The sequence below is a fragment of the Amphibalanus amphitrite genome, unplaced genomic scaffold (assembly GCF_019059575.1).
Source record: "Amphibalanus amphitrite isolate SeventyFive unplaced genomic scaffold, NRLGWU_Aamphi_draft 000431F_arrow, whole genome shotgun sequence".
In the NCBI taxonomy this organism is placed as follows: Eukaryota; Metazoa; Arthropoda; class Thecostraca; order Balanomorpha; family Balanidae; genus Amphibalanus; species Amphibalanus amphitrite.
In genome coordinates this window covers 410263-542309 of record NW_024881925.1, presented here as the reverse complement: position 1 = coordinate 542309, position 132047 = coordinate 410263, and the positions used below count along the sequence as shown (strand labels likewise).

Here is a 132047-nt window from a genome sequence, read left to right as displayed (position 1 = left end):
GCATCGGCGGCGCTTTGCAGGCGCCGTGGCTCCCGCATCCTTCGGCCTTTCCCCTTTCCCAGCCGAGCGGCGCCATGCGGCTACCCTTCAGGCGGCCAACATTCGCCGTGTGAGGTCACACTAGCGACGCTGTAGCTTCGGACCTGCTTTCTCGGACTGCTGTTTTTAGGCCTGCTATTGACGCACTTGTCATCTCACGACACATCTTTGCAGCATCAGCCGGGTATACCTACCCGCGATGTCAGCTAGCACGCCTGTGTGTCAGTGCAGCTGGGCTGTGTAAGAATCTGACATCAAGTGCATTGCGAAACATATAGTTTGGTGTCACATATTAAATTCAATGTATTTTAAATGGATCGGTTTCCATCACACATCGTTATACCAATTTTAAATGGATCGGTTATCCATCAACATCGTGATACCATTCCCTTCCTGTATACTCACCGATGACGGGTCAGCCCTCCTCGAGATCGCCGGCGGCCCACTGGTGCCCTCGCCGGGGTCGACGGCGGCGGCTGCTGAGCCCCCGGCGTCGGCAGTGTGCTGGGACCCTGAAAATAAACAAACACATGCCATCATTAATACTACACACAATAATAGGTATAAGGCAATGTACAGCAATACACCTTTAATGTTAGCCGGTCTATTTAAAGGAATCCACTATCAGCGAATAACTTATAATGCACCGGCAATGCATGGATGAAATTCAACAAATTATTTTTATCGTGATCTTCCTGAATGAGTGAAATAAAGTAAGCAAATTAAGGGATTGAATTGAAAGAATGATGATTGAATATTGAATGATTTGAAGAACATGTACTTACCGATGACGGGCCAGCAGCTCCAAAGATCGCCGGTGGCGGCAGCGGCAGGCCGCTGTTTCCTCAATGGGGGGAGCGGTGCCGAGTCCCTGTACGGCGCACAGAATGTTTCTCGTCAATGGATGAAATCATAATATGGATTGACTGCTTGTATAAACAAAAAATAAGCAAGTGGACATCATTGATGTTCCCCATAGCGATACACAAATATGGTGAGCTGAGCTCGCCGGCTGCGCTCGCCGGACACCGCCGCCGGCTCGCTGGCCAACATGCAGCGAACCAATCTAATGAAGAAACAACCTGCGGCTACCTACCTGCGATGTCGGCTAGCACGCCTGAGTGTCAGTGCAGCTGGGACCTGAGCACCGCCGCCGCCGTCTCGCTGGCCAACATGCAGCGAACCAACCGCTCTCGGATGGCCGTTTCAAAAATCGTTGACCGCGCATGCACGTTACAGAGAGCTGGACTCCATGCGGAGGCGTACTGGTTGTTGGCCACCGGTGGTACGTTCTGGCAGCGGGTACGGAGAGTAAATATGTGCACGGCATACCTTGGGACGTTGTCCGTCACTGAAGGGGCATCACTCGAGAGGCGGCTGATTGGACTGGACTGAGGAGGCCGTTCGGGTGGTAGATCGGTTGGAAGCTGCGTTGTCGGGTCGTCCAGTGGCACCATGTAGCCAGAACCGGTCGGCTTCTTCATGAATGACAGCGGTGACCGCCTGTGCTTTTCTGCAACTGTTGGTTGCCTCAAAGTTGTCTCGTAGTCGATTTCTTGCTCGCTGCGTATCTCTCAAACTTGATATTTCGGCACTCATGTATTATGCCGGCAGTGGTCATAACACACGGTTACTAAAAACGAAAAATGAAACAATCAGATCACATAGGTACAGCTCTTGAGGACACAACTGCCTGCCTCCTCGCCTGGCGCAATTTGTCCGTGCCAAACGGTTGTCGATCATCCAACCAAACGAAAGCAACAAAACTCAATAAATATACCGAGAAACAATATAGCAAATTAAACTGAACTAGACAACCTAAGATGAACATCTCACCGAATTATATCGCTGTATTACTGCACAGGCCGGCCATTACCGTGGGTAATCCGCCAGCCTTGACCATAATGTCAAATGCGTTCTCCACGCATCGGCGGTCTGACTGAGACGGTATTTGATGATGTGTCTAGCGTCGGCTTGCTCGCTGCTAGCGACGCTCTCGGGTAGGGCCGCATCAGCTGGTGCTGCAGTGGGAGCGCCTCATCGTCACCAGATAGTACGGCAGGTTGATGTCCGTGGCACACACATTATCATCACCCATTTTCAGCCACTTGGGGAGGTGGGTGGACGCTGTGAGCTTGGCGCACCCGAGGGGAGTGCACGCCGTCAACAAGGAAACGCTCGATGCCCCAGATCCCCGCTCGTGGTGACCCATCTTCCGTACAAGCGACTCCCGATGGGCAGGCACTTGAGACGGTCGCAAGGTCGAGCCGCATCAGCGTGCGCTCGTGGTCCAGGAGGCGACCGATGACGCGGGTAGCGCGCTCCCGATACTGCCTACATCCGCTGCGGTGAAGGACGACATCTGCGTGTACCGGGTGTACAGCTCAGCTCCGTTCAGCCAGAGGAGCGCGCTGCCGAGGCGCTCACCGCTTGCGGCGGCCGTCACCTGCCAGGCGCTGATGTCGGTCTCGATGTTGTTGAGGATCGTCAGCCACGTCGCGCCCTCGCACGCACGGCTGCAGGTCAAATCCGTGACGGAGCCCCAGTCTGGACCTTTCCGCAACTGAGTCACCCAAGACCAGATGCATCCTGGGTCACGAACTGGCTCCAGCGGCACCGCCTGCTCCGCGAACCACTGGTCCGCCTCGTCGTTCTGAAGGCATATGACGTCCATCTCGTTCTCTGAAATGAGAAGGCATCAGCAAACACAACAAAAATGTGTTTTTCCCCCAAGGGCACCCTGACAAGTAAAACAGAGACCTCGTAAAAGAAACGGGATAATTATGGAATTGTAGAGGATATTGCAAATGAGGATGAATTGCACGCGTCGGAGCCCTCTCCGCACTGGTAAATCCCGCCCTGTTTAAGTCGGACACTAACCGTACACCAGTTGCGTCACCAATTGTTTGGGTCGTTCAATGTTGGACGTAAGTCAGTGAGCCTATGGGTGAATGTCGGGGGAAGCCTCCAGCGGTATACTTTTGTCACGGATCTCCTTGTTTGACGACCCCGCAATGATATGATCGCAGCTGTCGGGATTCCATCCCTTCCACGAATGAGAGCTAATACACAGCCAGTGGCCAACGACCTCTGCTCCCTTCCCCATGCACTAGGACGATTTCTCCAACTTGGGGATTTGGGCCGGACGTCCGCGGGGCTTGTGCTCCAAGGATACATCTTCTTTTGAGCATATCTCACTGCTTTTTGGGACGCTCCTCTGAAAATGCCCGCGATCGTGCGCACACTTCCCCCAAATGACGCCGTAGCACTTTCCCGGCGAGCGGACCGGGCTGCCACTGTTCGTGGCGCGGCCCAGCTGCAGTCTGGCCACGACTGATCCATACGTTGTCAGCACTGCACAGATCAGGGCCGTTCCATCGAATGGCCGGCTCCATGGCTGAATTGGCGTGGGTTTTAACTGCCGGTGCATGCCGAACACTTCTTTGACTGCTGCGACCATGCTTCCACTTTCGGGCGGACTGATGAGCCAGATACGGATGACCAGGTCCAGGTACGCTTTGAGACAGCAGTTTGGCGCAGTAAAAGATGTTTCAGGAGCTCCTGATTCGTTTTCATGCCTTGCATGCATCGGAATCGGAGCGCAGCTCATTAAAAGATGGTTGACGATCTCCATAGAGCAGGTGATGGACGAGACCTGACCTGTATACAGACAGACGTCGTGACTGACATACCCATTTCTGTGAGGCGCCGGTCCTCTTGTTCAATCATAAACTCCATTGTAGAGCTCAATGGTACCTGAGAGAAGGGGATGGTCGTGGCGGAACATGTAGAGCACCTCAACGGCATGCTGCAAATCTCGTCTCTGGCCACATCTTGAGGCCGAGGGCTTTTGTTTGATCGTATCTCCGCAGGACATAAGATCAATCAAACACTTTCCGTAGGAGGGCCGTTGGGTAACCGCCGTCATAACATCTATTGTCTATTGAATTCTGTCTGTAGCCATCACCATTCGAGAATAATTGTGTTTTCTCTGGATGGGGGGGGAGGCCGACTCGCTCGCCCCAGCACTGAACACATGTCTGCCCTCCTGACCCAAACAGCCTGTAGCCTGTTGAATGATGTGGAAACCACAGAATTCAACATCGCCTTCCGCGAACTGACATTTGTCCGGGTTGAGTGTGATGCCGTGCTGGTCACATCTCTGCAGAATCTGCTGGACGTGCTGCAGATGAGAGGCGTAGTCAGCATCGGGCCAGGACGTCATCCACAACCTTACACGTGCGCAGGATGCGCCGAGCGCGGCGTCACTGCGCTGGTTTTAGACGTCACTGGAGCTGACGATTCTGATTGGGGCCCTCTTGTACCGGTAGCGGCCCCACGGCGTGTTAAACACGTCAGGTCCCTGTCTTCTGACCGGATCGGATCTGGTGGTACCCCGCCTTGCTGTCCAGCTTTGTGAAGTACGCAGCGCCGGGTGAGACGGAGGCGACTGCGTCTTGACGCGAGCGGACCGGGTACGTCGGTCGCTTCACGAACAGGTTTAGTTTTCGTGAAATCCACGGTCAGCCGGCAGTTGGACACTGTGCCGTCTGACGACCGCTTGGCCACAGGAACGATCGGATTTATTTATTTATTTATTTATTGCACTTCATCAGATCGTTCCGCTAAAATAGGGCTATTCTCCGATCATCGTCATGACAATATGCATAGGTATGAAAAAAAACACACATACACACACCAGATAAATTGAGAGGTACAATGACGGCATAGCAGTGACAAGTACTCTATCACGGCATAGACCTACCCGACTGCATTACTCTGGCGCAGTAAGTCCTTCATCTTGGCCTTAAACGTTGCTACACTCAGACCAGCCAAGCCGTTTTGCAGCGCCATTCGATTGTACAGGGAGGCGGCTCGGTGCACAAATCGACGTTTGCCATGGTTGTTTTTCGCACGACATACGGCTAAAAGGTGCGACTGTCTGGTGTCTCGACACACGTGCTCATGGTTATAGGACATATAAGAACGCAGTACATCAGGCTTCCCCGACTTAAGAATGCCATGCATCAGTGACATGTCCACATGCGCTAAAAACTCGGGTACACAGCCATGCAAGTTCGTCTAGCACATCAGAAACATGATCAAATTTTCGCCGCCCGGAGATAACTCTGGCTGAGAAGTTAAAAACTTTCTGTAATCTGGCTATGGTCGTGCGATTGGCGCTACCGTATACAGGACCACAGTACCGCACATGGGACAAAACGAGAGAGTCGACAAGCCGAGGTAAAATAGAATGTGGAACAATGTGTCTGATGTGCATGAGACCGATAAGAATGCCGAAGCAGCGGTTGATGATGGTGTTGATGTGCGCTTCCCAGGTGAGCTCGGGGTCCATGACCACACCAAGGTTTTTGACAGTTCGCGATAGCGCAAGGACCTGACCCATAAACTCGATCTGAGGAGGCTCGTCGATCCGAGCCAGCTGGCGACGGTCACCGCACATGAGGAGCTCTGTTTTGCTGGCATTGACCATCATACCGTGCTGGAGAAACCATGTGCACAGCGTGTCCAACACGTTCTCCAGAGCAAGCTTCAGTTCTGGAAGCCGGCTACGAGGGCCAGTTATCGCAACCTGGGTGTCGTCTGCATAGCGAACGGCCAAGATGCGGAAGCCGTTGACGCTGGATGGAATGTAACAGCCGATGCTGTTGCTCACGATGTTGAACAACAATGGGCCGAGGCATGAACCCTGGAAGGTGCCGATGTTAATGGGCAAGGGCTCAGAAAGTCTGTCACCCACTCGTACCCGCTGTGTGTGTCCGGCCAGGTAGCTGCGGATCCAGCCCGTGGATATCTGGAGCTGTTCCAGGCTGGTCAGCAAGGTGGCGTGATCCACAACGTCAAAGCAACGGCTTAAGTCAATCAGAGTTAAAAGGGTGACTTCGGAATGGTCCATGCCAGAGAGTATGTGATCGGTCATAGCTAAAAGAGCCGTGGTAGTTGAGTGACGTGCCATAAAACCATGTTGATCGGGACTAAAGAGACAATAGTGTTCGAGGTAGTTGGAGATCTGCTGGTGTACTAACTTCTCTACGATTTTACATATGACGGGTACATTAGTGATAGGTCGGAAGTTTGATGCCTGCGAGGGCTCGCCTCTTATGGAGAGGGATGACAACAGCGCACTTCCAGCTGGAAGGGACAGACTCAGTGACTATGCTACAGTTAATAATTTGCAGTAAAAGATGACCGATGTAGTTAAAGCATGATTTTAAAATTTTGACTGGCACGTCACCCGGTACACACGGGTCTTTGTTTGGCAGGCTAAAGAGCACGGTGTGAAGTTGATCAAGCGTCACTGGGATGATGTTCAGCCTTCCCGTGTGGACGCGTGGGAGCCGAACATCAAGAGGGTGTCGATCTGAGCGCTCAAACTCTGCCATCACTGTGTCGCGAGTAGTTCTACCGATAGAACAAAAATAATCATTCAGCTCTGAGGCAGTGAGATCAACAGGGGACACTGACGGGCCGCGCTTAGGAGCGATAACAGACTCCAGCTCCTTGAACAGACGCGACGGAGGAGCAGCACGCACACGCTCAGTAATATCGTCACGCCGGTCCTTCCTAATTGCACGCTTAGCTAACGCGTTCAGACGCTGATAGGTGTCAGCGTCAGCGCACCGCAAGGCCTCCCTGCGCTGCCGCATGACGTCCAGCGTATCCTCTGTGACCGCTGGAGGAGCGGGGTTACGGACCTTAAACCTACGGATGGGTGCATGTCTATCTAATAAGCGTGTCAATGCATGAGCAAAAGCATCCCACTGCTGCTCACAGGAAGCATCACGTCTGACCAGCGCGCGCCAGTCAACTCCTGCGACATCAGCCAAGAACGCACGCTCATCGAACACCCGCCAGTTACGTCCTGTTCGGTATACAGGCTTATGTCGAACACGCGGTATGGATGAGTGAACAATGACGCGGCGATGATGGGACACAAAATGACAAGTCTCGATAAAGCATGCAGGAGGGTTATTAAAATCACACAAATCACGTGATAATAGCACCACATCCAAGATGGACTGGACGTCACCTCTGAAAAAAGTGGGCTGGCAAACGACATTACACAGTCCGAAGCGCTCCTCCAGCTCGAGGAGACGACGGTGACCGGCGGGACTCGTGCGCGCGTCCGAGTTCAGGTCACCTGTCACCGCAATCTTCTGAGACGGGTGGGCGGCGAGTACGGCCTGCAACTGCTCCTCTATGTAGTCGTAGTCGGCATCCACCTGAGTGGCACTCGTTGAAGGTGGTCGGTAGATGCAGCCGATGGTGGTGGCTCTTCTTATTTAGCTTAACACTAAGCCACAGTGACTCGGCGTGCGACTGTCCAGATGGCGCGTGTAGCAATCCGAGCCGCCTGCAGAGTATCACGAAGGTAGACAGCGACACCACCTCCAGCCTTCTTACGTCCCAGCGTCCTGTCCTGCCGGTACAGCCGGTATCCCGGTAGGCTGACGAGGCGGTTCGGTGTCCCAGTCTTGAGGTTGGTCTCAGTGAAACAGTAGATGTCAGTGTCTCTCTGCTGAAGCAGAGAGACACTGCTTCAACTGTAACCAAGAAGGCCCTGCGAGTCACTCTGCATTTGTGCCACCTGACTTTCGATGAACTGTCTGCAACACTCTACGAGCTCTCATTTTTTATCAATCTGCGTCCACTCACCCTGGGTGATGGGGAAGACCTACTGACCCCTGCCCACCTACTGTTCGGGGTAACCACCATAGACGGTGTTCTGTGCCCGACGCTGAAAGAGTCCTCTATCAGCAGGGCCTGGCGGCACCAGAAACGGATGTGTAACCAGCTGACCCGGCGTTGGTGCGCCGAGTATCTCAGCGCCCTGCGCTGCTGGAGCACGTCACCTCGCGGTCGGCCGAATCGCACGCCTCACGTCGGTGACGTCGTCCTCGTGCACGGCGAGGGACCGCGCGGCCGGTGGCCGGCAGCTCGGGTGGAGAGACTGCTGGCCGGGCCGGACGGCCACGCGAGAGCCGCCGTCATCCACTTGCGTGGGCGGATGACGCGCCGCCCGATCAGCCGGCTTTTCTTGCTGGAGGCGGCAGCCTGAGCCGCACCTGTGTGATATCTGTCGCCGCGAAGTGCTGCTCTGATCTATGTGCGTCGCGTTTAGTTTCTTTGTGATGTCTGATGCGCTAGACGTTTGGTTTTCGAAATCTATCTCGATTTCGAGTGGGGAGTATGTCGCGATTCCCCCTCCCCGCCTCGGCTGGGCGGGCCACGTAACTCCATATGCCGTGAGTACCCCTCCCCCTGCCTGACACCTGAGCGGGCCGCCGCGGTCGTCGCATGGAAAGTTACCGGGTGTGTGGACTGTAAAACTGATAATGATTGGCTGTTTTCGACCAATGGTTTGGGCTGTCTGTCTACTTTTATTTGGCAGCAATGTGGAAGCCTGCACTGAACGACCGTTTTCCAATACAGTTCACTACCAGAGGTCCACCCGTTTGTACCGCCGACCGACCGAATCAGCGTTCGTAACCACCATTAATCACATAAGGCAGCCTTGAGGACCACGCCTCCGTCGTAGTGGCCACTCTTGTTGTTTGGCGAAGCCAGTATACGACAGCCTTGAGGACCACGCCTCCGTCGTAGTGGCCACTCTTGTTGCTCGGCGAAGCCAGTATACGACAGCCTTGAGGACCACGCCTCCGTCGTAGTGGCCACTCTTGTTGCTCGGCGAAGCCAGCATACGACAGCCTTGAGGACCACGCCTCCGTCGTAGTGGCACTCTTGTTGTTTGGCGAAGCCAGTATACGACAGCCTTGAGGACCACGCCTCCGTCGTAGTGGCCACTCTTGTTGCTTGGCGAAGCCAGTAGATACTTGTTTCCAGCTGGGATGCACTTTTCGCGGACTTGCATCAACCTCGATAGAGAGAGGGAGAGAGAGAGAGAGAGAATGGATGACACCATTCTGTGCAGTGCTGGGGCAAGACATATTTAAACGAAGTTTTGATATGATTTATGAACATTCTCTATGAACATTTTTATCGTGGCCAATGTGTTGAATCAAAACCTCGAAGTACGAGTCCGACAGGGCCAGCATTAGAAAGGTCGTGCCGCAGTATTTTCTGAGGCGCGTTGCAGTGAAGAGTTTGGGCTGATCGAGCTTCAGCTCCTCAACGACAGCCTTGAGGACCACGCCTCCGTCGTAGTGGCCACTCTTGTTGCTTGGCCAAGCCAGTATACGACAGCCTTGAGGACCACGCCTCCGCCGTAGTGGACACTCTTGTTGCTCGGCGAAGCCAGTATACGACAGCCTTGAGGACCACGCCTCCGTCGTAGTGGCCACTGCTTGGCGAAGCCAGTATACGACAGCCTTGAGGACCACGCCTCCGTCGTAGTGGCCACTCTTGTTGCTTGGCGAAGCCAGTATACGACAGCCTTGAGGACCACGCCTCCGTCGCAGTGGCCACTCTTGTTGCTTGGCGAAGCCAGTATACGACAGCCTTGAGGACCACGCCTCCGTCGTAGTGGCCACTCTTGTTGTTTGGCGAAGCCAGTATACGACAGCCTTGAGGACCACGCCTCCGTCGTAGTGGCCACTCTTATTGCTTGGCGAAGCCAGTATACGACAGCCTTGAGGACCACGCCTCCGTCGTAGTGGCCACTGCTTGGCGAAGCCAGTATACGACAGCCTTGAGGACCACGCCTCCGTCGTAGTGGCCACTCTTGTTGCTTGGCGAAGCCAGTATACGACAGCCTTGAGGACCACGCCTCCGTCGTAGTGGCCACTCTTGTTGTTTGGCGAAGCCAGTATACGACAGCCTTGAGGACCACGCCTCCGTCGTAGTGGCCACTCTTGTTGCTCGGCGAAGCCAGTATACGACAGCCTTGAGGACCACGCCTCCGTCGTAGTGGCCACTCTTGTTGCTCGGCGAAGCCAGCATACGACAGCCTTGAGGACCACGCCTCCGTCGTAGTGGCCACTCTTGTTGTTTGGCGAAGCCAGTATACGACAGCCTTGAGGACCACGCCTCCGTCGTAGTGGCCACTCTTGTTGCTTGGCGAAGCCAGTAGATACTTGTTTCCAGCTGGGATGCACTTTTCGCGGACTTGCATCAACCTCGATAGAGGAGGGAGAGAGAGAGAGAGAGAGAGAGAGAGAGAGAGAGAGAGAGAGAGAGAGAGAGAGAGAGAGAGAGAGAGAGAGAGGAAAAAAACATTGGTTTTGGATTGAACAGCCCTTGTTGTTGTTCCGACAGCCCAGGTTGTCAGTTGAGCAGCCTAGGTTGTTGGTTGGTTAGCCTAGGTTGTTGCTTCAGCTTAGGTTGTTGGTTGGACAGCCTAGGCTGTTGGTTGGGCAGCCTATGTAGTTGGTTGGACAGCCTAGGTTATTGGTTGAACAGCCTGGGTTGGTTGGACAGCCTAGGTTATTGGTTGGACAGCCTAGGTTGTTGGTTGGACAGCCTAGGTTGTTGGTTGGACAGCCTAGGCTGCTGCTTAGACAATGAACAGCCAACTACTATTTTCCTCTTCACAAATAACTATCTTCATTTGTCTCAAAGTCCGTAAAAACAGAGTCGTCACCAACTGTTTACCTATTGAAAAAAAAAACAGAAACCGCTTCACGAATCGACCAAAGGGTACCGTCGCATCTGCTCTTTGGTCCTTGCCGTTGCCCACCTTTACCCAGGCCTAGATCCGCACCTCCAGGTCAGCAATCGTTTTGACAACCTTGTCATTTACGGTACTGTCCAGCTGAAGGTGAGACACCTTTTCTCGCAAGAAACAGTTGAGGTCATGGGCAGCCTTTCCGCTGCATATGTTAAACACATTACAGGCGACCCCCCACCGCACCACAATTTCTAGTTGCCACACAGCACTGGGCTCCAACGAAGCCCCTCTCACACCCTCCACGGCTAGTGCAACGGCCGGTGATGGTGTGGGTCGCCAGCACCTCTTGCCCACAAGCCTTGTGGTCAGAGCACACACCGCCAGATGCTGCTCTTCCATAGGTCGGTTGAGATTGATGGCCTTGAGCTGGGCCTTTTCAATATAGGTGTGGTTGTCGAGCACCTGAGGGCAAGAAGCATGAATATTGCATCAGTAGAAATATGTAGAGCTTGAAACATGACATATGCTCGTCGTCTAGCTTTCTTGCAAAATTATGGCACCAAGGTACCTATATCACTGCATCATACTCAAATGATGTTTATGATTGTATATGAATCTGAATTTGGTCAGCATGCAGCCCAGGATATAGTATGGCACCTTGTCCAAAACAGTTTTGGAAAAATACTGAGGAAAATGCGCTCATCCGTACACTTGTTTTAATAAATTACCTAACAGCCCTTGTTAGCTCTTGAGTAGCGGCAACCCATTAAGTAAAGCCAAGACAAAAGACACATTTATAGCTGTTATAGCTGTTCGGGAAATAGCTAATAGCTCACCACTGGCTCGGTGCTCTCATTAGCTCACTACTGGTCCATAGCTCCGCCAATGTTTACCGATGGCTCATAGCTCCACGTTAGCTCACTGCTGCGCTGTATCACCAAGGTTGACCGGATCCATTGTGACAGCTGCTCTGTATGACAGAAATAGATGAAGCTGATATGAGATGCGGTGATGACCTGATGGTAATGGTGACGTGATGTATGGGGAACTGATGTGACCTGATGTGACCTGACCTGATATGACCTGACCTTGTGTCACACTGTGCGATCGACGCCAGCGCCTGATGCTGGTTCGTGTTGTTTGTGTGCGTGTTTGCTGGTGTGTGTTTTTGTTTCCCGAAGGCTCCCAGTGTTCATATCCGTTGTTTTGACGGTGTGTGATTGGCGGCGACAAACAATACAAAAATGTGTGTTACCGCTTGATATCGATGGCCTGTTTTCAACAATGTGACCGATATATCGTACCAAACTCGATCATGTCGTACACGGGTCGTCCATAAACAGCTTGGTTTGCGGTCGCCAAGATGAAAATAAAAGTTTCACAATGATACATAGTTAACTGTGGGTTGAATACAAGTATGTCCTGTGTATTGTACTAATGACGCCGATTGTTCATGATGTGTACCTATATTTGTATGTTGATGATGTTAATACAACGATTCAGAACATTGGACAACGGCGTCTCTTTACTTTTGGAATGTACAACCTTATTTAGTCAGGTGTGCTGTTGTGTACGGGCCAAATCTTCAGAGGGTGACAGAGGTACATTGAAATAAAGGTTATCAGGAACTTTGATTGGAAAAGCGTAGTTTTTCCGTTCGTGGCAATACAACGACTTCTTATTCAGCGTTTTAGTTATTGCCCTAGCTTAAACTGTAATGCCAATCGTTCATATCACACATTGCCCGTTCGCCAAGCCATCTATTCAATTTAAGGCTGAAGCAGTCATTCAACAGCCGGCAAATCACATTTCCTGACTTGTGGAAAAGTCTGTTTCATGCACCAACAGAGTACCGAACTCATGTCCCCGTGAATATATGTACGTAGCAGTACGTAGCATACGGCGTGCCGAGCAGAGCTAGTTGGCATGGGTGATTGTGTCATGCTGAATTTTCTGGGCGTATTCATGCGTACCCGCGAGGTTGTTTGGACCGACCGTGCAGCAGGTGGTTTAGTTCATGATCTGACCAACGAGGCACCGAGGTACCGTAGCTGACTGTCCATGGTAAGTCACCATGGTAAGTCACCATTTCTAGGGAAGTAGGTATCTGTGGAGGGACCCGTAATCTGTATGTGGTAAACGGATGGGCACTCCATTGCACACATACAAATCCAGGTATCATTTTGTCACACATCATATATGTAGGCATAGGCACAGGTATCTATTTGTTGGGAATGTTAAAACCCAGCTCACTAAAGTGACCGCATTCGAACCTTGTTCACGTCTGTTCCTAGCTGTGCTCCTATGTATATCGTCACAGGCTCCACTCTGACCTCTGCTCACGTCCCGCTCCCGTTTCCAGGCACACTCACCGACCCCTGCGCCTGTCCGGACGGCTGGCTCCTCTGTGCCGGCCGCTGTATCTCCTGGCGAACGACGTCCGCTAGTTTCTCCTCGGCGCGGTCCGGGTGCCAGCAGATGGGCGCTCACCTGGCGACCGCTCGGTCCGAGGCCGAACACCAGTGTACCCTGGGCTCCAAGTACGGCTGGGTGGGTGCCACTGATGAGGCTTCAGAGGGTATTTATGTTGGTGAGGATGGTCTAGGGGTGAGGGCTATCCCCACCACCTGGTGGCAGCCGGGTGAGCCAACTGACAACAGTTAAGTAACAGTTAAAGGGACTATCCCACCTTTAACATCGGGTTTGAGTTGAGATAGCCAAGTTTGCGGCGAGGTTCAGAAACCACTATCTATCTAGGTTGCAACCCCCGCGGCCTCTTGGTGTTGAAGAAATTCGTTCCCTTCATTTGAAAATGGGCCTTGTACAAGGCCCTATCTTCAACATGGAGCGACCGTTAGTGTGACGTCACCTCGTTTAGTCATTCTGATTTAAATGGGTTTGTTCGCTGAAAAATCGCTTTAAAGTTGGTCTGAACTTTGTTGTGGTGCCTACAGAGTAAAAAGAATCAGCTTTATGACAGTAATGTGGCCTGGGGAAGGAGGTAATTTTGGGCTGTGACGTCACATATTTGAAAGTTTGTGTTTGGAATATGGGAAGCCTAAGATGTTTAATGAAAAATAAATGCCAGAACCGTGTTCCTGGTCATCCAATCTATAAAGTCGGGCACAATTTAACTGGTTTTAACAACATTTTAGAAGGTGGGATAGTCCCTTTAAGTAAAAATTTACCGATTGTTTTGGCTTTCCCAACCAAGAAACTACAGCGCCCTTGAACAACAAATTGTTTTAATTCACTACTCGAATAACACATAGCACCTCCTACTACTATGCCGGTGTGTCTGTGAACCCGCCGCGTCTCGCCAGTTGACGTCCACGGAGTCCACAGGAGCAGCGGCGGGACGAACGGCCGTCTTGGACGTCAGCTACCGCCCAAACCAGGGCGGTACCGAGCCAAGATTACTTTACTACCTCAGAGCTTTACTGCTGGGACCGAGCTATGTCTCGACGTTGCTATGTAGCTCTATGTAGCATAGCTGTATGTCCCGACGCTGACCGGGGCCCAGGGGAAAAACAAAACAGAATAAGGATTAAATCGCGCAGTGGCACACAGACTGGCGGATCCAAACAGGCGCTATTGGACGCTGCAGGGGCATATCCTCACTTCAAATTCCAAAAAACGCCTCTATCGCAAGCTGAGCAGGAGACATCTAGGGGATGGTCAAGGCCTGGCGCTTGTTAACATTTTAGTACGTTAGGCCCTATCAACACTCAATGAACATTGAACAAGGATACAGATGGATACAGATATCCTGCGGATCCATATACTATCTTTATCATACCTCCAGCCCCATCCACGCAGTATTTTGGTGATAAAGCTAATCATCCCTAACCAGACCTGACCACTACCTATGACTAACCAAGTTCAACCGGTTGACTTCTATCAACTGATTATCAATCTTTAGAACGTTGAAGGCTTTAGAACGTTGCGGTGATGTAGCTGAAACAATTGTCCTGAAGTCAATGGTTGATTTTTTCTGTTCACTCCAATATTATGAGCTCTGGTATAATCACGACCACCACAGAGTCTTACTGCACTGTTCCATTTCCCCCTAATGTAAATCACAGCTGCCGTTCGTCAGGCCCCGGGTCTCCCGTGATATAACCCGTCTGTGTTGGCGGTATGACCACACACACATACTGCAGTGTCGCGGACGGTGTGGCGCCGGCATGGTGCACCGAGACAGGTCACCATGAACGGCCGGACGGTAATGCACCGGCACTGTGCACCACGGCTGTCTAGCCGTATAGAGACTGTATAGGATAGACTGTTTTACCACAGCCAATGGTATGTGAACGGCATGTTTGAAACAGCCGAGATAGGCAAACACCAAATATATTGAACAGATGAAACTATAAAACATCAACACAACGCTCCATGAGGCATACCATTGCAGTATGAGCGAGCCATTTATCGATAGGGTCCAGTAACACAAAGAATAAAACTAATCACAAGGTTATTTAATAACGTAGCGCAATGTCATCGAGTCGTGTGCGTGCGACTAAGTCCAAAATTGATCAAGCAGCATGCACCAACGCCCCTAATCAACGATCACAGCCAACAGTCACATTGTTGCAATAAGTTGATCCACCGGCAATATCATGCAATATAAAATCACAATAGGCTCGTAACAACCACCCCGCCAGTACAGCTGCACACACATCAGCTGGTCACCGTGCACCTCTCGCTGTGTTTCCTCAGTTTACTGGGCGCCACAAATCCCTTACCACACCGCTCACACCTGTGTCGGTAGTCGTGTGTGTGCCGGGCGATGACGTGTTTCCTCATGTGCGACTGCTGCGTGAACCGTGCCGGGCAGAAGGAGCACCCGTACGGCCGCTCCCTCGTGTGAGTCCGCATGTGTGTGGTGAGGTGCTGTCGTGTGACGAACCGGGCCGAGCACACCTGGCACCGGTGCGGCTTCACTCCGTTGTGTGACTGCATGTGTCTGGTGTAATGAGACAGTCTGTTAAACACGGCGCCACACTGCTCACACTGACGCACCTTCTCCCCGGTGTGGATCCGTCTGTGGGTCGTTAGGACATTGGAGTAATTAAACGCCTTCCCACAGACGTCACACACGTACGGTCTCAGGCCGGTGTGTATGCGGCGGTGACGGGTCAGATCACTGAGCTGAATAAACGTCCTGCCGCACTCGTCACAGCGGTGTGGCCGCTCTCCCGTGTGGGTGAGGCGATGGTTACTGAAATGATGCACATCGTTCGTCGAGTACTCGCACCGCTCACACTTGTGCCGTCCGTTCCTGCCGATGTGACCGTGCCATGTCTTCACATGCCTGTCCAGCCGCTCCTGTCCCAGACAGGCGTAGTCGCAGTGGACGCAGCGGACCGTGGAGCCACCTGGCGAATGATACTGATTACCACAAACCAGCATACATGGATGTATGTGCGTGCTATCAACATGTGACATCATGTGCATTTTGTTGAAGCTCATAGTTGCGCTTGTCTACTTATCTATTAGATGAGGCGGCCAGTAATATAGATGTCGCTCTAGTCAGTCTGCCTTTGGGGATGGCAGTCAGCCGCCCATGAGTCATGCCTCGCGGAAAAAAATGATATTTTTCATGTGTTTTACTGATGGGCCAATTACTACTGAACATTTTGTAATATATCTATTCTATCGGAGATGCTATATTCGGTCGCCCACCTGACACGAAGGCTGTTGGCGGCGGGGCGGCGGCCGGAGCCTTCCTGAACGTCTGCACATTGATGTTGAGCTCCCGGGCGTAGGCGTCTCCATAGTAGACCAGCAGCTCGGAGCCCTTCACAATCGGCTTGTACGTCCTGTGGCCATGACGAAAGGTGCAACTATGAGTCAGAAAACGACGAGTCAGCACTGAATTTTGAATCTCGTGCGCACTGATCGCGATAACAATTAACACGTACCGAATACAATCACTGCTGCCAAAAAGGGTCACAGTGCAATAAAAATTGACTTATCACGAATGACCACAATGGAAAGAGTAGTAGAGCTCCGCTGCTGTTATTATTACCGAGTAATGTTCCAATAATTCAACAGTTGTTTCTGACTGCAAAGTACCAGCGCCCCATGACCATATGAGGCCGCGAACTGTATAGCTGAATGACGGCAGCCGTGAGAAGCAGTGAACAAGTTTCTATAGGGCAAGGTCTGCGCTAGACACGTTCACCGTTACCTGTAGTACATCTGGCCCTTGTACTGGAAGGCGATCAGGTTCTGCTCCTGCTCGAAGCGGGCACAGTTGACCAGCCGCAGCCAGTTGCTGGAGCTCGAGTCGCCGGCGTTCACGTAGTGGTGCACGCGGCGACACTTTTTGATCTGCAAAACCGATAGTGTGCATCAGTCAATACTCAATGGCCGTTTAGCGTTTAATTACAACACAAGAAGTTAAGAGTCACTAGTTATCGGGGGTGTCAGCATCACAGAGATGTTGAAGACTGTACTTTCTCATCCATGACAGCAATGTCAATCAGACACCGGCTTTTCTAACATCAAACCAGTAATACGACTTTGGGTAACTGATTCATTTTATTCTCTTCATGTACCACACTAATGCAAATATCTGAAATGGTTCAAAAATGGTTTTCTCTCAATTTCCCTGATTTCCCTGGCTGGTTCCGTTTTTGTTGTTTCCCGATAAGCGCGATTGATATTTAGATTCGAAAATACATCCCACGCAGACCCGCCCCAGACCCGCCACTCTCTCACCTCCCAGCTGTAGCCCGAGTCGGTGGCCTGGCGTCGGTCGGCGGTGACGATACCCTCGTAGGGACCGAACCTCAGCCGCGCCGGCAGGTCCTTCTCCGTCCAAATGCCTGTATGGACCGTGGGAAATTCAGGAGTAACGGTGGTGAACTGTCATAGACTAAGCACAGCTGCGGCTCAGTCTGGTGAGGGCGGAATGTGAGCAGTCGCATTGTGAAATACATCTCAGAAAGCCATAATGTATAATAAGTTACAGGCAGGGTTGGCATTTTTGCCGGCAAAAACTAGTTTATGCCATTTGCCGGTTTAAACCGGTTTTAACCGGCAAAAAGTGGCAAAAACTGGCAAAAACTCAAAACCATTACAATGATTTCCCTAGACATGCATTTGAATTGGAAACATTCTAAGGGGGATTCAGTGAAAGTTGTATGCTTTCAAAAAGAAGTAACCTATTGACCATTCGACCAGTGTTTCATACAATTAAAACATTTCCATGGGCTTCCCGCTTTCCATTAGTACCTAACCAGTACGTCTTTTTGGGGCGACAAATGAGCCAGTGCAAGAGTGATTGCTGCACATGCTGAAGTGCGAAGGGGTGCCTGCCATTCATTTGTGCACGTGACGGCACCCATACTCACTGGTTCCTAACAGTATCAGTACAAAATTTGAGCTCAATCGACGCAGCCGTTCTCGAGAACTTGAAGTGTCGTCCCACACGTGCGCTCGTAGAAAGTTGATCCCGACTGACTTATCTGCGACACCCATACTAATCCGTCTGTAACGGTGTTCCAAATTTGAGCGCAATCGGCAGAGCCATTCTCGAGATCTGGTCGAAAGCGACCCCTGCACGTGTGCACCTGCAATAGGTAGCACCCTAACCGTGATGCATGGAAATGCCAAGATTCTTCGGAAATGCATTGTCTGTCTGACGGATGTCTACCGACATGCATAGACATTGCAGCCCGGGTAGCTAATGGGGCAAACTTCAGAAACTTAGCGCGTCTCTTAAACATCCCGAAATGCATTTGTTCATTTCAAATCAATTGCTTACCAGAAAAGTTGCAAGCCTTGACTACCTGAGTTTTTGCCAGTTTTTGCCAGTTTTTGCCACCAGGGTTTCTGCCAGCCGGTTTAAACCGGTAAAAACCACTGGCAAAAACCAGTTTTTGCCACCCCTTGCCAACCCTGGTTACAGGAAAGGGAGGATAGTCAATGTGGTTACCGAGAAATTGGGAGAGCTGAGGAAACTGAACGACAACAATTTATTGACGCTACAAAAGAGCAATATGTATCAAAACGGCCTCAAGGATCGTAAGGCAGTAACTCGGGGGATCTAAATCGGCAGGCCGGATAAAATAAAATAATGAGGATTTTACCGGTGTTGGCTCCGGGGATTTTGGACCGGCCCGGGTTCAGGAACTCGGGACGGGTCTTGATGTCTCTCTCAGGATCGCCAGTGTCGAACGGGACCTGTGCACGCGTGTTGCGATGATCATAATAACGTCCAATTAAACGTTGGTTTTTACTCAAATGACAGTTTCAAAAATAATTATGACGGAAGACTTTCCTACTGAAATGTTTAAGCGGGTATTCTAACATGACAAAGGGAATAAGTGCCCATCGAAAAGTTGTTTAATGTGAGAAGCGAGAATATAACGAGCAACGGTAACGTGAGCTGTAACAAATAACAATAGCTTACACACATCTGGCATCAACGTGGTTACCAGTTCAAGGTTACATGCTGACAAATGCCATAACATGTAAAAATGGACCAATAGAGCGGCACCCTCCCGAGTTCCGTACCTTGGTGTCGGGTACGACCTCCAGCGGACCGTGGACAGGACAGTCGCCCTCCCACTCGCGGTCACACTCGTCACAGACTGGAACAACACGAAATAGAGATTATCTCTACTTGTAAAAAGACTGAAGACTCGGAAAACAAGACCACGTATTGCGGCCGATATGACCGTATAATACACAGCAGAATGTGGAGACTGACAGGTTGAGTGTTGTTTGCTTATGAGACGGTAGCTGGTTACTCACAGATGTAGTCGTCGTCGTCCAGGTCCTCCTCCTCCCGGTAGTTGACCGTGTTCCGGCGTCGTTTGAACACCTCCCGCTCGGGAGGCTCTGTGAAATTTGACATTACATCACGTCATGCCCGCACACTCAATATTGTAACATTCATAGCCACAACAGCACCAGCTGGAATAACATCCAGTTGCTATCGCATAAAGTGAAGGACAAAGCTTTTGGTCTCACGATAAACGCCAAAACCGATCGTGACCGTAAATGGTGTCTTTTCTAGGACATGCTATTCATACCAGTGACAATGGTGATTACGATCATTACCTTCTCCCAAGTCCTTGAACTCGGCGATGATGTGGTTCCACAGCAGTTCAGCTTTCGTGTCCACAGCGTGCCGGGCCCTGAAAGTCGCGTCAAACCATATATAAAGTGGTATTGGAGGTTCACTTATTGGCGATAAAAGGCTCTTGAATCTTGCCTTGCAGAAGGTGTGCGGAAAGTAAACCGGCCGCCAAACAAACAGTAGATATCCGACCACAAACGATACGCTAAAATGCAAATCTTAAGTGCCAGTCTTTGTAATTACAGCAAAATATTGCTAGTTTTATAGGTATCGCTAGATATAGATAGGTATCTTGAAATTTTCACAATAGGTAACACTCGCTGTCGTCACTTACTTGAACTGATCCTCGAGCGTAAAGCCGATGAAATCGTACGGCGGCGACGGCGGCCGGTGCGGAGACTGGTCCGCCTCCTTTGCTGCCTCCTCTGTGGTGACCCGCCGCCGCTCCTCTGACTGGACGTGCTCACCGCACACGGCCGAGGAAGCAGCGGGCGCCGTCTGAAATATAGTGACAGGTGCTGATAAGATACTCCAAGAAAGCCAAGCGATGACCCTCCAGCCTCGGGTATATTATTGAACGGGAAATGACTCGATACCTAGCAAGTAGGAGCGTAAATTACTACACAATTAAATACTACCTAATAATTACTACCATGTCCCACAATTATCACAAGCGTGTAAAATGCTACTGTACCTCACTGGAGAGAAATGTTACATGTCCCGTGTTTTGCAGAGAAGACAGCCACCATCACCCCAACAGTTCCCCACCAACCTCAGCCGATGTCACCGTCGCCGTCCTCTTCGCCGGCGGCTGGAACCTGCTCTTGGCGGCGCCACGTCGCACGGTGGAACGCGACCGCCGCTGGGCCGGCCGGACGCATCGCGACGGGCTCCAGTCATCGTCGCCGTCATCGGCTGACTTCGCTGGTCGAGAACGCTTCGGTCGGGCCGGCCGGGGCGGCGGCGGCGGTGCGCGCATGAACGATGGCGGCTGGCCCGCGATGCCTGTGTGGGGACCGACACAAGCACTCAGCCGACAATGGAACACTTAACTGCTTCTCCTGGATTTCTGGCGGAGTCGTCAGCCATAAATGGAGGGCTGGGGCCGTGCTCTAACCAAATGACAGCAGTCTTCGTGTGTATAGGTATGGGGGGGGGGGGGGAATTACAGGGCGCGGTAACACCTTTACGGCGTGGCGGACATAGTGCATACTGCATACCTTCCTTTCTCATAGCTACGACTGCCGCACCGTTCCAGTGGCAACGCCGATGAACAGTTTGGCTAATCGTACACAAAACGGGGCTTAATGGGCATCAGCTCCTAGGCACGCCTATCTTGGTGGTGTAACTATGCGTAGCCAAACGCCGAATCAGATCACCACGGTGGTCAAATACTAAATAGAGCCGGGAAATCAAACCAAATCCTGTTACCAGTGGCGCAGCCAGGATTTCGTTTCGGGGGGGTCATCGCCTTCAAAGCGGGCCCCCTAGTGTGCGGGCCCCCCACCCATTTTTTCAGAATCTCCATATTTCATACGCATTCTGCTGAGCGGGCCCCTTTAACTGCACGATAACCCTGAGCGACTTTGAATCAGAAAATTTGGATGCAACCATAGCTTGGTAATCACCCGGTGTTCCATTTTTGCGCAAATTGACCACGACAGAAATATGCTACTATGACGTATAAATTCGCATCTTTCGAGGCCGAGATGTGCCCCTTCCACAATATGCATAGCATATAGGCAATCGGAATTCGGAACTGTTGCCTGCTTCTGTCGGACAAGATTTAACCCTATTCCTGGCGGGGGGGGGGGGCCTCAGGAGCCCCCCCCCCTGAGGTTTTTTGGTTATATCTCCCAAACGCGTTGAGCTAGGAAGCTCAAACTTTCTGACTTTTCCTAAAAGGCTTCTACGCAACATGTCTGAAAATTTTGAGTTGATCTGACCTCAGGTCAGGTCACCAGAGGCGGTTTGGTGACGCTACCTCAGAAAAGTTTGCAATCACGCCAGAGCTAGAGTTTTTGACCGATCAATTTCTTCTCTTCAGGGTTTAGTTAGGGTACCAGTATGTGCAATTTGTATATCTCGGAATTTTGATATCGGTGACCTAAGGTCAGGTCAATTTCGCGACCTCCCCATTATAAGTCAATGGGGGAAAAATCAACTCCCTGTTTTTACCACTAAAACGGGTCGGAATGGCCCCATATACCATACATGACTTCATATACGATCAACCTTCACTACCTTGAGGTCTGTTTTGCTGTTGGGCAGCTGTGAGGTCATGTGACGTCATCAAAGGTCACCAAAGGTTTTTGGCCAATAACTCCGTACAGGAACAAGATACAGACGCGTGGATGGTATCATTGTGTTCAGCTCGTCAAGACGCATCGAATGATATACATGATGACCTCGAGGTCACGTGACCTGAGGTCAACCTTTGACCTTGACCTTTCGAGGTCAACATATATATTATTCGATGCGGATTGACGAGAGGATCACGATGATGCCCTTAGTTTGTTCCTATCTTGACTAATTCGAAAGTTATTCGAGAAAAACTCTCTCCATATCTAGTGCCGCCATTTTGACTTTTTCGACCCCTGTGACGTCATCTTTGACCTGACCTGAAAATGACCTTTGTAAAAATTGTAGATCTTGGCCGTGCGTATCCGATGCCGTTTACCGCTTGTCGCTATCTTACTTCGTTCTCGAGATCTCAGGGGGGGGCCGAATCGGCCCCCCCCCCGCCAGTTTCTTGTCCCGGCGGAGCCCGCCAGGAATAGGGTTAAGTAGTCCGATGTGCCTGTCCTAAATCATCTATTAGCTGCTGTAGTAGATTGTGCCTTTATTCTTCTTCATTACGTGAGTTCGCTCATATAAGAAGTTTTAACCCTCGCCGGCACAGAGGAGGGGGAGGGGTTGATGCAACCCCTAAGGCTTTTTCACGAATAACTCGCGTAAAAAGCGGCTGATCGCGACGTAACTTTCAGTACCCTCGCGTTGATCAATTTTACACCTACCAAGGAAATTTAATGACTCTGACCCAAATGACCTATGACCTACTTTCCGAGACCATGTTTGGCCAGAATCGCGGTTCGGCGTATGCCGGCTCGCATTAGCCGCACGTTTGCAGTCCTTTCGTGGTTTCAAGCGTTCAAACATGTGCTTTGATGTTGCTCCCATGCATAAGGGTGATGTCAATGTCACCTGAAGGTCAGGTCAGGTCATTGACATCTGATGACCTCGCTACACTTTTTCAAGTTATGCATGTTTCTAAGCTAGTTTTTTGGAGCTGAGTTCGATTTTAGCAACCATTTGAACATTTAAGAAGTGGTTTTGGTGACTTCGTAACATGGTACTACGAATACCCGGCAGGACCCCTACTGGTTGACCTGACCCGACCTGAATGAACTTCAATATCAGGATATGGATTTTATTATAACCATCCGGAGTCACGGAGTTGGAGTTGGAGTCGGAGTCGGAGACGATTTTTGAAGCCGGAGTTGGAGTCGGAGTCGGAGTCACCCTAAAATCCATCGACTCCGTAGCCCTGGGCCAGACCGTTGCACCTAGTCCGCTGAAATTTGCGCAACTTATAGAACAAGGATGGGCAACGTGCCTGTGAGGGGTCTCAGTTCGATCGGGCTGCTGGTGGTGAGCACATGGCGCGTGCTCAAAAAGTGCGAATTCGCGTCATAGACTTTACATGTATAAATCGGCTTGCAAAATTGAGCGAAAATGGCTAAATTTGCCCGACACGAGTCCGGTCTCCGTGCAGTATCTCGGTAACCGTGGGTCCGATCGGCATGGGAAACACAGTATCGTGTATGAGAATCGAACGGGCTATCGAATGGTGAGCGGTGCAGGGATGGCACGCGCCACGTGCACCCATGAGGGCACTTATGCTTGAAAAATTGACGTTTCGGACGTATTTTGGACTTAATGCTATTTTCGGGTGACTGTCAGACGGAGCGGGTGCCGGGTTCAAACACCACCTGTTGGCAAGAGAAATGTACCGCCTCTCATGGATATTGCGAAAAGCTAATTGATCAAAAACAAGGTGGAACAAATCGCTGGAGAAAATGGTATTTGTTCATGACTTACTTAATTACACGGGTATTGCTGCACAACCTGGTACGTTTGACAATTGAAAATCGCATAGTTGGAAATAACATTCAACTTTGTCCAATATCCAATCATCGCTTTTGCATGACGAGCAAGTAGCAACAATATTCTTACAAATAGGTATAAATGTTTCAAACCTCTACATAGTAATTCATCAATGGCTTTCATTTTTGAATAACCTACGTCAACCTATGTTATAATACACTTGGCATGTTCTATGTAGTAGAACGCATGGTTATCAGATACGAGCACCTCGATGCGATGGATATTTTTTCCCAAACCAAAATGCTTAGCTGTCAAAAAGCAATCGACCGAAATGGATACATAACCCACGGACACGACCAACCAAACGCCCACCATAAAAAATACCCCTTATTCGCGTTGCAGAGCAAGCGGGTCACCCTATGCGGGCCCCATTCACCCGGGGGCCCGGGCCCTATCCACACGGGGCCCCGAGCCCTATCCACACGGGGGCCCGTGCCCTATCCACACGGGGGCCCGGGTCACGTCCACCTGGGCTCCGGGCCCCGTCCACCCGGTGCTCCGGGGCCGGACCCATCCACCGGGGGCCCGGGCCCCGTCCACCCGGGGCCCCGAGTCCCATCCACCCAGGGGGCCCGGGCCTGTTCTCCCAAGGGCCCGGGCCCGTTCTCCCGAGGGCCGGGCCCCATCCTCCCAGGGGGCTCGGGCCCATTCTCCCGGGGGCCCGGGCCCCATCCACCCGGGGGGCCCGGACCCGTTCTCTCGGGGGCTCGGGGCCCGTTCTCCCGGGGACCCGGAGCCCCGGACCCATCTGGCGGGGGCCCGGGCCCGTTCTCCCGGGCCCCATCCACCCGGGGGCCCGGACCCGTTCTCCCGGGGGCCCCATCCACCCAGGGGGCCCAGACCCGTTCTCCCGGGGCCCGGGCCTCATCCACCCGCAGGGCCGGGCCCCATCCACCCAGGGGACCCAGACCCGTTCTCCCGGGGCCCGGGCCCCATCCACCCGGGGGCTCGGGCCCATCCACCCAGGGGGCCCGGGCCCGTTCTCCCGGGGGCCCCGGGCCCCATCCACCCGGGGGAGCCCAGGCCTGTTCTCCCGGGGGCTCGGGGCCCGTTCTCCCGGGCCCGGACCCCATCCACCGGGGGCCCGGGCCCTATCCACCCGGGGGCCCGGACACATCCACGGGAGGCCCGGGCCCATCCACCCGGGGCCCGGGCCCCGTCCACCTGGGGCCCTAGACCGACCCCTCACCCGTGGTGTCCCAGTAGGCATTTCTCGAAGCGGGCTCGTCCGATTAGATTAGGACCTCTCTCCCCCTCTCTCTCTCTCTCTCTCTCTCTCTCTCTCTCTCTCTCTCTCTCTCTCTCTCTCTCTCTCGAGCGGGCCCCTGACAGAAATTTCGGGGGGGTCAGCTGACCCTCTGACCCCCCCCTGGCTGCGCCACTGCCTGTTACACAGCCAGTCCCGGGCCGACACAACAGCAAACTCTCATGCCTGAGATATGCATAAAATAGACGATTATAATCTTACTCTCGCTTGCCTAGACGTTTTCACAGCCGCTGACGCATAGGCGGGCGATTGGCCGCCGGCACCTAAGCTCACTTAAAGCAATTTGACCCTTGTCCGATGGGTGGATGGGGGGGGGGGGGTCAAACGGACCCTCCCTCGGTTTTCGCGAATAACTCGCGTAAAGAACGGCCGATCGCGACACAACTTCTAGTACCCTCGCGCTAAACAATTTCACTCCTACCCTGAAAATTTCATGACCCTGACCCAAATGACCTGTGTCCGACGGTTTTTTTCTATTTGATTTTATCAGACTCATTTAGCAGTCTATTGGCTTTACGGTGGTTTAATCCTATTGACCCAATCGTTCAGGACATTTTAACTCGGGTAACTTCGGTGGAGCAGTCCGGAAAAACTATCCGTTTTTGCTGGATTCCCACTCATGTTGGAATCCAAGGCAATGAGCTTGCTGACGCCACCGCGAGACGCGCTGCCGCAGCGCCCTACACTCGGCGATTTTCTCTGCCTGCCCGGGATTACTATCCCGTCGTACGATCTTCCATACTCTCGCAGTGGCAGGCAGAGTGGGACTCGCGCGCGAGCCGTAAGCTGAGAGATATCAAGCCAACTCTCGAGCCTTGGTCGTCATGCATGCAAAGTAACAGACATAACGAAGTCGTCTTATGTAGGCTGCACATCGGCCATACGTATGCCACGCATGGTCATCTCCTCCGCGGAGAAGAGCAGCCCACCTGTCGCAGGTGTACCGTGCCTCTCACTGTCTCTTACGTGCTTTTATCTTGTCCTCTCGCTGAACCGAATCGAACACGCTACATCGGGCGCATCGCTCCGGGTATGTACCACTATCCGCCGCCTACTGGGTGACGAGTCACACTGGGTTTTATCCGGCAATATTGTTTCCTTTATCCATTCGATCAACGTCCATGTGATTTACTCGACCTGACCCCAATCCAACTAGTCCTCTATAGTCCTTACATCTAGTCAGTTGTCTTGGACGACACCTTTGCGCTGTTTTTTTCTTACGTTGCTGTTTTATATCGAGTCTTTTACTTTTTAGTGTTCGTATCTAGAAGGTTCTTTCATTTGACACACTTGTTTTATTAGTACGACGTTATGGGCGCAAAATGACATTAGAAGTCGGCGCGCCCTTAAGCCTCAATTAACAACAAAAAGACCCAAATGACCTGTGACCTACTTTTCGAGACCATGTTTGGCCGGAATCGCGATTCGGCGTATGTCGGGCCGACATACGTCGCATTAGCCGCGCGTTTGCAGTCTTTTCGTGGTTTCAAGCATTCAAACATGTGATATGATGCTGCTCCCATGCATTAGGGTGGGTGTCAACTGTCAAGGTCACCTGAAGGTCAGGTCAGGTCATTGACCTTTGATGACCAAGGTCCACTTTTTCGAGTTTTATATGTTTTTAGGCTGCGTTTGGGAGCTGAATTCGAATTCAACCATTTGAACCATATGAAGTACTTTGGTGTCTTCATAATATGTTACGAAGCTGTCAGATGCGGTTGACACCTACTACGAGACTCGGCAGGACCCCTCCTAGTTGAACTGACCTGACCCGACCTGGCCTAAATGCATGAAGACATTATCTGTGATCAAAACAAACATGACATTCGTGATAAGCACCCCGAAAAAAACCCTTAGCAGCCACACTTAACGACGCTTTAACAGGTCCCGATCTTCCCTGCTGTTGGGTCACTTAGTTAATGTTCAATTCAAATGGTTGCTAAATTCAAATTCAGCTTCTAAAACTAGCTTAGAAACATGTCAAACTGGAAAAAAGAACCGAGGTAATCAAAGACCAGTGACCTGACCTGACCTTCAGGCGACCTTGACACCCACCCTAATGCATGTCACAGCATCATATCACATGTCTGAACGCTTGAAACTACGAAAAGACTGCAAACGCGCGGCTAATGCGAACCGACATCCACCGAATCGCGATTTCGGCCAAACACGGTCTCGAAAAATAGGTCATAGGTCAAAGGTCATTGGGGTGGTCAGCCGGGTCATGACATTTACAGAGTAAGTGCAAAATTGATTGACGCGAGGGTATTGAAAGTTTCATCGCGATCGGCCGCTTTTTACATGAGTTATCCGCGCAAACCAGAGGGGGGGGGGGGAGAGTACGTTCGACCTCCCCCCCTATATACGGGCGAGGATAAACTTGGGTTCTCCAAATAGCCGTTCCGTATGGATGGATTACACTTTAAAGCAGCTCCATCCTCCCGCTAGAGATACAAACTACCGAATAATGCACGTTTAATTCATACCATAATTTAATTCATGCTGAATACCGGTAACATGTAAACAGCTTGCTTAATCCGTAATCCTAGCACACCTTTTCCGTGGATTAACCCTCGCCCGTGTTGGTGTTTTTCCAGCCGTGAACGTATAAGGGGGGGGGGCGTTGGACCCTCCTTGCCGTTTCGCCCCTGATCGAGCTAGAGCTTCGCGGTAAAAACGAGCGTGTTGCCCATGACGAGAAGCCGATGATACCCAATTTTAAGGTCCTAGGTCATTGTTTGACCTTCCAGGTCAGGTCAATGACCCAAAAGTCGGGAAAATCGGGACCTGTTAGAACGCCGTAGTGTGGCTGCTATGGGGTTTTTCGGGGCGCTGATCACGAATATCATGTTAGTTTTGATCACATGCATTTAGGCCAGGTCGGGTCAGGTCAGGTAAGGTCAGCCAGTAGGGGTCCTGCCGGGTAGTCACAGGTCAAGTGTCATTTGGGTCAGGGTCATGAAATTTTAGGGTAGGTGTAAAATTGATTAACGCCAGGGTACTGAATGTTTCGTCACGGTCAGCCGCTTTTTACGCGAGTTATTTGCGAAAAACCGAGAGGGGGGTCCGTTCGAACCCCTCCCTATTATACTGATACGGGCGAGGGTTAACGACACCTCTATACTGATACCTTTCAAGATTCCTCGTTGATGGAGCCAGGGGTAGCCAGTAACAGTTGGTAGCATTAGGCCAAATGGGCGCTCAAAAACTACTACCCCATAGGGTTTCCATGTTAAATCGACCTTTTACAAGCGAGCCTCACACGTAAGCTGAAAGATAAAGTGCCAATATTATTGTGGGGAAAGGTAGCCTCAAGCTTCCTCTACAACCTTTTTATCTAGCGTTTTTTGATGCAGAGGCCATAACAGGTCCAAAAAGCATTGGGCGCTGCCCGAGGTACCAAAAGCCTCTCCATGAAAGCACAATTTCCTGCGCATGCGCACATTGCCTCAACCCTGTACTGGCGTACATTAGTGATACTGCTCACGGACTTCGTCAGCCAATCAGCGTCGCCGATCACATTAATAGATGTCGCTAGCATCACGCAAATCCTGCTTGCGAACACATTTAAAGAATGAAACAGCTGCGCCATTTCCGCCTTCCGTTGATTCCTTCCATCTTAGTATCAACTATACGCTTTTCAACTAACTTTAGACTAAGTTTTAAACTATGGTCAGTATGCTATTTCTGGTACATATAATTTAAAAATAACTGCTTTATGAATTTGGCTTTACTCGTCAGAATAGAATACTTTATTTTTTCCATATTCAAAAAATATATCACCTACCATGTAACTCATCCAGGTAAAATGGGCGCTTTCCGCGTCGTTGGTGTACCCGTTGTTCTATATACCCTGGATGGAGCTACACAGCACACATTACCCGGCCAGAAACTGACGGGGTGTTTGCCATTGGTTTTGTTTTGTAGGGTTAAATCTTTCGGTTCGACGAGACATTCAGCATACGTATACTGCGCGTATACAGCAATACGGAGCCTTCATTAAACATATAAAAACGTAAAAAATGGGTAGCTCTGACTCACCGAGTTCAGATAACTTGTCATAGTTGGACTTCATGTTACAATAAACTTGCTTCTCGAGATCACTTAGGGCTTCCCAGGCGTCCTCGGCAAAAAACTGTCGTATGTGTCTAAACTTCCCATCTTCGACTTCCATCTTACGATATAATCAACGGTCGCAGCAGCCAGCAAGGGCGAAAACAACACAATCGCGATATTATAGGAGCTTAAATATCAATATGTTGCTTTCCAATATATATCCAAGCGATCTAATTTAATTATATCCTTTGTTTCAAAACCCTCTTCTTGGCCCTTGGCTTCCTGCCCAAAGCGGCCAAAGCCATATATTTCCTGCCACTTCCTGCTTCTTGTTTGTTGCTGTTTAGTGTTTACATTCATCTTCTGCTTGGGACCGGAAGATACATTCAAGGTTTCATAGAAATAAATCAAATATTTATTGAGGCAAGATTCCTTTTCTACTCCATTAAGTAAATATTTAATTTATTATCCTGTAATTTTGTCAAGATGATGTAGTAAAATTTAAAATAAGGATGAAAAATTCACAAGGAATATCACAAGAAAGATTGTAAATTTGTCATGAATAAAGTTATCAAAAAGTTTTACGACAAAATTGCACATGCTATTACAACTTTTGCAATTTTTAAAAGAGCATATGTACTTTAAACTAGTTTTTCCTATATTACCTGGCTGCTTTTTGACTTGAAGTATGCATCAAATGGCATCAAATCATAAAAAACCTCGCATAGTCTTTAATGACGTCATTTATGTTTGACAAATTCAATGTGCATTTCACGCAAATTTCACGCCAGGTTTGATCAGGGTATGAACAACGGTTTGATGGGTTTGATGCCAAGTTGATGCCAAGTCAAGTTGATGATAACAACGCGTTTTGAGTGGTGTTTTGGGCGCGCGTGTTGGTGGTTATTGTTGTATGTGGGTGTAGTGGGTGTTTCTCGATGATTGTTGTGAATGGCAAGAGTCTTTTTATTTCTCAGTTCGTATTTCCGAGCCGTATGTTAATTTTTACCAGCTAAAATTCAAAGGTAACCCATGGAGCATCCGTCAAATTGCGCTGCAAATGTCGCGGTTGCGTCATATATATCTGAGGGCTGTTCACGGGCTCCTGTGTGCGGTCGGACCGTACACAGCCTCCAAGCTCCACCCACTGTGTCCCTATGTCAGCCTTCCGTCACCGCTCATGGCCGGTCGGGACCGGCCACAGCGGACTGTCCACCGCACGCAGCCGTGACGTCAGAACCGCCTACCCATCCCCTACCCCCGGCCCCACGCCTGCCGAACACAACGCACACACCGCACTCAGCAGTTTGCGGTGCCCGTGAACACCCCCTATGCTAGCTCAGTTGTTTTGCTTCTTAGTTTTTACATAAAAATATAAGCACACCCAGAGCACGGTATTACCGTATTAGTATATAAAAACGTTTTTTTTTGCTTTACTTCTTACTTTAAGTACCTTACCAGTACAGGAATTTTGATGGCCACCATGGCCATTGGCCTCAGGCCTGTAGGGTCCCTATGGCATCGAGCTCCTGAACTGAGGACTCTGGTGGGAGCTAATCTAGGAATTAGGATAGAGTATCTGATTCGGTTTCAGTAATTGTCCAGTCTGGTCTTGAATTGGTTGAGAGTGGATACCAGGATCACAGAAGGAACCAAATCACAACCAAACTGAACAAACCAGAACAGAACAAATCACCTCTCATGAATTAACCAATTGCTGCCTTGCCCCTGCTCCACAGCTGTCCAGGATGGACTCTAAGAAGTTCTGCCTCAAATGGGACTGGTTCCAGGGCAGCGTCACGTTTGTGTTTGACCAGCTCTGCTGTGGAAGGGAGCTGCTGGATGTCATGCTCTGCTGTGAGGGACAGCGTGTCCGGGCCCACAGATGATGCTGTCTGCCTGCAGTCTGTACTTCAGGGAACTGCTCAAGGTGGGTGATGGGGCAATGCACCTACTAAAGTCCTGGAGAGTCATATGGGGCTGATGACACTGACAATTGACTTAAAAACTTTGAATGTAATGATTATTGTCAGTCGAATATGATAGCAGTGGCATTTAGTTATAATACTGACAAAATACCTAAAAGGCTTTGAACTTTGAAGTGTAATTGTAGTTTACCTTGCAGTTGTTGCGCCCCTAACCCCCAGCAAACAAACAAATGCAATTGTAGTTTTGCTTTAAAGAGTAAAAGACATGCTTTAAATCTAGCAGAGGAATGCATTTTCTTCATAGGCATCCTGAATAACTTAAATAGCGATTCGGGACGTCAAAATAACAAATATTACGCTTGTTTAGTAGAACAAGAGCAGAACGTTCCTTCCTTGGGCGGGCAGGCGGGCCGAGAGTGGCGGGGTCTGCAAGCCAATAAGGGTCATTTCATGCTTCTCTGGGTGGCTGCCTATGTTCTTGCAGGTAGTGGTCTTGCACCTGCAGCTCAGTGCTAATCCATAATGATAATTAAGTAGTACCTATAGCCGTAAAAACACTGACGCTCATTCCCCTTCCCTCTCAGGCTCGGCGGCTAATGCTCCGGGCTCCTTACCGGTGACGGAGGAGGGTCCTTCTCTCCGCCTCTGAAGGAGCTCACTCAACTACCCTCTCGCCCCGCGCCATCTGCGCCGTCCTCACCGCCGGCCGACCCGACCAACGGGAATGACAGACGCCCTCCGGCACTGCTGTGAGAGGAAACTGAAGGAGAGCGTCGCTGCCAGACTACCCGGTGAGTGCGGGTTCGAATCTCGAGAGGAGCGGAATTTTTAAGAGTGATTTTGGATTAGGGCGTAGCTCGCCACCGGTCTATATTGATAGGTGGCCGGCTTGTTAGTGTTGGTAGAAAAAGCAGTCTATTTGCAATCAACTGAAATACCACACCATGGTCCTGGATTTGAGTAGTTTTGTTCTGTGTCGCTGTGCTAAGATTTTACCATCGCGATTGAAATCGAGAGACTTTAGACGGTTTGAATTCCCAGCAATGTGGATATTTGATAGCTTTCGTTCGTAATGCTACTGGTGTTTGTGTTTCGAGTGAACCGTTTTAATTTACGTGTGATTTGCGAGAGTTATTTATCAGATTAATGGCTGTTACTGGCGTCTTCAACTGCCCGTAGTCGGGTGCCTGGCGCCGCCCATGGCGCCTCCCGGTGGGGCGTGCCTGGCACCGCCCCTGCCGCGTGGCCCGGGGCGGGGTCAGCGGTCGGCGGTCGAGGCACGGGCGTGTGGATGGCTTTGATTAACGGCTCGCTCCCCCGTGCTCTTGGGGCGTCCCGTCAGAAATAAATTCACCACATTGAGTGCAGGTGTTATTGGCTCCCACTATCAACATCTTTTAATTTGTATGTGTATGGGCGTGTAACATGGTGGTACGTGATTTCCTCGCTACGTGTTTTCCTGATGGACGCCTTTTATTTTGAATGATATTGAGGGTTTGTTTGAAAATTGTGTGGAGCCCCATTATGATTAAAAAATAAGGAAGTAATAGCCTTTGGCTCATTGTGTAATTGACAATGAGGACGCCTTTTCTCTTCAACAGAGGGCGCCTATCTGCACCAGCCGCCGTCCCGGTACATTTTCCCCGGAATGGAGGTGCTGGTCGACCCGATGACTCGGGCAGTGACGCTGGGCTCGGAGCGCGGCAGCGACGATGAGGTGAGTTACTGCGAGTGAGTGTGTTCGATTCTAACCACAGGATGTTGTGTTGTACGATTTTTTCGTATTGCGACAGTTTTTATTCAAGTTTAAAGAATCAGCGTTGTTAAATGCTGTCATTCATATCGAATGCTGACTTTCAACTCCTGAGTTGCGTTAAATATGTTCGTGTTCGGGACTTTTTATGTTGGAAAACGGAAATAAATCTTTTCGCATTCCATATGTTTGTAGGATTCCTATCAATATTTTCGTTTTATTATGGTTCGTTTTTTTTTTCTTCTAAGTTTGACCCTCACTGTAAACATATTTTTGAACACAGCACGAATTACGGTCGTGTATTTTGTGTCATATTAGGTCCACTGTATTGATCGGTCTTATTAGGTGTCTTTTATGAAGTGTTCATTGTGTGCCCATATTGCATTGTATATGACGAAGGTCGCAGAATAGCCCTGCACCAGTGGAGCGACCTTATTCGGTAAATACATACATACATACATACATACATACGAGAATTGCTAGCTGAATTACTGAGAAAACTGGTCAGCGCGCATTGTATGGAAGATCTAAATGATATATTCAAAATATGGTTTGAACACCGATGATGGATCGTTATGTTATACGCCGTGCGATTTCTTAATTAGTTCAGTAATAGTTCCTGACAAGTGTTATATCCCTGTGGGGTCATAAATAAGGCCAAATACGAGCTACGAGCCTGGGAAATGTGAGCCAGGTATAACTAATTTTGATCAGGTTGATCGTCTGTGAAATCAATGTGCGCCAATCAGTTTTCTCAGTAATTCAGCTAGCAATTCTCGTGCCGTGTTCAAAAAGATGTTTACAGTGGGGGTCAAAGAAAGAAAAACAAACGAACTATAGCATGCAGCTTCATCATCAGAGCGCATAATCTCTCGGAAGCGCATCATCTCTGGACACATCAGGGCACGTCGGGACAATAACACTCCGCCCCTTCTCTCTCTGTCTGCAGTTGGTGACCGCTGACGACCATCTAAACCACTCCTCGGACACTCCAGAGACGGACGTCACGCCTCCACACACCGACTCATGTCCTCCAACTCCTCCCGGACGGGTTACTCCCTCTGCGGCATCATCAGGAGCGGCGTCTTCAACATCGGCTGCTGCAGTGGAGACTTCAGCCAGACGGACGGTGACAAACCTTTGTCGGAGGATGCCGGAGTCGGAGCCAGTCATGGTGGGTTGTTGGGGGCTGAGCCCTGAAAAGGCCGATCAGTGACACACTAGCAAAGGACGAGGGGGATGTGAAGAGACGTCCGGCGCTCGGCGGTGGTGGCGAGCCTGATGATTCTCCCATCACCGCGCCGCCAACGCCGGGGGCAGTGGTGGCGCGGGAAGTGCGCCGGAAAATGCCACCGGCGCGACTGACGAGATCAGCTAATCTACCACTGAGGTCCGGGGGTCGGGTAAAACACACCGAAGTCGGGGTCAGTTCAGTGAGAGTTTTCATGCGCATACCAACACAGATTGGTGACCATAAAGATCTATTTTCATACAGTGTCTGCACCTAATGTTGTGCCTGGGTGACTGATGCGGTTAGACTGAGTTTGGGGCTAGGAAGTGGAGATCATGAATCAGACTGATTCGGTTTGAAAGCCATCATGTGAACTGTTGTGGAGCTATGAGCCAATGGTGAGCTAATTTAGGGCTACGAGCTCCATGGAGCTATGAGCCAGTGGTTAGATTTATTTAGTTATGAGCCAGTGGTGAGCTAATTCGGAGCTGGGAGCTCAGGGTGAGCAAATTGGAGACTATTAGAGATGAGCTAGTTTGAGCTATATGAAGCAGGAGTGAGCTATCATGAAGCGCTAAGCCAGTGGTGAGCTAATTAATCCCATTTGTTGGCGTGTATCGTTGGACAAATACCTCATTTATTTGTGACATCATTAAACACCAGAAGTTTTCTCTCTTCAGTGCAACACGACAACAACACAAGAACGCATGGCGGCGGCCATTACGGACAGGAGGACCTTAGTGGTGAGGGACCGTCCAACCAAAGGCGTCCAACCAACTTCTGAACTCCGGTCCTCATGCTACACGTGCACTTCTGCCGTACAAAGGCAAAACCTCCTATGTTTCGATTTTCGCCGATATTTTATTTTTCACTAGAGCAGTTTTTGTGTTTTTGGTAATTGTCGACGTAAGAAACAACAGATGTCACAAAATCGTATATCCTCGGAATCCTTAGAAAACGAGAAATTTCATTGTTATAAAATAAAATGACAATGCCAAATACTATCCATGAAAAGGCTAAAAGTAGGTTATGCCAGTGTAATTTTTATGAGCGATGCAAAGGCAAAAACACCTTTGTTGCAAAATGCCGTCAAAATCCCCTATGTTAAGAAATTATACCTTTCCCTTGCGAAGACAAAAACCCCTATGTTGCAAAAGGCCGTCAAAATCCCCTATGTTAAGAAATTATCCCTTTCCATTGCAAAGGCAAAAACTCCTATGTTGCAAAATACTATAAAAAAACACTGTGTTGGGAAATTAGGGCGTTGGAAAGCAAATACCTACGCGATGCTCATGTGGTGCGATTAAAGGCAAAGTATCAAATACGAATACCAGTGATATTGAAATATCAAATAATTTATTGCCAGTACGCTTCGTCGATGAAAAGAAAGTATGCTAGTTGTTATAAATCATTCTAATGCGTGGTTGTCATGTCCTCGCGAACATGACAGAAAGACAAAGTCTAAACAAAGCATGTATTCGTTCGTCAAAATGATCATACACGCAACATTGCGGTTACACAAAACGCATCGTCTGACGCTTATATTGCAGATTGATTGATCACATTGCGGTTACACAAAACGCATCGTCTGACGCTTATATTGCAGATTGATTGATGATTGATGATTGATTGATGATTGATTGATTGATTGATTGATACCACAAGCTATACCACAAGAAATCATCAAGACTGTGAGCCGATACAAATGCATCATCACAACACCAGGCAACGCTACGCCTATGTCTTCATCATGTCCCGATGTTCATCGGGTTCGTCGCCTTTTGCGTGACTGAGTTGTGGTGGCGAATGTCGTCCCTGCAGGCGCGCTTGTGCCGGCCGCCATCGTCTCCCAGAAGGCACGCTTGTGCTGCTCGAGATGAGGCACGAGCGTCTCGCAGATGGCCTTGATCTTTGCCTTCTCGATACCAGATATCTTCGATCTCATTGGCAGCGGCTCTTCTGCTGAAAACGTGCTCTTCGTTAGCTTGTATGCCATCCACGTTGTCCCTTTTAGGTCAGTCTTCATCATGAGGTCCTCGGACCCCCGCCGAACTCTCAGAGCCTTCAGGTCCGCCAGATATGGCCGTTGTTCGTCGCTTGACAGCGCCGCCAGTCGCTGCCGGCTGATCCCGTCCTCCACTTCTACCATGTTCACCTGTGGCCTCATTTGCATGGTTTTTGTGCCACTAGCCTCCGTAGCCTTGACATAGTCTTCAAAATCTTGTATCTTCCGTTGCTTGAACCTCTTTGATATCGTCTGATGTACAGCGTCAGCCGACATGGACGTGTGTCCTGTTTCCAAAAACTTCACTGTGATCGTGCTCGTTCTCGTCTTCGTAGAGTTGACCGTCTTCAGAAGAGCGCTGCACAAGGCCCAACTCTTATTCTGCGCACCACAATTATCCGCCCAGATGGTAACATGAGCGACGTCCCGACAGGCGGACTCGAGGTACAGCACATATGCTGCGGCGACCTCTTCTGCGCTCCGTCCAGCGTGTCCTTCGTGCCAGACTACGCACATACTGTTCTCCTTCTGGAGAGCCCTTCTGCTTGATTTATCTCCTTTGTCTGTCGGCATGAGGATGCTGAAAGTTTCATTGTAGCAAATTAGTCTCTGTGTGAAGATGGCTTCTTTCAAGGGAAGAATCGGAATTACCATGACTTTCATCATATCGGCTGACAGCACGATCTCATCATCACTCCATGTTCTATCTGCGTCGGCACGATACTCGTTTCTAGCTATCTTGGCTAGATCCATGTGTTCAGCGTGAGCGCAGCACTCACTACATCCTTCGATGTGCTCGGAGGGTTCCTTCGCCTGCCTTCCATGGCAGTCCTTCAAATGCTGGAGATGAACGGAGCATTTCGCACACTCTTCTCCCGCGAGTTGTGCGAACGAGATGTTCATCTCGCGCACGACCTTCCTGTATGTCTCGTAAGAGCACTGCCCACCACGGCGGGTGTAGTCTGTGTACATGTCACGCACAGTTACATCTGAGGGTAAGTACATCCTCTGAGGCGCATGCATATAGCGATAGTGGTGCTTGATTGGGTGGTATAAGTTGACGTGATCCTTGATCATATAGCGGTCAGTCTTGTTCGAAGGGCAGTGACACCCCCGCTCGTCTCCTGCCGGCCGGATCGAACCATCTTTGACGGCTGATAGGACAGCTTCAGCGTTATCAGCCGCGAACCCGAGTGTTGTCAGATAGAACGATCTGCACACAGTGACCGATTTGTCTCCAGATGGCAACGACCAGGAGAACGCCCTGGTACGCCTGGGATCAGATTCCCTCCGGTGTTCGGGACGACGAACATGCACGTCTGTTGACTTGACGTAAGTTCGATACCACTGTTGGCGTGCCTCACGGCTGAGCTGGTTGACCTCAGTGTTAATCTCGATCCGAGTGGATTCCAAAACCTTCTTGAAACACTCATTGCGGCATCCATCCTTGCACTGTTTTGGAACATTTAGTACCGGATGCTTCTGCGCGAAGTTGGCGACTTTCTGTGCGGAGGTTCTCGCTCTCTTCTTGACTGCCGTTTTTCTTCGCTTAGGTGGGGGTGAGCTGGTCGCTGGCGAGTCTACTTCTCCTTCTGCTTCCGGAAGATCATCTGGGTCAACAGTTTCCTCGGTCGTACCTTGCATGTCGCCGTGTGTGTTAGTGGCGGCTCTTGGCGTGAATATGCCTACTAACGGGGACACTTCAAGCAACAGCTCGTCTTCGCTCAGAAACAGATGTTCTACCGACTCCATGTTCGCGTCATTCATGGAAGTCAGTGGGTTCAAATATCTTTGCATTTCCGATGTCTCGGGCATTGCTTCCCTCTCTGGCTCCAGATATGCAAAGGCTTCGTCACAAAACAGCTCGTCACCAGGTCCGCCCGGTGCTCCGTCTCCGCCTGGTCCACTCGGTGTCATGCCTCCGTCCATTCCACTCGGTGTGCTGTCTCCGCCTGGTTCACTCGGTGTCCTGTCTCCGTCCGTTCCAGTCGGTGTTCCGTCTCCGCCTGGTCCGCTCGATGTGCTGCCTCCGTCCATTCCACTCGGTGTGCTGTCTCCGCCTGGTTCGCTCGGTGTGCTGTCTCCGTCCGGTCCAGTCGGCGCTCCGTCTCCGTCCGGTACGCTGGGTGCTCCGTCTCCGCCTGGTCCGCTCGATGTGCTGCCTCCGTCCGGTCCAGTCAGTGTGCTGTCTCCGTCCGGTCCAGTCGGTGCTCCGTCTCCATCCGGTACGCTCGGTGCTCCGTCTCCGCCTGGTCCGCTCGATGTGCTGCCTCCGTCCATTCCACTCGGTGTGCTGTCTCCGCCTGGTTCGCTCGGTGTGCTCTCTCCGTCCGGTCCAGTCGGTGCTCCGTCTCCATCCGGTACGCTCGGTGCTCCGTCTCCGCCTGGTCCGCTCGATGTGCTGCCTCCGTCCGGTCCAGTCAGTGTGCTGTCTCCGTCCGGTCCAGTCGGTGCTCCGTCTCCATCCGGTACGCTCGGTGCTCCGTCTCCGCCTGGTCCGCTCGATGTGCTGCCTCCGTCCGGTCCAGTCAGTGTGCTGTCTCCGTCCGGTCCAGTCGGTGCTCCGTCTCCATCCGGTACGCTCGGTGCTCCGTCTCCGCCTGGTCCGCTCGATGTGCTGCCTCCGTCCATTCCACTCGGTGTGCTGTCTCCGCCTGGTTCGCTCGGTGTGCTCTCTCCGTCCGGTCCAGTCGGTGCTCCGTCTCCATCCGGTACGCTCGTTGTGCTGTCTCTGTCCGGTCCAGTCAGTGTGCTGTCTCCGTCCGGTCCAGTCGGTGCTCCGTCTCCATCCAGTACGCTCGGTGCTCCGTCTCCGCCTGGTCCGCTCGATGTGCTGCCTCCGTCCGGTCCAGTCAGTGTGCTGTCTCCGTCCGGTCCAGTCGGTGCTCCGTCTCCATCCAGTACGCTCGGTGCTCCGTCTCCGCCTGGTCCACTCGGTGTCGGTGTCACCGCCTCATCTTCGACCTCTGTGAAAAGCGGGTTGATGGGATTCCTGAGTCTGTAATTACTATTTTCAGGGCCGCTGAATGAACTGAATGTACTCAATGTATGAATGTACTCAACAGACATGTTCGTGGATCCTAGAAATGGATCTGGAGATCTGATCCCATGGATCTGGATCCGATATCATATGGGATCATAGATCCGAGTCTCCATTTTGTCGAGAGATCCACTCGGATCATGGATCCGGCATTCGGTTTTGTCGAGAGATCCACTTGGATCATAGATCCCAAGCTCCCCAACCTGCTATCATCCAAGAACAAGATAGCAGGTTCAAGACCGTGATTCAGTGCAATATGTGACTAATGATGCCCAAGTTCAAGCTTAAATTGGTTAATTAACCGTTATTAACAGTTATAAGTGTCAAAAACTGTTTTTGTCGAGAGATCCACTCGGATCATGGATCCAACCTTTGGTTTTGTCGAGAGATCCACTGGGATCATAGATCCGACCTTCGCTTTCGTCCAGAGATCCATTGGGATCATGGATCCATGATTCCATTTTGTCACGGGATCCACCGAGATCATAGATCCACAGTTGGGATCCAAGAACATGTCTGGTACTCAATGAACTGAATGAATTCAATGTAAACAATTGATCCTAAAAGAAACGCTGATTGTTGTCTTTTTAATGTTTTCAAATACAGTCAAACATGGTTCATGTAATACGTATGTACTTGCACATTTAAAAGTATTTACCTTGCACAAGGCCGAAGCTTTTCGGTGGCTTGAAAACTATGACTCCGGTCCACAGTTTCTTCCCATGAAGCATCGTGACCGCTGAACCGCCACAATGTGAACCTCTAAGAGACGAGAGAGGCACGTAGTGCGATTGGCCCTTGCTGACGTCTTCCCACTGAACAAGAACATGAGGTCTTCCGGCCACTTTCCTGTTATATGCATAGGGCACGCCCCCTTTGCGAGGCTTCATGGCGATAGGTTACCTAAATACACATAAGTGACAATGATTATCGATTAATGTTTTAAATTCGTGAGGAAATCACGGTGAGAAAATTGAATCACAGTAACTATTCGACCGGTCGCGTCGGCAGGAATCAAAGCCTAAATCAACGCCAAGATCAAATAAACCGCCCGTTTGAGGCGGTAAAACTCGAATAAAACTCACCTGCGTTGTGAAATAGTGTACCTCCAAATGGAAGATACCGATTCCACATGGGCAAATTCTCCTATGTTATTCTGAAAAATGGGTTTGTATACAAAGGAGATTAAACAAAGGAGATTTCGCCATTTATCAGAACATCAGTGGTTTTGCCTTTGCTTTTCGGTTGCATTCCCAGAACATAGGAATTCCAAAAAAACTTAAGTCAAAATAATTCTTAAAATATACATTTTATTAATGGTCTGACAGCACCAAAATACGCGACATGGGAACACGAATCGAATGATATAAAAAACGCCAAATCGGCCAAAAATGAACATAGGAGGTTTTGCCTTTGTACGGCAGACTTGGCTCGAACTATGAAATAATAATAACTAATGGCGTTCCACCAACTCAGTCTCTGAACAAACGTAGATAAATCATGGTTAATCCACGCCATAGCTGTTCAAACAACAATACGGCTCATCACTAAACTAAACAATCGCAACATTGCGCGGATCAGAAGCATGTGGCGCATAGCCACAACCCAACAGAGATGACGTCAGCAACTGGGTCTGCAGTCGTTGCATCGTCAAGGTACCATATGTTCAGTGGCGATTTGAGGCTGCGTGCGCATGTGTTGACTGCCAGCACGAATGCCAGTCGGCATGGTGGCACGGTTTATTTACCAATGTATCCACCCCTCTCCTTCACACACGCCTGCATGCACTCAGGCATGCCACTGATCAGGTTGTCCAGCGTCTCGCGCGGGATCTTCCTCCACTCCAGGCGAGCTTGAGGCTGTCTACCAGGCCGTCCCTGGAGGTCGCAGCTCCAGCTGCCGAGCGTCGCAGCGTGGAACCACCACGCTGCCACGCTCGTTGGTGCTGCCACCCTCTAGATACACGTCCTCGTCGTGCTCGGCGCGTATCACGTGGTTGATGAAGGCAGCGGCGCCGGCGTTACACTCCAGCTCCAGTGGTGCAGCGGCGCATCGGCATGTCGACGTAGAACATGTTGGCGTCCAAATTGAAGACGTACGGCTGCTGTTGGCCGAGCTGCGAAGTTGTCGGCCGCGTGCACACAGTCACGCGGAACCGGTGCACGCCCGGCCACGGCTCCAGCGCCGGCAGCGTGATTGACGGCGGACTCGAAAAAGCCGTCGCCGGTCATATGCACTGGCAGCGGCACCGGCTGCTGCGGCAGCATGTACTCAGAATACGCGTCCAGGCGGGCCAGTATAAGCGGCGGGCACCGGCGACGAATCACGAACGACGAATGAATCGCTTCAACTAGCTGGATAAGCATTTCAAACATTCGAATTTATTGTTTTTTGAATGAGGCAACTCTCTGCAATAAACGAACAGACCATTATGTTGAGTGCACAGTAGGTACATACGGTCATGCTCAGGTATGCCCCCACGGAAACGAGTGGATGCGAAACGCAGGCACGAGATCTTGTTGCGGAAGGACACTCCTTCTTAAGGAGGGCGCGGAAGGGGAGGAGTTTAGGCTGGGTGGCATAGAAAGCCGACACTTGATTGACCAGAGCCATGAATGATCGAAGGTCGGTCACCGAGGTCGGCGTCGGAAACGACCGAATAGCCTCCGTGTGGGACGGCAACGGTCGGACGCCGTCAGGGCCCAGACGAAAGCCGGCCCAGTCCACGGTCTTTTCACAGAACACGAACTTGTCGCGGTTCTGGAGGATGCCGTTTCGGCCACAGAGCGTCAGATACTCCGCCGCATGTTGGAACATGCATCGAATCGTGGGCTGGTACAGGATGGAGTCGTCGATGACCCTGTCACAAGACTTCACATTCAGTGTGACCCGATCGAATCGGTGAGTGTAGGCATCTCCGGAGACCTTGTACCCTTGAGGGACGGTTTTGTAGCGGTACCTGCCCCATGGTGTCAGAAAGGTCGTGAGGTGGTGGTCCGATTCGCTATTCCAGCCCGACAAGAACTGGAATAGCACCATCTCCTCTTCGAAGCTTACTGCCCGGTCACAACGGCACTGTACGACCAAGTGACACTGTCGCGCCACCTCAGGCAGCCTCGCCGCGAACTGCGCCACGGGCTGACCGGGATCGTGCTTCATCCGCTGGAGCTTGAGGATGTGGGATAGCCGGTTCTCAGGTCGGTCTGCGATATGAGTCAGGAGTTGGTGCTCACTCAAGGATGTGAGTCCAGCACCAAATCGGGCGTACAACAGGCTGTACGCAGGCGAAGGCAGCGCCTGCAACACAGTGTCTGGGTCATCGCCAGATATGCCGGCCCTTCGCTTGTAGGTCGTGAGCTGCTGCCTGAAGACCCCCAGCGCCGTGTCTGTTACAACACCATCTGGCGAGACCTCCAGTGTTGGTAACTTGGCCTTCTCAGGGGCGGCAGCAGCGGTTGGTGGGTGCGACGCTGTCTGATGCATCTGCAGCAGCTGAATGCCCACTGACCCGTCAAGCGCCGGAGTCTGGAACCCACAGTTGGGCCAGCGGCACTGCAACTGGATTGCAGAGGGCATAGGTTGAACAGGAGTGGCCATAGCTGTAGTTGCAGGCTTGTCGGCTCGATCAGATAGCAAAACTTCAGTGGAGTTGCCTCATAGCTGGATAAGCATTTCAAACATTCGAATTTATTGTTTATTGAATGAGGCAACTCTCTGCAATAAACGAACAGACCATTATGTTGAGTGCACAGTAGGTACATACGGTCATGCTCAGGTATCAACCAACAGACTGTATCTCCGAACCGGCGACACGCCGGCCTCTGTCCTGGCAGCCCTCGAAACCGCATATCACCTCCTGCAGCTGTCCAGACGTCTCCCGACACCGGTCCGGATCAGCTGACTGCAGCACCACCGGGCCCCGGCGGGACGGCTCCGTGCAGCGCGTCCCACGGCAGCGCACCCACACAGCGTCTCCGACTGTGTATGGGCCCGTCTCCACCGCAGGGAGCTCCCGCGCCCCGGCCCCACCGTCCGCGGCCGTCCCTGGCGAAGCAGCCGGCAACCGCACACAGTCACTGGGCTCGTACCTGTACACGCCACAAAACGGGGCGCTGGCCACCGTCTCGCCGTCGCGGGGCGTCACGTTATACAAATGCACCGCCTCGGCGATATCGCACCGTTTCCGGGCGGCGATGACTTTCACTGTCCGGTGGCAGCGCTCGATGACACCGTTCCCGCTCGGTGCATGGGCCGCCCGGAACCTCACCGCCACTCCCCAGCGCGCGGCGAGCACGGCAAGCGGTCGGCCGCGGAACACAGGATCGTTATCATACAAGAGCTCCGCTGGGGCTCCTCGATCAAAAATTTCTCCTCCAGCCGCTGGATAACGCACACCATACAGTGAACCGCGACGGCCCGCAGTCGATCACACTGAGGTACGGATGGCCCCCATAATGAGTTATATCAATGGCCAGTCTTTGCCACGTCTGTGGTACACCCAATGACCCGTGTCGCCACTTAACTGGAGCGGGTCGATCGCTTGACAGACATCACAATTTTTCACCACAGCGCGTACCTGGTCTCTCGAGAAGCGGCCGATACATCGACGAGCAAAATACAATGTCCGTCGGACGCCCGGGTGACCCAGCTCGTTCGTGCACTTCAGCCACGCTCTCTGCACCATCGAGGCTCGCGTTTACAGCAGGCGGCTCGCCCGCTATGGCCGCGCTTACTGCCGAGGGTTCGCCCACCGCGGCCGCGCTCACTGTCGACGTCGGATCGTCTCGGAGCCACTCCCTGGGCACCCGCGTCAGTGCATCAGCGCGATTATCCGCCGATCGCACGAGCGACACGGTCAGACGGACCTCCAGCTCGATGACCAGCTGACGGATAATCGCCACACGCCGTCGGATGAGCAGCTCACCGCTGGCTTTAGTACGGAGGCGCGCGCGGCCACTGATCGCGTCGTCGATCCACCGCTTCACGGTCACCGAGTCGGTTCGGAGGTCGATACTCCGTGCCCCCCACGCAACAGCCAAGCTAATGCCTCGAATAGCGGCATCGAGCTCGGCCATATTTATATGTACAGTGTCGTCTCGCCTGAGCCAGCATGCGTCCTCGATCACCTCACCGTCTGTGTTCTCCAGGACCACTCCGGTGGCCAGCGAGCTGGCGTGTGTCCAGGCGACCACCTCGTCCCCGTCGACACACCACACGCCACGGGCCGGGTCGTCACTGGCGAGGCGACTCGCGATACAGTCCATCTGCTCACGCAGCGTGGCGTCATCAGTGATGTCATCCCATCCACGCGTCAGCTCATTTACACGCCGCTTGAGCCACGCGACCGCGGAACAAAGCCACCCACTCACTGGTACGTGGGCCACTAGCCTTCCGCACCACGCGAACACAAATCGGCGAGTCACACGTTCTGGCAGCGCGCTCACGGCATTGTCTCGCTTCCACCGCAGCTGTCCGTTCTCCTCGTGCACCCGCAGGCCCAGGAGCCGCGCTCCACTGGCCGCCCGCTCCGGCGGCTTACAGTCCAGCCCAAACTTCAGTGCTTCAATGGATCACAAACTTTCTTCAAGACAGGACTCAGAAGGTAGTGGTTCATGACCAAGAATCTAGAGAAGAGGCTGTGACCAGCGGAGTTCCGCAGGGCTCAGTATTGGGACCCATCCTGTTTGTGATATATGTCAATGAATTGCCCACTTTGATCCAGTGCGACGCTATCAATAATGACATGGACAACAAATAGCATACTGCTACCCCAAGTCCATTATCTATATACCTATACCTAACTGCGCAAAATGCGTCACCACGCGCTCGGCACTGACTATGTCCTCATTTACGAGAAGATCGTCCACATATGGGAGGACGGCACGCCCGATGTCGGGGTCCTGATCGAGCACAGCACGTACGACAGCCTTCATCACGAGGGGCGCGATATTCAATCCAAAACCTAGGCGGGTTAAGCAGAACCGCTGCCCCGCACCATCACCGTCTGAAACGGCCAGAGTCGCTCCTCCAGGTGCAGCTGAAGGTAGGCGCGCTTCAGGTCCACGACCGCCACATTTGCGCCGTGCTGGCGCCACTTGCGGAGCTGTTCCGCGCACACGTCGCTGTCAGCAGTGTGAGCCGTCACAAAGCCATTCAACTCCCGGTAGTCCATCACCGGTCGAACTTTCGCCCGATTGCGCTGCTCCACATCCATTAGCGGCACCAACCCTTTCGGCAGCCCCTGCCGCCGCTCGTCATACGGCACGAGCCACTTCCGCACTATCCAGTCGTCAAGCTCTGTCTCGAACTCGTGACGTGCGGCGGGCGGCACAGCATCTGGTCAGCACCTGGTCCGTTTTGGAGGCTGGTATCGTAAGTCGTAGGCTGCCTAGCTTTAGGGTCAGGTGGCGCCATTGGCACGTGCGGCGGGGGTCGTAAGTGTGGGCCGTCGGGGAAAGGTATTCGCTGCCGCGCAGCGCGCCAAAGAAGCCGAGCAGGACAGGCTGCGCGGTCAACGGGGTGCATTTGAGTCCGCCATAGCTCTGAGTGGAGCCGTCGCAGGTGGGACGGGGTCGCTGCTACACGAGGGGCTCGAGGGGCTCGCGGGATTTTGGCCGCGCCGCGCAGCGCTAGGCGAACCTTCTCGGTGCGTCCAATCCACGGTGCCCCGCGACGCACGTGCTAATGGTACACACCGGCCAGAACCGTTGAAATACGCGCGGCGGTGAGCCCGCAACGAACGAGGTGGGCGATGAATCTGAGCACTGTCCGCTCATCAGCGGGCGCGGCGATGAGTCAGTATATGCGGCAAAGCCGCCGGTATCGCCGCGCTCCCGCGTCATACAGGCGCCGCGCCAGCCCCGCTATGACCAGCTGTTCCGCCAGGCTGTCTAGATGACGCAGCCCGTCGCTGCGTGGCAGTCCTCCGTCGGGTTGACCAGAAACTCCCGAATGGCTGCCGGCGTTCGCGTTGGTGTGGGCCGTGCGGTCGGCTGCAGGGCCCGGAACCGCTCCTGATGCATACGGGACAGAGCGTCAGCTGTGCTGTTATCCCGTCCCGCTACGTCTAGCGGTTGGGCTTCTCCGTCAATTACCGGGGTTACATGAGCGATCCGTTCCAAATACGCACTACGCTAATGCGCATCAGCTCCCCACAAACGTATCTACGGCAACGGTTACATGAGACTAATTCGTTTTATCTACGTCAAACGGATCTTGTTTGGCTCACCCGGGCTGACTCCTCGACGGCCGGTAATTCGCATCACAAACGGAATAGGATTAGCGTACAGTCTGAGTCATGGCGCAGTTGCGGCATTTACCGGGACGACTGAGCTAAATTTTAAATACTTATATCATTTGATAGGCTCAAAACATTTAAAATTAACATGAAATCAAAAAATGAAAACAAAGTTTTCTTGTTTTAAGTCAGTGGGCACTGATTCGCCATGCAGCGACAGCAGGGTGGTCAGAAAAATTATCTATCAAAATATTTCATTCATTTTATTTCACATGCAAAGACTAAACCAAAATACCAACTTTTTTTGCTATTTTCTACGAGGCAGCCAATAAAAAAAAATGCTTAGTATTTTGCATTTTGACGCTTCCAGTCAGCAAAGAATAGTTCTTGTGAAATTCGGCCCGAATCGTGTGCCTCGGACGGTGCCTCGGACGTTTCGGTTACATGAGCGATCCGTTCCAAATACGCACTACGCTAATTCGAATCAGCTCCCCAAGAACGCATTCAGTGCACCGACTACATGAGCAAATTCGTATCAGTGACGTCAAACGGATCTAGTTTGGCTCTCGGCCCGATGCGCATTACAAACGGAATAGCATACAAATATGGCGCACTTCCGTAGCAATAGAGGTGACTAAATTAAAAATGTATTATCTTATGTCTTTTTTGCATTTAATCTGCTCGAAACATTCTCAATTAACTTAACAAAAAAAAGTTGAACATAAAGTTGTCTTGCTTTGACTCATTGGGCCATTGCCTCTCTTGATTCGTCTGTAGTGCTGTCAGAAAAATGTTTCAACTGAAATTATGTGGATATTTACTATTTGGTTTTCACTATATTTATTGTTGAAATCTTAACAAAATACCGACATACTTTTTTTAATTATTATTTCAAAGGAAGAAAATGAAAAAATACCTATTATTTTGCATTTTAATGTTTCTTTTTGCGAAGAAATAGTTCCTGTAATACGTATCTTGGTCCTATTCGCTTCTAAGCCTCTTTCTCAGCGGATTTTGTTCGGACCGCCGATTCGTATTAGCAGGTGGATACATGAGTCGGTAGTACGCTCCTGATTCGCATTAGCGGTGAATCCGATCGTGATACGTATTTGCTTTGCTCATGTAACCGCGGATCGGATCGCCGATTCGTACTAGCAGGTGGCTACATGAGTCGGTAATGCGTTCCTAATTCGAATTAGCGGCTAAATACGTATTTACTGTGCTCATGTAACCCCGATAAATGACGTGAGCCCGTTCCTGGTCCTCGTCAGGGCTAACGTCGGCTGTTGCCACTCCCCGGGTCGCTCGTTTGGCTCCGCTTCTGCCACTCCTCCTTGCTCGTCCCATGCTTCCTTGGGTGTCAAAACGCAAATGTCTCATGTCTCAAATGTCTTACTGTCTCGAACAATTTTTCTCCGCTCCAAAAACAACTCTTCTCACTTGATCGCTACTCGGCGGAAAGGGAATCTTGCCAGCGTTGCCAAGCGTGTGCTTGATTTCTTAAGTCGCTTTTTTACGACAAATTACATTGACTAGTCATCCTTGACATTAAAGTTTTATTTTTATATTTAGCCAGTTTCGTTCACTTACTCTTGCAAATATTTGTCATCGCCGACACAAATATACCTATTGGCTATTATCTTTTGTACCAGCAACGTAAGTTCACGGCACCCTGAGGCGCCCGCGTAGAAAACGGCGATGGTGGCACCGCCTGTTATTGGCGGGTTGTGCCCCCGCCGCGTGGTAAGGTAGAGGGCGCTGTCGTCGCCCGAACCTGAAAGTGATTTCATTTGCCCGGCAGCTAATGTCAAATGCACTAGAGTCAGTTGACCATAAATATATTTCCTTTTGTTACAGTATAGGTAAAGCTTCATCATTCAGCCTCCTATGCTTCTTGGCTCTGCATCCTTTTCCGTAGCTGTCATCATCAGAAGCAGAAGAATCATCGGTGTCGTGTTAGCTACCAAGACACTCGTGTTGTTCAGCTTCCAGCACCCTCTCTCGGTGGTGACTGTAGTGAACATTGTAAATATTGTTAACGGGATTCATACAGGGTATCGTACAGGTTCTGCATCTCCTGGCGTGTCCCCCTCTGCTGCAGACAAGCCGGCCGAGATGAAGTTCCTTGGAAAGTGGTTGTCTTGGGAGGGACGTCGGCTTCTTATAGATGTCGTACAGCCACAGACGACTCCATTGCAGCTACGGGTGGGCGAAGAGGGTGCCCGCGCTACGGCGGTCTTGGCGGCCTCACTGGCTCTGTTCTGACCTCTGTTTGACCTTGAGGGCCGCGTTATTTTCGTCGTTGATCTTCCTCCTGATGACGTCCCTCACCTCGGACTCGGGCATCTTCAGCCGTTTGACGAGGAACGTTAAAAAAAGAAACACACGCACAAAAAATATGCAAACATAAACACAATGCAGTATTTATTTTTTCCACAATTACTCCATATAATTAGTGTAGATGCCACTGCGACCGAGAACGTGTGTGTCGCCAACGTGTGAAAAGTCAGACGACGATCAACTCCCCGTCACAGCTTCTTCAAGAACGTGAAGGGCCCCAAGAGCTCCATGACGAAGAGCGGATGCTTCTTTTTGGGCTGGCCGAGCTTGTAGTTACTGGTCCCGCAGGACTGGTGCAGGCTGGTCTGGCAGGGCCGGTGGTTGGTCTGGCAGGACTGGTGCAGGCTGATCCGGCAGGACTGGTGCAGGCTGATCCGGCAGGACTGGTGCAGGCTGATCCGGCAGGACTGGTGAAGGCTGGTCTGCCAGGGCTGGTGGTTGGTCCAGCAGGACTGGTGGCTGGTCCCGCAGGACTGGTGGTTGGTCCGGCAGGACTGGTGCAGGCTGGTCTGCCAGGGCTGGTGGTTGGTCCAGCAGGACTGGTGGTTGGTCCGGCAGGACTGGTGCAGGCTGGTCTGCCAGGGCTGGTGGTTGGTCCAGGAGGACTGGTGGCTGGTCAGGCAGGACTGGTGCAGGCTGGTCTGCCAGGGCTGGTGGTTGGTCCCGCAGGACTGGTGGTTGGTCCGTTCGGACTGGTGGTTGGTCCGGCAGGACTGGTGCAGGCTGATCCCAGCCTGAAAATATCAGGAAGCTGACTCTGGTCAACAGTTTCTAGAATATTTCCTAGAATGAGTGTCGCTCAGAGACATTGCTAGATAACTTGGGTAGTTTCGACTTCCGCAGTTTCATAGTTTCTCCTGCTAGCATCCGAGTGGCAAAGACACAAACTAGCGAAGAACCGAGCTGCAGAATGGTGTAGAGTATAGAGCTCGTCGGTTGTGTCAAACTTAAGAATAATGATCTTAAAAGCGTGCCTCTTTTTGTCAAGGTCCGGCGAGCTGCTGTCGCGCCAAGTTGGAGAGCCCGTCGGCAATGTCCTCGTCAGTCACAGCATGCAGGTCGTAACAGTTGATCACTCTTCGACTGAGTTCTTGGAGCGGTGCGGCTCTACTGTCAGAGATATGGAAACGAGCTTCCGACTGAAGGACCGTCCCTCGGCGTACACGAAACAAGATACTTAAGAATAGCTTACATTCCATTCCATATTGTTGAAGATCCGATTCGTATTTTTATCGGAGATTTAACGACCGATGTCTTGCGCCTTCCTTTAACGAGCAAGACCATTTTCTTTTACGTATAAGGTCTCCGTGGTCGCGGCGTCAGCCGCCGCATCGCCGAGCGTTCCCTCGTGTAGGCTAAACACAGGTACAGAGACTTGTCGTGCGAGTCGTGGAACTCGATGCCTGACGAGAATATGCTGTGCACACAGTTCCCTGGAACAGCCCGTCGTCGTTCTCTACACTTTGTCACAAATGCCATGGCTGATTGCACTTGGGGCTCTTCTTTATGTTTCCTTGTCATAATGTGTCGCAAGTTCCTCTGCTTTGTTCCACAGAAAAACGTTATGTGTTTGCCCTAACGCAGGTGTATCAGATCCTCTTGGATACTTTTCTGCGCCCATCTACACGGTGCATCTCGAACTCGCTGTTTACCACCTCTGAATGCTGGGAGGACACCGTCCTGGCAGCCAGAGGACATTTGGTTTTGGCGACTGACTGCTAATACTTGTTGCACGCTGCTGCTACACCTTTTTACGGCCAAATATAGAAATAGTGCACACAGTTCAGAAATAGTGCAACCATTTCGACAGTTCGGCATAGTGCACCGCTTCTTGGGCCGAGTGCATGAAATTCAGTAATAGTGCACACGGCTCCGAAAAAGTGCAAGCAATTTAAAAGAGAATGCATTCATTTTCAGTAGTTGCGATTTCAGTTTCGCCAGAGTGCATTGCTTCGTCATATGCATTGGTATTCGGCGTACCGCAAAGCAATTTAGTTAACCTTCAAGCGAATTCGGTGCCCCATCTAGAAAATATTTTTGACAACGCTCTTGCTGTTCATCAAGTGTAGCGTGGTGCTGTTCAAACAAGCTGCTAATGAAATTTTACTAAATTATTGAAATTTTACTGCTAATGAAAATTAATGAGATTTTAATGAATGTAATGAAAAGGCCCAATTTAGGCGGCAGTGCACACATTTCAAAAATAGTGCAGGCGATTTCGACAGTACGGCATAGTGCATTGATATATTGAATCGCGGCACGATATTCGCCATATTGCAGCCATTTCGTCATAGTGCAGGTTTAAAGTGACCCAGGTTCAGGCATGTTAGACATATCGCACATTATTCGTCAGATCGTTTCAATTTCGGGGTCCCGCATGTAATTTAGGCACTGTTCAGTAACACGGCATTGCATAAATAAGTAATAACAATTTTTATTTGACATTTCACGCTACCTGAGCCTCCAATGACACTCGTAGTCAGTCAGCAACGCAAAAAAAGTCAAGTAGCCAGCTGCACTGCTCTGGATGCAAAAGGTAGAGGGTATTTAATGTTTCATCTGGGTGCCTTAGCTTCAATCATATAAGACATAGTGCACATAATTCGTCGGGTGCTTATATATTCGGCATGAGCAATATTTTTTTCGGCTTTGTTCAATCAAATTCGCCATGATGCTGAAAGGCGATAACAAGAATCCATAGCATTTCTGATCTTTTTGAACCAGCAACGAAGTTATGCACCCGATTCAGAAGCCCTGAATGCCACGTGACCGCCACTCGACCGTGTCACCGAGTTCTTAGAGCGAGACTAATGATAAGCTAATTCCTGAGAGCTGAAACTGCATTTGAGCAGGTTTTTGACCAAGATTCACGCTACTCTTGACAGGCAGATAGGGGCTTTCAAAAATATTTTCCCAATCCAGCAGCGAATTCACTTGAACATCGCCTAAATCGCTTTGCTGGACGCCGACTATCAGGCCACATGACGAAACCGTGCACTATGACGAAATTGAACCTACGGCTCATTGAATTTGAACGCACCATCTTCTAAATTGATTGCTCTTCATTTGAAACGTGTGCACTATTACCGAATATCATGCACTTGGCCGAACTAGAGGTGCACTATGCCGAACTGTCGAAATCGGTTGCACTATTATACTGAACTGTGTGCACTATTTCTATATTTGGCCGTAAAAAGGTGTAGCGCATTTCACGTTCACGTGACATCCCACATTCTTCACTAGCTCCAGAGCTTTGCTGAGGGCTTAAGTTGCGTAGGAAGGTGAGATTTGTTTACATAATCGCTTATTTATACCGTGCTGGATTTATTTGAACGTTGCCGTAAGCACATGCCGTATGTCGAAATTGAATTAACCTGACGAATTATTATTTGCACTAAGTCCAATATGTCTGAACCTGAGCCACTTTTAACTGCACTATGACGGAGTGGGGTGCACAATGACGAATATCGTGCCGCGATTCAATATATGAAGACACTATGCCGAACCGTCGAAATCACCTGCACTATTACTGAAATGTGTGCACTTCCGCCTAAATTGGGCGTAAAAAGGTGTAGAACTCTCGCGCGGACGTCCGGTACCAAAACCGACACGCATGAAACAATACCTAAATAACCGCAGAACACAATACAAAATTAACTTACAAACCGATGAAAAAGATAAACAAAAACACAAAGCACCAAACCAAAGCAAACATCGATCAATCAATAGCATGTGGCAAATATCGAAAATAGCAGCGCCATCTGTTGACCGTTCCGACAACTAAAAGCTACTAGCCTGGGGTCATTTGAATACGGCGCCAGCACTCCCCCCGCTCAACACACAGGGTTGAGGACACCAAAACGCGGCACACCACACCTATGCGTCACCTATACCAAGATTACTTTACTACTCACCTATGCATCATATGTGCCTCCTCCGCCTTCAGCGCCTGGTTTCGCTTGGGCACGTAAGTGACCAGTGGGATGCTTTCCTGACCGAATTTCTGCCGATTTTTGACGATCACGCACCTATAAAGAATATTACCATCCGTAATCCTACAGCACCACCAGTTACCCCCGCCACACTTAAAATCATGGATCAACGTCGTACCGCGTTACAGCAGTTCGGTAGAAAGTCGGAGGTTTACAAAGACTTAAACCGAACTGTCCGGGCCGCAGTGCGACGAGACCGACGCGGCGAACTTCACAGAGAGATTAGTGGGCGGGGTCCCAACAAGGTGTGGAAAAGTATTAGGTCGGTTGTGGCTGGTAAGAAAGACGGACCTAGTGTTCAACCTGATGTATCGGCTGACGTTTTAAATTCTTTTTTCGTTTCTGTGGGTCCCCGCGTCGCTACAGAGATCCGTGACCAAAATCCAGTTGTTGAGCAAATTGGCCGTTTGCCGCGTGTCGTAACCGGTAGATTTAAGCCCAGACCTATCTCTCTCGGTGAACTCGGTCACACCGTTTTCAATATGCCCAATTCTGCCGCCTGTGCGTCTGATGGCGTCTGCATTCGCATGCTGAAAACTGCTTTCCCATCTATCGGTGACGTTATCCTTCACATCATTAACACTTGCATCTCAAGGTCCGATATCCCCTTTCATTGGAAACACTCTATAGTTCACCCCATCTTCAAGTCTGGAAACCCATCTGATCCCACTAATTTTCGACCTATCTCCTTAGTACCTGTCATTATGAAGGTGGTCGAGCGAGTCATTCACAAACAGCTCTATCGCTATCTCTCCCAAAACCATCTTCTGGCCAATACCCAGCACGGTTTCCGACCCCGGCACTCAACTGAGACAGCACTTCTGTCCGTCAGTGACCAAATCCTGGCCGCCACCGATAGGGGGGATGTCTCTATGCTATGCCTTATTGATTTAAGCAAATGTTTTGATGTCATCAACCATGAGTTATTACTCGCTAAATTGGCAATGCACGGCATAGAGACATCCTGGTTCGCCGCTTATCTCCAGGGTCACACACAGAGTGTGTCATTGAAGGACGAGTCCGGTCGCCGGGTATTATCACAACCTCTCCCCAACTCTATGGGCGTCTTTCAAGGCTCGGCACTCGGTCCCTTACTCTTCACGGTATTTTCCAATGATCTATCACTTTATTCTGAGGATGCAGCAGTCTTCCAGTACGCTGATGATACTCAATTGTTGGTGAGTGGCCGTTTAAACGACCTTAGGGGACTCATCTCGCGCTTGGAAGCGTCACTGGCGTCTCTCGACCATTGGTTCAGTGCAAATGCTCTTAAAGTAAACACTGCTAAAACTCAGCTCATGGTTTTCGGCAGTCGGCAAAATTTGAGAAGCATACCTGCTTTCACCGCTTCTTTTCGCGACACCAAACTAGTGCCATGCAAGCAGGTGGGCAACCTGGGCGTTATCTTCGACGGCACCCTGTCCTGGGACGCGCATGTGTCCGAGCTCAGTCGCCGATGCACGGGTCTCCTAATTGGCCTCTCCCATGCCCGCCACTATCTCCCCGACGGTGTCACCAAGACACTAGTGGTGGCTCTCGTCATGTCACGGATCCAGTACTGTCTCTCCGTGTTTGGTAATGGTAGCCAAAAGAACTTCGATCGCATTCAGAAAATTCTTAACTTTGCCGCTAGAGTCATTTTCGGTCGCCGTAAATTTGATCATGTCTCCCATCTCCGGGACCAACTCGGCTGGATGGCACCTAAAACAATGGCTGAATACCATACCCTTATCACGGCGCACAAGGCCATCCAGAGAGGTGAACCCGAGGAGATCGCGACCCTATTTTCCAAAAATTCCCAAACACGAGCAAGGTCTACTCGCCAAGACCACCTTTTCCACTTACCGCGACCCCGACTAGAGACCGGAAAACGTAGATTCGCCTACCGTGCCGCGGCGCTCCTAAATACTCTCCCCCTCGAGCTAACGCAGTTGCCTCCAGCCAGATTTGCCCGTGCTGTAAAAAAGGGGCTTAAGCCTAGCCAGAGTAGCCATAGTAGCTAGCCTCATGACTCTTGGACTATGAAAGGCAAACGCGTCTGTGTGTACATAGTTATGAACGCGGCTTCGTGCGGGTTACACCAAGTATGTGCGTGTTCGGCGTTCGCGTTGTGTATTTCGTATCCGTAAGTGTGTGCGTTTTCTTGTGTAGGTACCTATTTCTTGTGTTATCTTCAACCAGCTCGGACTCGGAGTGTAATCGCCACGCCGATTGTGGATTGCTCTTGATCGTCAATACATACATACATACATACATACAAGGCAGGTGTGGATGCTCGCAGGTTTGACCTCACTTCGGTCTGCAGTTGCACCATGGGTCGTGCTGACGTGAGAGGGCATCCACGTGTGGGATGGAAGGACCTGGTATGTGTTCCACCACATAGTCGTACTCTTGTGTGTGTTTTTTTTTTGTAGCCTGTTAGGAACACTCGAAAAACAATATAGAGGCAGGAATAAGATATGGGATATGGAGCACCGGAAATGCATTTAATGTTCATGGACGTACGCAACTGTTGTAAATGTGTGCTACACCATTGTCTTAATGATAAAAAGATAGCAATGTTATATTCGTCCGGGCTGGGACATTAAGAAGAGCTGAAAATTGTTGGAGACAGAACATAATTATTGTGAGAGAAGTACCATGAAGTAGGAGGGCGTGTTGGAGTAACAGGAAAACGACCAAAACAGAAAGAAGGGAGGGGAAGGGGAGACTCACGAGATGTTGGCAAAGCCAGCGGTCCTAGCAGCGTCATCATCCCCGTGAGGACGTCGGACTGGGCGCCAGACTGATCGTCGGACTGGACGTCAGACTTGGCGTCGGACTGGACGTCGGGGCTGAGCGCCGCACTGAGCGCCGGACTGGGCACTTGACTGCACACCGGACTGGTGACATCCTGCCAGGCTACCGGTCTCCGACACGGTGGCAGCCTCGGAACCATCCGGACCTGCCCGCGCACAAAATCACAAAATGTTAGTTTTATAACAGTACTGTCTCAGGTGATACGCATGACACATCTATCGTCAATACTCCATTTAAACAGCAAAACTCTGGAAATTCTGTATTCATGATTTGCACTTCGGCACCCCTCAAGGGCTTTCTACTGTGTCGCCTCGTCTCCGGATACAGATTTCAGCCCGCTTACGCAGATACGCACCGTGCACTTCACGTCTTCCGCGCACAGGCTTCCAGCAGCTGCGTGCAACACGCAGTAATTTGTCCTCTACGTCGTCGAGGTCATCAGGTGCCACATTTCTCATGAAAATACCGAGGTACTCTAGGAAGCAGGGCACTCTGTCCTTTTCTGTGGCCTTTGCTTGCTTCCAGCAGTCCACTAGGTCTCTGCCAGGACTGTTGGCTGGCTCCTTCGTCAGCAGGCGTTCTCTTGGACGGCTGAGGCCGACTCGGCCCTGGCCGACGAACGTCGGCCGGCGTGCGTGGTCGACTCGGGCATCCTGTAAACCTCTCTGTGGACACGCGCGTCGTGCCCCAAGAAGGTCGCCAAAAGGTCAAGCTCATTGTCCTTGAGGTTTAGCACTTGGGACATCTTAGCGATATGTTTGCGGAGCTTCGTTGATGTTACAGCACCTGGGTTTTGCAGCCCACTGAGATTAGCAAACTTACGCAGGCAGTCGCATCCGCGGAGAGGTCTACCATCTGCAGAACTACTGTTTACGAATACGTAAGGCGACGAGAGCACACCAGCCTCCTCACGCATCTCCAGCACCAGATCTACGCGCGCGCGCGCTGACTTCGAAAACAGTATTGGAACCCCTCTGCCTTTTTCCCCCTTACTACTACGCGAAGGCGAGAGCCTGCGAGGTGTTTTTCGAAGTCGCTGAGAGCGTCTGTTATCTCGGGGTGTTGTTCTGCTTGGCCCGTAGCTGTTGCTGCCATATATGTGTCGACCCTCAGCGTGGATGCCTCTCCCTGCCTCCTGTTGAACAGAATGAGGGATGTAAGAACAAGTTCGGCGAGATTCTTGTATGTCCCCGCTGACGGCTGCCTCTTGAGTTCCTCTGACTGGCCCACGGCGCGCACGGTTCAGGATCCGGTCGGACGGAGACCGAGGACGCAGTCCGGAGCGACGGGCGATAGAGTGGTCTTGCTTCCCAAACTACATTCCAGTAGGAACGCGCAACTCGCGTCAAACATGGGTATATTACGAAGGGATAGTTGTCACCTCACATATTTTTGGAGTGTGATGCCAGGCTATCTGTTGAACAAATATCAAGCTCCTTTATTATGCAACGCATCAAAACACTTCTCTTTGAAATGTTTTTGCATATCATCAGCAAGAATGCGCCCCCATGAGCCCCTACCAGCACATTGTTAGTAACGAGATATTACTGTAGAAGATGTCACGATGAAGAAAACACGGTGATGGCAAGCAGTATTCACATGTTCGAAGTACGTCTTTACCATCTGCATAAAACACTTCCGCTTGGAAGTCAATAACACAAAACGGCTTTGCACCTCTCCTCAGACAGGTGTGCACGCCGAACACACAGATATATCCTTAGTTTCGAACGCCCTAAGGCAGGGGCTTACCCAGTTGATTTTGCAGCTCCTTGGGAAGCGGCTGTTACAGCTGTCGCAGCGTCCGACCCCAGGATGTACATTGTACGTACACGGCCATGAATGTAGCCGTATTTCTCACGGCGGAGAAGTTCAGTTGCTGCGAGAAGACAGCAAATTATCCTTTCCTCCCAGGCAGCCTATCGAATAGTTTCTTGGTACGCCCGTGAAGTTCCCGTCCTTCAGGTTCCTTGTTTTTTCGGCGTTTAACATGTCATTGCGAACGTCATCAGCTCCCTCGTTTATTGCCCGCTCAGCCGCAGTTTTTCGGTCATGACCTGTCAACTGCCTCCTAGCAGGTGGCCCTTCGTGTTTTGCGTTACTGCTTGTCACCATCATCACACATAACGAATGTGTCATTGCCGATCGAGTCGTCCGGAGACAAACCTGAATCTGGAGCATTGCCGGCAGACGGGAAATACTGCCGTGCACAGCAAAAATGGGGCGGTGCCTGATACCGTTCAACGGTGCCTGATACCGTTCAACACAGCCTGCCGGAGGAGCGTCCGTCACATACGAAGCCGCAGCTGGCCCTCTTGAGAGCGGCTCCGTCCCGCCCTCCAGCAGGATGTCTAGGTCCCACTGCTCCTCACAGTAGGCCATCAGAAGGGATGTCAGATGCTCCCTCACCAGTCGTAGGGAGCCGATGATGGCCGCCTTTGGTCCGCGGTCAGCTCCGCCGCTACGTTTATGTCCGGGTGTACTCAAGAGATGCAGCCTGGCCCCGCCCACCAACAGTATGTCCGTGACGCCCGTCCACTATCCGCCAGGCGTCTCCTGGGCCATCCAGAGCGCCGCCGTCTTGATGAAGTACGACTTTAAGTCTTCGATGGCCATTGGGCGTCTCCTGGGCCATCCAGAGCGCCGCCGTCTTGATGAAGTACGACTTTAAGTCTTCGATGGCCATCGGGCGTCTCCTGGGCCATCCAGAGCGCCGCCGTCTTGATGAAGTACGACTTTAAGTCGTCGATGGCCATTGGGCGTCTCCTGGGCCATCCAGAGCGCCGCCGTCTTGATGAAGTACGACTTTAAGTCTTCGATGGCCATCGGGCGTCTCCTGGGCCATCCAGAGCGCCGCCGTCTTGATGAAGTACGACTTTAAGTCGTCGATGGCCATTGGGCGTCTCCTGGGCCATCCAGAGCGCCGCCGTCTTGATGAAGTACGACTTTAAGTCTTCGATGGCCATCGGGCGTCTCCTGGGCCATCCAGAGCGCCGCCGTCTTGATGAAGTACGACTTTAAGTCTTCGATGGCCATCGGGCGTCTCCTGGGCCATCCAGAGCGCCGCCGTCTTGATGAAGTACGACTTTAAGTCTTCGATGGCCATCGGGCGTCTCCTGGGCCATCCAGAGCGCCGCCGTCTTGATGAAGTACGACTTTAAGTCGTCGATGGCCATTGGGCGTCTCCTGGGCCATCCAGAGCGCCGCCGTCTTTATAAAGTGCGACTGTTGGACGGTTACGGAACAGCTGTTCTACTCTGTCAATATCCACTGTGGTCTCGGCTGGCACGGTGTCCCACGCCACGGCCGGTGTCCCACTCTCCTAGGCGCTAGCGAAAGGCGCCGCCGCGGCCCAGCGCCGGGCCAAGACCACCACCACCGCCGACTGGTGCGCCGTGGTGACTGGAAGGGTGGGCCTGCGGGCCACACTAAACACACGGCAGATGGTATATGTTCGCTGGGCTCGGGTAATGGCACTGGTTACGCTGCACATGACGCAAACACATCTGTCTGCCAGAACGATACCCTCTGTAGGCCCAGTACGCCTAGGCTCTCACAGATTCACCGACTGACTCATGTCTTTGGCGATCTCTCGGCCCAAGCCCTCTCCGCTGTGATCAGTGACCACTGGCGCGGCAACTACGTAAGACTGCACCAAGTCTTCTGGCCGTGCCTCTGGCACAACAGTGATGACTGCTACTATGTCAATCGCCCTTCTCTCAATGGTCACGTTATCAGCACACACTGATACACAGGACTGTTTGGTGAGATGTTGCGACAGTATGGCGCGGATAACATCACAAAACTCATGGCATCTTCTCATTGAACACGGGGTACATTACCGCAGAAACTAATAGGCGCATATCCAGAGGCGTGCTGTAGGTACTCGAAGATGGCAGCCTCGCTCCCCTTTACGCACACACTACCGTTCTGCATGCACGGGGAAGATGGTGTCGCGGACCCATCATCCGTGGACTCGTTGTTCCCCGTGCATTATTTTCAGTACGTTTCCAACCACTGTATATGCAAATCACAAGATACGCACTAATAGTTTTCTCACCGTAAAACATCCAGCAAACTACTGCTCAAAGATATTGAACAACCATTCACCCAATATCGCCTCACCTAACACCCAAGTAACCTCCCTGGGTGTTTAACCTGTCTCAGATACTCCACCAACACACATCTCTCTGGTGAGCCTGACTCGCAGATTCTTGTCCTGTCCCGTTACACGGGATTTCACCTGGAATATGCCATGGGCAACACGATTGTAGTCTTTCTGGTTGATTTGCTGCTCGCACCAGCCTGAACCTAAATAGGCAGCGAGACGTTCCTCGTCAGATTTGTGCCAGCCGTGCTTAGTCATGTGCCGCATGAGGCCACCGCTGCAGGATGGATGGGAGAATACCGCCTGGAACTGAACTTGGAACTGCTCCTCTTTGTAATTCCTAACTTTTGTTTTTCATAGACCGGCTTTATTGGAAATGGACCGTTTCCGTTCTCACTTTACATTCGCAGATTTACAAGCACTTTCATTCCATGCCATCAGAGTTAGCGTCTGTTGCGGACAACCCCGAGGGCGGCAGGTATAACTGCCTCGATAGGCCATTCGTCTTGACCACAACTGTGATGGTCTGTGGAGCCCTGGAAAGTCGGGGTGTGGTGTTGGAAGGGATCTCGGGGCGGAGATGGTCGTGGGTCTCGTGGCGGGAATGGTCGTGGGTCTCCGGGCGGGAATGGTAACGGATCTAGGGACGGGGATGGTGACGGGTCTCGTGGTACCTATTGAATACCAAGTTTATCAGCGTTTCTCTCCATGAAAGACGATTCCAGGGTCTTGTCATCAAAGATGTTCATCTTCACGGTCGTTCTATCCTAGCGCCAGACACGTATAAGTGCCATCCTGACTGCAGCCCCTTGGAAGCGCTACACCTGCTTACCCAGCTTCTTCCTCATTTTTACTCCTAACACTAGACGTCGAACGGCCTCCTCCCACATTATTCCACAAACAGTCCCCTGCCGGCGCGTTCCGCCTTCGCGGTCGATTTATCACGTTCCTCAGATCAATTGGACTGCCGCAGCAGTGGCACCCCGTCTCCTGCCAGCCCCCCTGTCGCCTTCACCAATCACCGGTGACTAAGTACCGATCTCAGGTCGGCGCGCACTGCCGCAGCAGCGGCACACGCCCCCTGTCCAGGCCGGCGCGTCTCGCCACTGGACAACGAGCTCCTGGGCCGGGGTTTGGTCGGTTCCTGAACTTGGCTGTGGCGCAGCGGCCATAGCCGTCGCCTCCACGGCCGTCCGGATGGTGCGGTAGTTAAGACCGTGGAGATGGACTCCTTCAACGCCGGGGACTGGTCGGTTCCTGAACTTGGCTGCGGCGCAGCGGCCATACCCGTCTCCTCCACGGCCGTCCGAATGGTGTGGTAGTTAAGGCCGTAGAGGTGGACTCCTTCAACGCCGGGGACTGGTCGGTTCCTGAACTTGGCTGCGGCGCAGCGGCCATAGCCGTCTCCTCCACGGCCGTCCGGATGGTGTGGTAGTTAAGGCCGTAGAGGTGGACTCCTTCAACGCCGGGGACTGGTCGGTTCCTGAACTTGACTGCGGCGCAGCGGCCACAGCCGTCTCCTCCACGGCCGTCCGGATGGTGCGGTAGTTAAGGCCGTAGAGGTGGACTCCTTCAACGCCGGGGACTGGTCGGTTCCTGAACTTGACTGCGGCGCAGCGGCCATAGCCGTCTCCTCCACGGCCGTCCGAATGGTGCGGTAGTTAAGGCCGTAGAGGTGGACTCCTTCAACGCCGGGGACTGGTCGGTTCCTGAACTTGGCTGCGGCGCAGCGGCCATAGCCGTCTCCTCCACGGCCGTCCGGATGGTGCGGTAGTTAAGGCCGTGGAGGTGGACTCCTTCAACGCCGGGGACTGGTCGGTTCCTGAACTTGACTGCGGCGCAGCGGCCATAGCCGTCTCCTCCACGGCCGTCCGGATGGTGCGGTAGTTAAGGCCGTAGAGGTGGACTCCTTCAACGCCGGGGACTGGTCGGTTCCTGAACTTGACTGCGGCGCAGCGGCCATAGCCGTCTCCTCCACGGCCGTCCGAATGGTGCGGTAGTTAAGGCCGTAGAGGTGGACTCCTTCAACGCCGGGGACTGGTCGGTTCCTGAACTTGACTGCGGCGCAGCGGCCATAGCCGTCTCCTCCACGGCCGTCCGGATGATGCGGTAGTTAAGGCCGTAGAGGTGGACTCCTTCAACGCCGGGGACTGGTCGGTTCCTGAACTTGACTGCGGCGCAGCGGCCATAGCCGTCTCCTCCACGGCCGTCCGGATGGTGCGGTAGTTAAGACCGTAGAGGTGGACTCCTTCAACGCCGGGGACTGGTCGGTTCCTGAACTTGGCTGCGGCGCAGCGGCCATAGCCGTCTCCTCCACGGCCGTCCGGATGGTGCGGTAGTTAAGGCCGTGGAGGTGGACTCCTTCAACGCCGGGGACTGGTCGGTTCCTGAACTTGACTGCGGCGCAGCGGCCATAGCCGTCTCCTCCACGGCCGTCCGGATGGTGCGGTAGTTAAGGCCGTGGAGATGGACTCCTTCAACGCCGGGGACTGGTCGGTTCCTGAACTTGGCTGCGGCGCAGCGGCCAAAGCCGTCTCCTCCACGGCCGTCCGAATGGTGCGGTAGTTAAGGCCGTAGAGGTGGACTCCTTCAACGCCGGGGACTGGTCGGTTCCTGAACTTGACTGCGGCGCAGCGGCCATAGCCGTCTCCTCCACGGCCGTCCGGATGATGCGGTAGTTAAGGCCGTAGAGGTGGACTCCTTCAACGCCGGGGACTGGTCGGTTCCTGAACTTGACTGCGGCGCAGCGGCCACAGCCGTCTCCTCCACGGCCGTCCGGATGGTGCGGTAGTTAAGACCGTAGAGGTGGACTCCTTCAACGCCGGGGACTGGTCGGTTCCTGAACTTGGCTGCGGCGCAGCGGCCATAGCCGTCTCCTCCACGGCCGTCCGGATGGTGCGGTAGTTAAGGCCGTAGAGGTGGACTCCTTCAACGCCGGGGACTGGTCGGTTCCTGAACTTGGCTGCGGCGCAGCGGCCATAGCCGTCTCCTCCACGGCCGTCCGAATGGTGCGGTAGTTAAGGCCGTGGAGGTGGACTCCTTCAACGCTGGTACTGGTCGGTTCCTGAACTTGGCTGCGGCGCAGCGGCCAAAGTCGTCTCCTCCACGGCCGTCCGGATGGTGCGGTAGTTAAGGCCGTGGAGGTGGACTCCTTCAACGCTGGTACTGGTCGGTTCCTGAACTTGGCTGCGGCGCAGCGGCCAAAGCCGTCTCCTCCACGGCCGTCCGGATGGTGCGGTAGTTAAGGCCGTGGAGGTGGACTCCTTCAACGCTGGTACTGGTCGGTTCCTGAACTTGGCTGCGGCGCAGCGGCCATAGCCGTCTCCTCCACGGCCGTCCGAATGGTGCGGTAGTTAAGGCCGTGGAGGTGGACTCCTTCAACGCCGGGGACTGATTGGTTCCTGAACTTGGCTGCGGCGCAGCGGCCATAGCCGTCTCCTCCACGGCCGTCCGGATGGTGCGGCGTGTTCTGCCCGTCAGTGTCACAGCAACGGGGCCACAGACTGCTTAGTGCCTACATTATTGCATGTTTTGACGAGATCTGTGTATGTACGTATCTCTGTGTTTATGTACAAGTATGTGTATGTACATAACACAGACTTAAATAACGCATCTTCACAAAACGGCTGTGGGCGCTGTATATTGCCGGGTCAGCAGTGGGTGTTGGAGCCGTTCCGTCAGCGCAAGCAGCACAGCGCCCGCCGGAGCTCGTAGAAAGACGGCCAAGAACTGAAAAAGTAGTGTGACGGCCCGACAGCCGAACGGACGCATCAGCAAAATGCAAAACACGATTTGTAATCACACTAGATTGTCGTACATTACAACGTACCAGGAACGCGAGGTGAATCTTGTGCCGCTGCCGACCGCGGCTGTTCGCGTCATCGATCAATCACAAAAAAACACACATCAATCGCGCTCATAACTCGTCTTTCAAAGTGTCTCTGTATGCCTCTGGCCTCTGTACCACAGCTTACAACTCGCTGAGCACCTGCTTGAAGCCGGTGTAGTTATGGTCGGGTGCCGGGCACCGCCGCCTGATTCCCCACATCACGCAGGAGGGACGGCGCGGCGCACACCCAACCAATAATCAATTATGCAGCCTCAATTATCAATTATCAGGCTGCAACCTAATAGCTCCTAGAAGGTATCTATAGCAAGCCCTTTAGTATCAGCACAGTTGCCACGTACGTGGAGCATTTTGTGGCTTTGCGGCTTGGCTTCTGGGTGAATACCGCGAAGGCGGCGCCCCATGTCAGGAACTGGTCGATCTTGTTCAGCACTTCAAAATCGACAACCTTCTCGCCCTCGACCCAGAGGGCTCCCTCAGCCCATATCACCACGGGTCCTCCGGCTGTGGGGGCTGCCTAAAGAGTATCCTCCTCGCGGAGCTCTGGTATGAGGTGCTTCAGTGCAGCGTCTAAAAACCAGAATCAGAATATATTTGAAGCTTATCCAGACAATCACTGGTTTTTCATGTGCTCGCGTCTACAATATGGACAAAAGACACTTAACCGGTAAAAGACACGATATGGGTAAAAGACACTTAAAACATGTAAAACAAAAGTGGAAGTGCTAAGATCACAAATTTCAGGGCTTCACAACCGGGAAAATGACCGCTCTGGTTCATCGGCGAGGCCAAGAGAAACTTGTTATCATTCCGTACGTATTTGTCCCTGACTTCAAGCAAGGCGACGATGCCTGCCTGAGCGTCTTCCGGTATCAGAACCGGCACTATGTTGCCTGTTTTGCCAATCGCCATAACAACATCGAGCTTGTTGAAGAGCTGTGTTTCCAGCCTGGTCATGGAACTTTTGATTTCTTGTATTGTGTCAGTCTTGTAGTCATGCCGGTGCCTCCACGAAGTCACTCTTGGTCTCTGGCACCGTGCAGTTACTTAGCTTTCCTTTCACCTTTTCCGTGAAGAGCTTAAGATCCTCCGTGAGAGGGAGTACATTGATCTTATCGTACTTCTTAGCTTCACGCGTCTTCAGGGCAACGTGGGCAACCCTTGAATTCCAATATAGATCAACGAGAGAAAGGAAATCTTCCGCCTCCTTCGCTGCTTCGACATGGCCTTTCTCTACGGCCATTCCTTTCTTTAGCTCTGCAAGCTGTCGCAGTTCTCCCCCGATTTTCATGGCCTTGCCTGGCTTGCCGTATACTGGCAACTCAGTGTGCTCATTCCTCTTTTCCTTGTCTAGGCCGCCGATTACCTGGGCGCACCTGATGGCCTCGTCGATGTGTTGGGGGACGAGCAAGTCTGACATAGTTTCCAGACACGACTCCTGCACTATTGACGCTATGAGTCGCAGTCGCTGACTGATGTTTGAAAAGATGTTGTTTGAAAAGACTGATGTTTAATTCCCTACGTGAAATCCAGGACAGTATTTGTAAAAATGCATCCCTCTTGAAAAGCCAGACAGTTTCCTCGTTAAACAGTTCTTATCATTCTCTCCTTGACGCACAAGATCCTATATCGTCCCCAAATTATGCATCCTTACGAAAATTGAATGATAGTCAGCAATGGAAACAATTCTGACAGTAAATCGCGCGATATGTACCCCCCCCCCCCCTAGTTTAACGTGTCAATCATCCTAAATGTAGATGGCACAGCCGCCACTGTAGCAGCCACCACGTGGCTGAATAGCGCGGAGCGCCGAAAGACGAGCCGTTGACGAAGGACCTTTATATTGCCCTTGTTACTGTGGGAGGCGCACGCACACACAGGGGTACACAGGTCAGTACCAAATCTCCCATCCGTAACCACAGTCCACACTGAATTCCGTCCGAAACAGTCGACCTTTTGATAAACTGTACATATTACGTTACAGCGTTCTTAAACTCAACATATCGACAATGGCAGAGCATAATAAACACTAGCTCCTACCGGCTGTTCCTCGTCTCCGCTGTGCCACTCGTCAACAGCGGCACCGCCGCACTCTGGGCCGTCAGAGGCCGGCCACTCAAACGCCCCGGCCGCGAGACCGCTCTCGGCTCCAGCCACGGGGGAAAGCGCACAGTTATCGACTGGCCTACACGTCCCCGGGCCAACCGGAGCGAGCCGAGCCCCTACGAAGATTGAAACATTTTAAATGGCGCACTTGAGGAGGTACAAGAATATATACGATATCAAAGAAATAAGCATAGAAAGCTAATTAAAGCATATACGAATTTACTGGTTTACACTGAAATAAATTACATTCAACATTGAAGTGCTCCCAAATTCTATATAGTCAAACTTACTCATCAGCGTCGCGCTGGGACACACGCATCCACCCCTCACGAAGGTCGGGCAGGAAAAGAGCGCACACGCCGCTCGGAAACTGCGCCACAGCTCGGCTAGGTCACGTGACCTGCCAGCGTGTCACTCAAAAAACTCGCGTCGCATCTTTTACATCGACGTGTCAACTAAACTTTAACCATAATCAAGCCATATTTTTACATAAGAAATATAATCACACATGAAATACCGCCTCCGAACCAAATATTACCGAAACGCGCTCCTTGACGATAAGAGATGCAAGTTTTATAGTAACAAACCACTCTGATCGGACAATCGAATCTCCGTCACTCAATACCGCGAGTATAATAGTGCACCTAACTTATCACTGGTGGCAAGGTTTGAAAAAGGATAGGAAAAAAGGTTAGCAAGTCAAACGGATAACTGGGTTGCGGGACCCCCGCCACCCGCACCTCACTCAGGACCCGATAACAGCGACACCTACGCCGCTACAACCCGACACGGGCGCCGTCTACACTCCCCCATTCGAATGGCCATATCTTGTCATTCGAATCAACACAAAGGCGCCCGGGTGAACCCACTCACCGTCTACCTGCTGGTGAGAACCAACCCTCGACTACCAGGGCAGCTAGCCGAGTTTACATGGACACTTAAATCTAATCACACGTAACAGTCTGGCACCTCAAACCCTACCCGCTGGCAAAAAAAAAACCTGCTGGCAAAAACAAACCTGACACCCCTGGTGTCCGGTCAACACAGACTAGTCTGTCGCAAACAGGTTCAAGCTCGTAAAGAATCTATTTACGTTGACACCTTACACTAAGTCTTAAACTAGAGGCTCTCAGACTCTCGCACACATCTGACCCCGCACAGTACTAATCCAGGTCAGATTCAGAACTGACCAATACCATCTTGTGGATCGGTCTCAGGTACGTGGACTCACCTGTCCGAACTAGAGCCTTTCTCACGAGTCCGTCCTGACTGGGGAAAGCCTTAACTACCCTTCCTAGCCGCCACAGTCCCCGCGGCACGTTCTGATCAGCTAGGAGAACGACATCTCCCGGTTGCACATTTCTCGACTCCCGCGTCCATTTCTGGCGCGCCTGGAGAGAAAGCAGGTATTCACGTCTCCAGCGATACCAAAACTGCTGGGCTAAATACTGCACGTGTCGCCATCGACGTCTCGATAGCGAATCGGACTCTGAAAACTCTCCGGGTATCGGTCCGGCACTGCTCCTCAGAAATAGGAGATGCCCCGGGGTCAGAGGCTCCAGCTGACCGGAGCTAGTCGATACGTAAGTCAGTGGCCGGCTGTTCATAACAGACTCGATCTCGCAAAACAGCGTGCGAATCGATTCGTCATCCAGACGCTGCTGAGTAGGCATGGACCGCCATATCTTCCTGAATGTTCTGATCTGCCTCTCAACGCCACCTGCGAAGTGAGAAGCTGTGGGGGGATTGAATTGCCAGTCAATACCCTGTTTCAGCGCGGCACGCTGCAAATCACCGTGACTGAGTTCGCTCAGCGCCTCGCGGAGCTCTCTGTCGGCCCCGGTCAGATTCGTCCCCATATCACTCCTGATCTGAACGATCTGACCCCGGCGAGCGCTGATCCTACGAATGGCGTTTATCAGCGAGTCTGTGCGCAACGAATCCAGAATCTCAACGTGGACGCCTCGTGTCACGACACAGACACACATCAGACCGTAGCGTTTCCGCTCGGTCCGCCCGGTCTTAACCAAGATCGGCCCAAACACATCAAGCAGCACTGACGAGAATGCCGGTGTATCGGCTGACACGCGCTCCTTTGGCAAGTCTGCCATGAGCTGCTGCTGAGGCCGCGCGTTCACCTTCCTGCACGTTACACATCTGCGAATGAGTCCCCGAATCTCAGGACCAGCGCCTATCACCCAGAAACGTTTCCGGACCTCCCAAAAAGTATGATCGCGGCCCTCATGGCCCACCCTCTCATGAGCCTCTCGGATCAACAGCTGGGTCACGTGATTCTTACGGGGCAGAATCACTGGGTGCTTCGCGCTCTCGGAAACACTCTCCGACCGACCGAGTCGGCCTCCCACGACCAGCAGGCCGTTCAGCATCTGCGGACGCAGCTTCGTCAGAGGACTGCTCATAGGCACTCCGACTGGGCCATCGTCACATCCCTCTCTCGGAAAATCAGCCAGGTCCCTCTGGGCGTGCCGCAAAACAACACGCTTTGCCCCGCACAGATCTGACACGGTCAGGTCAGTCCTTTCATGTGGTTTCTCCATACCACGCCACCGCTCGCTTGAGTCGAAAAAAGGACGAGAAACTCCTGATCAGTAGATCGAAAGGGCTCTCGGGACCGGCGGCAAGCGACACCAGGGCTACAGGCGAAGACTTTACCTCAGAGTCGGGAATAGCTGCTGACACAGCTGGCTCTTCAGGCCTGTCATCAAGGCCCCCGAGAAGAAAATCCGGTCCACCCAGCCACGGCTTCAGTCCCGCCGGCTGACAGCCACGAGATCCAACATCAGCTGGGTTTGCTGTCGAAGGCAGCAACCCAGTCACTCACTTTGGAGCCGTCATGAATGTACGCCAACCGGTTTGCCACAAAAGTCTTAAATCTCGTCGTCCGGTTCCTGACGTAGGCCAGTACTACCCTACTGTCAGTCCACATGTGGAAAGAGTCGAATTGGGTGTCTAGCTCTCTCTCAAGCACCCGTCTCACCCTCACGGCCAGCACTGCGGCGGCTAGCTCGAGCCGCGGCACAGACACGAACCGCACGGGATTCACAAGCGCTGGCCGCTGACGGCCAGGCGACTGGCTGGGGGCGCCACTACTGCTGAGGTGACTGGCAGCCGCCGCTGCTGCCGGCCAGGTGACTGACATCACCGGCCCTGTCACTGACGTCAGCACCGTCTCTGACGCGGAAGCTGTCGTCGTCATGACGTCTTCACTCTGGTGTAAGGCCGAAATAGCTTGTATTGTGACGCCGACAGACGCCGACCAGCAGCCGAGTCGCGCTCTAGAAGACTGACTGTGGCGCCGCCGCCGCCGGGCGGGCGCGGCCACACAATAGCGTCTCGTCTTGCGCTCGGGGAGGGGGTGTAGGAGCACTACCCCTCCCCCTCGAGCAACCGCCGACACAGCTACTCTGGAGGCTAACGCACATTGCGACCGACCCGGTCCAGACGAATGCTGAGACACGAGTGGCCCGCTCCTCCCGGACAGACCGGAGGTCACTGCGGGTAAAACCACCTCTAGCTTAGCATTTGGCATTTGAGTCTTCCCCTACCAGTTCAGCTATGAAGCAAGGTACGACAATTAGTTAAGCCAGTTAGTTATAAAATGCCACTTACGTTTAGTTCGAGGAAAGTAAACACCGCGGCTCGTCCCCAGCGCGTCGATGGCGCCAGCACCCAGGTCACAGCTACCCTCGTCGCTGGCGACCGCCGGGGCACGGTCACCGCTGGCCGGGGCACGGCCACCGCTGGCGACCGCTGGGGCACGGTCACCGCTGGCGACCGCCGGGGCACGGCCACCGCTGGCCGGGGCACGGCCACCGCTGGCGACCGCTGGGGCACGGTCACCGCTGGCGACCGCCGGGGCACGGTCGCCTCAGGCCGGGGCACGGTCATAGTCACGTGACCGTGTCCCGGTCGATTTATCACGTTTCTGAGATCAAGTGGACTGCCGCAGCAGTGGCACCCCGTCTCCTGCCGGCCCCCTGTCGCCTTCACCAATCACCGGTGGTTAAGTACCGATCTCAGGTCGCGCGCGCTGCCGCAGCAGCGGCACACGCCCCCTGTGCAGACCGGCGTGTCTCGACGGTGGACAACGAGCTCCTGGGCCGGGGACTGGTCGGTTCCTGAACTTGGCTGCGGCGCAGCGGCCGTAGCCGTCTCCTCCACGGCCGTCCGGATGGTGCGGTAGTTAAGGCCGTAGAGGTGGACTCCTTCAACGCCGGGGACTGGTCGGTTCCTAAACTTGGCTGCGGCGCAGCGGCCATAGCCGTCTCCTCCACGGCCGTCCGGATGGTGCGGTAGTTGAGGCCGTAGAGGTGGACTCCTTCAACGCCGGGGACTGGTCGGTTCCTGAACTTGGCTGCGGCGCAGCGGCCATAGCCGTCTCCTCCACGGCCGTCCGGATGGTACGGTAGTTAAGGCCGTAGAGATGGACTCCTTCAACGCCGGGGACTGGTCGGTTCCTGAACTTGGCTGCGGCGCAGCGGCCATAGCCGTCTCCTCCACGGCCGTCCGGATGGTGCGGTAGTTAAGGCCGTAGAGGTGGACTCCTTCAACGCCGGGGACTGGTCGGTTCCTGAACTTGGCTGCGGCGCAGCGGCCATAGCCGTCTCCTCCACGGCCGTCCGGATGGTGCGGTAGTTAAGGCCGTAGAGGTGGACTCCTTCAACGCCCGGGGAATGGTCGGTTCCTGAACTTGGCTGCGGCGCAGCGGCCATAGCCGTCTCCTCCACGGCTGTCCGGATGGTGCGGTAGTTAAGGCCGTAGAGGTGGACTCCTTCAACGCCGGGGACTGGTCGGTTCCTGAACTTGGCTGCGGCGCAGCGGCCATAGCCGTCTCCTCCACGGCCGTCCGGATGGTGCGGCAGTTAAGGCCGTGGAGGTGGACTCCTTCAACGCCGGGGACTGGTCGGTTCCTGAACTTGGCTGCGGCACAGCGGCCATAGCCGTCTCCTCCACGGCCGTCCGGATGGTGCGGTAGTTGAGGCCGTAGAGGTGGACTCCTTCAACGCCGGGGACTGGTCGGTTCCTGAACTTGGCTGCGGCGCAGCGGCCATAGCCGTCTCCTCCACGGCCGTCCGGATGGTGCGGTAGTTAAGGCCGTAGAGGTGGACTCCTTCAACGCCGGGGACTGGTCGGTTCCTGAACTTGGCTGCGGCGCAGCGGCCGTAGCCGTCTCCTCCACGGCCGTCCGGATGGTGCGGTAGTTAAGGCCGTGGAGGTGGACTCCTTCAACGCCGGGGACTGGTCGGTTCCTGAACTTGGCTGCGGCGCAGCGGCCATAGCCGTCTCCTCCACGGCCGTCCGGATGGTGCGGTAGTTAAGGCCGTAGAGGTGGACTCCTTCAACGCCGGGGACTGGTCGGTTCCTGAACTTGGCTGCGGCGCAGCGGCCATAGCCGTCTCCTCCACGGCCGTCCGGATGGTGCGGTAGTTAACCCGCGCGGGGCTGGGGGGGGGTAAATTTTACCCCCCCTCGCGAATTTTTGCGATATCTCAAAAACGGCGGCGCCCAGCGCCGCCAAACTTTCAGTACCTTTTCTTACATCAATTTGACACGTTCCCTGAAAATTTGAGCGAAATCCGTCGGAACATTTTTGAGAAATTGACGTTTTAGTGACGTCATGTTCGCCATTTTCGCCTCAAAAACGGCAAAAGTTCAAACGCCGCTAACATCTTCATTTTTAAAGGAATCAAGACGTAACAAAAAAGGTTATACGTAATTTTACTTTGTCTATCAAATGGCTATCTCGGTTTTTTGAAAATTTTGGATTTTGGCCTAATTTTTTTCAAAAAACTGACTTTTTTGGGAAAATCATTATAAAATCCAAATTTTTGAGTCTATCGAAAAAACCGGAATATATGTCAGAGAAGTGGTCTATGTGCACCTACATACCAAATTTTAGAAGAATCGGTTCAAAATTGTGGGAGTTATTCAAAATTTTTTGACGTCACGACACACAAATTTTTTGAAAAATGACTTTTTTGGAAGTTCTAGACCTCGTACGAAAACAAAAATAGCACCATTCGATTCGCCGTGAAAAACTGCATCAGATAGACACCTTTTTAGGCCTTAACAACCAACTTCAAAATTTGACCTCACTTGACCTGACCTTGACCTGACCTCGACCTGAAATTCATCCAGAGGTGGTCCATATCACTTATTGAGTGTGCCTATTGAATTCTATGAGTAAAATGACCCATAAAACATGCGTCGCACATGTCCTTTTCTATATTTTGTTTTTTGGTGACCTGACCTGACCTGACCTGACCTTGACCTTGACCTCTGAATGATATTGTATGCAACGAATATTGTCTTGGTAGCCTAAGAACACGTTTTGGGCGATCAGTCTCAGTCCATGACTCCATTCTTCGGCAACTACGGTGCAAGGCCGATACTGTAGAAACTTGCAATTTGTACCCTTGACCTGACCTTGACCTTGACCTCAAACTTTAAATTAAGTACATGTTTTTAGTAGTTCGTGATGAGAGCTTTCGATTGGCGTTTGAATTTTCCAAATCGGACCATTAGTTCGGGAGATAACAGGGGGGGGGGGTAAAATTTACCCCCCCCCCCCCCCAGCCCCGCGCGTTCGGCTGGAGACCCCAGCCCCGCGCGGGTTAAGGCCGTAGAGGTGGACTCCTTCAACGCCGGGGACTGCTCGGTTCCTGAACTTGGCTGCGGCGCAGCGGCCATAGCCGTGTCCTCCACGGCCGTCCGGATGGTGCGGTAGTTGAGGCCGTAGAGGTGGACTCCTTCAACACCGGGGACTGGTCGGTTCCTGAACTTGACTGCGGCGCAGCGGCCATAGCCGTCTCCTCCACGGCCGTCCGGATGGTGCGGTAGTTGAGGCCGTAGAGGTGGACTCCTTCAACACCGGGGACTGGTCGGTTCCTGAACTTGACTGCGGCGCAGCGGCCATAGCCGTCTCCTCCACGGCCGTCCGGATGGTGCGGTAGTTAAGGCCGTAGAGGTGGTCTCCTTCAACGCCGGGGACTGGTCGGTTCCTGAACTTGGCTGCGGCGCAGCGGCCATAGCCGTCTCCTCCACGGCCGTCCGGATGGTGCGGTAGTTAAGGCCGTAGAGGTGGACTCCTTCAACGCCCGGGGAATGGTCGGTTCCTGAACTTGGCTGCGGCGCAGCGGCCATAGCCGTCTCCTCCACGGCCGTCCGGATGGTGCGGTAGTTAAGGCCGTGGAGGTGGACTCCTTCAACGCCGGGGACTGGTCGGTTCCTGAACTTGGCTGCGGCGCAGCGGCCATAGCCGTCTCCTCCACGGCCGTCCGGATGGTGCGGTAGTTAAGGCCGTGGAGGTGGACTCCTTCAACGCCGGGGACTGGTCGGTTCCTGAACTTGGCTGCGGCGCAGCGGCCATAGCCGTCTCCTCCACGGCCGTCCGGATGGTGCGGTAGTTAAGGCCGTAGAGGTGGACTCCTTCAACGCCGGGGACTGGTCGGTTCCTGAACTTGGCTGCGGCGCAGCGGCCATAGCCGTCTCCTCCACGGCCGTCCGGATGGTGCGGTAGTTAAGGCCGTAGAGGTGGACTCCTTCAACGCCGGGGACTGGTCGGTTACTGAACTTGGCTGCGGCGCAGCGGCCATAGCTGTCTCCTCCACGGCCGTCCGGATGGTGCGGTAGTTAAGGCCGTAGAGGTGGTCTCCTTCAACGCCGGGGACTGGTCGGTTCCTGAACTTGGCTGCGGCGCAGCGGCCATAGCCGTCTCCTCCACGGCAGTCCGGATGGTGCGGTAGTTAAGGCCGTAGAGGTGGTCTCCTTCAACGCCGGGGACTGGTCGGTTCCTGAACTTGACTGCGGCGCAGCGGCCATAGCCGTCTCCTCCACGGCCGTCCGGATGGTGCGGTAGTTAAGGCCGTGGAGGTGGACTCCTTCAACGCCGGGGACTGGTCGGTTCCTGAACTTGACTGCGGCGCAGCGGCCATAGCCGTCTCCTCCACGGCCGTCCGGATGGTGCGGTAGTTGAGGCCGTAGAGGTGGACTCCTTCAACACCGGGGACTGGTCGGTTCCTGAACTTGACTGCGGCGCAGCGGCCATAGCCGTCTCCTCCACGGCCGTCCGGATGGTGCGGTAGTTAAGGCCGTAGAGGTGGACTCCTTCAACGCCGGGGACTGGTCGGTTCCTGAACTTGGCTGCGGCGCAGCGGCCATAGCCGTCTCCTCCACGGCCGTCCGGAACTTGGCTGCGGCGCAGCGGCCATAGCCGTCTCCTCCACGGCCGTCCGGATGGTGCGGTAGTTAAGGCCGTAGAGGTGGTCTCCTTCAACGCCGGGGACTGGTCGGTTCCTGAACTTGGCTGCGGCGCAGCGGCCATAGCCGTCTCCTCCACGGCCGTCCGGATGGTGCGGTAGTTAAGGCCGTAGAGGTGGACTCCTTCAACGCCGGGGACTGGTCGGTTCCTGAACTTGGCTGCGGCGCAGCGGCCATAGCCGTCTCCTCCACGGCCGTCCGGATGGTGCGGCAGTTAAGGCCGTGGAGGTGGACTCCTTCAACGCCGGGGACTGGTCGGTTCCTGAACTTGACTGCGGCGCAGCGGCCGTAGCCGTCTCCTCCACGGCCGTCCGGATGGTGCGGTAGTTAAGGCCGTAGAGGTGGACTCCTTCAACGCCGGGGACTGGTCGGTTCCTGAACTTGACTGCGGCGCAGCGGCCATAGCCATCTCCTCCACGGCCGTCCGGATGGTGCGGTAGTTAAGGCCGTAGAGGTGGACTCCTTCAACGCCGGGGACTGGTCGGTTCCTGAACTTGACTGCGGCGCAGCGGCCAAAGCCGTCTCCTCCACGGCTGTCCGGATGGTGCGGTAGTTAAGGCCGTAGAGGTGGACTCCTTCAACGCCGGGGACTGGTCGGTTCCTGAACTTGACTGCGGCGCAGCGGCCATAGCCGTCTCCTCCACGGCCGTCCGGATGGTGCGGTAGTTAAGGCCGTAGAGGTGGACTCCTTCAACGCCGGGGACTGGTCGGTTCCTGAACTTGGCTGCGGCGCAGCGGCCATAGCCGTCTCCTCCACGGCCGTCCGGATGGTGCGGTAGTTAAGGCCGTAGAGGTGGACTCCTTCAACGCCGGGGACTGGTCGGTTCCTGAACTTGGCTGCGGCGCAGCGGCCATAGCCGTCTCCTCCACGGCCGTCCGGATGGTGCAGCGCGGTCTGCCCGTTAGTGTCACAGCAACGGGGTCACGAACTGCTTAGTGCCTACATTATTGCATGCTTTGACGAGAGCTGTGTATGTAACTACATATCTCTGTGTTTATGTACAAGTCTGTGCATGTACATAACACAGACTTAGATAACACATCTTGACAAAACGGCTGTGGGCGCTGTATATTGCCGGGCCAGCAGTGGGTGTCGGAGCCGTTCCGTCATCGCAGGCAGCACAGCGCGCGCCAGAGCTCGTAGATGGACGGCAAAGAACTGAGAAAGTAGTGTGACGGCCCGACACCCGAACGGACGCAGCAGCACAATGCAAAACACGCTTTGTAATCACACTAGATTGTCGAACATTAGAACGTACCGGGAACGCGAGGTGAATCTTGCGCTGCTGCTGACCGCGGCTGTTCGCGTCATCCATCAATCACAAAAAACACACATCAATCGCGCTCATAACTCGTCTTTCAAAGTGTCTCTGTATGCCTCTTGCCTCTGTACCACAGCTTACAACTTGCGGAGCACCTGCCTGAAGCCGGTGTAGTTATGGTCGGGTGTCGGGTACCGCCGCCTGATTCCCCACACCACGCAGGAGCTGGGACGGCGCGGCGCACACCCAACCAATAATCAATTATGCAGCCTCAATAATCAATTATCAGGCTGCAACCTAATAGCTCCTAGAAGGGATCTATAGCAAGCCCTTTAGGGGGCTTCAGGAATCAGGATGCCCGTTTAAAGTATCAGCACAGTTGCCACGTACGCGGAACATTCTGTGGCTTTGCGACTTGGCTTCTGGATGAACACCGCGAAGGCGGCGCCCCATGTCAGGAACTGGTCGATCTTGTTCAGCACTTCAAAATCGACAAGCTTCTCGCCCTCGACCCAGAGGGCCTCCCTCAGCCCATATCACCATGGTCTGTGGGGGCTGCCTAAAGAGTATCCTTCTCGCAGAGCTCTGGTATGAGATGTTCCAGTGCAGCGTCTAAAAACACACAGACACGCATTTCAGCAACCAATTCAAAACTGCCAAACCGTAAAATACACATTACACACACGATAATGCGATCAGTGCTGTGGAGAGTGCTGTAGCGGGCCGCGCTCAGATGCTGGGACGCCATCTCGATCGGCTGCCGCAGGTCGATGATGGTGAGCATCTGGCTTCTGCTGAGCTGGTTCACGAGATCAGACACCTCTGACTGCGCGAATCTCTCTGGCTTGGCAGCTCCGGCAAGACCTCCAGTACCGACCGGATCATGGTCAGTAGGCTGTTCCAGCGCGTATCCACCTGCTGCTTTAGAGATTTCTCCAGTAGGTGGTTCAGGCCTTTACGCTTCACCAGTGACACCAGGGACTTCTAAACCGCGATCTGCCCCGCTAGGGCAGCGTATACTGGATCACGGAGGTCAGTTACCCCAAGGGCATGGCCGACCACCAGGTTCAGGTTGTGGCATGCGCACTACAGTCGCATATGGTCTCTGGATACTCGCCTTTCCATGTTCTGACACTTGCTGACTATAAATTCACAACACCTCTGAGTGAAATTAAAGTCAACTGTTATAAAATTCACCGAACTTCAATTCCTTCAACCGAGCGCACGGACTCTACACAGCAATGCCGTATATAGGTCACAGAGTGCAAAGCACAGTGGGCGCAATAGGCGCATTCGCGGCCACAGTTTCTGTGTCCGAAGGGGAGTGCTGCCACCTGGTGAGGAAATAAGCTGAACACCCCCATTATGAATGTTCGAGAGCTGCGGCCCATCGAGTTCAGCTTCAGTACTAGCACATCAAGAGCGGCCTTGACGTAGGGCGTGATGATACTCGGCACGCGCCTCTTTCGTTTCCCGATGAATTGGAGCAGGTCGAGTTTTTCGGCCAGCTTCTGCTCGAGGGGAGACAGCGCCTTCAGTATGTTCCGGTTTGTGACTTGCCTCTAACGATCAATGTAGGTGGAAACCAAAATCCTCGCAGCCTCCCCGCCTCGTCGCTTGTTAAAGACGAGAATGGCCGCTTCGGTGAGGATGACAAGTCTGTTGTATGGCCCCTTTCACGCTTTTCATCAACGTGACCGTCCGTTAGCTCGTCCACAAGATTAAACATTTCCTCCTTGTTTTTCCGAGACACGCGGGGATCTCAAAGCCGTCATACTGCTTCTGACTGGGAGAGACTGACAGCTTTCTGGCTACAGCCATGTGGTGGGGCTGTCCGTTGCCACTGCCTCTGACTGAGAGAGACTGACAGCTTTCTGGCTACATCCATTTGGTGGAACTATCCGCTGCCACCAAACACCGCCAACCGTTCGGGACATGTCGCTCCCTTTCTCGCTAGTGACGTCGTAAGTTCACCTGCCATTTCTGTTCCATCGTGTTCCTTCACAACGGGAGCGGCTACAACAAAGTTGGCCAGCATTTCACCTGGTGGCGCTGTGGGAACCACCAGGTTAATGGCAGTTATGTCCACTGTACGCTTGTTAAACGTGACCTCTCAGCTTTGCGGTGCTGCGTCTTTGAGTCGACGCTGGGCGGTCTCCATTTGCGGAATTCGCTTGCTGAGAGCCATGCTGGTGGCTAGCTGGTCTGTGAACCGTCCCGGGCATCAGGTTCAGGTGCAGGCGAGGTTAAGCCCTCTGTCTTTTTTATTTTCACACTACCGTTGGTGGTATACGCCGCCTAGAGCGATTTCCTCTGCTTCAGTTGCCGGGCGACGTACAACAGATGCTGGTTTTTGGGCGTCAGACACTCGGAAATGAAGGTCTGGCTGACGACAGATCGAGTTAAGATGGGATGATCTCCCACCTTGTGTGCCGCCAGCTCCTTTCTCGTAGAGAGCAGCTTTTGTCTGAGGTTGAAGGATGCAAACTTCGCGATGATCGGCTGCTTCTTGTCCGGTTGCGGTCGGTCCAGACTGTGGGATCTGTCGAGGCACTCCGCTGACAGGTCGAGCCCGTCCGACATCCAGGACCAGCCGGTCAGTCGCCTGGTCGGGTGTCCCCGGGATGTCGCTAATGATTAGGCAGTTGCGTCGGCTGTACGCGTCTTTGTCCTCAATACGCCGTTCCGTCTGCTCCAGCTTGGTTTTGGTGGCTGCCAGCTCGTTCTCCAGTGCCACAATCCTCGCTTCCGTCGCCTCGTTTACACGGTTGACTGCCCAGCCTCGTCACGATATCCAGTAATCGTGCCGTGAAGGATTCCTCTTTCAGAATGTTCATCACAGCCGCGTGGAGATCGTGGTTACTCTGTCCTTTGTTAGCCATAGTCAATTTGGAGTCACCACTATATGGTATGGCCACCCGTCGCCGGCCGCACTGTTCACTCGCGGTCGTTCACTGTCTCTGACTCGCTCACAAAGGGTGGTACCTGGCGCGGAGGGGACACGTCCGCTCCGGGCGGCGATCGGGGGTCGACTGATAAAAGATCTCGTCTGCCATATCGGTAGTCTGAAGTTTACCTCTTCGGGCAATGGAATCGCCCAGAGCTAGGTGCATTTTACTAGCTTCTCGAGAACGTAGGGGACTCTGATGGCAAAGGGATTTCAGGCGCAGCTTCTGCGAACCCAGCAGCTTTCTCTAAAATGGCAGCAGTTGGGCACACTGTTTGTAGCTGCTCGAAGAACCCTGCCATTTTTTCTCAGAAGGGCCTGGTAGGGGATCAGGAGCAGAGCTGAACACTTTCTTACCGCTTTCCAGCTTTGTGAGATAACTGTTGAAATCCGTCTCAACTAGGCGCTGTCCTTTTCGTTTTGACCCAGGCGCCAGCCATGAGCAGGGTAGAGATGTCCCTGCAGTTCCCTGGACTTTTTCCCAGCTGGTGCGCACGAGCTGTGCACACCTGTTTGGGAGGAGGGTCTGAAGAGTTTGTTTCTTTCACCTTCTGGGCATACAAGGTCTTTGGGTGGCTTTGGCTATGCATCTCCCGTGTAGCTTTGAACGACAGATTTCTGGTGCTATTGATGATGCCTATCTCTTTCTCCTCGGCTCATGTAGGGGAGGACCTTTCATTTGCGGAGTGAGGCCCCCCCCCCCTTCTGCAGTTGAAGCATCGAGGGGTCTTCGAGGGACTGTCCTGGTTGGGCGTCATTCCGGGACGCACACTAGGAGCACATGGGCTTACCTCAGCTGTCACCCTAGGTGTGGCCGAACCTTTGGCAACGGAAGCAGCGCGTGGCATCGGAGACACGCGCACAGCTACAATAAACCGCAGGCAGTTCTTCCTCTTGGTCCGAAGCAGGATCATCGGCTGCATTTGGGAAAGGACAGTGCATATGAGAGGTCTGTTGGACCTGATCGTCTGATACCGCATAGAGTTCTTCCTCTTGGTCCGAAGCAGGATCCTCGGCTGCATTTGGGAAAGGACAGTACATCTGAGATGTCTGTGGTGCCTGCTCGTCTGGTACCGCTTAGAGTTCTTCCTCTTGGTCCGAAGCAGGATCATCGGCTGCATTTAGAATAGGACAGTGCATCTGAGAGGTTTGTGGTGCCTGCTCGTCTGATACCGCAGACAGTTCTTCCTCTTGGTCCGAAGCAGGATCATCGGCTGCATTTGGGAAAGGACAGTGCATCTGAGAGGTCTGTGGTGCCTGCTCGTCTGATACCGCAGACAGTTCTTCCTCTTGGTCCGAAGTAGGATCATCGGCTGCATTGGCGATTTTCACAAGACACGATGGGCTGGGCGTTATGCTCTGACTGACATTTGTCTAGGGTGATAAGGAGCCTCTGCCCGGGCCCCGGGTGCGACTTATGGCTTCAGGGCCCTCACTACTGCACCGGACAGGTAAATGCAAGAATAGTGTTCAATCAAGTAATCAAATACGGCACCGATGCATCCACTGCTGTTCCTTCGACAGCGCCATCAGACGGAAGTTTTTGGAGCCGTGATCTAGCTGTGAGAGACTGATGGCCTTCTGCATTGTGGCAAATAGCCACATGTAGCCGCCGGCTGCCTCCTTTTTCACGCTCTTTGCTCGCAGGTCCCGTGACAGGCTTTGAAAGTAGAGTTCCATAGTTTCCCTACCGCACTACCGGCATGCCGATAATTTTTCCCTACTGCAGGCTTATTGGTGGTATTTGCCATGTCTTGCCCTGAGGTCATCAACACCTTGCTGACGGTGTGACCGATTTTCAACGTCAAAGAGGGATCGACTAGCCGCGTATTGTCAGACGAGAACACAAAGCAACATATGTGAGGTATGCGATTAGGAAACAAGAGCTGGGATCGTAACGCAGGTGCAGCGGGACACACACAAAACGTATCACGACTGCCGGCCCGGGGGACGGACATGTGAGAAAGCCCGGCGATTTGCGCGTTGCGCGACATGTTGGTCATCGCTTCCGCCAGGGCCTGCCATCCCGCAGCTGGCGGTGCACGCCGTCGGGGCCAAGGAAGTCATCTGCAACCGTGAAGTGTCCGAACGTGACTTCAGGGTTGGCGCTGGGGCGGGAGAACTGCCGTCGCAGCACCTGGTTCGACAGTCGCCGCCTGCGCCGGTTCACTGCAACCAACACATCACGGGCCAGAAGGCGAGAACGCGGCGGGAGCGGCATCACGACCACTCTGCCAGCACCGGCATGCCCATGGTCAGCCCTTAATGCAGTACAACCTCCGCGGTACAACCCCTCGACAGTTTTGTTAACCTCTCCCGGCACCGCTGGTAGGTGTTCAGTGGTCCGAAGTTCCCGTTTCAATTCTGCTTCTCCTTCCGGTCCCTCTCTCGCCACCAGTTTATCTTCCGCGGCACGGCCTCACAGAGGGCCTGCAGCAGCAGCTTGGGCGGCAGCAGTAGCTCGGCCCGGCCCGCGGCTCCGCCGGCGGCCGCCGCAGCTGCTGACCTCACCAGGTGGCCACCGCAGCCGGGTCACCCAGCAGGGACTGCAGGTCAGACTCGGTGAGGAACCGGGTGAGCGGCGTCACGTCGAGCGTGACGGCGTCACCGACCGGTGACACCATCGGCTCGCCGCCCGCCAGATCCGCCGGGTTCACCACGCTCCAGGCTATGTACAGGTAACACTGCTGTTGGTGTGTCCCCGAGTACATGTGGTGATACCATTAGAGCAGGTGGGGGCCGCGCGGGCCAGGCAGGGGATGGCATAACTCCACCAGCTCTCCCAGCAGGGAGCTATGGGGTCCCAGCGGATACCTCTAAACACGACCAGGCGGAGCAGCAGCCTGGCGCTCTGGGAGCGGCTCCGTCTCGCCTTCCAGCAGGATGTCCAGGTCCCAAAGCTCCTCACAGGAGGCCATCAGGAGGGATGTTAGGTGCTCCCTCACCAGACGGAGGGAGCCGGTGATGGTCCGCCGTTGGTCCGAGAGTGCAGCGCTGCGCCGCCCAGAAGGCGAAGCTGCCGCCGATTAGTAGCTGCATGAGCGCTGCACTGACTGGGACTGCGCTGACTGCACATTTCATTGTCCAGATGCTCGAGCCCATTTGCCGTTCGATCGCCCCAGTTTCGTTCTTCGACCAAGCTGTCCACCCGGAAGACGGTTGGGACGCCTGTCCGAGAAGCCACCACGTCGGGAACCGAGGCCAGTGCTGGTAAAGCCGACGGCCGGACCGCCACCGGTGAGATCTGCTGAAGGGCGAAACGGTACTAGAAATGAAACAATCTAGGCGTAAGATGGCATGGCAGGCCCAAGTATGCAAGTTACACAAAAAGCAGAGGGGAAAATATTGAGAAAACAGTACTTTTTGTTTGTCTTTTTTTAGTGGAATCAGCGTTTATTGCGGGAATTTTGTCGGGTAGGGTTTCCCGCATATGATACGCCCACTACCAAAAGGTAGGTTGTCCTAGATTGGTGGGGGTGGGGGGGGGGGCGTCGTAATCGACTTCAGGGTTAGCAATATCCGCTTTTCCTAAACGTAACACATCTTCATTGAGATAGCACAATTAAAGTAAGTCACAACGGTGACATGTCGCATTAGGCGAAACGAAAATACTAAATTAAAGTTGCTTCTTCGCACTAAGAAGTGCGGTTTGGCGGCGCGCTAAGAAGCGCGAATGGTGTAGTAGCAATAGTCTGCTCTACTGGACTCCTGTAACATAGGAGCTGACGTACGCCGTTACTAGATTTGGAATCCAGTGACGTGTGGTCATGATCAGGCTAGAGTCGAGAAACATCTCAGACTCGTTGACACAACGTATGACGGTGTTGGAGAGCTGGGCCTCGCTGGTTAGGCTGTCAGCTTGGACGTAATTGTCCTCTTCCTTCGTGCCATTGATGACGAGTGGCTGTCCTTTCCACGCGTACGCCCAAAATCTATGAAAAATATTCATCTGATTAAAGGGACTATCCCACCTTCTAAAATGTTGTTAAAACCAGTTAAATTGTGCCCGACTTTATAGATTGGATGACCAGGAACACGGTTCTGGCATTTATTTTTCATTAAACATCTTAGGCTTCCCATATTCCACACACAAACTTTCAAATATGTGACGTCACAGCCCAAAATTATCTCCTTCTCCAGGCCACATTACTGTCATAAAGCTGATTCTTTTTACTCTGTAGGCACCACAACAAAGTTCAGACCAAGTTTTAAGCGATTTTTCAACGAACAAACCCATTTAAATCAGAATGACTAAACGAGGTGACGTCACACTAACGGTCGCTCCATGTTGAAGATAGGGCCTTGTACAAGGCCCATTTTCAAATGAAGGGAACGAATTTCTTCAACACCAAGAGGCCGCGGGGGTTGCAACCTAGATAGATAGTGGTTTCTGAACCTCGCCGCAAACTTGGCTATCGCAACTCAAACCCCATGTTAAAGGTGGGATAGTCCCTTTAAGGAATATGTCGTAAAAGAACTTGTACCAGTTTGGTTGCAGTCTGTACACGAATTACCCATTTTGTTACGGCACTGTCGATATTCGTCAAAGTTGGAAGAGCTATTACGAAACACACCCGAATGACAACGGATTCCTGTATTAATTCATCGATCAGATAAACGTACCTACAAGATATGCAGTATTTGTACAGTCGCAGTTGTAAAGCAATGCATATGAACACAGCCGAACACTTTCATAAAAGTTGCTTCCATGGTGCATATCCAGCATAACATGCATGCTTTCACAAACGCACAAGATATGCAGCATTTGTACAGTCGCAGTTGTACAGCAATGCATATGAACACAGCCGAACAGTTTCATAAAAGGTGATAAGCCAGCAGCATATCCAGCAGATAAGCCACGTGCTATCTATGCAAATACACGCCAATACAAATCACCAGTTGGTAGAGAAGTCACGTATCAATGCCCAGCACCATGTCCTATCGCATTCGGCACGTTAGCGCTAACGTTGCCAGTCAGGCATCGGCGGCGCTTTGCAGGCGCCGTGGCTCCTCCGCAATCCTTCGGGCGCCGCCCCTTTCCCAGCCGAGCGGCGCCACGCGGCTGCCCTTCAGGCGGTCAACATTCGCCGTGTGAGGTCACACTAGCGACGCTGAAGCTTCGGACCTGCTTTCTCGGACCTGGACTAGCTATCGGCCCTGCTTTTTTCAGGCCGGCTTTTGACGCACTTGTCATCTCACGACACATCGATTGCAGCATCAGCCGGGTATACCTACCTGCGATGTCGGCTAGCACGCCTGCGTGTCAGTGCAGCGGGGACCTGAGAACCGCCGGCTCGCTGTCCAACATGCAGCGAACCAACCGCTCTCGGATGGTTGTTTCAAAAATCATTGACCGCGCATGCACGTTACAGAGAGCTGGACTCCATGCTGAGGTGTACTGGCTTGTTTGGCCACGGGCGGTACGGTCTGGCGGCAAGTCCGAAGTCAATACGTGCACGGCGTACCTTGGGACGTTGTCCGTCACTGAAGGGCATCACTCCGAGAGGCGGCTGATTGGACTGGACTAAGGAGGGTGTTCGGGTAGATCGGTTGGAAGCTGCGTTGTCGGGTCGTCCAGTGGGCACCATGTAGCCAGAACCGGTCGGCTTCTTCATGAATGGCAGCTGTGACCGCCTGTGCTTTTCTGCAACAGTTGGTTGCCTCAAAGTTGTCTCGTAGCCGATTTCTTGCTTGCTGCGCATCTCTCAAACTTGATATTTCGGCACTCATGTATTATGCCGGCAGTGGTCATTACACACGGTACCCCCCCCCCCCCCCAATAAAAACGAAAAATGAAACAATCAGATCACATACAGCTCTTGAGGACACAACTGTCTGCCTCTTCTCCTGGCGCAGTCTGTCCGTGCCAAACGGCTGTCGATTATCCAACCAAACGAAGGCAACAAAACACAGTAAATATATCGAGAAACAATATAGCAAATTAAACTGAACTAGACAAACCTAAGATAAACATCTCACCGAATTATATCGCTGTTTTACTGCGCAGGCCGGCAATTACCGTGGATAATCCGCCAGCGCTGGATCATAATGCCAAATGCGTTCTCCACGCATCGGCGGGCTCGCTTGAGACGGTAGTTGGTGATGTGTCTAGCGTCGGCTTGCTCGCCTGCTAGCGAAGCTCTCGGGTAGGGCCGCATCAGCTGGCGCTGCAGTGGGAGCGCCTCGTCGTCACCAGATTGTACGGGAGGTTGATGTCCGTGGCACACGCATTACTCATCACCCATTTTCAGCCACTTGGGGAGGTGGGCGGACGCTGTCAGCTTGGCGTACCCGAGGGGAGTGCATGCCGTCAACAAAGAAGTGCTCGATGCCCCAGATCCCCCGCTCGTGGCGACCCATCTTCCGCACAAGCGACCTCCCGATGGACAGGCACTTGGGACGGTCGCCGAGGTCGAGCCGCATCAGTTATCGCTCATGGTGGTAGGGTGCGGTGATCTGCCAGGGAGTACCGAGCAGCTCTCCGGCCGGCCTCGGCGGGGGCCCGAGGACGCACACGTTTTCGGCCATGTCCAGGAGGCGACCGATGACACGGGTAGCGCGCTCCCCGATGCTGCCTACATCCGCTGCGGTGAAGGAGGACATTTGCGTGTACCGGGTGTACAGCTCAGCTCCGTTCAGCCAGAGGAGCACGCTGCCGAGGCGCTCACCGCTTGCGGCGTCCACCACCTGCCAGGCGCTGATGTCGGTCTCGATGTTGTTGAGGACCGTCAGCCACGCCGCGCCCTCGCACGCACGGCTGCAGGTCAAATCCGTGATGGAGCCCCAGCCTGGATCTTTCCGCGATTGAGTCACCCAAGACCAGATGCATCCTTGGGTCTCGAACTGGCTCCAGCGGCACCGCCTGCTCCACGAATCACTGGTCCGCCTCGTCGTTCTGAAGGCATATGACGTCCATATCGTTCTCTGAAATGAGAAGGCATCAGCAAACACAGCAAAAATGGGTGTTTTTTCCGAGGGCATCATTACAAGTTAAACAGAGGCAGCGTAAAAGAAACGGGATAATTATGGAATGTGTAGAGTGATATTGCAAATGAGTATGAATTGCACGCGTCGGAGCCCTCTCCACACTGGTAAATCCCGCCTTGTATGAGTCGGACACTAATCCGTACTCCAGTATGCGTCACAAATTGTTTTCCTCGTTAAAAGTTGAACGGGAAGTCCGTTCCATCCCGTCCACAAATGAGAGCTAGTACATACATGAGCCAGTGGCCAACGACCTCTGCTCCCCTCCCCGTGCACTAGGACGATTTCTCCAACTTGGGGATTTGGGCCGGACTTCAGCCAACATGCTGAAGTCCTTGTGCTCCAAGGATACATTTTCTTTTGAGCATATCTCACTGCTTTTTGGGACGCTCCTCTGAAAACACCCGCGATCGCGCGCACACTTCCCCAAGTGACGCCGTAGCACTTTCCCGGCGAGCGGGGCCGGGCTGCCACTGTTCGTGGTCCGGCCCAGCTGCAGTCTGGCCACGACTGCTCCGATAAGCTGGTCAGCACTGCACAGATCAGGGCCGTTCCAACGAATGGCCGGCTCCATGGCTGCATTGGCGACGGGTTTTAACTGAAGGTGCATGCGGAACACTGCTTTGACTGCGCTGACCATGCTTTCACTTTCGGGCGGACTGATGAGCCAGATACGGATGACTAGGTCCAGGTACGGCTTTGAGACAGCAGTTTGGGGCAGTAAAAGATGTTTCAGGAGCTCCTGATTCGTTTTCACGCCTTGTCATCGGTTAGGAGGGGTTTGGAGAGCATTTCGTCGACGGAAACTTCCTACCAATGCTATGCCACAGACAGCTATGTTGTCGCTAATATTGTGTTGTCGTGAGTTATGTTCGTTTCGTGTCTATTTCTATTGCCACCGAGACACCGCTTTAGGAAGCACATATATTGCGCTGTTGTCACACGCATCACACTATCAGACTTCTACGTACGCTTCTGAGAAAAAAGACAAGAACAGTCTAAAATGCTGCCGGCCGCCCTTGTCCAAAGGCAAATAGTTCTGTAACAGCCATTTCATCGCATGGTGACTATGTTTTCTCTCGCCGTGACTCTCATATATATTGTGTGCAGTGTGATGTATGTGATGCTCGTGCTTTGGGAACGCCAACCTCATACTTGAGACGCGAGCTTTGTCCACTTACGAAAAGCCCAGGTTATCGGTTGGACAGCCTAGGTTGTTGATTGGACAATGGACAGCCGAGATTGTTGGTTGAGAAACCTTGGTTATTGGTTGAACAGCCCTTAATGTTGTTTCGACAGCCTAGGTTGTTGGTACTTGGTTTGGCAGCCTAGGTGTTTGGTTGGACAGCCTAGGTTGTTGTTTGGACAGCCTAGGTTGTTGCTTAGACAATGAACAGCCAACTACCTATTTTCCTCTTCACAAACAACGCTATCTTCATATGTCTCAAATTCCGTAAAACAGAGCCGTCAGCAACTGTTAACCTATTGAAAAAAAAAACAGAAACCGCTTCACAAATCGACCAAAGGATACCGTTGCATCTGCTCTTTGGCCCTTGCCGTTGCCCACCTTAACCCAGGCTTAGATCCGCACCTCCAGGTCAGCAATCGTTTTGACGACCTTGTCATTTACGGTACTCTCCCGCTGAAAGTGAGACACCTTTTCTCGCAAGAACCAGTCGAGTTTGTTGGCAGCCTTTCCACTGCATATGTTAAACACATTACAGGCGACCCCCCACCGCAGCCCATTTTCTTGTTGCCACACATCACTGGGCTCCAACGAAGCCACTCCCACACCCTCCACGGCTAGTTCAACGGCCGGTGACGGTGTGGGTCGCCAGCACCTCCTGCCCACAAGCCTTGTGATCAGAGCACTCACCGCCAGATGCTGCTATTTCATAGGTCGGTTGAAATTGATGGCCTTGAGCTGGGCCTTTTCAATATAGGTGTGGTTGTCGAGCAGCACCTGAGGGCAGGAAGCATAAATATTGCATCAGAAGAAATACAGCTAAAAACGTTACCTATGCCCGTCTTGTTTAGCTTTCTTACAAAAAGCTGCGTCTGTATTTCACTGCATCATACTCAAATGCTGTTTAATGTTTATGATCCTATATGAATATCAATTTGGTCAGCTTGCAGGCCAGGATATAGTATGGCACCTTGTCCATAGTTTGGAAATAGTACTGAGTAAAATGATGCAGCACTCAATAATCATCCGTACATATCTTTTCATAAATAAAAAGCACTTGTCTGCACTTGAGTAGCGGCAACCTATGAAGCAAAGCCAAGACAAAAGACACATTTATAGCTGTTATAGCTGTTCAGGAAATAAGTAATAGCTCACCACTGGCTCGGAGCTCCTCATTAGCTCACTATTGGTGCATAGCTCCGCTAATGTTTACTGATGGCTCATAGCTCCATGTTAGCTCACTGCTGCGCTGTATCACCAAGGTTGACCGGATCCATGGTGACAAGCTGCTCTTGTATGACAGAAAATAGATGAAGCTGATATGAGGCGCGGTGATGACCTGATGGTAATGGTGACCTGATGTATGGGGAACTGATGTGACCTGATGTGACCTGACCTGATATGACCTGACCTTGTGTCACACTGTGCGATCGACGCCAGCACCGGATGCTGGTTCGTGTTGTTTGTGTGTGTGTCTGCTGGTGTTTGTTTGTGTTTCCCGAAGATTTTAAGACTCGCCAGTCGGTTCATAATCCGTGTTTGTTGGCAATGTTTGATTGGCGGCAACAAGCAATACAAACAATATGTGTTACCGTTTGATATCGATGGTCCGTTTCACACATTGTGACCGATAAATCGTACCAAACTCGATCATGTCGTACACGGTCGTCCATAAACAGCTTGGTTTGCGGTCGCCCTTATGGAAATAGAAGTTGCACAATGCTTCATAGGTGAACTGTGGGTTGAAGACAAGGTACGTCCTGTGTATTGTACTAATGACGTCGATTGTTCATGTTGTGTACCTACATATATTTGCATGTTGATGATGTTAATACAATGATTCAGAACATTGGACAACGGCGTCTCTTTGCTTCTGGAATGTTCAGCTTTATTTAGTCAGGTGTGCTGTCTGTCCTGTATGGGCCAAATTTTCAGAGGGTGACGGTGGTACACACACTTAAAATAAAGGTTATCAGGAACTTTGATTGTTAAAGCGTAGTTTCTCCGATCATAGCAATAAAACGATTTGTTATTGAACGTGCTAGTAATTGATTTTACTTAAACTGTACATATTCGTAATGATACTCGTTCATATCACACATTATCAGTTCGCCAAGTTCACACATTATCAGTTCACCTCTTCAACTAAAGACCAGGGGCGGAGAATTGTCATACTCCCAGGGGTGTTTTGTAGCACCTGGCGAATGGAAGCGTCGAATTCTTGCGCAGAACAGCACATATAGGTACGTTTTCCCAGCAGCATCACTTTTCATAGGCGGCGGAACGGGGAGGGCACCGGGGCACCGTGCCCCCCTTTGATTTTGGCATTTTAACATTAGCCCTATGGGCGTTGCATGGAAAGAATGGGACCAAAAGTCGGCAGTGCCCCCCCCCCCCTTAACCCTCGCCCTGGCAGGGGGGGGGGTCGATGCGACCCCCCCCCCCCCTAAGGTTTTTCGAAGATAGCGTAAAAACGGCGGCGCGCAGCGCCGCCAAATTTGGCACAGCCTATGGGGCAACCCTTTTACATATGACCTGAAAATTTCAGGTTCGGGTGACCTTGGGTCAGGTCACCAGGTCAGAAAAACCGGTACAAGGTCATGGTCAAATTTCAATTTTCTTTTTGCACCTGTCCAACTCACAGTTTTGCACTGATTTCCTTCAAACTTTCAGGATGTGCTAAGTTCATAGTTCGGATTTTTTTAGGTCACTGACCTGAGGTCAGTTAGAGGTCATTACGTCGTAATGTTAAGCCTATGGGAAAATACTAAATTCGGAAAATACTGGAGATATCCGCTTCGTTCTATCACTTTTGTGCTTTGAAACCACAGTACTTAACAGCAGGTCACTTGGTGCTTCTTTGTTTGGTGTACTTATCCATGGGTCAGGTCAAATGAGGTCAACTGAGGTCAAATGACGTTTTTGCCAATAACTTGGCACATAATGACGCTAGAGCTTAAAAAAATGGTATCATTGTGTTCCTTGTGATCAGCCGAATCGAATGATATGCGATATGATGCAATTTGGTTAACTTTAACTTAATTTATTAATTTAAGTTTACTTAAAATTTAAGAAATACTTTAAGTACACTTAAGCAAGCTAAATAGTATCTCATTCGACGCGCCTTGTTGTGCTGAGTTCACTGGTGCTTTTCTTTTTGCTCTATCTTAATTAGATCAAAAGCTATAAGCGAAAAACTTTTGACCTGTTTTTAGCGAAATTTTTACATTTATACCCCCCAAAACCCCCCTAAATATTGACCTAGAGCAACCAAATTTGCACAGGGGCGAGAACTCCAGGGGGCCCACCTACCTACCAAATTTGGTGTTTCTAGGTGCCATAGGAGCCAATCGCGAGGGGGGGGGTCGCATCGACCCCCCCTGCCAGGCCGTGTTATGAAAAATGCCCTGCCCGGGCGAGGGTTAATTGAAGGTGTTCCGCCGCTACTGACTTTACTCGCGATTTACGCAAAGCAATTTTGTCTTAGACGTGATTTAAGCAACCATTGAAGCACTGTTATTTGGTGACCTTTGAATTTCAGGGGGAGGGGGGCTCGAGCATCCCCAAAACCCCTAATTATCCACCCCTGCTTAAGACTGAAGCAGTTATTCTGCAGCCGGGAAATCACATTTCCTGACTTGTGGAAGAGTCTGTTTCAGCCTTTGGGAACTGGGGACACGTGCAACGAACTCTGTACAAGATAGTTTGATAATATACCTACATGTAACATACACACCAGGATGCCGCACAATGCACCAACAGAGCACTGAACTCATGCCCTCGTGAATATACCGGTGTGTCGAGCAGAGCTAGTTGAAATGGGTGATTGTGTCATGCTGAATTTTCTGGGCGTATTCATGCGTACCCGTGAGGCTGTTTGGACCGACTGTGCAGCAGGTGGTTTAGTTCATGATCTGACCAACGAGGCACCGTCTGACCGTAGCGGCTGACTGTCCATGGTAAGTCACCCTCTGCTGACAGCTGACAGCTGACACAAATAGTAATACGTTTTTGTGCACGCCGCATCCGCCCACGGCCTACTCCCTCCCGTCATGACGCAATTCTCTCCACCAGTGACGTCACCCGGCTCACCCGGCTGCCACCAGGTGGTGGGGATAGTCATCACTCCTAGACCATCTTCACCAACATAAACACCCTCTGTGGCCTCATCAGTGGAACCGACCCAGCCGTACTTGGAGCCCAGGGTACATTGGTGTTCGGCCTCGGACCGAGCGGTCGCCAGGTGAGCGCCCATCTGCTGGCACCCGGACCGCGCGGAGGAGAAACTAGCGGACGTTGTTCGCCAGGAGATACAGCGGCCGGCACAGAGGAGCCAGCCGTCCGGACAGGCGCAGGGGTCGGTGGGTGTGCCTGGAAACGGGAGCGGGACGTGAGCAGAGGTCAGAGTGGAGCCTGTGACGATATAGGAGCACAGCTAGGAACAGACATGAACACGGGTTGAAAAGGGACACTGAAACGCGATAAAGATGAGGTAATGGTAAAACATCGGGTCGAAAATGGAGCCTGGAATGACATGGGACTATGGGAGCTTATTGGCGAAGAGACATCAATCAGCACGGGACGAAAAGGAACCCTGGAATATTGAATATATGATATACATCGTGCGAGAGAAGACTGGCACCCTCGTCAGCCCAAAGTATCCCAGGGATGCGCATGGCGTAACCAGGGCGCAAGTTCTTTACCTGGACAAGACGAGGGTGTCGTGGTGGTCGACTCCACTGCCGTAGAAATTGTCGGTTGTGCCGTCAAAGTTATTGTTGTTACTACATATAATAGGCTTTGCTGACAGATAGCTCCGGACTTCACCATCTGCGGTTTCCAAAGGCCTTGCGCGCTGCGGTACAGTATACCATTCAGGTGACGACGTCTCCTGCCATCTAGCGGGTGGAGGTGAAAATACTCTTGGTGAGCGCTGCGGTACAGTATACCATTCAGGCGACGCGTCTACTGCCATCTAGCGGGTGGAGGTGTAAATACTCTTGTTGAGCGCCGCTTACGGTATAACAGCATGGTAAAACAACAGTTAAGTAACAGTTAAGCAAAAAGTTACCGACTGTTTTGGCTTTCCGCACTAAGAAACTACAGCGCCCTTGAACAACAAATTGTTTCAATTCACTACTCGAATAACACATAGCACATCCTACTACCCTTCCCGTTATTTCTGTGAACCCGCCTCGTCTCGCCGGCCGACGTCCACGGAGTCCACAGGAGCAGCGGCAGGACGGACGGCAGCCTTGGACGTCAGCTACCGCTCATATGGACGTCAGCTACCGCTCATACCAGAACGGGACCGAGCCAAGATTACTTTACTACCTCAGAGCTTTACTGCAGGGACCGAGCTATGTCTCGACGCATACCGGGGCCCAGGGAAAAAACAAAACAGAATCAGGATTAAATCGCGCAGAGGCACACACTGGCGGATCCAGACAGGCACTTTTGGACGCTGCAGGGGCATATCCTCACTTCAAATTCCAAAAACGCCTCTGTCGCAAGGTGGACAGGGGACATCTAGGGAATGGTCAGAGCCTTGCGCCTGTTAACATTTTAGTGCGTTAGGCCCTATCAACACTCAGTGGACATTGAACAAGGATACAGATGGATACAGATATCCTGCGGATTCATATACTATTTTTACCATACCTCCACCCCCCACCTACGCAGTATTTTGGTGATAAAGCTAGTCATCCCTAACCAGACCTGATCCCTATGATTAACTAAGTTCAACCGGTGGACTTCTATCAACTAGTTAATTATCAATCTTAAGGCTTGTAATGTTGTGCGGCGATGTAGCCAAAACAATTGTCTGAACTCAATGGTTGATTTTTCTGTTCACTCCAATATTGTGAGCTCGGTATAATCACGACCACCACAGAGCCTTGCTGAACTGTCCCATTTCCTCGTCAGTGTAAACCACAGCCCATCGTCAGGACCCGGGTCTCCCGTGATGTAACCCGTCTCTGAGTTGGCGGTATGACGACACACAGACTACAGTGCCGCGGGCGGTATGGCGCCGGCATGGTGCACCGAGACAGGTCACTACGAACGGCTGGACGGTAATGCACCGGCACTGTGCACCACGGCTGTCCAGCCGTATAGAGAGACTGTGTAGGATAGAATACGCTACAACAACCAATGTGAAACAGCGTGTGAAACAGCTGAGATGTGCTAACACCAAATGTATTGAACATATGAAATTATAAAACATCAACACAACGCTCCATGAGGCATACCATTGCAGTATGAACGAACCATTTATCGATAGGATCCAGTAATGCCATGAATACAACTAATCACAGGGTTATTTAATAACGTAGCGTAATGTCATCGAGCCGTGTGCGTGCGATTAAATCCAAAATTTATCAAGCGGCATGCACCAACGCCCTTAATTAGCGATCACAGCCAACAGTCACATTGTAACAATTAGATGATCCACCGGCAATAGCATGCAATATAAAATCACAATAAGCTCATAACAACCACCCCGCCTGCACAGCTACACACATATCAGCTGGTCACCGTGCACCTATCACTGTGTTTCCTCAGTTCACGGGTGTCCACAAATCCCTTGCCACACCGCTCACACCTGTGTCGGTAGTCGTGTGTGTGCAGGGCGGTGACGTGTTTCCTCATGGACGACTGAACTGTGAACCGTGCCGGGCAGAAGGAGCACCCGTACGGCCGCTCCCCCGTGTGAGTCCGCATGTGTCTGGTGAGGTGCCGTCGTGTAACGAACCGGGCCGAGCACACCTGGCACCGGTGCGGCTTCACTCCGTTGTGTGACTGCATGTGTGTGGTGTAATTAGACAGATCGTTAAACACGGCCCCACACTGCTCACACTGACGTACCTTCTCCCCGGTGTGGATCCGTCTGTGGGTCGTTAGGTGACCGTTCTCTGTGAACGCCTTCCCACAGACGTCACACACGTACGGTCTCTGGCCGGTGTGTGTACGGCGGTGACGGGTCAGACTAATGAGCTGAGTAAACGTCCTGCCGCACTCGTCACAGCGGTGGGGCCGCTCTCCCGTGTGGGTGAGGCGATGGCGACTCAATTTACACACATCGTTCGTCGAGTACTCGCACCACTCACACTTGTGCCGTCCGTTCCTGCCGATGTGACCGTGCCATGTCTTCACATGCCTGTCCAGCCGCTCCTGTCCCAGACAAGCGTAGTCGCAGTGGACGCAGCGGACCGTGGAGCCACCTGGCGAATGACACTGATTACCATATAACAACATACATGTATGTGCGTGCTATCAAAATGCGACTTAATGTGCAGTTTGTTGAAGCTAATATAGTTGCGCTTGTCTTCTTATTACGGAGCGAGCGAAGCGAGCGTAGTCTTTCCTTAGATTAACGGAAATTTCTGAGTATGAGCGGCCGGCCGGCCGGCCGGCCGGCCGTGGTCACGCTTTTGCGAGGCTTATATCTCAGCAACCACTTGGCCGATTTACACGCGGTAATTTTTGTAGGGTAGCTTCATTCCTTCTACCAAGTATTGAACTATTCCCGATGCATGTGGGTGACCCCTTATGCACGTGCCACGTGCAAAACGAAGAGGTGTCAGTTTTGTAATTGTTGCAATATCTCGGTAACTACTTGGCCGATTGCGCTGAAAGTTGGCATGTAGGTAGGCACCCACTAGGCACTGCATATACATGTGCCAGAGTTGGGGTGCTGCTGCACGTGCGCACGTGCAGGGGTCGTTTCCAGATCTCGGGAACGGCTGGACCGATTGCGCTCAAATTTGGTACACGGTTAGGGACCGGTTAGTAGGGTGCCGTGCACAAGTCAGTTGGGACCCATTTTGCACGTGCGCACGTGCAGGGTGCCGCTTCCAGATCTCGAGAACGGCTGGGCCGATTGTGCTCAAATTTGGCACATCGCTAGAGACCGGTTAGTAGGGTGCCGTGCACAAGTCAGTTGGAGGTACCCCCTCGCAATTTCGCACGTGCAAGGCTCACCCTCTCGCTCGCTCCGTTAGTCGCCCCAAAAGGCGTTATACTGGTGTATTAGATGAGACGGCCAGTAATATAGATGTCGCTCTAGTCAGTCTACCTTTGGGGATGGCAGTCAGCCATGAGTCATGCCTCGCGGAAAAATGACATTTTCAAGTGTTTTACTGATTGGCCAACTACTGAGCATTTTGCAATATATACTATTCTATCGGAGATGCTATATTCGGTAGCCCACCTGACACGAAGGCTGCTGGCGGCGGGGCGGCGGCCGGAGCCTTCCTGAACGTCTGCACGTTGATGTTGAGCTCCCGGGCGTAGGCGTCTCCGTAGTAGACCAGCAGCTCGGAGCCCTTCACAATCGGCTTGTACGTCCTGTGGCCATGACAAACGGTGAAACTATGAGTCAGAAAGTGACGAGTGATAAATATTGTGCGCACTCACGCTAAAGGCCGCCCCACATTGGACCTCGCATGCGGGTTGCGAGTTTTCGGTTTTTCGGGTTTCTTCCAAATTAAAGAATTCACTCTATGTTGAGTAACCCATACCACCATGCAACAAGCGAGTCTGCATGTTTTTAGCATGCGAGCCAACTTGCATCGCATTCCAAAAGTTGATTTCGAGTCAACTTTCGATTTTCCTCGCTGCGAGGTCTGCGAGTTCTGCGAGGTTTGCGGGTTTTTCGTTGAAGTCGAATTTTGGTTCGTTGCGCTGGTATTGCGACTATCTGTAAGTTTCTGAAGGTGAACCGGCTTCACTGCATTCATGAAGTTACCATAAGGGAACGGTCTAATCACTCTATGAATTAGTATTATGCTCGCAAAATCAAAACCCGCAAACCCGCAACCCGCATGCGAGTTCCAGTGTGGGGCGGCCTTAACAATGAACGTACCGAATAAAATCACTGCTGCCAAAAAGGGTCACAGTGCAATAAAAATTGGCGCATCGGACGGATGACGATCATGGCGAGAGCAATACAGCTTAGCTGTCATTGTTACTTAGTAATATTCCAATAATTCAACAGTTGTTTCTGACTGCAAAGTACCAGCATTCACTGACCAATGAGGTCGATAACTGTACCGCTGAATTACAGCTACCGTGAGAAGCAGTGCATAAGTTACTATAATGGGGAAAGGTCTGCGCTAGACACGTTCACCCGGTTACCTGTAGTACATCTGGCCCTTGTACTGGAAGGCGATCAGGTTCTGCTCCTGCTCGAAGCGGGCACAGTTGACCAGCCGCAGCCAGTTGCTGGAGCTCGAGTCGCCGGCGTTCACGTAGTGGTGCACGCGGCGACACTTTTTGATCTGCAAAACCGTTAGTGTGCATCAGCTCAAGCACCGTTTAGCGTTTAATTACGTACTTACAACACAATTAGTGTCACTAGTTATCGAGGGTGTCAGCATCACAGAGATGTTGAAGACTGTACTTTCTCATCCATGACAGCAATGTCAATCTGGCACCAGCTTTTCTAACATCAAACCAGTAATACGACGTGGGGATTTGGTGTTTCATTTTATTCTGTTCATGAACCACACTAATGCTAATATCTGAGTTGGTTCAAAAATGGTAATCTCTCAAGTTCCCTGGCTGGTTCCGTTTGTTGTTTCCCGATAAGCTCGATCGATATTTAGTTTCAAAAATGCATCCCACGCAGACCCGCCCCAGACCCGCGGCTGGCTCTCACCTCCCAGCTGTAGCCCGAGTCGGTGGCCTGGCGTCGGTCGGCGGTGACGATACCCTCGTAGGGACCGAACCTCAGCCGCGCCGGCAGGTCCTTCTCCGTCCAAATGCCTGTGTGGAACGTGGGAATACAGGAGTAACGTTGGTGAGCTGTCATAGACTAAACACAGCTGCAGCTCAGTCTGGTGAGGGCGGAATGGAAGCAGTCGGAACGCCATAAGGAATACAATATGACAGCAACAGGAATCCAATACGGTGGTACGGAATTGTGTGAGAAACTAAGGAAACTGCATGACAGCGACTTATTGACGCTCCATTATTTAGAGCAATATCTATCAAAACAGCCGTAAAATATCGCAAGGCATAAATCAGGGGATCCAAATGAGTAGGATAAATAATGGTGGTTTTACCGGTGTTGGCTCCGGGGATTTTGGACCGGCCCGGGTTGAGGAACTCGGGACGGGTCTTGATGTCTCTCTCAGGATCGCCAGTGTCGAACGGGACCTGTGCGGTCACGCGTGTTGCGGTGATCACAATAACCAGGTTACCGCAAAAATTACTCAATGATTGCTAAAAGACTAAAACCGAACACTTTTCAACTGAAATCCTTTAACGGACATAGTAGCATGAAAAAGAGAGTAACAACCACTCGAACCACTTTTACGGCGGGATGAGAGAAATTACTGAGCAACGGTAGCGCCAGCTGTAGCTTACTTACAAACACATCGCATGATTTATGAAGTGATCGACCGGAGTTCAAAGCTATACAAACAATGCCATCAGACGTACAAACGGAGCGAGGGCAATTAGCGGTCCCCTCCCGAGTTCCGTACCTTGTTGTCGGGTACGACCTCCAGCGGACCGTGGACAGGACAGTCGCCCTCCCACTCGCGGTCACACTCGTCACAGACTGGAACAACACGAAAAAGAGGTTATCTCTATCTGTAAAAAAAGCTGAAGATTCGGAAAACAAGGAACACGCATTGCGGCCGATACGACCGTATAATACACAGCAGAATGTGGAGACTGACAGGTTGAGTGTTGTTTGTTTATGAGACGGTAGCTGGTTACTCACAGATGTAGTCGTCGTCGTCCAGGTCCTCCTCCTCCCGGTAGTTGACCGTGTTCCGGCGTCGTTTGAACACCTCCCGCTCGGGAGGCTCTGTGGAATTTGACATTACATCACGTCATGCCCGCACACTCAATGTAACGTACGCACATAGCCACCAGAACACCAGCTGAAATAACATCCAGTTGTTATCTGTCATGGATAACACACAAACATCCAGTTGGTTTTGCGTAAAGTAGCGGGCAAAACCTTTGTTCTCACGATAAACGCCAAAACCGATCCTGACTGTAAAATGGTGTATAGGACATGCTATTCATACCAGTGACAATGGTGATGACAATCCTTACCTTCTCCCAAGTCCTTGAACTCGGCGATGATGTGGTTCCACAGCAGTTCGGCTTTCGTGTCCACAGCGTGCCGGGCCCTGAAAGTCGCGTCAAACCATACATAAAATGGTCTTGGAGGTTCATTTATTTGGCGATAAAAAAAATATTGAATCTTGACTTGCAGAGGGTGTGCGAAAAGTAAATCGGCCGCCAAACAAACAGAATACGTACACAAATAATACGCCAAAATGTAAACCAAAAGCGTCAGTCGTTGTAATTACAGCAAAAAGTCGCTAGTTTTATAGCTATCGCTAGATATAGATAGGTATCTTGAAATTTTCACAATGACAATCGCTGTCATCACTTACTTGAACTGATCCTCGAGCGTAAAGCCGATGAAATCGTACGGCGGCGACGGCGGCCTGTGCCGAGACCGGTCCGCCTCCTTCGCTGCCTCCTCTGTGGTGACCGGCCGCCGCTCCTGCGACGGGACGTCACTGCACACGGCCGAGGAAGCAGCGGGCGCCGTCTGAAATATAGTGACAGGTGCTGATAAGATACTCCAAGAAAGCCAAGCGATGACCCTCCAGCCTCGGGTATATTATTGAACGGGAAATGACTCGATACCTAGCAAGTAGGAGCGTAAATTACTACACAATTAAATACTACCTAATAATTACTACCATGTCCCACAATTATCACAAGCGTGTAAAATGCTACTGTACCTCTCTGGAGAGAAATGTTAAATGTCCCGTGTTTTGCAGAGAAGACGGCCACCACCACCCCAACAGTTCCCCACCAACCTCAGCCGATGTCACCGTCGCCGTCCTCTTCACCGGCGGCTGGAACCTGCTCTTGGCGGCGCCACGTCGCACGGTGGAACGCGACCGCCGCTGGGCCGGCCGGACGCATCGCGACGGGCTCCAGTCATCGTCGCCGTCATCGGCTGACTTCGCTGGTCGAGGACGCTTCGGTCGGGCCGGCCGGGGCGGCGGCGGCGGCGGCGGGGCGCGCATGAACGATGGCGGCTGGCCCGCGATGCCTGTGTGGGGACCGACACAAGCACTCAGCCGACAATGGAACACTTAACTGCTTCTCCTGAATTTCTGGCGGAGCCGTCAACCATTCTCAAATGGAGGGCTGGGGCCGTGCTCTAACCAAATGACAGCAGCATTCGTGTGTATAGGCGTGGGGGGAATTGCAGGGCACGCTAACACCTTTACGGCGTGGCGGACATAGTGCCTGCTTTCCTCCCTCATATAGGTACGACTGCCGCACCGTTCCAGCGGCAAAGCCGATGAACAGTTTGGTTAAACGTACACTGAACGGGGCTTAATGGGCATCAGCTCCTAGGCACGCCTATCTTGGTGGTGTAACTATGCGTAGCCAAAAGCCGAATCAGATCACCACGGTGGTCAAATACTAAATAGAGCCGGTAAATCAAACCAAATCCTGTTACACAGCCAGTCCCGGGCCGACACAACAGCAAACTCTCATACCTGAGATCTGCATAAATTAGACGATTATAATCTTACCCTCGCTTTAGATGTTTTCACAGCCGCTGACGCATAGGATCGATTGGCCGCCGGCACCCAAGCTCACTTAAAGCAATTTAACCCTTGGGGCATTCCACGATAGATCGACCAAAGCCGTACACCCTCATATTTTATTTTTTGCTTAAAATTGGTCTAATGGGTTGTTATGGGCGGGGAAGCCAGCTGTGCCAAGGATTTTTTTCTTCGAACACCGGTTTCCGAGATACAGCCTCAGGCAATTCCTGGAGGTCACGCTGCAACCCTATATTTGGCGGCTTATAACTCAGAAACTATTGGTTTTCAATGGTAAAATCTTTATACGGTTCAACTTGCAATCAACCAGCGAACGTTTTGGCTATCTCAGATTTTCGATTTTTGAAAATTTTGATCACGTGACATCTTGATCTTTTTTTCGAAGAGTGACCTTGATATTTTCCCAACTGAAAGTCGCAATTTTGTCTGATGACGATTAAAGCCTTATCAATTGTCATTCATATGCGACAATAAAAAAGTGACTTTCGGCCTGCATTGACCTGAGATCAGGTCATTTTTATGACCTGTCCATTATTACGAGCGGGAGCGACAGCGAGATCTCGAGACTAAAGCAAGATAGCGACAAGTGGTAAACGATACAGGATTCACACGGATAAGGTCTACAATTTTTACTGAGGTCATTTTCAGGTCAGGTCAAAGATGACGTCACAGGGGTACAAAGGAAGTCAAAATAGTTTTGGCTGTACCTTTTGATCTAATAAAGAAAGAGACGTAGAATAGGCACCAATCCGTTTGCTTTCGCCTAGCGCCAGTTCGTTTTGAATTTCGATACCGATGACCTGAGGTCAGGTTAATTTCTTGACCACCCCATTATAAGTCAATTGGGGAAAAATCAGCTCCCTTATTTTTACACTAAAACGCGTCGGAATTGCCTAATATACCATGAGTGACTCCATATGCGACTAACTTTGACTACCTTGAAACCTTTTTTGCTCTTGGTCAACTGTGACGTTGCTCTTGGGTCATGTGACGTCATTGAAGGTCACCAAATGTTTTTTGCTAATAACTCCTTACAGGTTTGAGATACAGCCGCGCGGATAGGCTCATTGTGTTTAACTCGTCAAGGCCCATCGAATGATATATATGATGACCTTAAGGTCACGTGACCTAAGGTCAACTTTTGACCTTGACCTTTCGAGGTCAACATACACATGTTTCGATGCGGATCGACGAGAGGATCACGATGGTGCTATTAGTTTGTTCCTAGCTGGGATGCTCCGAAAGTTATTCGAGAAAAACTTCATATATATGTAGTTCCGCCATTTAGACTTTCTTTTTACCCCTGTGACGTCATCTTTGACCTGACCTGAAAATGACCTGAGTAAAAATTGTAGACCTTATCCATGTGTACCCTGTGCCGTTTACCGCTTGTCGCTATCTTGCTTTGTTCTCGAGATCTCGCTGTCGCTCCCGCTCGTAATAATGGGAAGGTCATAAAAATGACCTGACCTGAGGTCAACGCAGGCCGAAAGCCACTTTTTTATTATCGCATATGAATGACAATTGATAAGGCTTTAATCGTCATCAGACAAAATTGCGACTTTCAGTTGGGAAAATATCAAGGTCACTCTTCGAAAAAAAGATCAAGATGTCACGTGATCAAAATTTTCAAAAATCGAAATTCCGAGATAGCCAAAACGTTCGCTGGTTGATTGCAAGTTGAACCATATCAAGTTTTTACCATAGAAAACCAATAGTTTCTGAGTTATAAGCCGCCAAACATAGGGTTGCAGCGTGACCTCCAGGAACTGCCCGAGGCTATATCTCGGAAACCGTTGTTCGAAGAAAAAAAATCCTTGCCGCAGCCAGGTTCCCCGCCCATCACAGCCCATTAGACCAATTTTAAGCAAAAAATGAAATATGCGGGTGTAAATTTTAAGTTTTTTTTGGTCGATCTATCGTGGAATGCCCCCCTTGCCCGATTGGGGGGGGGGGGGGTCAAACGGACCCCCTCTCGGTTTTCGCGAACAACTCGCGTAAAAACGGCCGATCACGACACAACTTCTAGTACTCTCGCGTTAAACAATTTCACACCTACCCTGACAATTTCATGACCCTGACCCAAATGACCTTTGACCTACTTTTCGAGACCATGTTTGGCCGGAATCGCGATTCGGTGTATGTGGGCTGGCATTAGCCGAGCGTTTGCAGTCTTTTCGTGGTTTTAAGCATTCAAACATGTGATATGATGCTGCTCCCATGCATTAGGGTGGGTGTCAAGGTCACCTGAAGGTCAGGTCAGGTCATCATTGACCTTTGATGACCAAGGTCCACTTTTTCGAGTTTTACATGTTTTTAGGCTAGATTTGGGAGCTGAATTCGAATTCAACCATTTGAACTATATGAAGTACTTTGGTGCCTTCATAATATATTATGAAGCTGTCTGAGGCGGCTGACACCTACTACGAATACCCGGCAGGACCCCTCCTAAATGCATGAAGACATCATCTGTGATCAAAACAAACATGACATTCGTGATAAGCACCCCGAAAAACCCTTAGCAGCCACACTTTACGACGCTTTAACAGGTCCCGATTTTCCATGCTGTTGGGTCACTTCGTTAATGTTCAATTCAAATGGTTGCTTAATTCAAATTCAGCTCCTAAAACTAGCTTAGAAACATGTCAAACTGGAAAAAAGAACCGAGGTAATCAAAGATCAGTGACCTGACCTGACCTTCAGGTGACCTTGACACCCACATTAATGCATGTCACAGCATCATATCACATGTCTGAACGCTTGAAACCACGAAAAGACTGCAAACGCGCGGCTAATGCGAATCGACATCCACCGAATCGCGATTCCAGCCAAACATGGTCTCAAAAAATAGGTCATAGGTCAAAGGTCATTAGGGTGGTCACTGGTCAGCCGGGTCATAACATTTAAAGGGTAAGTGCAAAATTGATTAACGCGAGGGTATTGAAAGTTTCATGGCAATCGGCCGCTTTTTACATGAGTTATCCGCGCAAACCAGGGGGGGGGAGAGGGTTCGTTCGACCTCCCCCCCCCCCCCCTATATATGGGCGAGGATAAACTTAGGTTCTCCAAATAGCCGTTCCGTATGGATTACACTTTAACCCTCGCCCGTATTGGTGTTTTTCCAGCCGCGAACGTATAAGGGGGGGGGGGGGGGGTCCGTTGGACCCCTCCTTGCCGTTTCGCCCCTGATTGAGCTAGAGCTTCGCGGAAAAAACGAGCGTGTTGCCCGTGACGAGAGGAAGCCGATGATACCTAATTTTAAGGTCCTAGGTCATTGGTTGACCTTGCAGGTCAGGTCAATGACCCAAAAGTCGGGAAAATCGGGACCTGTTAGAACGTCGTAAAGTGTGGCTGCTATGGGGTTTTTCGGGGCGCTGATCACGAATATCATGTTAGTTTTGATCACAGATGATGTCTTTATGCATTTAGTCCAGGTCGGGTCAGGTCAGGTCAGGTCAACCAGTAGGGGTCCTGCCGGGTATTCCTAGTAGGTGTCAACCGCCTCTGACAGCTTCGTAACATGTTGCGAAGGCACCAAAACTACTTCGTAAATGTTCATTTGGTTGCTAAATTCGAATTCAGCTCCAAAAACTGGCCTAGAAACATGTAAAACTCGAAAAAGTGAACCGAGGTCACCAAAGGTCAATGACCTGACCTGACCTTCAGGTGACCTTGACACGCACCCTAATGCATGGGGGCAGCATCATATCACATGTTTGAGCGCTTGAAACCACGAAAAGACTGCAAACGCGCGGCTAATGCGAGCCGACATACGCCGAATCGCGATTCCGGCCAAACATGGTCTCGAAAAGTAGGTCACAGGTCAAAGGTCATTGGGGTCAGGGTCATGAAATTTTCAGGGTAGGTGTGAAATTGATTAACACGAGGGTACTGAAAGTTTCGTCGCGATCGGCCGCTTTTTACGCGAGTTATTCGCGAAAAACCATGGGGGGGTCCGTTCGACCCCCCCCCCCCTATACGGGCGAGGGTTAAAGCAGCTCCATCCTCCCGCTAGAGATACAAACTATCGAATAATGCACGTTTAATTCATACCATAATTTAATTCATGCTGAATACCGGCAACATGTTTACAGCTTGCTTTTCCGTAATCCTAGCACACCTTTTCCGTGGATTAACCCTCGCCCGTATTGGTGTTTTTCCAGCCGTGAACGTAACGTATAAGGGGGGGGGGGGGGCGTTGGACCCTCCTTGCCGTTTCGCCCCTGATCGAGCTAGAGCTTCGCGGTAAAAACGAGCATGTAGTTGACACCCACCCTTATGCATGGGGCCGGGGCAACATCATATCCCATGTTCATGTTTGAACGCTTGAAACCACGAAAAGACTGCAAACGCGCGGCTAATGCGGCGTATGTCGGCCCGACATACGCCAAATCACGATTCCGGCCAAACATGGTCTCGAAAAGTAGGTCACAGGTCAAAGGTCATTTGGGTCAGGGTCATGAAACTTTAAGGGTAGGTGTAAAATTGATTAACGCGAGGGTACTGAAAGTTTCGTCGCGGTCAGCCGCTTTTTACGCGAGTTATTCGCGAAAAACCGAGAGGGGGTCCGTTCGACCCTCGTTCGACCCCTCCCTAAGTACTGATACGGGCGAGGGTTAACGACACCTCTATACTGATACCTTTAAAGATTCCTCGTTGATGGAGCTACACAGTACACATTACTCGGCCAGAAACTGACGGGCTGTTTGCCATTGGTTTTGTTTTGTAGGGTTAAGGTTCGACGAGACACAGTGGTCGATAAAACTTCCAACGTGCCAACGCTCGTTGGAGCAAGATATTAGCAATACTTGGAAGAGCTGGAGACAGTCCGCCCGTCTACAAGGAATGCTTCCTTACGCATAAAGTACAGCATTGACTTATGACTTACTAATCGTCCGGTGCTGTTATCGGCTGCTCGGTACCGCGTGTATGTTCCCTCATTAACTCCTGGTCACCCTTCGGTCACCCCTCGCTGGGTCGGGCCAGTCGGCTATTTTTATCCTCTTTCCGGCTAGGCCACCCGCTGAGCTCCCGCCGTGCCGCGCCGTCTGCGAGGGACCTGACCCTTCTGCCGGCAGAGGTTTCTCCAGGTGTCTCCAAGGAGCCATCGTAGCGCTAAGGGTGTGCTCCGCATACACATACATTGATTTTCGCCCTTACTAGCAGGGCCGCTGGCACGCGTTGGCAGCGCCCTGCGGGTATTTTTTCGCTTAGGGTCATTTTGTGGTGAGGAGTATCAGAAAATCACCCTTCCAACTTTCTCCAGGCCTGGGTGTTTTATCGAGCGCGCCTGAAAACGCACAGTGGACCGAAATCACATTTCGATTGCGTTACTTCGTATTAGGTAATACGATAAAAAGTCCGCTCTTTTCTCAATCAATAAGGACAAGTGCGTTAAAGCACACATATAAACTTTTAAATTAAAAGCTTTAAAATGCTAAATTTCAACATCTCTAAGCTGATGATAATCGTTAGTTGTTTCAGACTTTGGCGCGAAAACGTAGGCATTCAGATCCACCGTGCGACCGGTCACCGTATGCAGTAGTGATGAGTAGTGTGATGGTGTGAGTTGGGGAATCAAGGCCGTATGGGGAGAAGGTGAGGAGATACCGGTGTGCCGACGCGGCGGATGGCCGTGAATTTTCAGGATAGGTAGCAAAAGGCTCATTCCCAGACGTTGTGCCAAATTTTGCGGCCTTACGCGACGCCAACTTTTACGCTATTCGCGAAAAAAAACTTAGGGAGGCTGCCCCCCCCCCCCCCGCCAGGCGAGGGCTAAGTTGGAGACAGTGATGGGACTGAGATGTTCGTTGGAGCAACTCCAAGCATTTAATCGACCTCTGACGAGACATTCATTAAGGCTGCGCGTATACAGCATACGCAGCCTTCATTAACCCGGGCCCGGCTGCGAGTTACTAAGTGTGGAACTACCCAGCGCCGAGCCGGCCGGATGACGTCACACCACGGCCAGTGCCGGCGCGGCGGTAGACTGGCCGAGATTGGCATGGTCTTAACTTGGCGAAGAGGCATCGGACGCCAAACTTCTGCTGCAGCTATTAATCACATTTCATGTGTTTCTTCCATGTGTATGAGCTATCAAGTCCTTCGAATACCTAATGTGTAGGTGAGCGTACCTGCATTTAGCAGTGTGTGCTATGCTATGTGGATTGAAAACTGGGGGCACATCCGACACACTGCGCAACGGTTTCCGATATTGCTTGGCTGATTCTCGCTTTGTGTCTTCGCACGAACCATTGAAAGGGAGGACGTCATTTTTAAAGGTTGTTAGGTGCACTCAAACGTTTTGAGATAAGCAACTGCTGATTGAATTTCTGGCGAGGGGTGGTGGAACAATCTGTTCACAAATGAGTATCTACCTACCTAGTAGGTACCTACCTGCAGTGGCAAATAACTGGGTCGCGGTCAATTACGCATGGTTCACGAAATCCCTTATCTTTTATTAGACTTATTAAGCCCAATGTACAACATTTGCGTCTTTTCGCGTTGTATCGGGGAGCAAATGAGAAAATCTGCTTCTTCTCCACAGCCCTCAATTCAAGAAACCGTCCTTTTCCTTATCGCATCATTCCAGAACATAAGTTTCAAACATGGGTATCCTCCCCACAAAAAAAAACTGAAGCAGTTTCCTTCGGCTTCAATGCGCCGCTCGCCCAAGGAGACGGAAGTGTTATATTCTCGGCGGTCCAGTCTGCATTCTGCAGCACACTCAAACTTGGTGGACCCCCAGCGCACGGCTGAACGATTCGTATACCTATTGTTGTGAGTGACTGTGACAACAGCAAATGAATTCACTGGTGGTTTCGGAATAATTAACAGGCAGCCCAGTGCCTCTTACAATGAATTACAGTGGCGAATGCACTATTGCAGAGAAGAAATGGATTGAGCAGATGCCCAACCTCGCTGTATTATCAACTACACATTAGGTACGCTTTACATTTTTTATCAGGCAATCATGGAAACAAACGACTTGCGAGTTGCGACCCTTCCGCCTTACATAACATAACTCGGCAGAATGCCCCTGAGTCGGCTAAACTACACTGCATCCCTTCAAACCCTAAGTATTTTACAATTTACCACTCAGCTATGCAACAAGCTAATAATTCACTGCTCAAGTCCTTTTTCCCTATCATCTTTTTGGCACCTTCAATCGCCATCTGCGCTGCCCACTGTCCAGCAAATAATCCGGCCGCCTCCAGTTCTCTGGCAGGGGCTTCCAAACTCAAGCGAACTCGCCGAAGTTTCGCCTATTTATATACACTGTGGTTTCGCCATTCAATGCGCAGGATCTGTACAATTGAGTTTGAGAGCCTCTGGGTTGGCTCGGCGGGCCTGCGCTGCGCCGTTGGTCCGGCCAAGTACGCGAGTGACGTCATGCTATAAGCGTCATCCCCCGACCAAAGTCACCAATCAGAGCCCTAGAATCGACTTGTAGTTCCACACTTAGGTAACTCGCGGCCCGGCTGGGGGTCCTGGATTTCCACGCCCTGCTGGGGGGGGGGTTGAACACCCCCCCCCCTCTAACTCGGCTCCTGGGCCACGTAGCGATACGCGAAAAGCGGCGTTCGAAAGAGCGCCAAAGATAATGACGAAATCACTTCGGTTACTTTTTTGGTCAGGTCAAATGTCAGGTCACCAGAGGTCATTGAAGGCAAAATTTCGCCGATTTTCAGGTCGAATGTCGACAATTTCCAGGAAGCCAACGCATAACTCGGGAACCAATCGAGCTAAAGCGCCGCAGAAAAGCGCATTCGATAGCCCTATTAACCCGCGAGTTGCTGGGGGGGGGGGGGGGCGTTAAAAGCCCCCACTTTTTTCGCCGGGCCATAGCATAATAACTATTAACTAACTAATAACTCGCGTAAAAAGCGGCCGATCGCGACGAAACTTTCAGTACCCTCGCGTTAATCAATTTTACACCTACCCTGAAAATTTCATGACCCTGACCCCAATGACCTTTGACCTGTGACCTACTTTTCAAGACTATGTTTGGCCGGATCCCGATTCGGCGTATGTCGGCTCGCATTAGCCGCGCGCTTGCAGTCTTTTCGTGGTTTCAAGCGTTCAAACATGTGATGTGATGTTGCCCCCATGCATAAGGGTGGGTATCAAGGTCACCTGAAGGTCAGGTCAGGTCATTGACCTTCGATGACCTCGGTTCACACTTCACTTATTCGAGTTTTACATGTTTCTAGGCCAGTTTTTGGAGCTGAATTCGAATTTAGCAACCATATGAACATTTACGAAGTAGTTTTGGTGCCTTCGTAACATGTTACGAAGGGCGGTTGACACCTACTAGGAATACCCGGCAGGACCCCTACTGGTTGACCTGACCTGACCTGACCCGACCTGGACTCCGACTAAATGCATGAAGACATCATCTGTGATCAAAACTAACATGATATTCGTGATCAGCACCCCGAAGAACCCCATAGCAGCCACACTTTACGACGTTCTAACAGGTCCCGATTTTCCCGACTTTTGGGTCATTGACCTGATCTGCAAGGTCAACCAATGACCTAGGACCTTAAAATTAGGTATCATCGGCTTCCTCTCGTCACGGGCAGCACGCTCGTTTTTTCCGCGAAGCTCTAGCTCAATCAGGGGCGAAACGGTAAGGGGGGGGGGGTCCGTTCCCCCCCCCCTTATACGTTCGCGGCTGGAAAAACACCAATACGGGCGAGGGTTAAACATATAAAAACGTAAAAAAATGGGTAGCTCTGACTCACCGAGTTCAGATAACTTGTCATAGTTGGACTTCATGTTACAATAAACTTGCTTCTCGAGATCACTTAGGGCTTCCCAGGCGTCCTCGGCAAAAAACTGTCGTATGTGTCTAAACTTCCCATCTTCGACTTCCATCTTACGATATAAATCAACGGTCGCAGCAGCAAGCAAGGGCAAAAACAACACAATCGCGATATTATAGGAGCTTAAATATCAATCTGTTGCTTTCCAATATAGATCCAAGCGATCTAATTTAATTATACCCTATGTTTCAAAAGCCTCTTCTTGGCTTCCTGCCCAAAGCCATATATTTCCATTTCCTGCCACTTCCTGCTTCTTGTTTGTTGCTGTTTACATTCCAATTCATCTTCTGCTTGGGACCGGAAGATACATTCAAGGTTTCATAGAAATAAATCAAATATTTATTGAGGCAAGATTCCCTTTCTCTTCCAGCATATTTACGTCTGGACAACGAGTTGCGGGGAAAAGTGCTGATTGTGTTGCAGTTTTAGGAGCCGGTGATTAGGCTGGATTTTCGGGTTACTTTTTCGTTCCGATTCATGTATTTCATAGTGTTTGGCTTTTGAACATTTAAGTTCTTACAGATAAATATTACTTGCCTTACATCTTTTGTAAAAACGTTTTATTTTTTTATAAGCCGACGTTCAGAGTCCTAAAAATACATCATCACTACAATCATTGTAAACAAACAAATGGAGCACCACTTGGCTCTGTTCCAAGGCCATTTTTTAGTTTATCTGGTGGTTTTCTTGCTCTTGTACGTCGTTTTGTTGGATGTTTTGAATCCCTTAAGATTGACTTATATCATATTTAAGAAGCATGTTGACTGAAAACAATCTGAAGTATCCAGGAGGCTGACAGAGGTCCTGACTACTGAGCAATATCAATATCAAGTTGAACAAGTCAAGAAATTTTGGTTGATAAACGCTAGTTGATCGGGCTCAGATAGTCATTATTGGTCCAATATACAATGGCAAAGCTCTCAGTCTCAGCGTTTCTTCCTGTGGATGGCCAGCAGTGACTCAGAGCTTAGAAGTATTAGTTTTCTTCACAGGGCTGGGATAAAAAGTACTGAGGGTAATCTTCCACCAAGGAACTCTACTTTGACATGGTATGAGATGTAGGCACAAGTAGTTAGGTGCTCAGTTCCTATAGTCAGTACTCAGTAGTTGTGTATGTTTAGTCGGGTTAGCTTAGATCAGGTTGTTAGTTTTTAATTTGCCAAATGTCCATAAAAATGTGACCTGAGCAATGAGCATACCTGAACCTGACTAACCTGACAGCTGACCTAACCTCAATCATCACACATATTTGCAGCCTGCCCAAGACCTGCATGGCAGTAGCACCCAGTTATAGGTAGGTACTCACCCTAACTCAATCTTACCTGCTAACCTTCAACTTGCCAAAAGTTAGCTCACATTGCCAAGCTGTGTCCAGGGAAACAGTCAACTGAGGAACTGGCTCATTGGGTGGCTGGCGTGAGTCTGTGCATTTAAAGTGTTTCTTCTCTGAAGCTGCTCTGCACTGCTGTATGTCATGTTAGATGCTCAGAAAATATGGGAAATGATTACTAAGCTACTTCAGTGCTTTGTTAATGCTCGAGACATGAACAAGTACAGATCCTGCAGGGTACAGCTATGAGTTAGGTGCTAGGTGAGTATGTTATGTGAATGTGCTGTTCCCTGTTTGACCGTAAGTATACAAACAAGCACAGGGTCACAGTTATATTCAATCTCCACATAAACATACAACAAAAACAGCCATATAGCCTAACTCTGAACACACCACAGGTAACTTAAGCCTTTGAAGGCACAAAAATGTTTTGATTAACAGGACAGGTTTACAATATATCCTCCGTCCTTGGGGGATCTTGCTGCCAAGTTGAGGTATGATGACTGAACTTCAGGATTGATCAACCTTTTCTTAGCCACTGCTTATATACGAGAAAGACCAAATGCTTGTTTGTTTTGATTTACAGGACATGTATACAATATATCCTCTGTCCTTCGGGAATCTTGCTGCGAAGTTGAGGTACGATGACTGAACTTCAGGATTGATCAACCTTTTCTTAGCCACTGCTTATAAACGAGAAAGACCAAATGCTTGTTTGTAAACTGCGTTGAAAATTTAATGATCCACCTTCAATTCTGACATGAAGGCACAAATGAAATAGTTCCCTCTCCTTTTGGAATACACAAAGCAAAATATTTAATAAATTTTAGTGGATGGACAAGAGCAATTAGCATACCTTTCCCTCAAGTAAACTTCTGGCACTGTTGATGATGAATTACACTGACGCTTATTCGCTTCATATTTTGTAACAAACGCGCTAAAACTGCAATATCACAGCACTATATGTTTCTTGACAAAATGCAATAATATTGAAAATTTAGCCCTGATGGCATTCATTCTTGGTGGAAACGTAATTACAAAATATTTTGTAGCAACTATTAAATTCCGGCCGAAAACAATGCACGGTTTAAAAAAGAATCATTCCAATGACGGTCCATTCTTGCGGTCCTGAAATCGCCACTATTTCCGGCCTCTCCAACGCAACTCGTTGTCCAGACGTAAATATGCTCTCTTCCATTACTATTTTCTTTATTATCCAGTAATGTTGTCAAGATGATGTAGTAAAATTTAAAATAAGGATGAAAAAATTCACCAGGAATATCACAAGAAAGATTGTAAATTTACCATGAATAAAATTATCAAAAAGTTTTACGACAAAATTGCACATGCTATTACAACTTTTGCAATTTCTAAAAGGGCATATGTACTTTAATATAGTTTTCTTTTATTGAATGGCTGCTCATTGACTTGAAGTATGGATCAAATGGCATCAAATCATAAAAGAAACCTTGCATAGTCTTCAATGACGTCATTTATGTTTGACAAATTCAATGTGCATTTTACGCAAATTTCACGCTAGGTTGATGCCAAGTTGATGATAACATTAACAACGCGTTTTGAACTTGTTTTGAACGTTCACGTGCGTTTTGAGTGGTTTTCGGGTGTTGGTGGTTATTGTTGTATGTGGGTGTAGTGGGTGTTTCTCGATGATTGTTGTGAATGGCAAGAGTCTTTTTATTTCTCAGTTCGTATTTCCGAGCCGTATGTTAATTTTTACCAGCTAAAATTCAAAGGTAACCCATGGAATATCCGTCAAATTGCGCTGCAAATGTCGCGGTTGCGTCATATATATCTGAGGGCTGTTCACGGGCTCCTGTGTGCGGTCGGACCGTACACAGCCTCCAAGCTCCGCCCACTGTGTCCCTATGTCAGCCTTCCGTCACCGCTCCTGGCCGGTCGGGACCTGCCACAGCGGACTGTCCACCGCACGCTGCTGTGACGTTAGAACCGCCTAGGTACCTACCCATCCCCCAAGCCATCCCCTACCCCCACGCCTGCGGCCCACAACGCACACACCGCACTCAGCAGTTTGCGGTGCCCGTGAACACCCCTCTGGTACCTATGCTAGCTCAGTTGTTTTGCTTTTTAGTTTTTACATAAACATATAAGCACACCCAGAGCACGGTATTAGTATATAAAAACTGTTTTTTTTTTTTGCTTTACTTCTTACTTCAGGTACCTTACCAGTACAGGAATTTTGATGGCCACCATGGCCATTGGCCTCAGGCCTGTAGGGTCCCTATGGCATTGAGCTCCTGAACTGAGGACTGTCGTGGAAGCTAATCTAGGAATTAGGATAGAGTATCTGATTCAGTTTCAGTAATTGTCCGGTCTGGTCTTGAATTGGTTGAGAGTGGATACCAGGATCACACAAGGAACCAAATCAGAACCAAACTGAACAAACCAGAATGGAACAAATCACCTCTCATGAACTAACCAATTGCTGCCTTGCCCCTGATCTTCAGCCCTCCAGGATGGACTCTCAGAAGTTCTGCCTCAAATGGGACTGGTTCCAGGACAGCGTCACGTCTGTGTTTGACCAGCTCTGCTCCGGAGGGGAGCTGCTGGACGTCACGCTCTGCTGTGAGGGACAGCGTGTCTGGGCCCACAGGATGATGCTGTCTGCCTGCAGTCTGTACTTCAGGGAACTGCTAAAGGTGGGTGATGGGGCAATTAACCTACTAGAGTCCTGGAGAGTCATATGGGGCTGATGACACTGACAATTGACTTGAAAACTTTGAATGTAATGATTATTGTCATTCGAATATGATAGCAGTGGCATTTAGTTATAATACTGACAAAATACCTAAAAGGCTTTGAACTTTGAAGTGTAATTGTAGTTTACCTTGCAGTCGGCACGCCCCTAACCCCCAGCAAACAAACAAATGTAATTGTAGTCTTGCTGTAAAGAGTAAAAGACATGCTTTAAATCTAGCAGAGGAATGCATTTTCTTCATAGGCATCCTGAATAACTTAAATAGCGATTCGGGACGTCAAAATAACAAATATTACGCTTGTTTAGTAGAACAAGAGCCGAACGTTCCTTCCTTGGGCGGGGAGGCGGGCCGAGAGTGGCGGGGTCTGGCTCTGCAAGCCAATAAGGGTCATTTCATGCTTCTCTGGGTGGCTGCCTATGTTCTTGCAGGTAGTGGTCTTGCACCTGCAGCTCAGTGCTAATCCATAATGATAATTAAGTAGTACCTATAGCCGTAAAAACACTGACGCTCATTCCCCTTCCCTCTCAGGCTCGGCGGCTAATGCTCCGGGCTCCTTACCGATGACGGAGGAGGGTCCTCTCCGCCCCTGAGGGAGCTCACTGAACTACCTTCTCGCCCCGCGCCATCTGCGCCGTCCTCACCGCCGGCCGACCCGACCAACGAGAACGACACAGACGCCCTCCGGCACTGCTGGCAGAGGAAACTGAAGGAGAGCGTCGCTGCCAGACTACCCAGTGAGTGCGGGTTCGAATCCCAAGAGGGGCGGAATTTTTAAGAGTGATTTTGGAGTAGGGCGCAGCTCGCCACCGGTCTAGATGGATAGGTAGCCGGCTTGTTGTGTTGGTAGAAAAAAAAAACAGTTTATTTGCAATCAACTGAAAGGCTGTTGGCCACACCATAGTCCTGGATTTGAGTATATTTGTTCTGTGTTGCTGTGTTAAGATTTTACCATCGCGATTGAAATCGAGACTCTCGACTGTTTGAATTCCCAGCAATGTGGCTATTTGTTAGCTTTTGTTCATTATGTTATTGGTGTGTAATTTTAGCTGAATCGTTTCAATCTACGCGTGATTGGCGAGAGTTACTTATCGAAGGATATTTTATTCGGGCGTCTTCGACCGCCCTAATTAGTCTGGCACCTCCCGACTGGGCGTGCCTGGCGCCGCCCATGGCGCCTCCCGGTGGGGCGTGCCTGGCACCGCCCCTGCCGCGTGGCCCGGGGCGGGGTCAGCGGCCGGCGGTCGAGGCACGGGCGTGCGGAAGGCCGTGGTTAACGGCTCGCTCCCCCGTGCTCTTGGTTCGTCCCGTCAGAAATAAATTCGCGGCATTGATTGCAAGTGTCATTGGCTCCCACTATCAACATCTTTTAATTTGTATGTGTATTGGCGTGTAACATGGTGGTACGTGATTTCCTCGCTACATGTTTTCCTGATGGACGCCTTTTATGTCGAATGATACTGAGGGTTTCTTTGAAAATTGTGTGGAGCCCCATTATGATTAAAAAATAATGAAGTAATAGCCTTTTGCTCATTGTATAATTGACAATGAAGACGCCTTTTCTCTTCAACAGAGGGCACCTATCTGCACCAGACGCCGTCCCGGTACATTTTCCCCGGAGCGGAGGTGCTGGTCGACCCCGATGACTCGGACAGTGACAGAGATTCGCTGGGCTCGGAGCGCGGCAGCGACGATGAGGTGAGTTACTGCGAGTGAGTGGGTTCGATTCTAACCACGGGATGTTGTGTTGTACGATTTTTTTCGTATTGCGACAGTTTTTATTCAAGATTAAAGAATCAGCGTTTTTAAATGCTGTCATTCATATCGAATGCTGACTTTCAACTCCTGAGTTAGGTTAAATGTGTTCGTGTTCGGGACTTTTTATGTTGGAAAACGGAAATAAATCTTTTCGCATTCCATATGTTTGTAGGATTCCTATCAATATTTTCGTTTTATTATGGTTCGTTTTTTTTTCTAAGTTTGACCCTCACTGTAAACATATTTTTGAACACAGCACGAGAATTGCTAGCTGAATTACTGAGAAAACTGGATAGCGCACATTGTATGGAAGATATAAATGATATATTCAAAATATGGTTTGAACACCGATGGTGGATCGTTATGTTATACGCCGTGCGATTTCTTAATTAGTTCAGTAATAATTCCTGACAAGTCTTCTATCCCTGTGGGGTCATAAATAAGGCCAAATACGAGCTACGAGTCTGAGAAATGGAGTCAGGTAGAACTAATTTTGATCAGGTTGATCGTCCCTGAAATCAATGTGCGCTGACCAGTTTTCTCAGTAGTTCAGCTAGCAATTCTCGTGCCGTGTTCAAAAAGATGTTTACAGTGGGGGTCAAACTTAGAAGAAAAAAAAAACGAACTATAGCATGTAGCTTCATCATCAGAGCACACAATCTCTCGGAAGGGCATCATCTCTGGACACATCAGGGCACGTCGGGACAATAACACCCCGCCCCTTCTCTCTGTTTGCAGTCTGTGACCGCTGACGACCATCCAAACCACTCCTCGGACACGCCAGAGACGGCCGTCACCGCCTCCACACGCTGACTCCTGTCCTCCAACTCCTCCCGGACGGGTTACTCTCTCTGCGGCATCATCAGGAGCGGCGTCTTCAACATCGACTGCTGCAGTGGAGACTTCAGCCAGACCGACGGGGACAAACCTTTGTCGGAGGATGCGGAGTCGGAGCCAGAATCGGTGGGTTGTTCAGGCTCAGCCCTGAAAAGGCCGATCAGTGACACACTAGCAAAGGACGAGGGGGATGTGAAGAGACGTCCGGCACTCGGCGGTGGTGGCGAGCCTGATGGTTCTCCCATCACCGCGCCGCCAACGCCGGAGGCGGTGGTGGCGCGGGAAGTGCGCCGGAAAATGCCACCGGCGCGGCTGACGAGATCAGCTAATCTACCACTTTGGTCCGGGGATCAGGTAAAACACACCGAAGTTGGGGGTCAGTTCAGTGAGAGTTTTCATTCGCACACCAACACACATTGGTGACCATAAAGATCTATTTTCATACAGTGTCTGCACACAATAACTAATGTTGTGCCTCGGTGACTCATACGGTAAGACTGGGTTTGGGCTAGGAAGTGGAGATCATGAATCAGACCGATTCGGTTTGAAAGCCATCATGTGAACTATTGTGGAGCTATGAGCCAATGGTGAGCTAATTTACGGCTAAAAGCTTTGTGGAGCTATGGGCCAGTGGTTAGATTTATTTAGTTATGAGCCAATGGTGAGCTAATTCGGAGCTGTGAGCTCAGGGTGAGCTGATTGGAGACAATTAGAGATGAGCTAGTTTGAACTATATGAAGCAGGAGTGAGCTATCATGAAGCGCTAAGCCAGTGGTGAGCTAATTAATCCCATTTGTTGGCGTGTATCGTTGGACAAATACCTCATTTATTTGTGACATCATGAAACACCAGAAGGGGAAAGCCCGCTTTACTTGCTGGATCAACTTTTTTTTTTGCTGATCCTCGTCCGCGTCGTCTAAAACTGTCACCTCACATTTGGCAGGATTTAAAATGAGGTCGACATCTGGGACCATCTTGGTGACTGTTGGAAGGTCAGAGATTGTTGTGTCGGTGTGTCACCGAGCTCCAGCTTACTCACAGCGGGCTCCGGGCTAACGTTTATTGCTCCACGACAACAACACAAGAACGCATGGCGGTGGCCATTCCGGACAGAAGGACCTTAGTGGTGAGGGACCGTCCAACAAAGGCGTCCAACCAACCACTGAACTCCGGTCCTCATGCTACACGTGCACTTGGCTCTAACTATGAAATAATAACTAATGGCGTTCCACCAACTCAGTCTCTGAACAAACGTAGGTAGACCATGGTTGATCCACGCCATAGCTGTTCAAACAACAATACGGCTCATCACTAAACAAAACAATCGCAACATTGCGCGGATCAGAAGTATGTGGCGCATAGCCACAACCCAACAGAGATGACGTCAGCAACTGGGCCTGCAGTCGTTGCATCGTCAAGGTACCATATGTTCAGTGGTGATTGGAGGCTGCGTGCGCACGTGTTGACTGTCAGCGCGAATGCGAGCGGGCCCAGCGGGTCACCTTGCTGGACACCCGTTGAGGACATGGTTTTGTGACCAGCGTAGATAAGTGGAGTGGGCGTGCTATACGCCTGATGGGCCATCGCATATACCTCCGGGCAGCAGTCGTTCAGATATCGAAGCACGGCGTCACGTCTCACAGTATTAAACGCGTTTTTGACGTCTACCTTGAGGAGCACTCGTGTTGCTTCTGTTTGATCTGGTGAACTTTTTGTATAGTTTCTTGCTGCGTGTACCGCGGCCTCACAGCCGAGTGGCGTGCCGACACCGAGTTGAGCGGGTCTCAGTTCCGGACCCGGCAGGTCAGCTTTAAGGCGGGCGGCGATGCGTGCTGGTAGGCGGCGGTAGGCGCTGCCGACGGTGAGCGGGCGCAGGCCTCCGTCTTTCTTCCGGAAGGCGCACAGAGATGCACTGTAGAGGGCGTCCCGCGCACATGCTGCTAACTGACCAGCCAACACCAGGTTGATGAGTGCGGTAAGTGAAGTCAGCATGCGCTGACCGGCCTCGCCCGCCTCTGCTGAGATTAGCTACCGCAGGTGAAGGGGCCTGATGTCATCCAGACCCGCAGCTGATCCCGTCGGCATGGAGAGAATTGACTGCCGGACCTGGCTCTCCGTTACAGTCAACGGCGGTGCCTCTGTAGCAGATGGCGGCGGTGGCATGTCTTCGGGTGTTTGAGGCGTAGCAAACTGATGACCTCTTCGGAGGGCTGCACTAAGGACTCGCTAGATGTGGGTATACTGAGTGCAGCTCCCACGTCGCCGTCTGCGCACTTCGCGTACACCCGACGGGCGATTTTATCATCCTCGGAAGGATGCGCTGGATTTCTGCTTGCGCCGTATTCTTGGGAGAGCTGTAGCCAAGGCGGGGCTACCTCTCTTGCATTTCAAAGGTCCGCGTTACCAACGCTCCGTCGGTGACCTGTCGCTTAATGAGTGTTGTTAAGGAGCAGTTACGTTTGTTGTTGGCGTCCAGAGCACTATATGCGAAGGAGAAAAGGCGCCACCAAGCGTCAGGACTTGAGCTGGAGACTGCTACATTCATTCTTTCCGAGAGGCTGTTGACCACTACCGCGCGGGCCGCTTTCGGAATTAGTCTTATGATTCTTGCGGATAGTCTGCTGCACAGTCAGGTTTGTCCCTAAATGGCACTTCTAAGTAGCTGCCATTTTGCATTTTGCACAAACTTCAGCATCAGCGCACAAGCCAATGGCCACACACAGACACCTGCTAAAAGAGGTTTTGTAGGGCTGACCTTTCCTGAAAGTGGTAGCTAAGGCCTTATGATATATTTATAATTTGAAATTATGAATGAATGAAAGGCAGATTAAATGTGTATCACAAATCCTCAACTTTCAACCTTTTAATTGAAACACCCATCATTTTTACATAATTACCATTTTAGATTACATACTTGAAATGTGAAATAAGAAACAGTGCACATTGCTTACTTGAAGACCAGCAGGTGCGCCTCCAGTTTGATCTCTGGCTCCAGGGCCACAAAGTGGGCCGTCATGTCAAAGAAGGCGACAAGTGTCCGGCTGCTCCAGAGGTCCACGGTGAGGCACACAGTGCTGTCTTTTGGCAGGAGCAGAAGAGTTTTCTTGAGCGCAGCTTTCTTGCCCTCTGCTAAGGACAGCAGCTGTTGTCGCACGACAACAGGGGGGGGGGGGGGCGCTCCAGGGCAGGGCCCGACGCTCCGTCTGCTCCGCCAGCATCTGGTCACCCAACGCCCGCACAAATCGCACTCGTCTACCACGCCGCGGATCGGCGTCATCACTGTCCGGATGACGCATGGTGAACAGCTGATGAGCGTTCAGGCACGCCACACTCAGCATAAAAAACAGCATCCGCGTGGGCCAGCGGCGGACTGCTGCGCCACACGTATGGTGAGCGAAGATATTGTCACATATGTCCACTCCCCCTTTGTGCTATTATAGAATAGCACAATTTCGGGCTTTCCGCTGATTTGGTCGACCTTTGGCATCTTGTGCTGGGTGGAGGCGACCAGCCTTACCTTCCCCGGCTTGGGGCAGTGGGAGGCCAGCTGCACCCCGTTCCGGAAGCAGATCTTGTTGCTTCCAGCCTCCCGACCTGTTGGGTCCGTCATCTCCTTGAGAAGGAGCCGCTTGTTCCGGTTCAGTGTGCCGACAGAAGACAGCCGTTTCTGGTCGCTTAACTCCTCGACCGGGGGGATGGACGTGAAATACCTGTAAGCAAAAGTAACAAAAACTGTCAGAAATCTTGAATAAAGCACATCCTTCATGCAATAACACTGTTTTGGTCATTTTCCTTCATAACTATATCAACACTTTATGGGCGTTTTGCTTACGATCGGACACATTTATACCGTTATATTCATTGCACGTTTTGTGTCAAAATGTATCTAAATATTACATTTTCTGACAATCATTGTTGATGAAACATTTTTACGAAAAGTCGAATAATTTAGTAATTATTGAATTTGCCATCTTACCTGTCCATGGTGATGTTTTTCCCCGTGTTCTTCACTTATTCGACCAGATAGTGCACCAGATGCGGCACAGACTCCATTACGACACCTGGAGGAGACGTCTCGGGTGACTGAGGCTTCCCCGAGTAGGGCCACAGCTTCCAGATATATCTATTTCTGGCGTCGGCCACCGATCGCACAAGCATGCCGTATTTTCCAGGCTTCGTCGGCATATAGACCTTGAACGGGCATCTGCCCCGATATGACACGAGTGTCTCATCGATGGTGAGACAGTCTGATGGATCATGCCGGTTGGCATGCCGCAGCGTGTATTCATGTGTTTGCCTATGAAATGGGGAGCACATTGAGGGGTCATAAACATATCAAAACCATAGGCGGCGGAACGGGGAGGGCACCGGGGCATCGTGCCCCCCTTTAATTCTGGCATTTTAGCATTAGTCCTATGGGTGTTGCATGGAAAGAATGGGACCAAAAGTCGGCAGTGTCCACCCCCACCCCCCTTAATTGAAGGTGTTCCGCCGCTACTGATCAAAACTCAATGTACTCTGTTTTACATGCAAATATAAGGTGAGAACGAACTTATGGGACACCCTGTAGACTAGATACGTGTGTTGGCAGTAATATAACGAGTACCTATTAGAACTTTACCTGAGGCGAGGTCACTTGAGGTACCTGGTGCTCCCACCCTGCTGACCTTGAAAGACACGAGCCTAAATTGTTTTAGTGTAGCACAGATGCATTGTAAGGCGTGCCAAAGAACGGCGGCGCTACCGTCTGATCGCTTTCAAAATGGTGTCACATTAATCTATTTCTCCTCAAAAACTGTAGCTTGATCACCAGGGTTCTATATTTACTATGAAATTGAACACGCCCAGCACGATCAATAACAACGAGAAAAACAACACACACAGACACACACTCATACATACATACATACATACATACATACATACATACATACATACATGGGCGCAAAATGGCCTCGCCGTCGGCGCGCCCCTAACCCCCAACAAACAAACAAACAACATACATACACACACACAAACATACGCAATTAATAAACAAAATTTCCCTCCAACAAATCACTGCCTAATTAAATCTTAAAATAATATGTGATTAGAGCAGGAGGCCCAGGTCTTGGTGCACATCACATATTACTTCCACTCTGGCCAGCGCGTCCAAGAAAAGTTCGTGCACCTATGTTTCGTGCACGTTTAGCTGGGACGGCTGCGGCTGCGGCGGCGGCGGCGGTGGTGGTGGCGGGGGCGGCGGCGGCGGCGGCCCACCACGCGGCAGCTGCCGCCTTTGACGGCGCTGCAACTGTGGCGGGTTTTGATTGGCGGTTTAGTCGATAAGACGCCTTGCTGTACGCTGATGGCTTGCGCGTTGTCACGTGAACTGAAACGTTGAGGTTGTGTGTGTGTGTGTCACCGGATAGCCATCGGCCCATCGCCAATGGAACTCTCCAAGAAATACATTGTCAACTCACTGATCTTGAAGTGTTACAGCTTGTTAGTTTTGCCTTGTGAGTTGTGAGGCCCCTTTTGAACTTTGTGCGTGATTACTTTACAGTTTACACATTGTGATTATCATGCGCCATATCCGCTCGCGCTGACCACTCTGTGAAGCCGGCTCGGATGCCTCAAGAATGTCACGGTGATTCCATGCTATGTTCGAAACAGTGTGTCGGTCAGCAGAGCTCGTCTTCAGACTTGCGATCCAATGCATCATGCGTCTGGCACATAATTCTATCTCGCCATCACTGAGACTCATGACCGTCATCCGGAACAACGCTACCAGCTTCTCCACAGCCTCAGCATCCATCTTGTTGCGGTTTGTCAGCTGTTGCTGATGCACCTACCGCGCTGGTAATGTTGTCACTAGAATCAGACCATCCTGGGTCAGATGTCTCAGGTGCCACCTCTTCCCTTACCTATGATGGCTCTGGCTCCTGAGGGGTGTCTTTCGCCCTCTCAGAGAACTCAGCAAAAAACTCCACGGGAGGAGCGGCCCTGTGACCGAGCCCCAAAGACACCAGCCAGTGACGAGTCTCCTTTGACCACGCGGCGTACTTTGGCAGAGCGATATTGGCTCCCAGCCTGGCCTTAGCGCGCAGGCCTCAGGATTTACCATCCCCACGCCTTCCACCCTCCTCGTATCTATCTAGTTTTTACACGCACACATACACGGACTAGCAGACACCCACCTTTCGTCGTCGTCCTATGACGGATAGCGGGACAGCTTGAAGTTGCCGTCAACACGAACACAGGCCAGTTCTTGCCCACATGCTTCGCAAATAGCATGACATAAAGTCCGTACCCATCATCGTTTGCTGCTCGAGCTCCATGTTTGCCCATTCTGAGTAGGCCTTCTCAAACCGTTGGAGATCAACGGACGCCACTTGAGAATGAGTGAAGTGGTGTCAATTTGGTTTGTTTCTCCAGCATTTGTAAAAACGCTCTAAGCGGTTCCAGGAGAAGGAAATGGAGCTCCCTCCACATGATAGCACGATCTTCGTACCGTGAACATTTGGACGGGTGACGCCACAAATTAGCCGCAGCCGCTGGTCGCCATAACGGAAATAATTGTAATTCGTTACGCCACATGTTTTATGCGTGTTATGCTGCCAAAAGGCTTGTTATTAGGCTAGCCTATGCTAGCCTTGCTATGCTAGGCTAGCATAGCATAACAAGCCTAGCATAGCAAGGCTTGTTATGCTATGCTAGCAATGCTGTTCGTGCTATCAATCTTGCTGTAAGAATATGTTATCAATATACCTACTTTTGTTTGTGTAGGTAGAGCTCAATGATCCAGCTTCCTATATTTCTTGGCTCTGCACCCTTTTCCATAGTTGTCATCATCTGAAGGAGAAGGATCATCATTATCTTGTTGGCTTCCGAAATACTCCTGTTTTTCTGCTTCCAACCCCCACTTCTCCGTGATGACTAAAGTGCAAATTGTAAATGCTGTCAGCAGGTTCTTAATGCGATCCACCCGACCGTCTCGGTGGTGCTGAACGATGTCGTGAACGCCTTGCGACTCTTCTGGCATCAGGACCGCTACCTCGCCGGTCTCCGGCAGGTGAAAGCGGCCCTCATGTTCCGTGGCGGGCCGACGCTGTGCGCTCGGAACGATTCCGAGTGGCTGTTCTTCTCGGCGTACCTTCTCAAGAGGAGGTGCCTGAGTGGAGACTCGGTCAGAGTCGGGCACATAACACCACCGATTGTGGTCACACCGAATAGGAGGTGGGCAGGCGTGTGCAGGTCCTCCCCATCACCCTGGGTGAGGGGGCGCAGATTGACAAAAAACGCCAACTCATAAAGAACGACAAACAGTTGTTCAAAGGAGAGATTACAGAGATGCAACGATGCACGCAGAGCCACCTTCGTCACACCGACCATGCGCTCCCAGAAGCCTCCCCACCATGGGGCCGATTCAGGGATGAACCGCCAGGTGACCTTGGGAGCTGACCCAGCAGCGCGCGAAAGGTCCTCGCGTTATCGCTGTAGATCAGCACAGGTGTTCTACGAAGCGCGAAGAACCGCCTAAGGGCCAGGACGAGGTCGGCTGTGGAATGAACCAGCTCGGCTGGGAATGAACCAGCTCGAGGTGGCCCAGATGACGAGAAGTACTCATACCTTGTTAGCGCTGCCGTCCACGTACATACCCAGAAACAGAGCCAAGCGGCTAATGATATTCCATGAACTGAGGATCATCAGGCGCATCAGGGTCCGGAGAGTCGTATGCTCTCGCCTTCCTACCTAAACACTAACCTCCCTACAAACTAGCCAGATCGTTCGGCGCTTACCGCCGCCGGTACTGTACTTATTGCCCTTTTGACTCTGGCCTGCGGCCGAGCGCTGCAAGCTTTACTTCAAGCCGTTTGAGGAACCCCTAAAGGTCATTTGTCTTCGTTGAAAGGGGTATCGTTGAACTCAGAAACGAGAATCGCACCACATGAGCCATGAGCCCATATACTTTTCCAAAAATCGTTTTTTTTTTTAACAACCCTACTATACATACTGCGCCATCCGCGGCTACTTCTTTGGGGGATTGGTGTTATGTGTAATACCTTTACGCAGATGAGGTACCCAGTGATACTGATGCAGGGCCTTGTGTAGAGTTGGGCGAAATGGTAAAATATGCCCCCCAGATCAAAAGTTGGCAGACCGCGGAGGTCAGCTCTTTGAACTTGACAACCGCCTCATTCTCGACGTAGAGTGTGCCATCTGGAAAGTGCGGCCAGGCTCTGGGGATGACTGGGAACACAGCTCCGTACTCTCGGTACAGCAGGTGGTCGACTGCGTCGTCTGCAACGAGAACGAATATTTCCGATATTATAAATGATTACATCCCGAGCACGTTGCCTCGGGTGGATTAACGCATATTTTACTCTCGAGTGATGTAACGGTTTTATCCTGACCCGTCAGGTAAAAAAAAAAAAAACTAGGTCGGCCACTGGCGACATAGGCTGCCTTCTGGATGTACCAGGCGCTCGCCGACTGATAGAGGCAGGCTGGCACTAGATTTTGCCCCACTACGCGCTCTCACGGAAGTGTCACGACCAAATGAACACATCGCGCTGTTTAAAGCGGATCTCGTCTTCAGACCCACCATCCTGTGCATCATGCGTCTGGCACATAATTCTGTCTCGCAATCACTGAGACTCCTCTACCATTGGATGCATTAGGATGCAACAGATCCGAAAAGGATCGTTGCAGACCGTTTGCTTCGCTGTTCATTTCCAGGAGCGCTGCGTCAAGCTCCTTCACGTTTACTTGAGGCATGCTCTCAGAGGTGGCATTGTCAGCGGCGTCTACGTTATTGCGTCTTATTTCAGAGGCGAGTCGTTCCAGAGACGTTTGAGCAGCAGTCAAATCACGAGCTTGTCTTCTGAACGGTTTAATGTTAACCGACACGGTTGTAGCCCAGGAGCTATAGCTGGGGTACTTCTTACCCACGGGAATAAAAAGATGTCCGAGGCCCATAGGGGTAGCGTCCATTGCCCAGATTACGGTGGCGAGCCAGTCGAGAAACACGATCATTGCCACGAGCTTCATGGTTGCGCTTGTCCTCTGCTGACGTAGCGAAGTCCTCCTCGCCAGTCGTCCTCTTCCAGCTGGTCGGGTGTCGGCTGCGGCAGGACGAGTGGCGGTGGCTGGGTTCGTAGCCGGTTCCTGTGCGCCCCTGCAGTTGGTTGGGCCGGCCGGCGCGGTGGTGTGGCTCGTTGATGGCCAACGGGATTTGAGTTGGCTGCGTGCTGTTGGCAGCGTCAGAAACCTACGGAGCTGTCGCTCTTGACGTGAGTTGCGTCATCCCAGCGGGTCCTTGATTTGGCTGGGCAGGGGTCGCAGTTGTTGAGTTCGGGCAGCTGACCCTCGCCTGCGCCCCTTTCAGGATGATATGTCGGCGCTCCTGGATGAACATTTGTTGGCAGGTGTGTCTTGAGGCTGTATGGACAGATGTTGTGCAGCACCTGGCAAGAAATTACGTGCAGGAGCAGCGGTGCTGAAATACGATTTCTATGAAACTTAAAAACATCACAACCGGCCTCACACCGTACAGCTGCAACAGCTGCTTGCGGCACCGCACGCAACGGTACTGGGGCCTAGGGCCGTTCGCAAACACACGCATGATTGTCGTGACATTACCTCTGCAGTTAGGGCGGTCCGGATTAAAGCCGATTTCCCCACAGACCCCACAGAGCTCGTCCATCCTACTGTGGGCCGCTCGGCCGGGAGCCGGAAGTAGCCCGGAATTTGTCCTCGGTGCTGGAGCTAGTGACGATAGAGCTTGCTGTCCCAGTGCCCGCGGCGCTGGAGCCTGTGGCGCTGGAGCCTGCTGTCCCAGTGTCCGCGGCGCTGGTGCTCGCTGCGCTGGAGCCTGTGGCGCTGGAACTCGCGTTGCTGGAGGCTGCTGTCCCAGTGTCCGCTGTGCTGGAGCCTGCTGTCCCAGTGTCCGCGGCGCTGGTGCTCGCTGCGCTGAAGCCTGTGGCGCTTCCCGTCTTGCGAAGGGACACACCGAGTTACACCAGGCGGTAGGCGCGGAAGCGCCGGCAGCAGACCGGGAGGCGCGGGTGGCAGGCGGGGAAGGCCAGGCGGCAGGCGTGGAAGCGCCGGCGGCAGGCGGGGAAGGCCAGGCGGCAGGCGGGGCAGCGCCGGCAGCAGGCCGGGAGGCGCCGGCGGCAGGCGGGGAAGCGCCGGCGGCAGGCGGGGCAGAGGTCGCGACAGGCGTGGAAGCGATGGCGGCAGCCGAGGTAGAGCTGGTGGCGACAGACGGGACCACAGCCGCGGCCGCCCACAATTCCTCCGCCGAATTCTGGTTGGCGTCTAGGGAGTTTTGAGCTCCCGGGACGATATAATCGTATGCTGAAATGAACAAGAAAAAATTCAGTCAGTGCAGTTGACCAAAACGAGAGTTGCAATCAGCGACAGATGTAAACAATAATACAGGTACTAGGAGTTCCTAGTTTCGGCTGGCGAGCGTTTACCGCCCCAACCAACTGCCGGGTTGAGACACTTATGTGCACAAGGAACACAAAAATGACGGAAACATACGGTAGCGAGCAGTGAGCACTGTCTGTTATAATGCGCATACTTAAAACCTTACAGCCATCGTCCATGCTAAGGACGAGCTCGTCCAACTCGTCGAGCGGTTCTTGTACGCCATTGCCAGTTTTTCTCTGGCGGTCACGGCGACCTGAAAAAAAAGAGAATAATCGCAGCCACTTCTATAAAAAGATGAATGAATTAAATAAATAAATGAATTAAAAAAAAACGACGAATTACTTTGTACTGAGAGAGTCTGAATTAATGTGACATTCAGAAAGGAACTGCACTATTGCAGGGGTGAAATCACGCAAAAACTTCGGAGAAAAAGCAAAAGTTAAAATACGAACATATGACCTTTGCTACTGAAGAATAATATTTTTTTTACAAGGTGAGTATGAGACATCACATGTTTGAAAACTTAACACACTCAACACACCTCGACTAGAAGCCAGCTGATTTTTTATTAATGTCTTGCGCAGCTGCCGCTGATCGCAGGCAAGCGGTACCAGGCCCAGCGACGCTGCCAGCTGCAACGCCTCGGCCCACTTCTGTGCTCGGATCCCTCCCGCTGCAGCGCCTTTCAGCTTTCCGAATAACGCCTGTCAGAACATCAGGGAAGACAAACCCAAATATCAAATCCAACAGAAAAATTTGCAGATAATTGCGTTTATAATTTCTGACAAGTCCAGCAAATTTGAAAATTCATTGCATAATGCATTCTCTGACGAACCGGCAAGAGTACGTTATACGTAAAGCTCGAGAGATGGGTGGACTTTAGCTTTAAGCAATCAAACCTGAAGTAGGTAGATGGCAATATTTACTGTACAACTGGATAAGCAGACGGCAATCACAAAAAAAGAATGCACAAATGACAAGCAACACCCAGAAAACTGGAAATATGAGTATGAAGAGTACGTCAGGACCCAGGAGCATAGGAACGTGCAGAAGAAACACAGCACATATTGCTGGCCCTCAATAGTGATTTGAAGCTGAACTGGGAAGTGTTGTCCATCAACAGAAAAGCTGCAGAAGTGTGCATGACATTCTCAATCCGGATGGTGACAATAAAGCATAAGGCAAACGCCGAAAGGCATTCATGCTATGAGCTTGACATTGTGCACCACACTCTTCTCACTGTTCAAACACTGGTATTTCTGGGGTAAGACAGCATACATTACTGAGAAAGAAGATCCATGCACACTGCCATTGATATAAATTGTATGTGCAAGTACGAAGAAGGTAACAAGACATTCCAGCGAAAGTGCACAGCCAGCAAAGAAGACTGAAATCAAAGAAGAGGTCAAGTCGTGAAAGAGGCTTGCATAAGATCAAATCACATCAATCGTTTTAATAGCGATGGCATGCTGAAAAAGAAATGTGGATAGCATATTGTATGTTATGCTGGTCGGCGTCCAGTTTTGCTCCCCAAGTCTATGTCGAGTTGAAACAGCATCCATACTGCTGCCAGCAGCATGTGTTGGGCCCTGCGGATGAAATGAAACCTACAAATCAATCCTGAATCAAAATGCGGCACCTATAATATATATGTAGCACAAGTATAATAGCGTATTGTGGCATTGATTGCATATGTGACTTGCTAAGCACTTCAGTGAACTAAGGTCATTTTTATAATATGGTGTTCAACTGAACTACCGAACATGAAAACATAGCATCATCAATAATTCATCATAAAAAACAAAAATCATTGATCTTTAAATGGGTGTTAAAAACACCAGTAAAACGCCTTTTGGGCGAAGAACGAGCGAGCGAGATAGTGAGCCCTGCACGTGCGAAAGGGCGAGAGGGTGCGTCCAACGGGCTTGCGCAAAGCACCCTTCTAACTGGTCGCTAGCGGTGTGCCAAATTTGAACGCAATCGGCCCAGCCGTTCCTGAGATCTGGAAGCGGCATTCTGCACGTGCGCACGTGCAAACGGGGTCCAAAATGACTTTTGCACGGCACCCTACTAACTGGTCCCCAACCGTGTACCAAATTTGAGCGCAATCGGCCCAGCCGTTCTCGAGATCTGGAAACGCCCCCTGCACGTGCGCACGTGCAGTAGCACCCTAACCGCAACACATGGGAATGCATTGCCTGGTGGGTGCCTACCTGTATGCCAAGTTTCAGCGAAATCGCCCCAGTAATTACCGAGTTACTGAAATGGGAACAAATTTGGCACCTCTTATTGTTGTATTTTGCACGTGCACTGGGGGTGACCCATATGCATCGAGAGTATCCTATTTTGGGTAGAAGGGATGCTGCTACCCTACAAAAATTACAGCAAGTCAATCGCCCAAGCGGCTGCTGATATATGAGCCTCTCAAAATCACTACTTTTGCAAAACAGCTTGAACACCCTTGACTTTTCACGTGGCACGTGCCACGACGGTCACTGAGATGTATCAAAAGTAGTCAATTACGGGGTAGAAGGGATGGGGCTACCTAACAAAAAAAGACCGCAGGCCAATCGGTTCAGCGGTTGCTGAGATATAAGCCTCTCAAAAGCGTTACAGGCCGGGCCGGGCCGCTCATATTGAGATTTTTCCGTTATATTGAAAAGACTCACTTCGCTCGCTGCGCTCGCTCGCTCGTAATTACATACATTTGGTTAACTGCTCGTTAATCACGAAGGTGGTGCCCTTGGTGTTTAAACTGATGCTCTTTGTATTCTGCTTGTTCCCTGTTTGTTCATACAGCAAAGGTTAAATTAAGTTTTTTCGGTATTTCACTTAGTGGATAAACCAAGTTCAATAAACCATTGCATTTCTACTGATGCCTAAGCTTTAAGCTTAAGGAAAGTTCCAGGAAATGCTTCATTTGCACTTGCATGATAGACTATTTGACTTTGCGTAAAACTCTCACAGTTACAACCTGCATCGCAGCTTATCATTGCTTCTCTCATGTTTTGTTTACTGAGCCGTACTCTTGTGGTGTCAAACCCTGACACAGACGATGTTCTGTATGGGCCCATATATATATATATATATATATATATATATATATATATATATATATATATATATATATATATATATATATATATATATATATATATTATATATATATATATATCAGGGTTGGCATTTTTGCCGGCAAAAACTAGTTTATGCCATTTGCCGGTTTAAACCGGTTTTAACCGGCAAAAAGTGGCAAAAACTGGCAAAAACTAAAAACCAGCACAATGATATGCCTAGACATGGATTTAAAGATGAAACATTTTTAGGAGAATTCGGTGAAAGCTTTATGCTTTCAACCAGAAGTGACATTGACCGTTGAAGTGTTCTATAACTCAAAAACATTTTCATGGGCTTTCCATAAGGCGCCTTTTGGGGGTGACAAATGAGCCAGTGCAAGAGTGAGTCCTGCACAATCAGAAGTGCGAAGGGGTATCTGCCACTGAAATGCGCACTGCACCCTACCGTGGCAGCTTTGCCCCACTCCCCTACATGGAAGTACAGGTCTCGCGGGTTTTAGCGGTAGGTTTTGCACCTAGAAAATTTAGTGTACTTCAGGCTATATCTTCGTCGTCTTAAGCTTTTAACTGTTGAAGATGCGATCGACTTGTTGGGTAACAAGCCGGCCATGATCGTGTAAAATGGCTTCATCGTAGATCGATTAGTTTCTGAGATATAACCGGAAATGTAAAAGTGCAAAACCTACCGCTTAATCTCGCGAGACCTGTACATTCTGTGGTGGATGCCTACTGACATGCATAGACATTTTAAGCAGGGATAAGTAATGAGGCAAACTTCAGAATGTTTGGTGCATCTCTATAACATCAAGAAATGCATTTGTACATTTCAGATCCATTCCTAACTAGAAAAGTTGTGGTTTGGCCCACCTGAGTTTTATCCAGTTTTTGCCACCCCCTGCCAACCCTGATATATATATATATATATATATATATATATATATATATATATATATATGCAACAAACTTATGCCAGATTAAATATAGCGAACAAACTAATAAGTGACGTTTCGACTTTTTATTGCTAAAGTCTGCCTCAGAAGTTAACTCTGGCAAGCCATATCTGCTTCTCAGAAGTGAAGTGATCATCTGTGAAGCAGATATGGCTTGCCAGAGTTAACTTCTGAGGCAGACTTTAGCAATAAAAAGTCGAAACGTCACTTATTAGTTTGTTCGCTATATATATATATATATATATATATATATATATATATATATATATATATATATATATATATATATATATATATATATATATATATACAAGGCTGTATACGTCTCGCGCCGCGCACGTTCCAAAATCATGCCGGCTACTCGCGCTCGGTCAGTGATGTCGTGTGACGTCACAACTACGCGGCTGCGCCGTACACTGCCCGCGCGGCGGCCATACACCTTAACACAACACCTCCCCTCTCAAGAACAAAACAACCTTCTCAGAACAGTCACCAATACACACATCACTCAAACACGAAACCTCCCCTCACCCTCACGAGTATGAGCACGTGCCCCACCGTACTTGCAAACGTTGGGGCCTGTGGTGCACGCGGGTGCTCCGACGGGAGGCCATGGACGTCACAGGGCTGGTCTCGGCGTCAGGGCGACCCTCAGCTGACGTCGGCTGGGACAGATCCTCCTGTCGCTGTCGGGGTGTGCCAGCAGACTGCCGCTGATGAGGCTGCCGTCGTAGTGTGAGATCAGCCGTTTCGAGCAGGCGACGTCGAGCTTCTTCGCTGCGGACTCCCACGACGAGTCGATCTCGCAGACGTTCGTCGACGCAGGCTGCGCAGAAATCGCAGAACGCGGCGATTTCTTTCAGTGAGCAGAAGAAATCGTCGAACGATTCTCCCGGCTGCTGAACTCTGGAGTCAGTCTCGCCGATCCTGAATGACATGCCGCTGTCGGCGTAGAAAATGCTGCATTGCGGTGATGATATCTTGAATTGAAGCGTCTTCGTGAAGAGGTATGCTGAACTGGACGATCCGAGACCAGTCGCCATCCAGCAGAGCAAACAGTGCTGCACGCTGCTGAGGTGGTGGCATGCTGTCCAGTCCAATCAGAAGACTGTAACCTTCAAACTTCGAGCGCCAGACCTCGAATTCCCTCAGCGACGCTGATGAGCTGAGCTGCGGGGCGGGCGTCCCCGCGGCCGGCAGGCGCGGCCCGGCGCGTGACCTCTCGGGGTCACCGGCCGTCCCCTCGGCGCCCGCGGGCCCCCGTGCGGCGGCCGGCGCGGCATGGTCGCGGTCAAGGTCACTGCGCCCCGGCGCGGCACCGGTCGCTACGCGGACGGGGCAGGGCGTCGGCACGCCGCAACCGGCCACGGCACTCGTGCGGGGATGGTCCGTGTCACTGGGCCCAGCATCCGATGAACGGCCGGAAACAGCTGAATGAGCTGCTGTGCCGTCATTTTGATCGTCGATGGGATGGTGTTGCCCGCTTTGATTGCTCGTAACGCACAGTTGCTTCATTCAGTAGAGCCACAACGCGATCCTCACGGCGCTGAGATGCCTCCAGCTGCTGGGAGATCGCCGTCACCAGCAGCTGAATGTCCGTGGCTTCGATTCCGCGGCGTCTTGCTGTGTGTGAGCGTCTCGCTCCATCCCGAACTCTTGCTGATGCAGTGTAAAACTCAGGTAGAGATAATGCAGATAGAGAGCCGAACCGACCGCGCCATGTTCTGTCTGGTCGTTCCGGGCCGACCGCTGGCTCTCTCTCTCTCTCTCTCTCTCTCTCTCTCTCTCTCTCTCTCTCTCTCTCTCTCTCTCTCTCTCTCTCTCTCTCTCTCTCTCTCTCTCTCTCTCTCTCTCTCCCTCTCTCTCTCTCTCTCTCTCTCTCTCTCGCTCTCTCGTTCTCTCTCTCGTTCTCTCTCTCACTCTCTCTCACTCTCACTCTCACTCTCTCTTTCTCTCTCTCTCTCTCTCTCTCTCTCTCTCTCTCTCTCTCTCTCTCTCTCTCTCTCTCTCTCTCTCTCTCTCTCTCTCTCTCTCTCTCTCTCTCTCGACAACAGTGAGCTGCGTACGTTCTCAGGGCCCTCAACTAAACTGAACCTCTCAGACAATTTTTTACCAACAAGAAAATGACTGGGGGTGATAGGTTCCTCACAGTCAATGTCATCCCCGACAAACATCAGTGGTCTAGAATTCACTGTTGCCTCTACTTCGTGCAGACACGTTTCTAATTCAGCCCTGCTAAAAACGCCTGAACCCAAACTCTGCCTCAAAGCACTTTTCACACTTTCCACGAGCCGTTCAAACCATCCTTCCCCACCAGGACGACTTTGGCGCGTTAAAGCGCCAGTCCGGAGCGAGTGTGCCCAACGTCGCTCTCAGATAACGATCGGCCGGTCTGAAGGTCTTAGCCCCGTCTGAATATATCGTACATGGCATTGACCTACGGGCAGAAAACCGTCTAAACGCTAACAAAAAATCCTCCTTCGAAAGTGAATTGGTGAGCTCTAAGTATACTGCTCTCGTCACCGCGCAAGTGAATAAGCAAATGTACAGAGGCTTCCCAGGAAAATCACCACAATAGATAGGTCCACCAAAATCTAGCCCGGTGACAGCGAACGGACTAGCCTGAGTGACGCGCTGTCGAGGCAGAGGAGCGGCCACTTCACACGCTGCTCTGGCATCCTGCCGCTGACACGCCATGCAGCTCCGCTTCACCTCCTTACAAATGCGCCTCACACCCAGAATCCAATAGGTTCCTCGGAGCGAAGCCACGAGCGTTGAAACGCCTGCGTGCTTCAGAACCTTCTCGTGCTGAAAACGAACTATCAGCTTCGCCAGATCACCCCTCGGAACGATCACAGGTCGCTTCTCATCGAACGAGAGCTCCGCATGATCCAGCCTACTTCGAACTCGGATCAGCTGATCTCCACCCATCACTGGGTTCAGCTTGTGGAGCGGAGACGACCTGGCCACTGACATACCGCGCTGAAGAGCGGCGTACTCTGCCGGAAACTCTTGCCTTTGTTTGACCTGCAGGACCTGATGTTTGGCCTGTGACATCTCCACAAAGCTCAAGTCTGGATCGCTTCGCTTCTCCTGAGGGAAGCGCACGTTGTGGATGAACCGTCTCATCTATCCCATAACTCGGACAGCCCGTGTAAAGCTACTCCACCGGTTGAAGGGAAGAAACTTCTCAAATCGACTTTCCGGCGCCGCGGCAGACAGAACCGGGCCCACCGGACT

General features: G+C 51.4%; 3 protein-coding genes and 1 long non-coding RNA gene across 7 annotated transcripts; 2 read left to right on the top strand and 2 right to left on the bottom strand.

Moving 5' to 3' along the window:
• Positions 1–14964: 14964 nt before the first annotated feature.
• Positions 14965–29559, bottom strand: LOC122391317 (histone-lysine N-methyltransferase PRDM9-like). The gene is made up of 11 exons (XM_043385115.1): positions 29197–29559; positions 20494–20726; positions 20056–20219; positions 19703–19779; positions 19394–19480; positions 19154–19230; positions 18727–18820; positions 17354–17460; positions 16821–16963; positions 16313–16449; positions 14965–16005 (listed from the first exon to the last, which is right to left on the bottom strand). Exons 1-11 carry the CDS (start codon positions 29327–29329, stop codon positions 15308–15310), a joined length of 1950 nt encoding a protein of 649 aa, XP_043241050.1. The 5' UTR covers positions 29330–29559; the 3' UTR covers positions 14965–15307.
• Positions 29560–30037: 478 nt separating this feature from the next.
• On the top strand, positions 30038–88107 carry LOC122391316 (collagen alpha-2(I) chain-like). Of its 4 annotated transcripts, none has more exons than XM_043385113.1 (6): positions 30038–30236; positions 30951–31141; positions 31724–31930; positions 32741–32856; positions 33842–34066; positions 87516–88107. In XM_043385113.1, exons 3-6 carry the CDS (start codon positions 31864–31866, stop codon positions 87561–87563), a joined length of 456 nt encoding a protein of 151 aa, XP_043241048.1. In that variant the 5' UTR covers positions 30038–30236; positions 30951–31141; positions 31724–31863; the 3' UTR covers positions 87564–88107. The 4 variants fall into 4 exon arrangements, with proteins under 4 accessions (XP_043241048.1, XP_043241046.1, XP_043241047.1 ...); XM_043385111.1 differs by lacking the exon at positions 87516–88107 and adding an exon at positions 38624–40100 and having other exon boundaries at positions 33842–38515; XM_043385112.1 differs by lacking the exon at positions 87516–88107 and adding an exon at positions 39056–40100 and having other exon boundaries at positions 33842–38947.
• A 4328-nt stretch (positions 88108–92435) lies between these two features.
• Positions 92436–108098, bottom strand: LOC122391314 (histone-lysine N-methyltransferase PRDM9-like). The gene is made up of 11 exons (XM_043385109.1): positions 107621–108098; positions 98109–98347; positions 97674–97834; positions 97327–97403; positions 96986–97072; positions 96744–96820; positions 96321–96414; positions 95915–96021; positions 95392–95534; positions 94466–94602; positions 92436–93476 (listed from the first exon to the last, which is right to left on the bottom strand). Exons 1-11 carry the CDS (start codon positions 107751–107753, stop codon positions 92779–92781), a joined length of 1953 nt encoding a protein of 650 aa, XP_043241044.1. The 5' UTR covers positions 107754–108098; the 3' UTR covers positions 92436–92778.
• A 2518-nt stretch (positions 108099–110616) lies between these two features.
• On the top strand, positions 110617–118196 carry LOC122391313. The gene is made up of 5 exons (XR_006258328.1): positions 110617–110785; positions 111518–111709; positions 112298–112503; positions 113340–113464; positions 114263–118196. It is a non-coding gene; the product is annotated as an uncharacterized LOC122391313 (long non-coding RNA).
• Positions 118197–132047: the final 13851 nt, after the last annotated feature.

What these genes read in the sequence shown, in the direction of transcription:
- LOC122391317 (XM_043385115.1), bottom strand. Translation starts at nt 29,329, where the DNA reads ATGGAAGTCGAAGATGGGAAGTTTAGACACATACGACAGTTTTTTGCC. An exon ending in AATCCCCGGAGCCAACACCG is followed by an intron (nt 17,461 to 18,726) that starts GTAAAATCCTCA and finishes CGGTCCATACAG; the next exon opens with GCATTTGGACGGAGAAGGAC. An exon ending in GCCAACAGCCTTCGTGTCAG is followed by an intron (nt 16,006 to 16,312) that starts GTGGGCGACCGA and finishes ATCATTCGCCAG; the next exon opens with GTGGCTCCACGGTCCGCTGC.
- LOC122391316 (XM_043385110.1), top strand. Translation starts at nt 37,771, where the DNA reads ATGTCGCCGTGTGTGTTAGTGGCGGCTCTTGGCGTGAATATGCCTACT.
- LOC122391314 (XM_043385109.1), bottom strand. Translation starts at nt 107,753, where the DNA reads ATGGAAGTCGAAGATGGGAAGTTTAGACACATACGACAGTTTTTTGCC. An exon ending in ACGCTCGAGGATCAGTTCAA is followed by an intron (nt 97,404 to 97,673) that starts GTAAGTGATGAC and finishes CGCGACTTTCAG; the next exon opens with GGCCCGGCACGCTGTGGACA. An exon ending in GCCAGCAGCCTTCGTGTCAG is followed by an intron (nt 93,477 to 94,465) that starts GTGGGCTACCGA and finishes GTCATTCGCCAG; the next exon opens with GTGGCTCCACGGTCCGCTGC.